Source organism: Uloborus diversus, chromosome 4 (assembly GCF_026930045.1).
Source record: "Uloborus diversus isolate 005 chromosome 4, Udiv.v.3.1, whole genome shotgun sequence".
NCBI classification, from domain to species: domain Eukaryota; kingdom Metazoa; phylum Arthropoda; class Arachnida; order Araneae; family Uloboridae; genus Uloborus; species Uloborus diversus.
This window is the reverse complement of record NC_072734.1, coordinates 8,448,795-8,592,973: the sequence shown is the minus strand read 5'-3', so window position 1 is coordinate 8,592,973 and position 144,179 is coordinate 8,448,795. Positions and strand designations below refer to the sequence as shown.

At 33.5% G+C, this 144,179-nt stretch overlaps 1 protein-coding gene and 1 long non-coding RNA gene across 5 annotated transcripts; one reads left to right on the top strand and one right to left on the bottom strand.

The window, feature by feature from the left end:
- Window positions 1-44,331: 44,331 nt before the first annotated feature.
- Window positions 44,332-122,059, bottom strand: LOC129220246 (phosphatidylinositol 3-kinase regulatory subunit gamma-like). 4 transcript variants are annotated; one of them, XM_054854614.1, is made up of 18 exons: window positions 121,753-122,059; window positions 103,015-103,213; window positions 71,133-71,201; window positions 69,666-69,699; window positions 69,469-69,579; window positions 67,701-67,784; window positions 65,349-65,459; window positions 65,160-65,237; window positions 64,076-64,204; window positions 62,259-62,466; window positions 59,667-59,767; window positions 58,048-58,198; window positions 56,741-56,839; window positions 56,444-56,627; window positions 54,230-54,453; window positions 51,550-51,720; window positions 48,412-48,570; window positions 44,332-45,997 (listed from the first exon to the last, which is right to left on the bottom strand). In XM_054854614.1, exons 2-18 carry the CDS (start codon window positions 103,177-103,179, stop codon window positions 45,793-45,795), a joined length of 2,283 nt encoding a protein of 760 aa, XP_054710589.1. In that variant the 5' UTR covers window positions 103,180-103,213; window positions 121,753-122,059; the 3' UTR covers window positions 44,332-45,792. The 4 variants fall into 4 exon arrangements, with proteins under 4 accessions (XP_054710589.1, XP_054710590.1, XP_054710593.1 ...); XM_054854615.1 differs by having other exon boundaries at window positions 48,412-48,567; XM_054854618.1 differs by lacking the exon at window positions 103,015-103,213 and having other exon boundaries at window positions 121,753-122,043.
- A 1,908-nt stretch (window positions 122,060-123,967) lies between these two features.
- LOC129220222 (uncharacterized) lies at window positions 123,968-131,360 on the top strand. Its single transcript, XR_008580455.1, has 3 exons — window positions 123,968-124,287; window positions 126,201-126,297; window positions 131,147-131,360. It is a non-coding gene; the product is annotated as an uncharacterized LOC129220222 (long non-coding RNA).
- The last annotated feature ends 12,819 nt before the right edge of the window (window positions 131,361-144,179 follow it).

Sequence of the window (144,179 nt, the reverse complement as noted above, 5' to 3'; positions counted from 1 at the left end):
AGCAGAGCTGGCTTTCTTATTGTAATTTGGCAACGGGTTAAATATTTATTTCAGCTCTCGCTCAACAATAGGTTAAAATAAATATTAATCATTTAGGAGACATAACCGTCCAATGTTTAAATTAATTAATTAATTAACAAAAACGTTTCCAATTCGATCCATCGCGTTCGAAACCATGCTTGCCACAACTTAATTACACACAAAAAATTTGATCAAAATCGGTCCAGCCGTTTAAAAGACTTATGCTGACAGACGACCGGTCCGCATAGAAGATTTTTATATATTAAGACTAGAGGACTCGTCAGACGTTGTTCTGTTCAAACTTTGTAAATTGAAAAGTTAAAAAAAAAAAAAAAATCAATAAACTATCAAGTGTTTGAACCGTTTTGTTGGAAAAGTAAGTAAAAAGAAAATGTTTTAAGCTGCTTGGTGTCGGAATGCGTATAGTATTTATTACAACTTTATTTATCTAATGCCCACTGAGCAGTTGTTTTATTAACTATTTTTTCGGTATAACTTTGATATACCCCCCCAAAAATTACGCGCCAAATCTGGCACTCCCTACGGACTTTTTAGGGTTGCTGTCTCTTATTTTGGTGTTGCCAATTTAGGATTTTTCAGCTTTTAGGTTTTTGTTGGTTCCAAATTTAGTATTTTCTTGTATTTTGTACCAGTTTTTGAGTTTCTTTCTTTTTTTTTTTTTAAAGTTTTGTGGCAACAATTTTTGGATTTCATATATGTTTTAGCTCTATTTCATTCATTCGCCATTTCTTTGTGAAGTGATCAAGCAGATTTCTGCCTTGCTGTATTTTGCTGCAAATCTGGTTGTATTTTCCAATTATATATTTTTTTCTCTTAATTATTTTTATCTTTTAGCTTTCAATATGCCTACTGTATGTAGTGTTGTTGAATAGTTTCAGGGAATTTTGAGCCATAAAACAGGTATTTTGCTTGGCGAGGAAAAAAAGTCGCCAAATTTCCGATTTGGGGGGGTATATCAAAGTAGTTCCATTTTTTCTCCCGTACTTGATGGTTTGTTCCTTCAGCCATACTCAAAGCATAAAAAGCGTCCTCAGATATTAAGTGTAAAAAACTAACTACCCATCTAGAACAAACGGGAAATCCCTCTGCAACGTCCGCCATATGAAAAAGAACAAAACAATCGAAAGGATATGTTTGAAAAAATGATAAAGGTAAAAACAATTTTTTGAATAAGCGAATCCTCCCTCCCGATGTAAAATAAACATATTCTTCAACTAAAATGACTAAAAACTCATTAAAAACAAAAAATAATTCTTTGCAATTTGAAATATTTCGCCAAATAAACAATTAATACAATAAATTAAAATAACAATTGCTTTAAAATGTAAACAAATGATCACGCAGCTGTATTGTTTATAGCCAAAGTCGCCAAGCCACCACGTTACTGTAATCCAGCCGATCAGTGAGCGAAGCCAACTCCGACTGATTAGCGGTCCGATCTTTTTAACGAAAACTTTTAAAACTTCATATGTATTGCCTAATTTGTTCTGTTCTTTCCATCGAAAATAAAGATCTTCCACTTCACTGATCTTTTGTGTACAGAACTACCCTGTTGTAATTTATCTGGACGGAAATAAAATTTGTTTCGTATTTAAATTCCATCATCTTTTCCTTTAATAATGTACTGATTAGTTTGATAACCCTTAATGTGTTCTTATTACCGTTGATGCCGAAACTCAGATGGATTTGAGCCGAGAAATAAATGTTGCTTGGTACGGTACTTTCTGATCATTTTGTTAGGAACTCCTGTTTGATTATATTACTATTTTAATAACTTCTATTTTAATATAGAGGGCGCAATTTTTGTCTTGTTCCATGGAACGATAATAAAAAAATGGCAGTTTTGGCTGAAAACTCAATGATGTTGTGTGGCTTGTTTTTACACACATAAATTACGGGTTTTTTTGTGTACATGGACATTTTTCCTCTGGCGCAACGTACATAAAATCCGGCACCAAAAAAAAGCACCAAATCCGGCCACATGATTCAACTACGACGAAATAAAACACGTTTACCCGATTTGTTCCAGTACTTTAGTTTAAAATATATTACGGGATCTAAAATCGTTGCTTTTAAGAGAAATGAAGGCTACGCTACACTCTCTCTCTACGTTTTATCTATTCTCAACTGACATATATCACAGTAGAAATTTCATTACAAAAGCAGAGCTGGCTTTCTTATTGTAATTTGGCAACGGGTTAAATATTTATTTCAGCTCTCGCTCAACAATAGGTTAAAATAAATATTAATCATTTAGGAGACATAACCGTCCAATGTTTAAATTAATTAATTAATTAACAAAAACGTTTCCGATTCGATCCATCGCGTTCGAAACCATGCTTGCCACAATTTAATTACACACAAAAAATTTTATCATAATCGGTCCAGCCGTTTAAAAGCCTTATTGTGACAAACGTCCGCACAGAAGATTTTTATATATTAAGATATTCATTACAACTCACACACACACAAAAACCAGTTCTGTATAACACACTATAACACAACAACTGTAACACTAAGTGCAGAGCTTTTTTTAGCAACATACTGACCGTGAATATAAGAAGAAATTTCACACAGTCGGCTATTTTTCGAGCGCTTTTGCCCGATGGAGACAAGGCCAATAATTTGTCCGTTCAGCAAATTATCACAGTGACGAGCCATTCTACACTTCCTATTGCAACACGACTGGCAAGACGATTAGGTTTTATTTTATGTAATTGTGAAAAAGTTTTGTACTTTAATTTCTTTTTTTTTTCCAGAGTATTAGGAGTGGGCGGTATCAGATTTTTAATACCGCGATATATCGCTCTCCAAATATCGAGATTTTCGATATATCGATACATTCTTGGGGGAAAGGGGTGCGAAGGTTATAGTTCAGAGCATATTATATCGAAAAACAACAAAAAACATTTCCATATTTAATAAATACAATTACTTCTCTAATTCAAAACTTTCCTAGAGAGGGGGGGGGGGGACTGCGGACGTGCAAATGGTATAGCTCAATGCATGACAAAAATGCTTCGCTACGAAAAAGTTTTAAATGTTCAATTCAATATTTTGTTTAAATCTTTCCATTTGAGCAGTCTCAATAATTTGAATGTACTTTGAACTATATTTCGTATTGACGTCTTAAATAGTTTATTTTTAGTCATTTAATAGCTCTTGCTTTAAAACTTTTTATTTCTTAGTTGAGTAACATTAAGTAAAATACTAATAATAAATCTTTAAAGAATGCAGCTATAAATTTTGGAAACTATCACACCATACACCCATTAAGCCCACAGAACTATGAAATATACCTTTAATTTATATGTCACTAGCTGCATTACCCGACGTTGCCCGGTCTACCTCGAAAGTAAAAGTTTCGTCTAGTGACACATGTTTAACAATCAGGTTTAAAAAAGAAGGAAAAAAAATAGCACAAACATTTCCCGTCAATTTGTAGAAAGCACAATTTTATGACTGAAAATTTAAATTTAGACATCATTGGATTTTTTCGTAATCGTTCTGGATTTTCTAGCGAAACCCCCCAAGGTGATCCCCGTGCACCCCATTTTGATGGGAAAAAAAACTTATATGAATTCCTGAGCATCAAAGGACCGCTGCGCCACTTTTGGAAAAAAATCCGACGAAAACTGGATTTGCATAAGGAAAACCCCTCGTGGGGTGTATTCGCACCCTTCCCCCTCTCCTCATAAGTAGGCGAAAACCCCTATGACAATTCCTGACCATCAAAGAACCACTGTGCAAAATTTGAAAAAACTACCCTAAGTAAATTCTTGAGCATCAAAGGACCTGTCGGCAAAATTTTTGCAAAAATCCGACGTAAACTGGATTTGCATAAAGAAAACCTCCGTGGGGTGTTTACGCTGCCCCCCCCCCCTCCCCGCAGCTTGAAGAAGTGAAAGCAACGAAGCAAAAAATTTCGTCATTACTCTTTAAAATTATTGCTTTTTAATGAAATATATGAACCGGTGACGCGGAGAAAGGGTCGACTTTTTCGTGGTATATGGCCCGATACCAAGTTTCGTGTCTATAAGTGGGATAGCTTTGCTGTACAGAGCACAAACACACAGAGAAGAGTGAAAAAAATTCCAGGATTTTCAGTCAAATCGTTGCTAGCCAGGGCCAGATTAAGGCATGGGCACATGGGGGCACAGGCCCAGGGCACCAACATTTGGAGGGCATCAAATCTGTAAGTAAATTTTTAATTTTGGACTCATTTCATATCGCCCTATAGCAAGATGAAAAAAATCTAGAAAAAAAAAATCCCCTGTAAAAATTTAATTTTTTTCGCAAATCCCAGAACCACTACGAGTTCGTTTTATATTTACCACACTTTTTGAAGTTATACCATACATAATTTTGATATTAATAGCTTTTTAAAACGGGCAAAGTTTAACGACATCTTATTTTTTCATGTTTAGTTATCGCAATACTATGTCACTTCTATTTTTTGTAATATAATACTACCAAATTTCGTACAGATATGTTAATACTCAACTATCAGGATATTTTAAAGCTTTTGCAAAATAAGCTCAGGGTGGGGCGGGGGGAGGGGGGTAGGCACCAAATAAATTTTGTGCCTAGTGTCTTCAAAAACTTTAATCGGGCCAAGTTGCTACGCTACGGTCAAATAAATACAGTCGGACCTCCATATATCGAAGTAGCAAATTTCCGGAAAAAATTCGATATATAGAAATTTTGATGTATAGAAACGATCTTATTTTATCGTTCAAATCTCCTAAATCACTAAAATCAAAGCTAATTTTCGTGTATAAAACCCAATTTCTAATTTATACGAGCAACGGATTAAATGAAAGTTGAAAAATAAAAAAATAACAGAAATTACATTTTTGCGCCATCATACATCTTCATTCTTCTGCAATTAACTTTTGATTCGCAACATTATAGAGGGGTTTCGTTTTGACAGTGTAATCGAGAGAAAAGTAAAAAATCAATCTACTTCACTTGAATGATTTTTACTGAAGCTAAAAAACTAGGAATGATAATCAACTGGGATCAAATCAAAAGGGATAACTTGAAACTGATGGTCACAATTTAGATTTGAAATAAACTTGAGGGAATTTAAGAACTCCAGAACGGAGCAACGACCTATCTACACAGCCCTCAACCCCAGATTCCTTATGAGTTTCGTAGCAACCTTTAGTAAACATAATTTTCTCCCCTAATTTTCATTTTTCATGAGACAAACAGTCTGAAGTGGAAAAAAAAAATCTACGAATGTCTCCATAAAAATTTCGATATATAGAGATTTTTTCGATAGATAGAAACAATTTTTCTATGTAATGAACATAGAAATTTGCTGAAATTTCGATATATAGAAAATTTCGATATGTGGAAGTTCGATATATGGAGGATCGACTGTACTTCATTGTATTTATTTGACCGTCCCGCCGATTGGTTGAGAATCCCTGCACTAGAGGACGCCACGAAACCGTTTCGGACGCTACACGCTACAGGTTTTAGTTTTAGTTTGAGTTTCGATTCGCTTATGCTGCGTCAATAGTTTTCTGCCGGGAAAATCCCGCCTTTCGCAGTTTGCTATCAAAAAGCAGGATATGAAGATGTGTGTTGTGCTTTTCCATTTTTGACTCCAAATCCTTGCTTCTTAAATATGTATTTTCGTGAAAAACTTCAAGTAATTTATCGGCACGATTTAAATTAAACGTGTTTATGCTAAAAGAAAACGAACTTAACGACTAGTTATCTTCATTTTTAGCAGTAACGGTGGACTTCTTTTTTCATCTGTGCTAAACAAGTTAGAAGGAAAATATAATATGGCCTATTCTGTTGAAAGAACTAAATCACCTAAGGAGCATATAGCTTCTATTTTTAAGGAATATACTACGCCTTCCCGTGTACTTCGTTCATTCACCAATCTTTCGGATACCGTTATTCAAACTGCCTTGAGTGGTCAAAATAAGTTTGTATTGGAGATTCTACAAAACGCGGATGATGCTTTTGATGACCAACCCAAATCAATTGAGGTAAAGTTTATTTTGCGAGATAATTACCTTATAGTTCATCATAATGGTAAGGGATTTGACTATAATGATGTTGAAAGAATTTGTGACTATGCTTCACAGATTGAAGAAGTGAAAGCAACGGATTTGAGAAAAACTGGTTACAAGGGACTTGGCTTTAAGACTTTATTTAATGTATCTGATTGCATCTATATTTATTCCAACGGGTACTCATTTCGTTTTGATAAAACATACTGGCCCAACTGTGACAGCGTACCATGGCAAATTGTTCCCATATGGTGTAGCTACGATGAATTGCCTCTGAAAGAAAAACACTCCTACGATCAACCTGTTAACTTTATCTTGAAAGTTAATAATGCAAGTCAACTCGAGAAACAACTTCGCGAGATTGTTGACCAACCTCAGCTTCTTTTATATCTGTATCGTATCAGCGAGTTAACTCTACATTTGAATCTTGAAAATTATTTTATAGAGAAAAGAGTGGAGGGATTTGGAGCATTTAACAAAATTACTTTCTATAAAAATCATTATGTAGAAAGTACTTGGCTTTTGAAAAGTTATAAACGATCTGTCCTTCCTGAGGTGCAAAGCAAAATACAGGGAGCGAGTCGATTTATTTATCCTGATAAAATTAAAAGAGCCACAGAAGTTCAATTTACTTTTGCTTTGAAAAGTAATGCAACCCTTCAAGAAATTTCAGTGATTCCAGGCCTTTGCTACAGCACATTACCCACGCAATTGCACTTAAGGCTACCATATCATATTAATAGTCTTTTTATACTTAATTTGGATAGAACTCAATTACATGAAAATGAATGGAATGAGTTTTTGATCTATCAAATAGGCTCTCTGCAGTTCAGTTTGCTTAAAGATTTAGCGGAGGTGAACTATTTAAAGAACTATGTGGCTATGATTTTTGTTCGTGAAATCAACCATCTTTACAAGAACTTTTGTAGAGCCTTTTCGGAAGGGTTCAAGGAAGCAAAATTAAAAATTTGTTGGTTACCACCAAATGAAGGATCACGTTTACTTAAATTAGGCGAGGCCTGGACTGATGTGACAGAATTTTTCAAACAGAAATTTGAGGGTATTTATGATTATCAAATATGTCCCTATCTCATTAGCTATGATGTGAAACAACAAAACTTATTTACTTCTTCTGAAGTAAATCATTTTACCTATGATGAATTATTTAGAAAATTTCCGCATGAATATTATCCTTTATTAAGTGTGCGTTCTTATAGAAGATTTATCCATTATCTTTATGAAAAATCAAGTTGTAATACTGCGCTCCAATATAAGTTGAAGAAAGTACCTTTTCTGCCAACAAAAGATCGGTACCTGGTGTCTCCTAAGGATGCTTTACTAGCATCTATTCAAAATCTTATACCAGATTTCCTGATGCAAAATCCCATTGATAATGAATATTTGCCCGAACGAAATGTTAATTTGATAAGGGATTGGCTATTTCGTTTAGGAGCTAAGCTATTAACAAGACCTATTGATGTAATTCGAGAAAGTATATTAAAGTGGATAGATTCTGGAGACTTTGGTCGTAAAAAAACTATGAAGAATCATTACGAAATTATAAACTATCTCGTTAAAGGGTTTAAGCAGTTAACAAATCAAGAAATGTGTAAATTAAGGAGAAGTTTATTAGTCCTCACAGAGGGTAATACATTTAATCTAGCTAGTTCATGTTATCTTCCTGATGCAACTTCCATTAAAGAATTGTGGACTGCTATCTCGAACAATGAAAAGGTTTCTTCTTGCTATGATATGAATAACTTTAGACAGTTTTTTATTGCTGTAGGGGTTCAGAAAGAAATGCAACCAATCGATGTATTGCGTAGGAGTATCCTGGAATGGATTAGCAATGGTGAAATAAATTGTTATTTAACCATAAGGAATTACAAACCCATCATAGAGTTTATTGCGTTGCACTATCCTGCATATGAATACAATCTAACTAATTATGAAAAACTACAACTTGCCAATATGCCTGTTTTAACTTATGATCAAGTATTTCAAAAAGCTAAAGTTTGCTATTTTGACTCTGCTATTCCAAAAGTTAATGGTTTGGAAACAGCAATTGCAAAAAATGAACTTGTGTCTAAGGAAGACATTTCTGAGAAAGTATATTCATTCCTGAAAAAAATTGGAGTTTCTGAGAGAATAGATCCAGCAAATGTAATGAGAAGAACTATTCTCAAGTGGATTCAAGATGGTGAGATAAAAAATAAGATAACTTTAAATAATCACAATGAGATTCTTGAATATATTGTTAAGGAGTGGTTTAATATTGAATTCGGGCTTAAAGAAGAAGAACAAAGGGCTTTGGGAAAATTGCCTATTTTAACGGAAAGTAGTGCATTTAGAGCAGCCAATACCTGTTTTTGGTCAATTGCCTCGGGAGATTCTAAAGAAATACCTGGATTAAAATCCATCATTTCTTCCGATGAATTAGTTTCATCGAGTTATAAATCGAATGATGTTAAACTTCCTCTGAAACGTCTTGGCGTTCAAAACCTTACATTTACTAACATTTATAAAAAGTACAGTGACCATTTAACACACCCTGAAAATGTAAAATGGTTTTTCTCCCAATTAAATAAATATTGGAATAAAAACAAACCTCTTAAAGTAACATCATCTACCAGGGCTCTGCCTGAAGACCAGTTATTACACTATCTGCAGCAAAAATTTAGCAATTCACGGTGTTTACTAGCAAGAAATGGTGAAATGTATCCATCAACGGAACTGTATTCCTTGCGGTTTGATAACATATATGATATAAGCAAAAATTCTATACTTCTTTTGAAACATGGAAAACCACAAGAAGACTTGGAAAGTTTCCTTGGGTTTAAAACTGATCTTGATTTTGAATGCATCAAGCGTTTACTTAAAGCTCTGGGGGAAAGGAGTAAACTTGGTAAAGATAAAACCCTCTTATTTTTCACTGAGTTGTTAGAACAGTTAAGAAAAAAAGATAAAAATGAAATTAGAGCGAACCAACTTAGCTTATTAGCTAACAATAATATATTAACACCTGCAAAAGATCTGTATTACTTTTCTGAAGAGGATAAAAGCTGCTTTTCAGATTCACATTACTTGAAAAGAATTTGTGGTATGACGCATCAAGACACTTTAGAGCTGGCAGAGTTGTGTGGAGTAAATGTTTTACAATTTAATGAAGAGATTGTTAAAGAAAACGAAAAGTGAGACAATACTTTACTGCAGTTTTACCTAGAAAGATTGGTCTTCATTGTGTTTAAGGAATCAAAAGTGCTGAACGAAGAAGAAATCACTACTTTAAAACGTTTGTATGATGTAATATGCACTATAAAACTATACCAATGTCAGAACATGTATGTGAAATATCCCTTTGGTGATCTAATTAACATACCGCTTCACATGGAGGATCTAACAATTTATGTTGTTGATGAGTGGATTGAGAAAAGGTCCAAAATTCACGATTACCTTAAGAAAAAACTGAATCTTAAACAGATATACGGGATATCATTGATATGGGTTCTCCTAACAGGCCAGGTGCTAAGCAAAAGTGGCTTTCTAATGAAAAAATAGAACCAGAAAAATTTTATTTTGTAGAAGAACAATTGAAAAAGCTTTTGTCCGGTGAAGCAACAGGAAATTTAGGTACGCTATTTCACGCTGAAAGCACTAATATTACCGAACCTCATTGTTTTGAATCTGAAGAAACACCTAGTGAGGATAGTGACATGGATTCTGCAGATGAAAGTTTGTTAGATCACAACTTAGATCAGCCCGACTTAAAGAGACCACATGAAATCAAATTGGATACAAAACATTTGCACAGAGGGGCAAAAGCAAAGTCAAATGTGTTAACCTTTACTGGAAATGACAATATAGCTCAGTTTCATTGTTCCAAAAGAAATGAGAAAAGTTTCAAAGTTGGCAAGATGTTAGTAAAGAAAAAACAAAAGAATGTTGTGGAATACTCTTTTTCAAATGTAAATTCAATCGATTGTATTTTAGATGAATTATTTTCACAGAAGATTTATTCACTTAAAGAGGAGCTGAAGAAACATCTAATTTGCAATGAAGGGGAATTAAATGTATTATCTTCAGCAGAAAGTAGCAATGTCCAATCTTCTTCTGATGAATCTAGTTTGCTGTCTGGGGGTGATAAAGCAAAATTAGATGTATTACCTTCAATTGAAAAGGTCAGTGTCGGTCATTTTAATCCTCCCAAGTGTGAGGGAAATAATTTCGTAACTGGCAAGACAATGGTGAAGAAAGAAGAAATATATATTGCCCAATCTTCTGTTTCAGATGGAAGTTTTATCAATCATATTTTAGGTAACTTTTTTGTTGCACTAAAAGAGGAGCTGAAAAGACTACTGTTTAATGAAGAAATGAGATCCGATGGTTCATCTTCTGTAGAAAATATTAGTACTGCTCCGCTTCATTTTTACGAGGGAGAAGAAAACAATTTCAAAGATGACAAGTTAACAGAAAATATTATTGTGGAACCCTCTTCACTTAAAAATGATGCGGTAGATAATTTTTCCAATGAGTTGCATTCGCCGAAACCACATGCTGTTAAAAGGGAAAGAAATAGTCATTCTTTTGGGGATGAATCAAAAGGTATGAAACACCACAAAGCTAAAATCAGTTCTATGGTACGCGAGAATATTATTGAACCTGATGCCATATGTCCAGGTCCCAGTGAGCTACAAATTGATGGTACAAACCAAGTACAACCGGAAATACCTGATGATTATTATTCTTCTACGGAGAGCATTAATATTGGATCTGTCGCGAGGTCGTTTGGCCGCGAACATATGAAAAATACTTGAGCATAAAATAAAATTCTTTTATTTACAATTTAAAAACATAGACGTCGTACATCCTGCAACCAGCAGGAATGCAAGTAGGAGACAGAATCTAGCAAATAAGCGACTCGCTTATAAATAAAATGTTTTTGCTGTTGCCACTCACTCGGTGGCTAAACTTTTCAGGATAAAGTAAAATTACATGCAAATTCGACTGAATATGCAAAAATAATAAGTCCTCTACAATACTCCCCTCTGAGTCTCGAACAGTTAGGGAGAGACGAATCTATCCGGAAAGCGAACTTGTCGTCCAGAACGCGTCGTCACTGGAACAGGAGTCGGAGTTGAAATATCCGGGCACAAATCCTGGTTAAGTAAATATGCCGGCTTTAACCTGTCGATAGAAACAGTCTTATCCGAACCTTTCACGGATATTACAAAGTCCTTGACCATCCGTCTCACCACAGGGAAGGGTCCGTCATACTGCGGCTGAAGAGGTCGTCGCACCGCGTCATGTCGCAAAAAGACGTGGGTACACGAGTCCAAATCCTTGGGGATGAAAACGCTAGGAATACCATGTCGTGACGCTGGGGTCGGACGAAGCGATCCAATTATCCCTTGCAGATGCTGCAGAAAAGTCGGACTCAGAAGCGGCAGTTTCGATTCCATGACGAAATCTCCAGGCAAACGAAGTGTCTCACCGTAGACGACCGCTCGGCGACTGAAGACGCTAAATCTTCCCTGTAGACTGTTCTCAATCTGAGAAGCACTGAGGGTAGGGCATCTACCCATGCCGCACTTGAAACACAACTAATAGCTTGTTTTAATGGACGGTGCAGTCTTTCAATCATGCCATTGCATTTCGGATTATAAGCTGACGTTCTACTTAGTTTAATTCCAAACAAATTTGCAAACGATTTAAATAGCGAGGATTCAAATTGTCTGCCCTGGTCACTAGAAATGACTGAAGGAACACCGAAACGAGCAATCCAAGAAAAATATATAGCTTTAGCTACAGATTCTGCGGATATATCTGCTATCGGAGTAACCTCCGGCCAACGCGTAAAGCGATCAACAATTGTCACGCAATAAGTATATCCCCGACAAATTGATAACGGCCCTATCAAATCGACATGAATATGTTTGAATCTTCCGTCAGGAAGCGGGAAGTTACCATATGGGGATTTAGTATGCCGGTGAACTTTAGTTCGCTGACATTCTAAACAAGCCTGACAATATAATTTGATGTCCGCTTTCATACCTAGCCAAACATATTTTGCAGCTATTAATTTTGTCGTAGCGCGTACACCAGGGTGGGACAAATTATGATACGAATCAAATACTTTTTTACGAAAAGAGTCGGGAACAATAGGTCGAATGTTTGAAGTTGAAATATCACAAAGTAAAAATTTATCCGAATTCGGAACCGGAAATTTTTTAATTTGCAGCGATCGGCTTTCACTTGCGTCATTCAATTTTTTTAAAAGCTCCGAATCTTCCAACTGTGCGTTCGCTAGCGATTCCATATCAACAGTAGAGGGGATGGAAATTTCTTCGATGCGTGAAAGCGTATCTGCTACGATATTTTCTTTTCCTTCGATGAAACGAATGTCTGTTGAAAATTGTGAAATGAAATCAAGTTGGCGTAAACGCCGGGGGGAAGCTTTTGAATCGTTTTTCTGACTAAACGCAAAAGTGAGAGGCTTGTGATCTGTATAGATCACAAATGGGCGCGCTTCTAACATATATCTAAAATGTATTATTGCACTATACACCGCTAATAGTTCTCGATCATAGGTTGAATACTTTTGTTGCGTTGAAGTTATTTTACGCGAAAAGAAACCTAATGGTTTGAGACCTTGGGGAGTTACCTCATGCAGAGCCGCACCCATTGCAAAATCACTACAATCTGTTACTAATGCTAATTTTGCATCTATTGACGGGTAATGTAAAAGCGTAGCACTAGCCAACAACTCCTTACATTTGTTAAAAGCTGCAATCGCTTCTTCTGATAAACTAATTTCAGTTTTAGCTTTCTTATTTTTCCCTTTTAAATATTCATTTAAAGGAATTTGTATGCCTGCAATTTTTGGCAAGAAACTATGATAAAAATTCAACATTCCAAGAAAAGCTCGCAAACTCTTTACTGTTTTTGGCAATTTAAATTCTGAAATTGCTTTGACGCGATCCGGTAAAGGTTTGAAACCAGATTCATTTATTGAATGCCCAAGAAAATCTACCTGTGATACCCCAAATACGCATTTTGCAACATTAATTTTAATCCCGTAATCTTTGAAACGTTGAAAAAGAATTCTGAGGTGTTTTTCATGTTTTTTTTGATCTGCACTAGCCACCAAAACATCATCCAAATATACAAAGCAGAAATTAAGGCCACGCACCACTTTGTGCATAAATCGCATGAATGTCTGGCTGGCCCCCGATAATCCGAAGTTCATGTACGGAAATTCGAATAATCCGAACGGAGTTATAATAGCAGTTTTGCATACGTCATCCGGATTTACCGGGATATGGTGGTACGCTTTTAACAAATAAAGTTTAGAAAATATTTTTGCACCATGAAGTTGCTGTGCAAAATCTTTTAAATATGGAACAGGGTATCTATCCTGACGCGTTATTTTATTTAACAACCTGTAATCCCCAGTCGGACGCCAGTCCCCGGACTTTTGGAACCATATGTAGAGGGCTGGACCAATTGCTACGAGAAGGTCTGCAAATGCCACGCTCTAACATATACTCAAATTCCTTTTTCGCAATTTTAAGTTGAGCTGGATGTAAACGGCGTGCTCGCGCTTGCACCGGTGGACCAGTTGTTTGAATATAATGCAATGTATTATGTTTTATTTCACTTTGCAACCCTGCAGCGGGCTGAGTAATAATTTTAAATTCATACAACAATTTATGAAATTTAGAACTGCCATAAATACTTTTTATTGCCGGTATCGAAGATTTTAAAGTACGACCATTTGAGGTTAGCGATGTAAGTGGGTCAATAAGAGATTTTCGTTTAATGTCAACAATTAGACCATAGTTTTCCAAGGAATCAGCACCAATTATTGGTTTACTGACATCTGCAACTATAAAATGCCATGTGAATTTCCTTCGTAACCCAAAATCTACAGCTAGCAATTTTGTGCCGTAAGTCTTAATATTTGAATTATTCGCAGCGGAAAGAACAAGATTGCTTTCTTTATGACTTTTAAAATGAAATCGAGGCACGCAGCTGACATCACTACCCGTATCAATTAGAAAACTTGAACCTGTATTTACATCATTTATGAAAAGTCGGCGATTTAAATATTTCTGTACGGTTGACGCCGCATCAACTGACAGCTTTACTCGTTTTTTTTCTGGTTATAACTACATGGGGGTCTACACTTTGTCGCATTATCCGAAAAAGTCTTATGGTACCAGCAACAATTTTGAGAATTATCCGAGTTACGATAAAAACTTTTACTTCTTGACCGAGATTTAGAAAACCTCCGAATTTAACTCCGGGATCTGCGAACAGATAATTTCTGAACCTGCTCAATTAAACCCTCAATTAGGTTTTCCAAACGAGAAATTCTAGAATTTTCAGCTTGCGAGGAGGGAGAATTCACCACAGATACTGACGGAAGAGTCACTACCTCAGAAATTTTATCAGCCATAAGAGCTAACTGCGATAAACTTTCAGCACTAATTGCGAGAATAGCTTGCATATTTGAAGGAAGGTGACTTAACCATAAATTTTTCAAAAAACTATCATCTAATTTATGGTTACTTAATTCCCGCATATCATGCAACAGCTGTGAAGGTTTTTTATCCCCTAGAGTTAAGTCCTGTAACAAGGTTTTAATTTTCTTATTTTCAGAATGCTCAAACTGTTCAATTAATTTTTCTTTTAACTTAGTATACGGATTTTCCGCTGGCGGCGAATAAACTATTTCCGAAACATAAGTTAAATATTCAGAATCAATAGAAGCAATTAAATGGCTATATTTCGTTTGCTCAGTCGTTATATTTGCTATCGAAAAATTTGCTTCTAATTGAGCAAAATACAGTTTGACATTTAAAGGCGAAAAAATCGGCATTTTCATACCAATCCTATCAACGCTGGTCTCTACTTTGGATTCAGTCATTTTACTACTAGTAACCAAGACAAACAAAATGTAAAATCACTCACGTTGGTTGTCCGCATTCAGTCCTATAATAGGTCACCACTGTCGCGAGGTCGTTTGGCCGCGAACATATGAAAAATACTTGAGCATAAAATTCTTTTATTTACAATTTAAAAACATAGACGTCGTACATCCTGCAACCAGCAGGAATGCAAGTAGGAGACAGAATCTAGCAAATAAGCGACTCGCTTATAAATAAATGTTTTTGCTGTTGCCACTCACTCGGTGGCTAAACTTTTCAGGATAAAGTAAAATTACATGCAAATTCGACTGAATATGCAAAAATAATAAGTCCTCTACAGATCCGAGTTTTTTGAAAAGACAAATAGTAAGGAAGGCTCTATACAGTGGCTAAGTGAAAAGTTTGTGTTCACTTATTTACAAGACCACTATAAAAATAAGCATCCAAATTCACAATCGAATGTGTCAAACGGAACATTCATGTTGCAGTCTCACCAGGTAGAGATTGTTTGGGTAAACGCAAATGGAGAGAAATTGCAAGCGTATGATTTCGTGCTGAAAAAAGAGGGCAAGGTTAAATGGCTTATTGAAGTAAAACCCCCTGTGGCCCTAGATGGTTCATTTGTTGTAAGCCATTCTCAGTTTATTGCGAATAATAATCAAGTAGCTGCGGAATCGGCGGAATATAAGGATAAGTACTGTATTTATTGTATTTTTTGCAAAAAAATTTCTTCTAAGCTAAGTATTGAGGAAATGAATGATTCTGCTGCACTGTATAAAGTAGTGCCATTAAAGAATGCATAATTTGTCTTTAAAAGGATGTTTAAAAAAAAATAATCTTAGTGGCATGAAAATGGGACTTTAAGTGTATCTGTTTAATTCTACAATGGTGAAAAAAAAAAAAAAAGACTTCTCTTTTTATTCATTTGCAAACATAATTCTAAATTTCGTTTATTATTTTGTATTAGAAATGTATGAAAATATATATATATATTTGTGTACGATAGGCCACGTGTGAACATTTTTTTAAAAATTTGATCCAAAAAAACTTTAAATGTGAAGCTTTTTAAACATTGATTTTGATATTACATATTTGTTGTAAAAAATGTTATTTCTACTTTTCACTTTATCAGATAATATGTTGATAGCATTTATCTATACTCATAGTAACTTGTGCATTATTATTATTTTTAATTTTCAATGGATCCTAAAATATTTTCAATGAGAAGATTTATTAACATTGAATTTGATGATATATCAGCAACAAAAGATATTTTAATTTTTCATTTTATCATATAATTCCACTGTTGATAGTATATGTCAACACTCATGGTAATGTGTGAACATTTATACTCATTGCAAGATATATTATTATTATTATTATTTTTTTTTCAATTTGATTCAAAAATATTTTAATATGAAGCTTAATTAACCTTGAATTTGATTATAATATGCAGAAAAAAATATTTTTACTTTTTCATTTTGTCCAGATAATTCCATTGATATGATAGTATAATGTCTATACTCGTGGCAAGGTGTGCATTATGATTTTTATTTTACTTTTTATTTTTCAATTTTCACAAAATAAGTTATTTTAAATTTGAAGCTTTGTGTGATTCAAATATATGTTAACATTAAATTTGAATATATATCTGCAGTGTAAGGCTTTTTTTTCCATTTCTTTTATTAGATAATTTCATTGTTGATTCCACTTTTTGTAAGTTTGGAATAAAAATATAAAATTAAAAAAGCCTGACTTCAAACACTTTTTTTTTTTTTTAAAGAAACACAAGTTCATGTCAATTAAGAGTAAACTTAAAAAAAAAAAAATAAAAATGACATTGACATGCTATGTTTAGAGTGAACCTAAACACAGAGGAGCACTAATGAACATTGTATATGTTTGATTTGAAATATCGTGAAAAATCTCAAAGTAGATGATAGTATTACCAATCTTACCTCTACTATTCTTTTGGAGCAGTGTTTCTTAATTTCTTTAATAAATGCAAGCCTTTTGAATGTCCACTTTTTTCACAGAACCACCTTGTATTCTTCAATAGTAAGTTTGCCTGCTAACATTCTGAATCTTGCAATAAAAGCAAAACTTTGGTCTAACGTTATCTACAAAAAGTAACTTCAAAAATTAACTCACTATTTGTTAAAATATCTTAAAAGAGTTGTCGCAAATCAAATTTTTAAAAATTAAAATTTTAACTAGATGAGTGGTACCTATGTTAAGGTGTATGGATGTAAGTTTTGTGTGTGAGTTCTCTCGTCACATTTAGCAAGTCCAGGGTTCGTACTCAATTTCAGAAATAAAATGAGATTTTGAAGGAGTACTAATGGGCTGTCCTTAAATAATGTCACACTTTTTTTCAACAAGTTTGACCCCATTCCCCTTTGTCACAAAGTGTCACACTTTATCTTACTCCTTCTCTTATCACATGTCATATTTTTAAAAAACATATTGTTATAACTGCATGATGTCACTTTTTGCCACTCTCTCTCTTCTAATTGTCACATTTTCATGAACCCCCCTCAAGGCATAACATCACTTGTGGATGACTCATATCATAACGGTGATTTGCTAAACAATTGTTTTTTTTTAACACAATCACTTAGCATAGTACATCTGCTTATGTATTTTTAAATACTTAAACAACAATTAGACAAACTGACTTGCAGCTGAGAGTGGGGTGGAGGGAAAAGCAATAATCATAAAACAAAAAAAAAAAAAAAAAAATAGCCAAGCACCATTTAAGCATGGTTTACTTCATTTATGAAATGTCTTAGTCATCTAAAATATTTTAACCTTAAACTTTTATAGCTTCTATGATCAATTTGTAAATCACATCTTTATGAAAAAATAAATATACGAAATTACTACATTAAAATCACCCTTATACCTTCACCCTTGTGACAAAGTTAAGTTGTCAACCGAAGTATTTCAAGCTACTGTCATAGACGAAGATTATGTCTTGAACTAAGAAAGAAGGAGTTTTGAAGGAGTTCAAACCAAAATGAAGGAGTTTGAAGGGCCCTTCAAAAAATTTTCCTAAATGAAGGAGTATTGGAGGAGTTTTGAAGGAGCGTACGAACCCTGAAGTCTGTAAAACTAAATTTATTTTTTGTTGCCATACAAGTGGAGAACACATATAAATAGGTAGTTGCCAAAATGATAAAAGTACCAACGCTGCAGTTTGTGGCAACATGCTCTTTTAAATTGCTCTAGAATTCCATTCATGGCATTAATTTCAAGTTTTTGTTGCTCGAATGAATCGGATGTTGTTACTATAAAAGTTTTGTATTCTTGTACTGACAAAGAGCACAAATTCACTGTAAATCAGCTTTGATATTTTCTCTGTTGCTCATTCGGAAAATACTGATCAAAAGCTTCACTGAGACCTAGAGCTTGGAAAATCCCGGAATTTTGGGGGGAAAGTCTTTCCTATTTTACAGGTTTATTTCTATCCTAGAAAAGCTGAAAATTTTGAAAATGCTTACATGTAATAATGTATTCCAAAATTTATAATATTTACATTCCAATGTTTTTTTTTTGTTGAAATATATTTTTTATGTTCAGCTTCCCACTTGAAAACACTAACTTTTATAATTCAAGCTATAAGTTAATTTAATTTTCCTGTGCACCAAAGTATTGTGTGCTACTTTTCTTACCCTGTAACTAACACAGGTCATAATTATATCAATAACATGAATAAGTGGAAATGTTTTCGTTTAAAATATTCCTTTAATAATATGTGCAGCAAATAAGTATATAAACACGTGTGCAAGACTTTTTGACTTTTTATCTAGGGAAAAACAGCTTCTTTCTTTACAATCTCACAAATTAAAAAAAAAAAAAAAGTCAAAATATTTATTTGACAAGTTATAAAAGTGGTACACCACTCTATATTAACTGCTGAATGATAATTGGACTAAATTTGATAATTTTTAATGTTTTGAACTAGAATCCACTAGCAGTTAGAAAATAGAAAGGCTTTTTTAGTAGTAAAAGTTTTATGCATAATTCTGAGAAGGAAAAATACTATAATGTGGGTATATTTTTAATTAGTTAGCAATTTTAAAGTTTTGTTGGAAAACATGACTATATAAAAAATTTTATTGGTAAAAAACAATTTTTCCAGGAAAACCCCCCAGAAAAGCTGTTTTTTTTTTTCCACGGCTTAAATATCTCCAGAAATTTTACATCTCCACTCCACTCAACCTCTCAAATTTTTAAATCACAAATTTGAAATAAATGAAAGAATGGACGTTTTCACACCCCTTTAGTGATCTTGATCCAGGGAACGCAATTTAGAAAATGCTGTTTTCTGACCTATATATCGTTTTATTTTTCTATAATGACAATATCTTGGTTTCAGCAAGTGTTGTTTTATTTCATGCGAAAACAGTAACTAATGAGATATTAATTATCACTGAACATTACATGAACATTCATAAAAGCTTATATTAGTTTCAAAATTTTTTTACTAGATTAAAAGTTCTTTATTTTTGCAAGTTACACCTGAGAGCACAGTTATGAAGAAAATATTTGCCCCAGATGTAAACAGTTCACATCAGTGGCATAGGACAAGACGATTAAGAAAAAAATATCATTTTTCTTACTCCTCTCGTCTTTGTCGCTGTAATTTCCTGCTCTTGTAATATAAGAAAACTTGAATGAGCGCATACAAACATATATTATGCACTCTTTACTACTACAGTAAAACCTCACTACAATGCTATCCAATACAATGATAATCCCTCTACTAAGATAATATTTCATGGTCCCGGTGAACTCAACATAAGAATTCATGTTTTTCCTCCTTCCAATATTGCAATATTCTCTACAGCAATAAACCCCTGTAAAACGAAGTAGTTTTTTTAATTTTTAAACCCCCCCCCCTTATTACGATAATTTGGTTTTCAAATAATCAAAAATATCCTATTTCATAAACTTTTGCCCCTTTTTTCCATTTTTTTCTGACAAGAGAGGACCTGCTGTTAATTGTGTACTTATTCATTTTCATCACTGTAAGAATTATCAAAAATGTTACATACCCATTTTTGAACTTCAAAGTTTTAGTTAGACCAGCTGACAAATCTTATTAACAAAATGCTCAAGGAATTGAACAAAATGGTGATAATAAACAGGGTTGTAGTACAACAAATTAAAAATTCCTTTTTTAAACCTATACTAATTGAACTCATTCCTAGGACAGGAGAATCACATGAAACCTGGGGAGGAACTTTAAAATGACATACCTTGATTATTTAAATAATTAAATTTAGTTCAAGGATGCTATTTTACACCTTTAAGTATGATTAATTTAGTACTACAAACTAAATTTGTGGAATGTTGAAATAACATTTTTAAGTATATTTGAGAAAAGAATGGGGATATGCCTGGGAGCAGGGGTCGAAGTGGTCCTATATATCCTATATTTTCGAAAAAAGTATGAACATCGTCCTATATTTTTGGAAAATGTCCTATATTTCCTATATTCCTGTTTTTTATCCAATTTATTTCTTTAAAACAACAGTAAACAAACTATCTGACTTCGGATTTTTCGTCGAAAGTACGTGTGCAAACGAATTTCAAATTAAAGATCCGACGAAAACTGTGGATTCGTAAAAGGAAACCCCCGGTGGGAGGGGAGTTCCGATTGCGAACGAAAACTGCCCAATGTGAATTCTTGAGCATCAAAGGACCTCTCTGCCATATTTGGCAAAAATCAGACGTAAACTGTGAATTTTCATTAATAAAATCATTATTTCGTTAGTTAAAATACGTAATACATTTAAAACTATTGTTTTTTAACGATACACACATATTTTAATATTGATTTTAAAAATGCAATTAATTTTTCTGCAGCAGATCCAATCCAAAATCCATATTATTAGGTAAATCAATTATCTCATCAATGTCATTATTTCACAAACATTTAACCGAAAAACGAATATCAAAATTTCTTCACTTTTTCATTTGCGGTATTTGATGACGACTCTTAAACTGAAGTCAAAAAATACAAACAAAAGAGCTCCAATGAACTGCAGACGTAACCCGTAAAGTCGTAATTATGCTCGGATTCGCTTTGCTATAATAATTACGGCTTCAAATCCGTGAATGCGTAGAACTTACATAAAAACCGTATTTTCGCGCATTCATCCCAGAAGTTCCATCAACTCGTATGTTCCACTTGTTTAGCGGAATTAAGAAGTTTCAGTTTTGTTATTCGGGGTTGCCAGCGAAGCGGGATTTCGTCAGATCGTTTCATTGGTGTCGTGTGTTATGAAGGGCGTTAATATTTTAAATAATAAAATTTTCATTCAACTCTGCAGAAACTTTTACAGCACTCAAATGTGTATTTTTCATATTTTTTTAACTTTAAATCTTCGATCACGCTTTGTCAACTTTGCCTGTTAACCTTTTCTTAACTTGTTTTTGGTCCGATTCTTTTCTTTAAAGCATTTAATAAAGCACTTTACCATGGAATGGAATAAATTAACTAATTTAGAGACATTTCAAACCGATTTACCGCTACTGTGAGAAAAAAAATTCGAATATCGAATGTTGTTTGTGGTTTTTTACGAATACCAGCCATTTTATAGTAATAAGCACAATATGAAGGAATAAATAAACAAAAAATTAAAGTTAAATGACTTTTAGGGGTCAAAACAAAGCAAAAATAATAAAAAAATGACATGTGATAATTTTAATCATGAATTTATCCGAAAATTTTTGAGTGAACGATGACTTTTGTGGAGTATTATTTCTGTCTCTTCGTTTTTTGACCCATTACAAAAAGATTTTATCGTTTTGCTGTTTTAATAAAGGTAAATAAACGGCCATTCCACGGAAAACGGTCTTTTTGTCCCGCACATGACACCTCATATATGTACATGACGCCTTCATCAAAACTAATACTTTTAAAATATTAATGAACAAATTTTTTCTGCTTAATAAATTTCAAACTAATGAGCGATTTCCGAAGCAAAAAATTTCGTCATTACTCTTTAAAATTATTGCTTTTTAATGAAATATATGAACCGGGTGACGCGGACAAAGGGTTGGCTTTTTCGTGGTATGGCCCGATACCAAGTTTCGTGTCTATAAGTGGGATAGCTTTGCTGTACAGCGCACAAACACACAGAGAAGACTGAAAAAATTTCCAGGATTTTCAGCCAAATCGTTGCTAGCCAGGGCCAGATTAAGGCATGGGCACATGGGGGCACGGGCCCAGGGCACCAACATTTGGAGGGCATCAAATCTGTAAGTAAATTTTTGATTTTTGACTCATTTCATATCGCACTAGAGCATATGAAAAAAAAAAAATCTAGGAAAAAAAAATCCCTGTAAATAATTTTTTTTTTTTTTTTTCGCAAATCCCAGAACCATTACGAGTTCGTTCTATATTTACCACACTTTTTTAAGTTGTACCAGTTATCGCATTTTTTGTAATATAAGGTACCTCCAAATTTCGTACAGATATGGTAATACGTAGGCTTGCCAGACTTCCCGGTTTTCAGACAAAATCCCGGTGTCCCAGCCGGCTTACTTCACGTCCCGGAAAATGATAAATCGGACATTTTAAAAAATTAATTAAAAAATAACTGTTGGCAAAATAAAAGTATTTTCTAGGTCCATGTTTTTTTTTTTTTCTTTTTGCTTATTCTATCAATTGAGGCCCCTAGTTTCAAAACCGGATACTTGCAAAAAATTCGATTTTCTTTTTTTTTTTGTTAATCTTGTAGAGAATCATAAGGCCTATTTGCCTGCTCAATATTAGGTTCAAAAACCGCTTCTTTCCCCTTTGAAATGGGGCTGGAAGGTCTGCCTCAGTTTCAAAACCGGACTTTTACCGTCTCCTGTAAAATTTGGTTTTCTACAAGTGTCCGGTTTTGAAACTAGGGGCCTCAATTTTAGTGACTAAAAGTAGTACTTTTGACTGAAGGAAACCGTTCCATTGACATCGGATTAGCTTGTGAAAATTTTTGCAACGAGCTTAAAGCCAAAAAAAAAAAAGAAAAAAAGAAGAAAAGAAAAGAGAATTAATTTGAATTCTGAAATTTTGAATTCAAATTATGTTTTTCGCAATCACGAACTGGGACTGGACCCTACTCATTGGAGTTATTGTTTCTAGAAACGGCTCCTGTCCCCCCTCCCAAGCCTGCCTCTCCTCCTGGGCGGTTACGTGTGCATAGTTGTGTGTGTGTGTAGACCTGTGTGTATGCACGTAGGCGTGTGTGAGTGTGTGTGAACGTATGTGTAAGTAGGACATGGACGCCTCCGACCAGGAGAAGCGGATAGCACAACCGGAGCAGCCGCGCAGCGCCACCAGCAGAGGACGGTGGGCGGTGGTGCTGCAGAGGCTTCTGATTCAAGTTGAAAAAGGCACGGACACCAAAAACGGTCAAATGAGAACAATAAGCAATCGTGATTGCTCAAAAAACCTTTCTGAAAAAGTCCTAGCCAACAAAATTACATGTGAATATCATAACCAAACTTTAATTGATTTCAACTGTTTCTTCTTTCTTAGGGGACTTACAAATATAACATGTTGCAAATAAAATGTTTTATTGGCCCTGGTTTAGGTTCTTACTTAGTAACCATTTATTTATCAGCTTTTAAAACCTATCCACTAAACCAAACTAAAAACCTACGCTATTGAATTGCTGCGAAGCTGAGCTGGACTGAGGGGGGGGGGGGGGCATTCCGTTGTCCCGGTTGAACATTTCAAAAATCTGGCAAGCCTATTAATACGCAACTATCAGGATATTTTACTGTTTCTGCATATAAAATAAGCTCAGGGTGGGGGGGGGGGAGGCACCAAATAAATTTCGTGCCCAGTGTCTTCAAAAACTTTAATCGGGCTAAGTTGCTACGCTACGGTCAAATAAATACAGTCGCGCCGCCGCACAGTGGTTCAAGGGCGGAAAAAATAGTTATTTTTAACTTTTAAGATAAAAAATATTTCATGCTGTAATTACTTAGCCCTTGAGTTGTAGTAACTTACCTAATAAGAGTTTTTTGAAAAAAAAAAAAAAAAAAAAAAAAATCGTTTTTACAAAAATAAGCCGAGATTGTTGAACAATTATGTTTTTACTTTTTTCGGACGTACGCCTTATACTTCAGTTTTAATTCATTCGTTCAATAAGGAGGACTAAAATTTAATAAAAGTCATTTCTGATTGGTTTTTCACACTTATAGGATGCATATTACATCATAATTAAAAATTAAAAATTCATCAAAATTGAAAACTACCTGAAAGAAAAAAACATTATTTTCTTAAAAATATAATGAAAAGTATTGTGGAATATACTTTTATCGGCGGCTTCCGGTGGGCTAAAATTTACATATATCAATAGTTTAATCCTTCCTGTAAATAAGCAACAGCATTTTAGATGCGACCACTTGCGACTGCAGTCGTGGCAGATGTTTTTGTTTGATCTTCCCTATTTACGAATACCAATATAGTAAGTTAGAAAATAACTCGTAACGGCATGACGGGGGTGAATTGCTTTTTTATCAAAGAAATTGGTCATCAAATTTGACATGCTCCAGACTAACGTATGTCACAGTTTCACTACTTTGCAGGAGAGCCTAAAAACGTTTGTTTACTGTTTCCGAAACTTGGGGCTTTTGAAACATTCATCAATAAATATAGAGGATTTTTTGAAAACAGATTTACGTGTTGTTATGGCTTAATGCGGAGCATTATTCTACATGCAATGCAGTAGTAACCTGAAAATAACAATTTTCGGACCCGTTTGGCTTTAAAGAAGATACATATAAGAAAGAAATTTTTAAAACTCTTACAGAATTCTATATAAAAAGTTAAATAACCATTTTGTTCATAAAACAATGAAATTAGAAAATCATTAAACGTTTGAAATTTCTGATTTCCTTTTCGAAATCATTCTTGTATAAAGCTGTTCTCAATTTGCCAACATTGCCAGTAAATATTGTTCGAGGGTATCAATTGCAATAAATAAACCTTGCGTGTGGAATACGACTGATTTAATTTATATTTTTTACTAAAAACAGAAATGAATTTAAACTACAGAGAAACCCCGATTTCACGCTTCTCGGAGGACTGAATCAAACATAAAATACATAAAATATGGGAAAACGTCAATTCGAATCCAAAAACATAAAATATGGGAAAACGTAAAATACGAGAAATGTATAAAAAGCAAAAATCAGATAAAGAAACAAAAATAGTAATAAAGGTTGCTATGATGACGCTTATAAAATGTAAAAATGCGATATTTTACGAAAAGAACATTATTGTACACACCAGTTTAGATCATTCTAACACATTAAGTAACGAATTTGGGCGTTTACGTTGAAAATAGTCAGAAATAATGAGTTATTGAATCCAAAGTAAATACAGCATCTTCCAGGATTGGAACACTTTGCAAAGTTTTTTCCTGGTCTTTATGATAAAGAAAACTGCTTTTCACTATTATTAAGCTCTTAAATGCAGCATTGAAAGAAGAGACGAGTTGTGTTCCTTCTTCTTCTTGTTCATCTTCATTGGCGGCCGAAAAGTCCATAAGGTCAGCTACGGATGGAGCAGAAGCGTTTCTGTTTTCATGGATTAACTTTCAACAGAGTGGATTATGTTTAAAAATGCACAGAGGGAAACACTTTTCTTAATTTTAAAACATTTTCTCTGTTTTTTTTTTAACTGCCAAGGGAAAACGTAAAATGCGGGAAATTCATAAATAACAAACTTTTCATCCGGGTTTAAATAATATTATAGTGTACGAAAAAACTTTGACCTAATGATAAAAAACGTAAAATGTGGGGAAAACGTAGATTCGAGGGACGTAAAATCGGGGTTTCGCAGTGAATACGATCAGCAAGCATGAAGATAAATATTACCATGAAATAATTTTAAGAATTTTCCAAAGCATTTTTTGAGAATATTCAAAGTTATTGAATTTTTTCCGCTTTTTGGTCGTTTCGAACCATTGTGCGCCGGCGCCGCCGATCGGTTGAGAATCCCTGCACTAGAGGACGCCACGAAACCATTTCGGACGCTACAGGTTTCTGTATTAGCTACCAGTTTGTTTGGCACTCTTGGCTTCCTTAAGAGGTTTTCCATCTCCAGTTCAGTCAGTTTCCTATGCCGGGCTGATGAGTGCTAATAAGCACGAAACTGCAGTCCTCGGCTGGAAATGACTGAGCTGGCGGTGTATTTCACGTATTCGTGCTACAGGTTAGTTTACTCGACGTTAAATCCCGGTTATCACAAATTTGCCATTGCAACTGCGCTTGCGCGCGGACTTAGCTGATTTCAAAAGTCTTGCTAAAATTAATTACAAATATTTTAAATTTGTTAATAAGTATATGCGATGGCAACAGATAAAAATTAGAATTCACAAAGCTTTCTCTGATTTAGTTTTTAGGCCTCGGTAAAGAGTGAGTTTTGCGTCTTAATTATTAATAAATTCGGAGTCTGATTTTTCTATCAAACAAAGTCCCTTTTCAGGGCCAAATTTGCCTGTATAATACTAAGCTGTTTACGCCTAACGTAAAATGTCCCCAAAGGACGGATATCTGTACTCATATTCCAATCATTTTTGAAGTACACAACGTGTTTGACGTTTATGTTAAACAGCAAAAATGCCCGGCGTTGCCTGGGTCAGTAATAATCGTGAGAAACAATCGCTACTTTCTTTCGTTTTCTGTTTTAACTGAAAGAACTCAAAACACACTGCTTTGACGTGATTAAAAATCAAGCTTCTTCCTTACCCATAGAAGTAAAATAGCAATAAGTATAAAGAACGAACGAGTATTCATTTAGAAACGAAAGCACGAATTGAATCATATAAAAATATGAAGAATTTCCAAAATACTAACTAACAAAAACAAAGATCACTAACAAAAACCGTGCGCTTTATTTAATTAAATAGTACACACACACACACACACACACACAAAAAAAAAGCTCTCTACTATGTTTCCCTAAGTGTGCAAAAAGTAGAGTTTCCAAATATTTAAGTGACTTTAAACTCATGTTTACTCCGGAAAAGCCTTGATTCAAAATTTTCATTAAGATTGTTTTCAATATTGCTGTTATAAGGCAACGAATTTTCGTAAAATGGGTTTTATATTTAATCATTTAAAGGGAAAATTACATGACATTTACTGTTTTCCATCAAACCGTTTTTAAACTAAGTTTTTTAGGAATAAATTATAGCCTAAGTTGCTCCCTGATAATGTAGCTATCTATGGTGAAAAAATGGTTAAAATCGGTCCAGTAGTTTTGAAGATTACCCCGGACATACATACACACAAAAGTAGCCATTTATGTATAAAGATTAAATTAATATTTCCAAACCAATAAATATTGAAGTGTCATTTTTCTCTTTACATTATAAAGATTATCAGTTATTCATATCCGTAGTTTCAAATAATGTATCACGAAATCGCTGTGAAAATATTCTAATCGCATTCATTAATTTGTTGGGACTCTAGCACTTATAGTATCAAATAAACGGAATCCAAGGAGTAGAAGCAGTAGCGCAACCAGAAAATAATTTGGAGGGGGGGGGGGGGTGCGGACTTAATTTGTTTTTCTCATATGAAATTACCTTCGATGCATCCATCTCTCTCTCTCTCTCTTTCCCAGCATTTTTTTCAATCATATTTAATATCATTGCACATTGGGGTGATAAAACTTCTGGTTTTGAAAAGGGGACTCTCAGTACTCGAAGATGAACACGTAAAAATTGAGGGGTCCAGGGGTTCTCCCCCGGAATTTTTTGAAATTCTAGTTCTGAAATCATATTTTAGGCAATGTATGGTGATGCTGAGGGGAGAAAATGTTTGTCCCTGAAAAATTTTCGAAGTTGATGTCTTAAAAATACGATTATATATCTACCATGATTAAAGTGAAAAACAACGTAAATAAAGCACAAATATTGGAGAAGATACAGCATATAGCTATTCCAAGGCTGCAATGGAGCCTCTTCATCAGTGCAGAAAGCTCACCAACACAACCAAAAGTTGCGAGAGAACTCTCGCAACTATATGTTCTCTCGCAACTTTTGGTTGTGTTGGTGAGCTTTCTGCACTGATGAAGAGGCTCCATTGTAGCCTTGGAATAGCTATATGCTGTATCTTCTCCAATATTTGTGCTTTATTTACGTTGTTTTTCACTTTAATCATATTGTAGCACAAAGCTTATATGATAATTTTTCATATATGTACCATACTAGCAGTACCCCGCACGGCGATGCTCGTGCTAAGAATTTAGAGGAAGTCCGTTGAATAAAAAAATCAATGCCGCCCCCCCCCCCTTCTGATGTGAAATTATCATTTTTCTTCAACTAAAACGAGTACACACCTTTTCAAAAAACCTATTAAAGTCTCTTTGGAATTTAAAAATATTCGCCAAAACACATAAAATGATTAACAGTAGCTTTAAAACTCAAAATAATCCTTCAACTGTATAGTTCATCAATTAACGCGCCAATCAACCACGCTACCGTAACCCTGCCCTTTAGCGAGTGAAGCGGAGTTTTTTCTGCTATCTAAAATGTTTCTCCAAATAAACAATACTTTACTAAAAACGTTATAAAGAACAATCTCAATAGAATAACACGGCAAATCAAATTGTTTACTTAGATAAGTAACTATCTTCAACTGTAAGGACAAAAACAAACGTTGAAGAAATAAGGAAAACAAAACCCAATAGAAAAATCGTACAAAATCAAATTATGTACCTGAATATAGAAAAAAAAATCTCATTCAAAAATCAGTTCACTGCCCACAACAGTCCAGCAATAGCGCAGCTTCTGAGCCGCGCGGCATGGTTCCTCGCAGCTACTGACACTGTCGGCCAGCGTCCTCTCAATGAGTTAACTTACCACGCCATCCATTAGGAATTCATAGAACTAAACAATTAATTAAAATTTAATTTGCAATTACAAATATTTTGGTCAATCTGATTCAAAAAAAAAGCATATCGTCTTCCTCAATAAATGAACTATTCAACACAAAAATAATTTTTCAATTCGAACCAGCAGTTCCCGAGATTAGCGCGTTCAAACAAATAAACTCTTCAGCTTTATATTATTAGTATAGATAGATTTGTTGACGTTAGTGAAAATGATATAACTCGGGGATTGTCCTCGATCGATTTTTCGAATCGATTTACATCTGCCTCCCAATATTTCAAATTTGAAATTCCAAAAAAACGCAATTGTGGACAATCTCCAATTACGGGAAAAAAGGGTTTAGGGTTCTCCTGTGGAAAACTTTTAAAACTGAAATTTTAGAGAGCGTTCTTCAATCATGTTATCAGAAGAGGTTCCTTCCCCTTAAATTTTTCGAAATTGTAATTGTAAAAACTCCATTTCGTCGTTCTTTTTTCTTTTTTTTTTTTCAATATCAGAGAGAAGGGTTTCGACAGCCACGCTCCGGTAATTTTTCGAAATTGTAGTTTTAAAAAAACGAATGTAGATTTTATTTGTTAGTATAATTAGGGGCCCAGCAAGTTTTTGAAATTGAAGCCCCAAAAACGGAACATTATATGATATCATATGTTGTTGGAGGGCCAGGTATTCAGGGACTCTCTTCCGGAAATTTTCAGGAAATCGGGAGCCCTGAAAACAAAATTTGAGATACTCTGTAAATAGTTTTGGCGGGAAGGGGAGGGCTTTAGCAGTGTAGTATTTATAAGACATACTTATTTTCAGAGAACTAAAAAAGGGGAATGAATGAAAGAGGAGGGTGGAAAAACAGTACGTTTGAATGTGTTAAAATGAAATATTCGTTATGTATTAAATTGTTCAGATGCATTTTAGTAAAAGTACTTGATAGAAACTATAAAATATTATTGGAGCTTTTTTTCGGAAATAATAAATGAAAAGTAACAATTTTAACATGAAAATATATCTGTAAGCGACAAAAAATCTTAATTTTGAGCAAGGGCGTATATAAGGGAGGGGCTGAGGGGGCCCGGGCCCCCTCCAAAATCTGGGAAAAAATTAAATAAAGATAGTGATTTTTAGTTTTAGTTTCTCACAAATAATTTCCAAACTTTTAGCTTCAAAAGAATAAATAAATATGATAGTGACAATAATTATTATGATACGTTAGATCAGAGATTTCCGAACTGGGTGCCGCAGGAAGAAGTGAGGGGTGCCGCGAAGTGTCCATGGTAACCATAATACGTATGTATATCAAATTAGACAAGGATGCTGTGAGAAAATTCTAATTCTTAAAAGGGTGCCGCGAGTCGTTAAAGTTAAGGAACCCTGCGTTAGATATCACCAGGCAATGCTGTTTCAGAAGGGGGCAAGGGATCCGTACCCCTCACTCAAGAAAAGAACGTGTCTTGAGAAGGCGAAGTTTTTTTTAAAAAAGAAAAGCAAATAAAGTTGGGGGAAAAAATCTTAATTCTTTTAAAAAGAAATCTTTAAATTTTTTTTTTATAAACAGATGCAGCTTTTTGCTTAGCAAATTAAGTTCTCTCTTTCTTTCATCCCCCCCCCTTTTCTTTTCTTCCTAGTCAGTTTAAAAAGAAGGGTCTTCAAAATGTTTCTCGCTTTAACTCTCGTCCCCTGCAAGAAATTTAAAATAAGTTTTGATTGTTCGGTTAGAGTAATAATGGAAATTGATGTCCTAAAAACGCATTTATTTAGGCGTTTTTCGGACATCAATTTCAAAACCTTTCTGGAGGAGGGTCCTCGAACCAACACCCTTTCACTAAGGTTACCAAAAATATTGTAAAATTGTGCCTTTAAGATTTCAATTTTGAAAAGTTTCGGAGGAAGAGATCCATAAAACTGCTCCTTCCCTCTAAACGTCTCCAAAGATGATCTGAAATTGCGTTTTACCTTTCAGGGGAGGATTCTCGAACTTTTCCTTTCCAACGATTGCCTAATGTCGGGAAAAAATCTGAATTGCTTTTGAAAAGAACCTTAAAATAAAAAATTTAAAAAGTTACTGACTATTGATGAGATAATTACTTCCTTTTTCCTAGTCAGTCTAAAAATTAGAAAGTCTTTAAAATGCTATACTTAGCAAGCCCCATCCAACGACTAAGACCATTAAAGAGCTTCTCAAACCTCGTTTTCAAGGCTTCAATGTCGAAAAATTTCCAGAGGACAATTACCAAACGTCTTGCCTTCTGAAAGCTTCGAAAATCGTTTAAAATTGCTTTTATGGAGCTTTGATTTTGAAAAATGGCCGATTCCCTAACGTTACAAATGTGGTCCACAGTCACACTTTTAAGACTTCAATTACGAAAAAATTTCGGACGAGGACCCATCTGCTCCCGTATGAAATCTGAAAATGAAAAAAACTACAAGTTCGAAACATGAAAGGTGGAGAGCGTTTAAATCCCTTCGCCTGGTATCACTGAATATCTCTTTAAAACTTCGTTTTTTCGAACTTTAATTTCAGAATAGTTTTTGAGGAGAGCCACAAAACCGACCTGCCCGTAACATCATGGAAGCTAGTCTGAAACTGCGTTTTTTCAACTTCAATTTCGAAAAAATGGGCGGAGGGGTGATGAATTTCGCTCCATTAAAAAAAAATCAATCGGGGGCAGCTTCAAAAAGCGCCATTCCTTTCATTATACTAACGTCAAATAATATAGCCTATAATGGCGTTTTTATGATTTCAATTTTTAAATATTTTCGCAGAAGGCCTCCCCCACCCCGAAATTTTCCTCTCCGTAGCATCACCAGAGACCGTCTAAAACTGCGTTCTTAGGACTACAATTCCAAAAAATTTCCGGGGGAGAACCCCCGGACCCCCCTTTCCCCTTCCCAGAAGCGAGATTTTTTTTGACAGTTCACCAGTTCACTCCTAAAATAATTTTTGGGTTGTGCCACTGGTTGACAGTATGAAGTCCTTGCCCCACCTCGAAAAAAAAGTATCATCCACGAAAGAGTATCAGGACTCTGTTGCTCCCCTCCCCCTCAAAAAAAAAAAAAAAAAAAAAAAAGTTACAAGTAAAAACACGGGTTGGAGGGGGGGGGGAGCTAATCATGGTATATGGGCCCCCTCCAAAATAAAAACATATATACGCCACTGATTTTGAGAAAGCAAAAAACAAGAATAAATTTAACTTCTTAAATTATAATCTGTTCAAAATTTTTCATTTCAATAAACTCGCACCGTTTAAACTGTGTTTTACATTGTAACTGTTTTTACAATTATGGAGATTTTTATGAATAGTCTAATGAAGATTTCGTCCATTTTTATTAGTGTGAATTTTTGTTCTTGTAGTACCTGTAGTATTCTTTGAATGATATTTATCTTTGCAGTTTTATAACTTTAAAAAAAAAAAAAAAAAAAAAAAAAAAAAAAAAAAAAATATTTATCTCAGACAGTTTACAATAATTCAAAATAACTGGTACAAAGTTTTTTCTTTTTAATTTTCACCTTGGGATGTTTCTAGAAATTGCGTTTCTTTATCACAGCAATGATATGCGCCGCGAAAAGTAATTTCTAGGTATGCCACTGATTTAGGTTGTTTCTCTTGACAATATTTCCCACCAAACACAATAAATTTAAGTTTAAAAGAAATTAAAAAATTGTTCGAATGATATATATGGGGAGGAAAAGGGTGAAAGCGAACTCAAATGCACTGACGACTCCATCTGTCCCCTGCTTTTGTTGCTTGTTGCGTGGAAATTCCTAGAAAAGGCAGATCACATTTTGGAAATATTTCAGGGAGAGCCCAAGCTCCCCCGGTTCCAACGCCTATGCACAACCAAAATATAAACAAGCAACACGAAATCTTAAAACAGAAATGCCAAAAAGCCAAGTCCTCGCGCAAGCGCAGTTGAAATGGCAAATTTGCGATAACTGGGATTTAACGTCTAGTGGTTAGTTTTAGTTTTAGTTTGAGTTTCGATTCGCTGGCGCCAGTGTCAAGATTTCTCTGTCGGGGAAAATCCCGCCTTTTGTAGTTTGCTATCAGAGCGCGGGGTACGAAGGTGTTGGTTGTGCTTTTGCATTTATGACTCCGAATCCTTGCTTCTTCCATATGTATTTTCGTGAAAAACTTTACGTAATTCATCGGCACGATTTAAATCAAACGTGTTTATGCTAAAAGAAAACGAACTTAACGACTAGTTATCTTCATTTTTAGCAGTAACGGTGGACTTCTTTTTTCATCTGTGCTAAACAAGTTAGAAGGAAAATATAATATGGCCTATTCTGTTGAAAGAACTAAATCACCTAAGGAGCATATAGCTTCTATTTTTAAGGAATATACTACGCCTTCCCGTGTACTTCGTTCATTCACCAATCTTTCGGATACCGTTATTCAAACTGCCTTGAGTGGTCAAAATAAGTTTGTATTGGAGATTCTACAAAACGCGGATGATGCTTTTGATGACCAACCCAAATCAATTGAGGTAAAGTTTATTTTGCGAGATAATTACCTTATAGTTCATCATAATGGTAAGGGATTTGACTATAATGATGTTGAAAGAATTTGTGACTATGCTTCACAGATTGAAGAAGTGAAAGCAACGGATTTGAGAAAAACTGGTTACAAGGGACTTGGCTTTAAGACTTTATTTAATGTATCTGATTGCATCTATATTTATTCCAACGGGTACTCATTTCGTTTTGATAAAACATACTGGCCCAACTGTGACGGCGTACCATGGCAAATTGTTCCCATATGGTGTAGCTACGATGAATTGCCTCTGAAAGAAAAACACTCCTACGATCAACCTGTTAACTTTATCTTGAAAGTTAATAATGCAAGTCAACTCGAGAAACAACTTCGCGAGATTGTTGACCAACCTCAGCTTCTTTTATATCTGTATCGTATCAGCGAGTTAACTCTACATTTGAATCTTGAAAATTATTTTATAGAGAAGAGAGTGGAGGGATTTGGAGCATTTAACAAAATTACTTTCTATAAAAATCATTATGTAGAAAGTACTTGGCTTTTGAAAAGTTATAAACGATCTGTCCTTCCTGAGGTGCAAAGCAAAATACAGGGAGCGAGTCGATTTATTTATCCTGATAAAATTAAAAGAGCCACAGAAGTTCAATTTACTTTTGCTTTGAAAAGTAATGCAACCCTTCAAGAAATTTCAGTGATTCCAGGCCTTTGCTACAGCACATTACCCACGCAATTGCACTTAAGGCTACCATATCATATTAATAGTCTTTTTATACTTAATTTGGATAGAACTCAATTACATGAAAATGAATGGAATGAGTTTTTGATCTATCAAATAGGCTCTCTGCAGTTCAGTTTGCTTAAAGATTTAGCGGAGGTGAACTATTTAAAGAACTATGTGGCTATGATTTTTGTTCGTGAAATCAACCATCTTTACAAGAACTTTTGTAGGGCCTTTTCGGAAGGGTTCAAGGAAGCAAAATTAAAAATTTGTTGGTTACCACCAAATGAAGGATCACGTTTACTTAAATTAGGCGAGGCCTGGACTGATGTGACAGAATTTTTCAAACAGAAATTTGAGGGTATTTATGATTATCAAATATGTCCCTATCTCATTAGCTATGATGTGAAACAACAAAACTTATTTACTTCTTCTGAAGTAAATCATTTTACCTATGATGAATTATTTAGAAAATTTCCGCATGAATATTATCCTAAATTAAATGTGCGTTCTTATAGAAGATTTATCCATTACCTTTATGAAAAATCAAGTTGTAATACTGCACTCCAATATAAGTTGAACAAAGTACCTTTTCTGCCAACAAAAGATGGGTACCTGGTGTCTCCTAAGGATGCTTTACTAGCATCTACTCAAAATCCTATACCAGATTTCCTGATGCTAAATCCTATTGATAATGAATATTTGCCTGTACGAAATGTTGATTTAATAATGGATTGGCTATTTCGTTTAGGAGCTAAGCTATTAAAAAAACCTATTGATGTAATTCGAGAAAGTATATTAAAGTGGATAGATTCTGGAGACTTTGGTCGTAAAATAACTATGAAGAATCATGTCGGAATTATAAACTATCTCGTTAAAGGCTTTAAGCAGTTAACAAATCAAGAAATGTGTAAATTAAGGAGAAGTTTATTAATCCTCACAGAGGGTAATACATTTAATCTAGCTAGTTCATGTTATCTTCCTGATGCAACTTCCATTAAAGAATTGTGGACTGCTATCTCGAACAATGAAAAAATTTCTTCTTGCTATGATATGAATAACTTAAGAGAGTTTTTTATTGCTGTAGGGGTTCGGAAAGAAATGCAACCAATTGATGTATTGCGTAGGAGTATCCTGGTATGGATTAGCAATGGTGAAATAAATTATAATTTAACCATAAGGAACTACAAACCCATCATAGAGTTTATTGCGTTGCACTATCCTGCATATGAATACAATCTAACTAATAATGAGAAACTACAACTTGCCAATATGCCTGTTTTAACTTATGATCAAGTATTTCAAAAAGCTAAAGTTTGCTATTTTGACTCTGCTATTCCAAAAGTTAATGGTTTGGAAACAGCAATTGCAAAAAATGAACTTGTGTCTAAGGAAAACATTTCTGAGAAAGTATATTCATTCCTGAAAAAAATTGGAGTTTCTGAGAGAATAGATCCAGCAAATGTAATGAGAAGAACTATTCTCAAGTGGATTCAAGATGGTGAGATAAAAAATAAGATAACTTTAAATAATCACAATGAGATTCTTGAATATATTAGTAAGGAGTGGTTTAGTATTGAACATTATCTTAAAGAAGAAGAACGAAGGGCTTTGGGAAAATTGCCTATTTTAACAGAAAGTAGTGCATTTAGAGCAGCCAATACCTGTTTTGGGTCAATTGCCTTGGGAGATTCTAAAGAAATACCTGGATTAAAATCCATCATTACTTCCGATGAATTAGTTTCATCGAGTTATAAATCGGATGATGTTAAACTTCTTCTGAAACGTCTTGGCGTTCAAAACCTTACATTTACTAACATTTATGAAAAGTACAGTGACCATTTAACACACTCTGAAAATGTTAAATGGTTTTTCTCCCAATTAAATAAATATTGGAATAAAAACAAGCCTAAAGTAACATCATATACCAGGGCTCTGCCTGAAGACCAGTTATTACACTATCTGCAGCAAAAATTTAGCAATTCACGGTGTTTACTAGCAAGAAATGGTGAAATGTATCCATCAACGGAACTGTATTCCTTGCGGTTTGATAATATATATGATATAAGCCCAAATTCTATACTTCTTTTGAAACATGGAAAACCACAAGAAGACTTGGAAAGTTTCCTTGGGTTTAAAACTGATTTTGATTTTGAATGCATCAAGCGTTTACTTAAAGCTCTGGGGGAAAGGAGTAAACTTGGTAAAGATAAAACCCTCTTATTTTTCACTGTGTTGTTAGAACAGTTAAGAAAAAAAGATAAAAATGAAATTAGAGCGAACCAACTTAGCTTATTAGCTAACAATAATAAATTAACACCTGCAAAAGATCTGTATTACTTTTCTGAAGAGGATAAAAGCTGCTTTTCAGATTCACATTACTTGAAAAGAATTTGTGGTATGACGCATCAAGACACTTTAGAGCTGGCAGAGTTGTGTGGAGTAAATGTTTTACAATTTAATGAAGAGATTGTTAAAGAAAACGAAAAGTGCGACAATACTTTACTGCAGTTTTACCTAGAAAGATTGGTTTTCATTGTGTTTAAGGAATCAAAAGTGCTGAATGAAGAAGAAATCACTACTTTAAAACGTTTGTATGATGTAATATGCACTATAAAACTATACCAATGTCAGAACATGTATGTGAAATATCCCTTTGGTGATCTAATTAACATACCACTTCACATGGAGGATCTAACAATTTATGTCGTTGATGAGTGGATTGAGAAAAGGTCCAAAATTCACGATTACCTTAAGAAAAAACTAAATCTTAAGGCAGATATACGGGATATCATTGATATGGTTTCTCCTTACAGGCCAGGTTCTAAGCAAAAGTGGCTTTCTAATGAAAAAATAGAACCAGAAAAATTTTATTTTGTAGAAGAACAATTGAAAAAGCTTTTGTCCGGTGAAGCAACAGGAAATTTAGGTACGCTATTTCACGCTGAAAGCACTAATATTACAGAACCTCATTGTTTTGAATCTGAAGAAACACCTAGTGAGGATACTGACATGGATTCTGCAGATGAAAGTTTGTTAGATAACAACTTAGATCAGCCCGACTTAAAGAGACCACATGAAATCAAATTGGATACAAAACATTTGCACAGAGGGGCAAAAGCAAAGTCAAATGTGTTAACCTTTACTGGAAATGACAATATAGCTCAGTTTCATTGTTCCAAAAGAAATGAGAAAAGTTTCAAAGTTGGCAAGATGTTAGTAAAGAAAAAACAAAAGAATGTTGTGGAATACTCTTTTTCAAATGTAAATTCAATCGATTGTATTTTAGATGAATTATTTTCACAGAAGATTTATTCACTTAAAGAGGAGCTGAAGAAACATCTAATTTGCAATGAAGGAGAATTAAATGTATTATCTTCAGCAGAAAGTAGCAATGTCCAATCTTCTTCTGATGAATCTAGTTTGCTGTCTGGGGGTGATAAAGCAAAATTAGATGTATTACCTTCAATTGAAAAGGTCAGTGTCGGTCATTTTAATCCTCCCAAGTGTGAGGGAAATAATTTCGTAACTGGCAAGACAATGGTGAAGAAAGAAGAAATATATATTGCCCAATCTTCTGTTTCAGATGGAAGTTTTATCAATCATATTTTAGGTAACTTTTTTGATGCACTAAAAGAGGAGCTGAAAAGACTACTGTTTAATGAAGAAATGAAGTCCGATGATTCATCTTCTGTAGAAAATATTAGTACTGCTCCGCTTCATTTTTACGAGGGAGAAGAAAACAATTTCAATGATGACAAGTTAAAAGAAAATATTATTGTGGAACCCTCTTCGCTTGAAAATGATTCGGTAGATTATTTTTCCAATGAGTTGCATTCGCCGAAACCACATGCTGTTAAAAGGGAAAGAAATAGTCATTCTTTTGGCGATGAATCAAAAGTTATGAAACACCACAAAGCTAAAATCAGTTCTATGGTACGCGAGGATATTATTGAACCTGATCCCAGATGTCCAGGTCCCAGTGAGCTACAAATTGATGGTACAAACCAAGTACAACGGGAAATACCTGATGGTTATTATTCTGCTACGGAGAGCATTAATATTGGATCCGAGTTTTTTGAAAAGATAAATAGTAAGGAAGGTTCTATACAGTGGCTAAGTGAAAAGTTTGTGTTCACTTATTTACAAGACCACTATAAAAATAAGCATCCAAATTCACAATCGAATGTGTCAAATGGAACATTCATGTTGCAGTCTCACCAGGTAGAGATTGTTTGGGTAAACGCAAATGGAGAGAAATTGCAAGCGTATGATTTCGTGCTGAAAAAAGAGGGCAAGGTTAAATGGCTTATTGAAGTAAAACCCCCTGTGGCCCTAGATGGTTCATTTGTTGTAAGCCATTCTCAGTTTATTGCGAATAATAATCAAGTAGCTGCGGAATCGGCGGAATATAAGGATAAGTACTGTATTTATTGTATTTTTTGCAAAAAAATTTCTTCTAAGCCAAGTATTGAGGAAATGAATGATTCTGCTGCACTGTATAAAGTAGTGCCATTAAAGAATGCATAATTTGTCTTTAAAAGGATGTTTAAAAAAAATAATCTTAGTGTCATGAAAATGGGACTTTAAGTGTAATTGTTTAATTTTACAATGGTGAAAAAAAAAAAAAAAGACTTTTTATTCATTTGCAAACATAATTCTAAATTTCGTTTATTATTTTGTATTAATTTTTATTAAACAATTCTTTGTTAGAAATGTATGAATATATATATATATATTTGTGTACAATAGGCCAGGTGTGAACATTTTTTTAAAAATTTGATCCAAAAAAATTTTTAATGTGAAGCTTTTCAAACATTGATTTTGATATTACATATCTGTTGTAAAAAATGTTATTTCTACTTTTCACTTTATCAGATAATGTGTTGATAGCATATATCTATACTCATGGTAACTTGTGCATTATTATTATTTTTAATTTTCAATGTGATCCTAAAATATTTTCAATGAGAAGATTTATTAACATTGAATTTGATCTGCAACAAAAGATATTTTTATTTTCCATTTTATCATATAATTCCACTGTTGATAGTATATGTGAACACTCATGGTAATGTGTAAACATTTATACTCATTGCAAGATATATTGTTATTATTAATTTTTTTTTTCAATTTGATTCAAAAATATTTTAATATGAAGCTTAATTAACCTTGAATATGATTATAATATGCAGAAAAAAATATTTTTACTTTTTTATCTTGTCCAGATAATTCCATTGATATGATAGTATAATGTCTATACTCGTGGCAAGGTGTGCATTATTATTATGATTTTTATTTTACTTTTTATTTTTCAATTTTCACAAAAATAGTTATTTTAAATTTGAAGCTTTGTGATTCAAATATATGTTAACATTAAATTTGAATATATATCTGCAGTGTAATGCTTTTTTTTCCCATTTCTTTTATTAGATAATTTCATTGTTAAATCTACTTTTTGTAAGTTTGAAATAAAAATATAAAATTAAAAAAGCCCGACTTCAAACACTTCTTTTTAAAAAAAGGAACACAAGTTCATGTCAATTAAGAGTAAACTTTAAAAAAAAATAAAAATGACATTGACATGCTATGTTTAGGGTGAACCTAAACACAGAGGAGCACTAATGAACATTGTATATGTTTGATTTGAAACATCGTGAAAATTCTCAAAGTAGATGATAGTATTACCAATCTTACCTCTACTATTCTTTTGGAGCAGTGTTTCTTAATTTCTTTAATAAATGCAAGCCTTTTGAATGTCCACTTTTTTCACAGAACCACCTTGTATTCTTCAATAGTAAGTTTGCCTGCTAACATTCTGAATCTTGCAATAAAAGCAAAACTTTGGTCTAACGTTATCTACAAAAAGTAATTTCAAAAATTAACTCACTATTTGTTAAAATATCTTAAAAGAATTGTCACAAATCAAATTTTTTAAAATTAAAATTTTAACTAGATGAGTGGTACGTATGTTAAGGTGTATGGATGTAAGTTTTGTGTGTGAGTTCTCTCGTCAAATTTAGCAAGTCTGTAAAACTAAATTTATTTTTTGTTGCCATACAAGTGGAAAACACATATAAATAGGTAGTTGCCAAAATGATGAAAGTACCAACGTCGCAGTTTGTGGCAATATGCTCTTTTAAATTGCTCTAGAATTCCATTCATGGCATTAATTTCAAGTTTTTGTTGCTCGAATGAATCGGATGTTGTTACTATAAAAGTTTTATATTCTTGTACTGACAAAGAGCACGAATTCACTGTAAATCAGCTTTGATATTTTCTCTGTTGCTCATTCGGAAAATACTGATCAAAAGCTTCACCGAGACCTAGAGCTTGGAAAATCCCGGAATTTTGGGGGGAAAGTCTTTCCTATTTTACAGGTTTATTTCTATCCTAGAAAAGCTGAAAATTTTGAAATTGCTTGCATGTAATAATGTATTCCAAAATTTATAATATTTACATACCATTTTTTTTTTGTTGAAATATATTTTTTATTTTCAGCTCCTCACTTGAAAACACTAACTTTTATAATTCAAGCTATAAGTTAATTTTATAAGTATTATGTGCTACTTTTCTTACCCTGTAACTAACGCAGGTCATAAAAATTTAAATAACATGAATAAGTGGAAATGTTTTCGTTTAAAATATTCCTTTAATAATATGTGGGTGTGCAGCACATAAGTATATAAACACGTGTGCAAGACTTTTTATGTAGGGAAAAACAGCTTCTTTCTTTACAATCTCACAAATTTAAAAAAAAAAGAAAAAAAAAAGTCAAAATATTCATTTGACAATTTATAAAAATGGTACGCCACTCTATATTAACTGCTGAATGATAATTGAACTAAATTTGATAATTTTTAATGTTTTGAACTAGAGTCCACTAGCAGTTAGAAAATAGAAAGGCTTTTTTAGTAGTAAAAGTTTTATGCATAATTCTGAGAAGGAAAAATACTAGAATGTGGATATATTTTATATTTTTAATTAGTAAGCAATTTTAAAGTTTTTACATCTCCACTCCACTCAACCTCACAAATTTGAAATAAATGAAAGAATGGACGTTTTCACACCGCTTTAGTGATCTTGTTCCAGGGTTCCAGGGAACGCAATTTAGAAAATGCTGTTTTTTGACCAATATATCCTTTTATTTTTCTATAATGACAGTATCTTTTTTTCAGTAAGTGTTGTTTTATTTCATGTGAAAACAGTAACTAACGAGATATTAATTATCACTGAACATTACATGAACATTCATAAAAGCTTATATTAGTTTCAAAAAATTTTTACTAGATTAAAAGTTCTTTATTTTTGCAAGTTACACCTGAGAGTTATGAAGAAAATATTTGCCTTAGATGTAAACAGTTCACATCAGTGGCATAGGACAAGACAATTAAGAAAAAAGTGTCATTTTTCTTACTCCTCTCGTCTTAGTCGCTGTAATTTCCTGCTCTTGTAATATAAGAAAACTTGAATGAGCGCATACAACCATATATTATGCACTCTTTACTACTACAGTAAAACCTCACTACAATGCTATCCGATACAATGATAATCCCTCTACTAAGATAATATTTCATGGTCCCGGTGAACTCAACATAAGAATTAATGTTTTTCCTCCTTCCAATATTGCAATATTCTCTACAGCAATAAACCTCTGTAAAACGAAATATTTTTTTTAATTTTCAACCCCCCCCCCTTATTACGATAATTTGGTTTTCAAATAATCAAAAATATCCTATTTTATAAACTTTTGCCCCTTTTTTCTGACAAGAGAAGACCTACTGTTAATTGTGTACTTATTCATTTTAATCACTGTAAGAATTATCAAAAATGTTACATACCCATTTTTGAACTTCAAAGTTTTAGTTAGACCAGCTGACAAATCTTATTAACAAAATGCTCAAGGAATTGAACAAAATGGTGATAATAAACAGGGTTGTAGTACAACAAATTAAAAATTCCTTTTTAAATCTATACTAATTGAACTCATTCCTAGGACAGGAGAATCACATGAAACCTGGGGAGGAACTTTAAAATGACATACCTTGATTATTTAAATAATGAAATTTAGTTCAAGGATGCTCTTTTACACCTTTAAGTATGATTAATTTAGTACTACAAAATAAATTTGTGGAATGTTGAAATAACATTTTTAAGTATACAGGGTGTCTCAAAAGGTCGTTTACAAACTTAACATGCTGGTCTGTCATATCATGATGAACAAGATTTACATAGGAACATGTGTTCGCAAACGCAATGCTGGCGCACTCCATGCACACAAAGTCGGACACTAACGGATGCACAACATGTCACATATCTATTATACAAAGACGGTTTTATACAACATTTTAGTCTTTTAGGAAAGCTTAAAGCAGTTGCTAAAATTTGAGTCCTGCCAGCTCTCATAATCACGTTGCAACGACAACGCAGCGATCAGAGAAATCTTGTCAGAATGGATCGTTATTACGACGGTCGGTACTTCGTTCGTTGCGACGGTGTCTGACAGTTAAAGGCAGCAAATTTCAACAACAGCTATAAGCCTTCCTTGAAAACTAAAATGTTGTGTAAAATCGTCTTTGTGTAATAAATATGCGACATGTTCTGCATCCGTTAGTGCCTGACTTGGTGTGAGTAGTGCGCCAGCATTGGGCTTGCGAACGTATGTTACTATGTAAATCTTGTTCATCATGCTATGGCAGACCAGCATGTTAAGTTTGTAAACGACCTTTTGGGACACCCTGTATTTGAGAAAAGAATGGGGACATGCCTGGGAGTGACTTTTTGGTTTTTCAAAAAATTTTGTAGGAAAAAATAAACAAGTTATTGTTTTAGTAGGAATGGAATAACATTGGAAAAGTTATTTCTAACTATTACAAAAAAAAAAAAGAAAAAATCTAGGCCAAACAAACCTTGTGTTAGGCTCCTGGGACATAATATTGTTAGGATTTTGGAGAATATCCCAAATACATTTATACCTAGATATTGCATATACAATAACATTAAAATCAAATAAACCCATTGTATTCCCAAAATATGTAGGCCCTTGATACAATATATTTCTTTGGTCCCCAAAATATCATTGTATTATGTTTTTACTGTATATAGTATTTAAAAATAAATCACATAAATTCTACTTCATTAATTAATGCAAAAGTCTTACCAGGTAGTGGAAACCTTGTGATTTGTGTCACAAACTCTTTTTTGGGGAGAAAAAGCCTAAAAATTTTAAAGGAAAACCATCTTAAATTTCAGCTAATGGTTATTTGTACTGTATTTTCTGGGATATAGTCCATGTAACATGCAGTCGTATTAGCATTCCATTTTTAAGCATTTCTCGTACCAGCTTCAGATTTTATACCAGATTGTTTTTGGAGTTCTTAACCTATGTTAACTGCTGAAAAAAATTATGCTATTCTGGTTTGTTAAATAATTCATATGATGAAAAACAAAAGAACTGCTAATCAAATTTATACTTTACGTTGATTTTAAAAGAAATATTTTAAATGTCCTCAATAGCTTCTAAGTTGAAAAATATTAAATACATATATGTTATTGAAGTTTTCTCAAACATTCCTGTATGCTTTTAATTTCGATTTTTCACAGTATTTAATATCCGAGTCAGAGTCAAAAATTTTTCTTTTCTTTTTTCAAATTAAGTCTTATGACCTTAATTTTATACCTCAGTTTTTTTTAATAGGTTTAGTTAAGTGTACTACCAATACTTCATTTTTCATTCTTTATTTTGGCCATATTTTCTCTAAAATTTCAGAATAAGAAAACATATCACTTAGACTTGAATCATAAAATAAAGTGCTCGAAAAGACACCTCAGCATAGCCATGATAGTTCTTGCGGAGAATGTGGGGTTAGTATCCTGGTAGTTTTCTGTTGGAACGAACATTAGATAGGGTAAATGTTATAAGCAAGCTGGGGATTGCTAAATCCATGTAATTCTCATCAATGAAGAGAAAACTTCAAAAAAGGTTTTTCCCCCATTAGGCTGGGGTTCACAGTTGGGCTTTCTCTATTGAGGAGCACTTGTCAAAACGGACATTTCTAACCACTGGCCATCCATGAGACTCCACCATTGGCCAACATTTCCCCAGTCGTTTGTGCAACAAAGGCACTGTCAGTTCTTTTGCACAAATGACTGATCAGATTCATTCCGCATGATACATTCCACATGATATAAAACAAATAACACAAAAAGTATGAAAAACAACTTTTATTAAAGTATTTATGAAATTTCTGGGTGTAAACCCAGATCTTTGTACTCTTCACAGAAAAGATGGACATTTTTTAGTTTTTCAGAATTTTGATGGACAAAAATGTGAAAAAGAATCCACATAAAGCACTCCTAATCAACACCAATATCGTAACACACACATACATAGCTGAATATCACAAGATAGATTTTGTTGGAATATTTTTTTAAAAAGTGAATTTTAAAACTTTGCAAGATAAAATAACCACCAAAATTCAACACTATGTTCTAACATAGAATGATACTACTCAGTGACTAGTTAACGTTTCAAAATTTTGATAGAAGCAAGATGTTCCATACATAAGTACAATTTCATCTACAAAAATATCTGCAATTAACAAAATCTAAATATCTGTAATTTAATCAACAAATAAATGCATAAAACAAAATAGATCATTTTTAATTATAATAAGTAATATTGCAGAGAACTGAAGAAAAACGGAAAAAAATAATAAATCTTCTATAAAACAGAGCGTGATCAAATTTGGGTATTTAAGGAATAATCAAATACAGAATTCAACATTTTTCTCATTTATATGAAACATAAGAGCTATTACTGTTGGAAAATGTGGAAACGATTTGTTGGTTTCAATTTCAAGATGGCTTAATTTTCTGACTTTCCAATCAATAATGCAATGAAATTTTCATCAAATGGAATAAGAGATGAACTGGATGAAAACCTTGAAAAAGCAGGAAATTCTTTATTCATCCCACTTTAAAAATGAAAGGAAACTAAATGATTATTTGAGTGAAAATTTTTCACATATTTACAACTAGATGTTTAACTGTAAACATTTAGTTTCATATAAAACACTGTAATTTTAAGCAGTATAGTCTATGACGAACTACATAAACATATTTACATTTTAGTTTTCATTTGGGAATGGCAGCCAAATGTTTCAAATTCCAATTAGAACAGAAATTGGTTTGTTTTTAAACCAATAAGTACATTTATCAGAATTTCTAAGTATTTTCTTAGTTATCACAGCAAAGATCTTATTGTTTGAAGCATTCTTTGGACAATATACGCTCACCATCTGGTAATCTGACAACAGTTCATTTTCAACCGAGAGTTTCTGGAAGTTGGTAAAATGGATTCCAAAATTAATTTAATACAGGATCAAGTTAATATAGCATCTCCTTTGTCAGCAATGGATGTCGGGGATAAAATAATCAAAAGTTCATCCTTAAAAAAATATATCTCTTGCACATCTCCAAACTTGCAGAACTTGAAAATTACAATATTTTCAGTAGCACCGTCTAAAACAGTTTTTTGCCCCTTCTGGTCCAATCAAAAATATTTAGATTGAGTTTCTTCGAGAGCCACCAACAAGATTTAGGTTTGTGAACTTCCAATGAGGATTTCCACTTTGTAATTCATATGCAAGGGAATGAGATTTTAACCGGTCACAAGCTCAGGTACTGATCACCTTCAAGCGTGAGTGCAGGGTAAGTTAATGTCGTCTTCAGGGATTCATTGTGTTCTTCGAGAGATGTCTGCGCATAGTGAAGCACCAAGCTTTTCAGTGTGGGGAAGGCATGATAGGGTTCTGCAAATCCAACCCCATTCTCAGTTTTATGAATCAAACAATGACCAACTACACCATTTACTCTAAACAAAAAAAAGAAGCAAAAATAATCAGTTATTTTACAAATTATAAACAAGTTTCCTCATAAATTTTATACATTGAATTTTATACATTGTATTATTTATATTGATTTTTAAAATAAAATATCTGCTAGGATCATCATATTAAAGCAAAATTATTTATTAAAAACTTGAAACAAATCTTACATTTTAAATTAATCATCAAAGCTTAATGTACTGAACAGATATAAGAACAAGTAACATTTTCTAACTAATATTTTATTAGAATTTTTATAAAATAGAATGAATAAATGAAGTCAAACTTAAAAACAAATATGGCTAACATATGAAGGAAATGAATAAGACCTTAGGGAAAAATGAGTTAGTTTCATAAACTTTCCTTTTAACAAACTTATTACGCTTTAAAATGAAAACCTATTAGCTGCGTTTCACAGTTTTTTTTTTTTTTAAACATAATTTGTATTCTTAAACTTTGCACACATAAAAACGTACAATTCTATCGGTAGAAATGTTGCAATAAACGACTTTGATTAAATTACAATGGTATCAATAAATGATTTCTAGCCAAAATTTTAATTATTTGAATGCAATATTTAAAACTTCTGTAAATAAATTTAAAAATATATATAGATTAATAAAATAGTAGTAACATAATTGAATAAATAAAAATCAGACATTCTGGGATCAGAGTCTAAGATAGCAACTAAGTTTAATTAATGCAGCAGAACCTTGATTATCTGAAAGTCTTTTAACCAAAAAGGATTAGCAAACTGGAAAATTGTATTTATTTATTTTCCTAGTTTTAGGTAAGTCATTTCAAGGTCACTGGAAGCAGCCGTTTATACTGCAGATACAGATTAAATGCATTTCGATCACTTCCGACTCCTCAAACCAACATGTAAATTTTTGGAGAGATTAATTTTTCTATTTTTTAAAATGCCATTTATAATTGGTATTTTATTAAGGTTTATAAGGTTTTTCATCAATTTAAAAGTGGTATTTTATTAAGTAATTATTTTTTGAGCTCCCAATTAGATCTAAACTTTAAGAACAAAAAATATATTGACTATATTATTGATACACAGTAAAGATTAAAATTTGTTATATTACATTTCATTAAATTTACTTTGCATTTTCTGATTTGAGTGACATTTATTGAACAAATATAGTTATAGCAATTGAGTTAATACATCACATTGTGGGCTGGCTCAGTTCTGCAACTAGGTAACAACAAATTTGAAAAAAATGGAATATTTTGCTTTTGTTGAAACTTTTGTTCAAAAGAAGACAAATACTTCTAATGAAATAAAATTTATGCGTAGCAATTTAATAACATTTTGATCAAGTCTTCAGATTCTCAAAAAATATAAATTTGTTGAGCTTTCTTTGAAGCAGTATGAAAAAACTGAATTGTAGTTACCTATTGTTAGAGCAAACCTAAACTGGCAATGTCGTGATTAGGATATGTGTAGCCTTCACAATGCTGCCAGATTAAGTTTGCCACAACTATAGCTATAGTATTCACCACATAAATGCAGTCATTCTGTAAATGTTAACGTGTTAAATGCTAGAGTTAACTTTCTGCTGTCTTCTGACACAGTGGCATAGCGAGAAAATTTTCATCAAGGTCGAGGGGGTCAAGTAAAATTTTTTGAAAATAAAGGCCAAAAAGCACAACTTTTGGTTCTTGCATCAGTGTTCATGCTCATGATTTTGTTGCTACATGAACGGGGGGGGGGAGGGTTATGACACCCTTACCCCCTGGCTACGTCATTGTCCAGACAGCCATTTTCGAGAACCTTTTCTGGGATCGGGAACCTAAGGAGATCGGGTCTGGATTAGAGATGAGATGGGCTCGGGCTCTAAAACCGAAAATAGGTTTCGGGCTCAAGCAGATATTCAATCGCCAATCTCCATACAAATTCAAAGCAAATAAACATTTTCCTACTGTGAGAAAATGAAAGGAACATTTAAATCAGTTCAATCAATGTCAAATTTACCCCTCCCTCCCCCCCCCCCAAAACATAAATAAATTAACGCTTATTTATAGTGTTTTTTTTGCGATTACTATTGCAATATGTCATACAGTAATGCATTTGAAGTGGAGCATTTTAAAGAAATTTAGAAACTTCTGTTAATGAAGAACATTTGACGTTACATTTTTCATTAACAGAGAGATCATGTCAGACCGTAGAAGGCTCAGTTTTTGAGACAAGAAAGTTTCCTTCGGGCTCGGATTTCGGTCCGAGACAACATCAGGCGGGCTCGGTTACAAATTTTCGGGCTCGGGCTGTCCCGGGCTCTCGAAAATGAGCCCGAACTCATCTCTAGTCTGGATCACTTCCAGAAATTGAGGTTCTGCTGTACATTAAATGTGATTAGTATTTGTAAAACATAAGGAAAAGAAAATTATTTACATTATTGACAGAGCATAATCTCCAGTGCGACTGTTTCTGATCAGAAAGGTTCCATTTGCTCTACCAGCCAGCAGTTTCTCCGCATCACTCCTGGAATAGTTTTCAATCAACCAAGTGGATTCGTCATTATGGGGTAGATCTTTGACAGAAGTGCTGCTGCTGGAAAAACGGGAAATGAAAATGTTGTGAGCATCTTCGATATAAAGAAAATAAAGTAGCAATAATATCAAAGAGAATTAATATGAATATTTGACACCACTAAGTAACTATTTAAATGATCACTAGAGCTGTTTGTCTTACCAGGCTTGGGCCCAGGGTTTGGACTCAACTTCAGAAAGAAAATGAAGGAGTTTTGAAGGAGCAAAATGAGATTTTGAAAGAGTACTTTTGGGCAGTGTTTAATGATGTCACGCTTTTTTCAACACATTTGACCCCCTTCCCCTTTGTCACAAAGTATCACACTTCACCTTACTACTCCCCATGTCACATATCATATTTTGCATAAATATATTGTTATAATAATTGCATGATCTCACTTTTTGTAACCCTCTCTCAGCCTCTTGTCATAATTTCATGAACTTGTCTCCCCCTCAAGACATGACATCACTTGTAGATGACTCTTTTTTAAAAAGTCAAAACTGTGATTTACAAAGCAGTTTTTTTTTCTTTTAAACAATCACTTGATATAGTACGTCTATTAATGTATTTTTAAATATTTATTAAAAAAAATAGAGAAACTGACTTTTGTTGCTGAGGTGGAAGGAAAAGCAAAAATCATAAAACTTAAAAAAAAAAAAAAAAGGTAAGCACAATTAAAGCATGTTTTACTTCACTTATAAAATTTTTAGTCACCTAATACTATTTTCACCTTCAACTTTTATAACTTCTATAATCTATTTGTAAATAAAAAATATACGAAATTACTACATTAAAATTGTCTTTTTACCTTGAAATGTGACGAAAGTAAGTTATCAATCAAAGTATTTTAAATTACTGTCATTGAGGAAGCTCAAAAAAAAAAAAAAAAAGGGAGTTTTGAAGGAGTTAAAACCAAAATGAAGGAGTTTGAAGGGCCCTTCAAAAAAATTTCCGAAATGAAGGAGTATTGGAGGAGCTTTGAAGAAGCGTACGAACCCTGGGGCGGTCCTCCTCCCACAAAAATACAGTTGAACCTCATTAATCTGACTTAATTTGAACATCATAAAATAACCTATACATTGAGTCGAGGCCCATCACATAATGCACATAGAAAAAATTATATTTTGAGTTCAAGAAAATGAAATATAAAACTGCACAAGAGAAAATTAAGTATAGTATCTACGTACATTATTTTACAGGCCAACCAAATACATTTGGACAAACCTAAGTCTGGTTTTATAGGGATCAGATCAATGAGGGTTTACTGCACAAACAAAAGCATCACCCATCAGGGTTTCCCAAGTTTCTGCCGAAGTGGTTAAAACCGGCATGGCAAAAACCCCTTTCTGCCACATTTGTGGCAGAAACTGGCAAAAACTCAAAAAAAAAAAAAAAAAAAAAAAAAAAGACATAAAAGAAATCTTTGACACCCAATAGGCATTTAGCACGGGAAAATAATGAAATGTTAGCCAAAGCACAATTTAATTACAATATCATTAAAAATCAACATTATGTTTTTGCACTCTGCAGCTGTCTCTAAGAAAAGGTGGATTGAAAATGTAAATGATTTCTTAATTTAATATGAATAGAGGAGAAATACTCTTGCAATAAATACTCTTATACAGAATACTTTTGCAACAGAAGAACTAGCTAGCAATGCCATCAAGGATCCAGCAAAGATTCATGAAACTTTCATCAATTGTATATATTTTTTAGACTGGTCCTTTATGTAGTAACTGGGGTGGTTTTAAACTTGACTGGAAAAAAAAGTTTTGGGAAATAGGGTCAATTTGTTTTGTAAAGCTGTGATATTCGGTATAAAATCGAGGTTGCTATCGGCAAGTAAAATTCTGGCATTTTCTTCTTGAGCGCATGATAATTAAAATCCCAAGCATTTTAGATGATGCATATAAGCTAGCAAATGACAACCAGTAACTGCCTGGTTAAATCTGTATGTCACTTCTTTTTCTTAAGTGCCCTTAAGATTCTCGTCCTTTAGATTAATCCAAATGTTACAAGAATCTGCAGTTAAACAGTTCTCTTTCTAATCAAACTAAATCAAAGACAATGAGTTTTATTTTTTACAATGATGAAATGGAAAATTAATTAGTTTTTGCCAGTTTCTGCCGTTTTTTACCGGTTATAACCAGTTTTTGCCACCGGCAGGGCAGAAACCAGTTTCTGCCGGCAGAAAGCCAACCCTGTCGCCCATCAAAGAAACAGCTAGAATACTAAGATTTTTGCTAAGATGTGTACATTTCATCCCTCTTTAATTTTCATAATTAATTGCTATTTCCGTTTTAAAAAGAAATAATCGTAAAGATAATTGTCCCTAGTTATTATTGGATCTGTCTGCTTATTCAAAGGCTTTGATTATTTTTTCTTACCATCTCCAAAGAAAAATATTGAGATACTGGTCCAGATGGCCTATTTTACATGGGACAAGTTGGTCACATTTTCAAATTTTACAATACAAACTTTTCCAGAATCTATGCCGATATTTTAACTTTAAAAAGTATTTCTAACTAATTGAAAGAGTTAACACTCTTCAAATGTTAAATGCTCGAAAAAAAAATGGCTCGCCAGGCACAGGAATTCAGAAACAAAAGCTATTGAAACAGTTAAAGTTACAAATCAATAACGATGGAATGAACTTATGTTTTTAGAGCAATGATTAAGTGTTTGAGCATTAAATTTAATTTCAGAAAGAGAAGAGGAAAAAAGTATTTAAACACTCAAAAATGGAAAACATCAATTGAAGTTTGTTTAGTAAAATAGATGTTAGAAAACATGGGATAATGCAAAAGAAATTTTGAAATAATGCCAAAGCAATAGCTTCATGCATTATTTCAGACAGCATTAAAAACTTTCTGAACAAAGCGTGAGGATTTGTTTCAGTATGTCGATGGTGAAAATGATTTGAAGAAGTTAGAAAGCAGTGATAAAAAGCAAAATTAAACACAGATAGTTAAACAGATGATATAACAGACAAGTACTTACAGTTGCTCTTTTTGTTTAGTTAGTTGAATCAATTTAGGTTTTAGAGGAGACATTTCTCGTTCTAAAGAGCGGCAATACGATAGCTGGTGTTTTAAACTGAAATCCAAATCTCTTTGATGTCCTTGCAGTATTACGATTTGTCTCTGAATGGCATCAATATTTCCAACACACCTACAAGAACAAAAAAAGGGGGAATTTTATTAGAGCTTTTAACCTCCTCAGATTCAAGATCAACTTTGAATAATAAAATAAAATTAAAAAAATTTCTAAACATATAGAAAGGTACAGAAAAAATGTTTAAAAATTATCTTTATTATTAATTTTGAGACACTGGAGGAATGTCACTAAAATAATAGTGTTCTAAATCAGAAGAAGGGAGATTTGAGTGGAAACTGATAATCTTGTATGAAAAAAGAGTAATTAAGGAATTCAATAGCATGTTTAATAATTTTTCGCTATAAAAATAATTAAAAATAGAGACACTTCCCAATGTGCATGTAGGTGGTTTTCTTTTTTTCAGAAATTGCTATTTTCATTTGACTGTAAACAAACTAAAATACAAAATCTGTCAACAAAATATCCCTTTTTTTCCCCAGTTCTGTCATCTACTAACAAGAAAATTTATTAATACTGTACAGCATTGACACATTTTGTTTGGAACTTTTTTTTCTTTTTGTAAGTTACTTAGTGTCTCCTATAGGAGATGCCAGGTCTGAAGTGGTTGTGTAGGAATTTTGATTTAAAAAATCAAACCTCTGTCAAAGACCCTTAAAATAAAACTTTATAGTAACTTGATGCAACATTCAACTGGGTACCTGAAAACTTAATTGGGCCTTGAAGCAAACTGCTGACTTGCAGGATTCCCACCCAAACCTTACCCAAAAATCCTTTCCAATGGATGTCCTTCCATGTGGTGCCATCCCTGCATGAGCCAGGCTCCTGGTATTTTGTCAATGCTTCCCCATTACTACTTGGTAGCTTTGAGGCTCAATCCAAAATTTCAGTAAAATTCTGATGTTTTCCAAACATTTGCATTATGATCTCACAAATGATAAAGAAACAATTACTCATAGAAAAATTCCTCCACACATTTATAAGAAATCCTTAAATCCACCAAACTGCCTCTAAACTAACTCATAGCTCTCTACTTATACTACTCGTAACTTAATAACCTCGAGTACTAAAATAATTACTTCTTGATAGTGATGTGTTCAAATAATGTATTTAACAGGTCCTGCCCAGTTTACTTTGGCATTTTATAACATTCAACTTTATAATAAAATTGCTAAAAAACTTCTCAAAATCTCCAGATTTTTATGTTACTATGGTCTAGAAAATTCATATATGAGATGTCAATTCTGCTAATAGAATATGTTTCTCTAAATACTCCCAACATTTTAGCATGCAGCCTTGAGAATGCATGTGTTTTAAATGTTTTTCATTTTCTCCATGCTCGGGTCGTCTGCGTGAAAGACAGCGGACCTAACCACTAAATCATATAAAACTTCACTTAATAGAACATTGGGCAAAATCGATCTTGGATGGTGTTCTGCAAATAGTTTGGGCTAGTAGTTGAGACCATGGAGATGGACTTCTACCTTTTAACAAGAAAAAACAATACTGAAATGTATTTTGTTATGAATCAGAGTTTATTTTCCAGTATGGTTCTAGTCACATTTAATGAATGAAGATAAATGAGCAGATTAGAAAGATACAAACTACACACTTGTTTTTTTCTTAAAATATCAATGTGACAAGGGAAGCATTCTCTTAATTTCTCACGTATTTTAAATAATTTTTTCAGAGCAAGCACTCTTTTTAAAATTTTTTTAATATTGGTGATCAACCAATTACTTTTTCAAATAAGGACAAAAATGTATTTTTCATTACTGGTTATTTCATTTCATCGTCTGTAAAAACACCATCTTAGTCGGGGCATATTTTAATGGTTTTTTTTTTTTTTTTTGGGCAATTGCCCACACAGTCAAATAAAATTGCCCACCTACATTTTCCTAAATTAAAAAAAAAAAAAAGCTGAACTTTACAAAGAAAGTTTTTATATGAAGTCTTTTTTTGAAAAAGGCAATGTTATTTGAATTTAGTTGTATTAAAATGAAAATTAATGGTTGTATTATAATGAATGAAATTGAATCAGTCTGGAACAGTCAATAACAGGGTTAGAAGCAAATGTCCTTTCATTCAAGAACCGGGATGTTGGTATTTTGCACGTCGTTCTCTCTGCCTTAGCTCTCGCTCAAGGGTGGTAACTTACTGCTAATTACTACTTTGGTAGACAAATAAAAGTGAGTGCGTAACAAAATGGCATACATTTGCATTCCTTAACTGTTGATGTTTTTACAGACAATGAAAAATACACATACACATAATGAAAATATAACACTTTCCTTTTGTATTTAGTTATAAACAATATTTAGAAAATTAGCAAAGAATAAGTGTTCATCAAAATATTTACAAGCAGTTTAAATAATCTTCATTATTGATTTAAAAAAAAAAAAAAATCAAAATGCATCTGGAATTTGAGAGACTAAATAAAAAGCTTTATCTAAAGTAATTTAAACCATGCAGTAAATATAAATAAGGTAATCCAAAATAAAAAATATGCAGCTGTTAATGAGAACAAAAAGGATTCAGAAGTTTCTACAACAAATTTCATACTCACGAGGTCATTTCTTTGGGTTGTATTTGGCAACGATCTAGCTGGCTTTTCAACATCACAACATAATCATTAACAGCATCTAACAAGCTTTCTTTAACAGAGATCTCATTCTGCATTTTTTCATGGTCTTTGTAAAATTTGTCATACAGTTGGGATGCATTCGTAAACTCTGTATTTAATGATTTTAAAGCTTTTCGACTTGAATCCGAGTTTTCACTAGTACAAGCCTGTAATGGAAATTTAAAAATTAAAAAAAAAAGGAAGAAATTTAACAGACTACATTAAGTAAAAATATTGCTATATCGTATGAAATCATTTGTCACTTGTGTTAGCAAAAGTAACTTTATATCAGATTAGATCAGATGAGATTATTTGTACTAAGACAAACAATTTTGTAAGTATCAAAACTCCATGCATTACATTTTTCTTCATGTTTGAAAAAATGAGAATCATTACAGTAAACTTCTGATTATCCATGGAATAGGGTGGCACAGTGACAGCAGATAAGCGAAAACAGTGGATAATCTGAATAACATATGAAAAACGATACTAGTGTATACAACAGCTAAAAACTATGAATTACACTCACATATGCATTTAAATTATAGCTAAAAATATTGCTACACTGCATCTACTAACATTGAATGTAAAAAATATAGATGAAAGCTAAAAGTGAATTATAAAACAATCATAAGTTTAAAAAAACATTTAATGATTGTTAAAAAAAAAATGTGAAAAGTCCCGAGGATAATCCGACTGCCGATAACAGAGAATTTATCGTAGTATTATTTTAGAAATTCTTTGACAATGTTTCAAAAGAGAGCAGAATGTTATATTAAGATGGTTTTAGGAATGAAATCTTTTCCTTTAACTAACGTTTTGCAATCAACTCCCGATTACTGGTGGTCAGATTATTCGCGAGTCTTTAATTTTTTTAAAAAAAACTGTCATTAAATATTTTTTAGACCTATGATTGTGTTATTGTTTGTTTTGAAGTATTACAGATATTTTCCACATCCACTGTTACTAGATGCAATGTAGTAATGTTTTCAGCTATAATTTAAATGTACGTGTGAGTGTTCATATTTTTTAGCCATTTATACATTTTTTTTTGAACCTATTACTTAGATTATCCATGGTTCTTGCGGTTACCATGCAACCCTATTCCTCAGATAATCGGAAGTTCACTGTATAAATATTGTACACACTGCAGAATTGCTTATAGACTAACACAAAATTGAAAGACTTGTGAGAAAGAACACAAGTCTTTCAATTTTGAACTTATTTATGAATCAAGTTTCAATTTGATATCACTGAAGCAGTGTTTCTAATTACATTTTATTATTCAAAAAGTCAAATATGAATCTAAATGTCACTTCTTTATATATAATTCAGGATATTGCCAACACAACAGATATTTAGAAAATTGTTGCAACAAAACTCTTCACAGACACGGACATATTAAAAATGCACAGACATTCCCATTAGGTGCTTGCTAAGTATTCCTTCAATTACTGGTCTGTTTTAGGGACTTGATTTAAGGATTAGTTAGATTTGGTCGCAGTGCTGGATTCTTCTCAGCTCCTCTTCTTCCCATTGCATTTCATGCATCAATTCATTGCCAGAAATGAAATGCATGCAAAAACATGCAATAATGGCACTTTGATTGATCATATTTTAGCAATTAAAAAAATCCCTTAAGTAAGATGATCTATAGATGATCTTACAAACAAACAAACAATAATCACACACAGCATGGATTGATAACTTATGGTTTTTCAAATCAGATCAACATGTCACTAGAGCAGACTGAATTGATTTTATGTTGATTTTTATGTTGACATAATTTTAAGAAAAATCAACACACTAAGAAATTTCATCATACTCAAGCTCAAAAAGGTTCTGCCTCACAATTCTTTCACATCATTAAGTTAAAAAAAAATAAATAAAATAAATGAATCAAATTGGGGGGGAAAAAACCCTTGGACATTAGTATGGTTTAAGTTTTATTGTGCATTACAAATTGCATTGCATGCTACCTTACAAAATGTTCGAAAAGCTACTTTCAAAGCTGTCCATTTCAATAATTAGGAAACTAAACAATAAATAAATAAATGCATTGAGCAAAGTTCACCAAAACTAAAGTGAATGTAAAAATAAAGTAATAATAACCAAGTCAATTTTGTCTGAAAATACAACAGTAAAAGTATTCATTACCTGAGAAGATGATCTGGAGTAAGGATGCATCAGCTTAATGTCTAAAGTTTGGTTATAGTGGGCCAGAGATACGTGTTGGTAGTGGGTTATCAATTCCACAACCGATGAAAATGAAAGTGGGTCAGAAAAACCATATTTCCCATTCTTGTGGAAAATTTTTATAAGTTTGCAGCTTCCATCTTTCCTGCAGAAAAGAAAAAGGAAAGGGCTTGTGAGAGGGATTCTTTTGTGACACAATATTGAAATAGTTTATGAAAAATTGTTGAGCTGAAAATAAAAATTTGCATGGGAAAGTACCTTAATGTTAAAGTATATTCCCCTGACCCTTTATTAGAAGAATTGCGAACAAGGAATGTGCCATCACAAGCTGTTGCCAATTTTTCATTCACTTCTTCCCTAAGAGAAAATGAAATAAAAAATATTTATTCCAACAGTTAAACAGAAAAGGTTCAAATGGCAAAAAATTTTAAAATGCAATATTAAATTACAAATGCTCCAATTAAAAAAATAAAAAGAACAACACTTTTTGTAAAAATGACATTTCTATGAGAAACCTTCAAAATTTGAATATAACACTTAATAATATGTACCTCAGAGTCACTATCTAAAGAATTTCAAAAATAAACTATCGTAGTGATAAACTACAGTCAATAAAAAAAAAGTGCACAAATAAACAATATATATGTAAATACAGTCAGAACTCCATATATCGAAGTAGCAAATTGCCGAAAAAAAATTCGATATGTGGAAATTTCGATATATAGAAACGATCTAATTTTATCCTAAGAATCGTCTTAAACATTAAATTTAACGCTAATTTTTGTGAATGAAACCCAATTTCTAATTTATACGAGCATCGGATTAAATGAAAATTAATAATTAAAAAAATAACAGAAATTACATTTTTGCGCCTTCATACATCTCCTTTTAGCAATTCAAGTTGATCCGTAACATTAGGGGATTTTCGTTTAGACAATGTAATCGAGAGAAAAGTAAAAAAATCAATCTACTTAACTTTGATTTTTACTGTAACTAAAAAGACTAGGAATGACAATCAACAGACAAAAGGGATAACTTGAAACTGATTTTACAATGTTACTGGTTACAACTAAGATCTTAAGGGAATTTAAGAACTCCAGAACGAAACAGCGACCTTTCTACACACCACTCAACCACAGATTCCTTATTATGAGTTACGTAGCTACCTTTAATGAACATAATTTTCTCCCCTAACCTTCATTTTTCATGAGACAAACAGTCTAAAGTGGACAAAAAAAAATCTACGAATGTCTCGAAAAAAAATTCGATATGTAGAGATTTTTTCGATATATAGAAATAATTTTTCTATGTAATGAACATAGAAATTTGCTGGGATTTTGATATATAGAAAATTTCGATATGTGGAAGTTCGATATATGGAGGTTCGACTGTATATGTTTTTATATTGATACATATACATTTTAAAACAAACAATATGTGATATAAAACCTTTTGAAAAATATTTTGATTTGTTAATTTATTTTGCAAATAGACTCCCAAATAATGCTCAATGGAAACTTTAAAAAATTCTCAGAAATCAAGAAAACTACAAGCATGCTACATACCTCGTAATATCACCCCAAAACCACTCTGCTTCCAATAGGTCCTTATCCTCATGGCTATAACAATCTTCAGTACTGACAATATTTTCAAAGTCTGTAAGGGAAAAGGGAGTATGTTTTGCTTCCATAACTACATATTTGTGAGGTGGTTGAGCTAAATAAGGGGGAAAAAATGAAAGCGGTTAAAAACTACAAAACATACTGAAAATAATCACACTACAGTTAGTTTAGGTAACTTCGAACCAGGGTTGGCAAAAACCCGAGTTTTTTTAAAAAAAGCCCATGGACCCAGGGTTTTTTGGGTTTTTTAAATAAAACACAAAAAAACCCCAGTAAAGCTAGGTTTTTTAAAAAAGAAATGTGGGGTTTTTTTTGTCTTTTTTTAGGGAAAATGTGGATACTTGTAGCATATTGTAGCGTAAGTATATGGACAAAGAACAAAAATTGTCTTGGGGTAAAAAACGCTGGAAAATTCAGCGTTTTCTGAAGAAAAGTATAAAAGACAACAAAACCCAAGAATGGTGAAGTTTCAGATCTTTTAGTTTCCATGATTATCAACAGTTAAGGCAAAGTTACTTCTCGAGTGATAAAATCTATTGTTCATTTGTTCGTTTTTAATTACTACATTTTTTTTTTGAATTTTACTTTATTGTATTTCATTTTGTTATGCAAAAACTACTGTAGAACCTCAAGTAGTTTAAATCCCTTTTTACTGAATTCCAGCTTAATCAAGACATTTCCTTGAATTTTATGTTGCCAGTTTTTCTACTTCTGTGTACAGAGTAAGAAACATTTAACTTTTTCGTAAGACAATGGAAAAAAAATACTGTACATTCTATTCTGTTTTCTGTCCGACCGTTTGTAACACCTGTTAATTTCTAAAAAATATACCTTGTTTATTCGAGATTTGTGACGTGTTAGTTTGCAGAAAATAATTCACAGGAAAACCTTTTAGCTAGAGTAGTTTCCTCTGTACAATCTACAAATATTGAGAAAATCAGACGTGACAGGACTTAGTGAAGATAATTTGAGTTATTTATTTAATGCAATTAAGAGTTAAGAAATACTATTAAAGTTCAAAATTCATTTTTTATGTCCATTGTCTGTGGTGAAGAACAAATAAAAAAAAAGTTTAAAATGTGAAAGTATTTCAATTAATTATTTTTTTTTAAAAACTCCTCAGAAAATTAAAAAAACCCAAAAGTGGGCTAAATAATGGGTTTTTTTTAATGGGTTTTTTCAAAAAAACCCATTGGGTCCAATCCGGCCAACCCTGCTTCGAACCATTTCATATTTTTCAGAACATTTCACTTCAGAAGAAACAGTAGAAGATCCAATGATTATATAATATCTCTTCAGTTTTCTTTCGTTTTATAAAATAGATTGGCAATACTTACCTATGCTTATAATTCTGAAGTTAATGTTTGGAAGTTATTATTCTTAAGTACAGATTTTAAGTTGTTCAAATCTCTATTCCTACACTGTAATGTGTACATAATTTTTGTGAGAATAAATTTAAATCCTTTCTTTGAATTCCTTAAATATTTTACATTTAATATTTAAAGCATTCAAAGTTCTATTATAAATTAAAAGTTTCAAAAGAGAAAGAAAATAAAAGTTACCTGTTTGGGATGAAAAGTCTGGTAGTTTTTCACCCCATTCTCCTTTAAGAAGTAATAGTTTCACTATTCTAGTATGCGCTTCAGAATTTTGAACAATTGACCTAAAAAATGGGCAGTAACTGATCAGTACTTTGTCACAACACACATGGAAAGCAAAGCTTTAAAAAGTGTAAGACAAATCAACAGTTACACATAAGATGAAAAAACTCAATACATATCTTTATTTGCTGTTAATAAAACAAACATATAATTAAATTTTTTGTGCAATTTTGAGAAAATATGAGCAACTGCCAAGGCTTTTTCAACATCGGTCAGGAAAACGAGGGTATCCTTATAAGTTTGTCATTTTGAGATAAAGCGGGTTCCAAGAAGTCAAAAAGCACCTAAGTTTTGAATGTTATAAATCTTTAAAAAATAAATGACAAAACTTTTTCAATAATTTAAAAAACGAAATTTTTAAATTTCCAATGGCCAAGTTTACAAGACCACTGCAGCCGAAGAACAAATAACAGGAAAAAAGAACAACAAACACAGAGAACAAATACTAAAATAAACAGCTGCAGTAAAAAGTTTATGAAACCAAACGGTTCCTCGTCTCCCAGTAGCGGTCTACTAGAGTTCGCTGTCTTAACATCAGGCAATAGGAGAGGTGGTTCCCATCCGAAACATATTCCAGATTACAGAGCGTGCGGAGAGGGCTAGAAATGATATTGAAACAATGTAGGTGTTTTGTAGGCAGAATCATGTCCCGTGGCCAGCCTGAACACGGCCACCATTCCATATCTGTCTTTATTTGACAGGAGAGGGAGTTTCGTCTCTCCATGGTTTTGATGAAGTTCTAGTGGCAAGACTGCTCCAAAACTCCTCCGACATCTTGCTTGTAATCATTCGTTTAATAGTGCCAAAAGGAACCAGGGTTCGTACTTAATTTCAGAAATAAAATGAAGGAGTTTTGAAGGAGTAAAAAGATTTTGAAGGAGTACTAATGGGCTGTCATTAAATGATGTCGCTCTTTTTTTCAACATATTTGACACACTTGCTCCTTTGTCAAAGTCACTTCTCCTTACTCCTCCTCTTGTCACATGTCATATTTTTTATAAACATACTGTTACAATAACTATGTGATGTCACCATCTCTCCTCCCCGAGTCAAATTTCAGGAACCCATCTCCCCCTCAAGGCGTGACATCACTTGTAGATGACCCTTTTTACAATACCATAAATGCGATAAACTAAACAATTGTATTTTTAACACAATCACTTAATATAGTTCATCTACTTATGCATTTTTAAACATTTAAATAATAATTAGACAACCTGACTTTTGCTGCTGAGAGTGATAGAGGGAAGAAAAAACATAAAACTTGAAAAAATAGTCAAGCCCCGTTTAGGCAAGTTTTATACTTCACTTATGGAATGTCTGAGTCATCTAATAATATTTTCACCTTCAATTTTTTAAATCACATCTTTATGTAAAAAATAAATATTACTACATTAAAAACGCCTTTGAGACAAATTTCAGTTTTCGATAGACATACTTTAAGTTACTGTCACAGAGAAAGATTCTGTACTCTTGAACTAAAAAAGAAGGAGTTTTGAAAGAGTTAAAACCAAAATGAAGGGGTTTGAAGGGCCCTTCCAAAAAATTCCCAAAATGAAGGAGTATTGGAGGAGTTTTGAAGGAGCGTACCAACCCTGGGAACTTCTAGCCTAGCAGTTTGCTGGATCATGGTACCCTTTTTGCCCAGAGAGTCGGCGACCTCATTTCCTTCAACGGCACAGTGCGATGGGATCCATTGCAAGACAATGTCCTTGTTACAGTCATATAGTCTCTGTAAAAGTTCCGACACTCCAGGACTACAGACGACGTGGAGCAAAATGATGCCCTCAATGTTTGTAAGGCCGCCTTCGAGTCACTGAGTAACACAGCTCTCAGGTCAATTGGGTGAGAGCAATTTTAGTAACCAGTTACTCACCATCGAAGGATGTTGTATAAACACCTGCTGGGCTTGCCAATGAAAAGAGGGGACAAAAAATCCCAGCACCTGTGCTTGGTCTCCCCCATAAACGGGAGCCATTGGTATAAACTAAACAAAAATTCTTCTCAAAGCATAAATTTATTATTTATTTTAATGTTTTCATTTATTACTATGTAATTATTGAGACTTCTTTAGGAAATTAGTGCACCCAATTGCAAAAGCATTTTTCAGATAGGCAGCAAATCTCACAAAATATTTCTCCATTTTCATATCTAAACCACGTGCTCCGTTTTTTCAGAAAACAACGATTATTTTGGCACCAAACACAGAAAAGGAGATGAGCTTCGACTAGCTTTAGAAACTACAGTAAACTCCCGATTATACGCGGAATATGGTCGCACGGTAACCGTGGACAAGCGAAAACTGCGGATAATCCGAATAATAGGTAAAAAAGATACTAGATCACTAAATAAATCACTTATCGTTTATGAGTTCTCTACACAAAGCAAAATCAGACAGTACTTTTCTGCCATTTGAATAATATCATTCAATCAAGATTCCAGCTAAAGTGTTTAATTTCTACAGAACCATTTTTAGCAATAAAGCAAACTTACGCAATATTTTCCCAAGATGGTCTCAATAAGGTATGACTAAGAACTCGAATTATGGCATTTGGAGTACTTCTGATTCCCCTTGAATATTGTAGGCAGCATATTCTGCAAAAATGGGCCATTAGTGTTTGCAAAGTGACCTTGTGATGAACTGGAAGCTGTTGAACAAGTTCTCCTATGTACATGGCACACTGCTTGTCCATTGGAATTTCTAGGAAAAAAGGAATATTTTAGAGTTTATGTATTTAAAAAAAAAAATTTCAATCTGATATTTAATAACAAAATATTAGCAAATTTAGTTTTGCAAAATTTAACCAAATGAAAAAAGACCAAGTGCAGATAGAATATGGATTTGTAATATAGAGTTTAAGAGAATTCCCTTCCAGGAATAGAAAGATTTTGTACACATATGAAATAAACAAATTTAATGAATATATTATTAATTATATTTGCTGTTTTATAATTATACAGGGTGTCCACCCTAATAATGGCCCAAAAGCTAATTTCTAAACCGTTAGAGATAAGCGTATGGTTCCAATTGGAAAAAAAATTTAAATTGTGTAAAGAATCAAAATTTGTGAAAAGTTTGTCAAAAAATCAAATTTTGAAAAAGTTACAAAATCTTTTTATAGTCTCCCAGTCCTAGCAATTATATTTACTAAAATATTCTTCACACATTTAACATTTTGAACTTTAAAAAAAAAATCACTCTTCTACGACCAAAATCAAAATTGAGAGTTATGAAGTTTTTGAGTTATGAAGTTTTGAAAATCATGATTTTAAAAGATTTTATGACATCAGCGAGACAGCTCTTAAGAGGATGTATGCGAATTGACAAATTGCGTTCATAGGTTTAAATTAATTTTGGTTCCTGTTATTTGGAGGCATTATTAACATTGCAGATGCTATTTGCTTTGTAACATTTTCAAAATTTGATTTTTCGAAAATGTTGTCAAAACTTTTCGATTCCTTACGCAACTAAAAATTTTTTTTCCCAATTGGAACTATACGCTTATCTCGAATGGTTAAAAAATTAGCTATTGGACCATTATTAGGGTGGACAACCTGTATACAATGAACAAGTTATAATTAAAGTAAAACTTATGAGTGGCTGGTTGGGCATTTTATTCAAATGCCCAACCAGCCACTTAATTGCCAGGCGAGTGGTTATGAATGATTATTTTCAAGTCTACTAAAATGTTCCATTTCAATTAGGGGCCATTCATTAATTTTGTAAGGATCCAAAGGGTTACGTTGGGGGGGGGGGGAGAGTTGAACTCATTCTCACGTAATATTTTTCAAATTGATATTTTATATTAGAAATTGTGTGGTCAAGTGGTTTGGCAGGGGTCATATTTTATTTGCGTCTGGAAGGTTAAAAAGTATTAAGATGAGCTGTTTTTTACTTGTTTTACAAAAGAATGAATATATATGTAATAAAAGAACTGCACTATGTAGGCATGTTTTATTTTTAATTAGTATCACATCATGTACAAAAAATATGTTGAAAAAACATTCAATCTAGATGATCTAAATCAATCTTGTTTTTAATTTCTTTGAAATTAATTGAAAACTAGTTGATCATTATTTTAAAAGTGTTTTTGGTTAGTAAATTTACATGGGAGTGGGGGGGGGGGGAGAATCAAAAATTGCCAGAATCATCCTTATGTAGTTAATGAATGCCCCCCTTAGCATAATTTGCATGTATGTAGTTTAGTGCAGAGTCCCTTCAGAAGTAAGAATTTCTATTCAATATTCTGCTGAGCAAGCTAACTTTTAACATTCACAGTATGAGACAAAAGGAGAGTTTCAACACTTACTTGAAGCTTCAATGAATTTTTCATAATTTTGCACCGGTATAACAGGATTTGGCAGCTCTCGCAAGTAACTGATTAAGGCACTTATGACAGTTGGGAGAGAGTAACCTTTAAGATCCACATTTTTTGGATCTGCAAGGAAAAAAGGTTGACAAAAATGAAACTTGCTTAAAAGATTATATAGTTTGAGAAAATAAAACGGGTTGCTTTTTACCACAGCATATCAATATAATTTTTAAAACTAAAAAACTAACACACAAGAATTACACTAAATTAGTAATGATTTAAGTAAAAATATTGCTTTTAGGTTGAAAATGAGATTAGAAGAAATCAATATTTTAAAGCACAAACCAGCAAAAGCAATTTTACTAGTAATGTACCGGCAAGGACGAATACGAAAAAGGTGCGACACCCTTCCCTTGAGGGACTCTTCATTGGTAAATTTTCAACATTGAAGTTAAAAAAATGCAATTTTAGATGTCCTTTGATGAAGTTAAGTTGGGGGAAGAGAGTTTTGGAGCTCTCCCTGATAATGTTTTCGAACTGAAGTTCAAAACATCTGTGATAAGCATTTACAAAACAAGGATAAAGAGTAAAGATCAAGTAAAAAAAATCGTCTCTCCCATGAAAAATTTCAGGATCCGCCCTTGTGCACAGGTGTGTAAAAACGTTTCAAGCAACCCCTGTATCAATGCCAAATGCTGTGAGCTTGTGAGAGATTACTACAGGAATGTTTTGTCTCTTCAAGTAGTATTTACTATGATATTCAATTCAGAAAAACTTTTTGCCAAAATACGAAGTGAAAACAATAAAAGCCGCGTGCAAATATGTTTAGCATTTAAATATTTACAATCGTTTTGGATTTGTTCTTAAAATGATTAAAATCCTAAGAGACATGGAAACTTGGACATGATTTAGACTTTGACTCATTGGCTACTATTCTCTCCAAAGTACCAGGAGATTCTATTTTAGAGGATTAAAAATAAAAAGACATAACGTAAGAGATATATAACATATTTGATGTAACCATTAACTCTTTCAATTTTTTGCCAGGGCTAAAAACAAAAAAGGTAAATATATAACTTACCTTCACTTAGCTTGTTTTTCAAACTTGGAAAATTATGACATGGAACTGATGTTTTGTACAAAGAGTACAAATCAATATCTAAAAAAGAAAATGAAACTTACAAAAAAGAAATTAAAAAAACCCATAGGAATGGCAAGGTATTTTATTTATTTTGTTTCAATAATTATAAAAATTTATGTAGATCATTACCTGTACATTGCCTGGCACGTAGTTCTATTTCTTGAATGCATTTTAGGACTAGTGTTGGGGCATGCTGTTCAGTGACATTGAATTCAGAACAAATGTCACGTTCGAACACAACTAGATAAAAATAAATTTTAAAATTGTAGGAATTTCACCACAATATTCAAAACTAATAAAAATATCGAGAGAAAAAAAAGGAAAAAAAAAAGATAAAAAAACAGCGGACAGACAAGATAAATAAATACCTTTGTGCTGAACAGTAAAGTAAGAAAAACAACGTTAAAAAAAGCACAAATTTGCCAGTTACAGCAGACACGTGTTGTGTTTCGGCGTTACAGCCTTGGCTCGTATCCTTTGCTTGCATTCCTATAGGTTCCTGATCGGTTTATAATTTTCTCATTGTTGTTTGGCTAATCCGCTGTTTTTATCTTTTAAGCTGCATGCTTATCTGCTCTTGGCTTTTGTCGGATGTCTTTTCATCCATAAGCTCATTACTTTTTGCATTGAAAAAGGCGTTCCCTGTAAGGCGGAAACACGTGTCTGCTGTAATTGGCAAATTTGGGCTTTTTTTAACGTTGTTTTTCTTACTTTAGGTGACAAACATTCTGATTAGAAACATTCTGATCCATTATGCATTTGACACATTCTAAATTATCCAATATCAGCAGGATAAAACCCCAACCATTTAAAAATAATTAAGTCTTTTGTTAGTATGTATTTAACTGCCAACATAAACACATTCCCTTCACAGTCACTTGCTCTCATAAGTCATTAAATGTGTAGCTAACTGTTAGTATTACAAAATAAAATTTATGATCTAACAATGAAATTCTTGAATGAAAATTCATACTCTAAAACTGTCTGTTTGAAAAAAAAAAGAACATTAAACAAACTTAGAAGACGAAAGGAGGGGGGGGGGGATGAGTGCTGAAAATACATTGTACAATTTAAACATAGTGATTTTTTTTTTTTTTAAATTCTCATGAAACAATGATTAAATAGTACATAGAAGCAGAATTGTGCCTAAATTGTGCTATACAGCTAACCTTTTCAGGATCATACAGATATGAAAGACTAAAGTGTTTCCAAAAAAAAAAAAAAAAGAAACTACATTTTTGAAACAATAACTTTTTTTTTTCTAAAATGGGTTAAGGATGACAACAAAAAAACTCTGAAAATTACTGTATATCAAAATTTCAGATCTCCAAAAAAAAAAAAAAAAAAAGAACATTTTAAAAATCAAAAAAATAACCTTGCAAAAATTTCATTTAAATTCATTTCATGAACTTAAATGGCCCCAAGGTCACACAGAGAGATAGGAAAGGGAAAAAAAAAACCAGTTTTAATATATCCTTTAAAGAATGAATGCAAATTTTTGAGATTAGCCGACCACAAAATCAAAGAAATTTAAAAAGCCATAATTTGCATGTACCTTATCGCAATTCTCTGCTCTCGAACAAAATATCTGTTTTAAACATCAAATACTATTTTCAACTTTTATCTTTATGCTACATATCAAGTACAATTCTAAAAGCTGCATAACTATTTCTAATTTGCACAGTAATAATCTCTCACTTAACGTGTTTTTATAAGGTAGCAATTAAAAAAAAATCATGAATAAGAGACATATAAACAAAATTGATTTTTGTTTTAGATCAAAAAACTTCAAACATGAATAACTAGAAGAGAGGGAAATGCAGATTGAATAGCAGCTTTTAAAACAGCCTCTTTATTCTTCAAAAAAACTGATTTCATATCTTGTTTTTAAGATTTTGATATGTTTTGTCAGCAATTTCATTGTTATGCTCTTTTTCAGACATTTTTATCACTTTCATTTTCTATAAAATCAATAATTTTCCTAGAGTGTGATCTCAAAAATAAAACAAATACACAAGATTGTGTTGCAGTCTTATTCCTATGCTGTAAGATCCCCAAATGCCTTCTGGATGGCTTTGCAGCTATCAATTAAATATTCCAAAGAATAAAGTGTTAACGCCCTCATTACTCCACAGCGTAATATTAATTTATTACATTCCCCATCTTGTGTTGGGGAATTATATGAATAAACTGGAAAATTAGAGAAATATTGAATAATTCATCATATTTACCAAGTGTATTGGCAATTATGAATAATTACAGATAATTATATGCAATCACCAGTTTATTACATTTACTTTAACATATACACAACACATAAATGAAACAATACAGTAATATCCCTGTAGAGACGTTAAAGAATATACAACAATACACTGCAAACAGTATGGATTAAAATAAAAAATATAATTTGCAGTTCTGATAAGTAACACATTTTAACTATACAATTTTTACTTTTAAAGCATTCAAAAGTATTCTTACCCGCAGAACTTTTGTCATTTTTAGTTAAGGACTGTGGGGATATTTGACCATAATTAGAAGGACTGTGGGAAGAATGTCCACAAACTGTAAACGAAAAAGATATATTATTAAAGTTTAAAACACTTGTCAAAACTATTAATTATGATGCAGTTCAATAAAATGAATGTTAATACATTTTTCCTAAAAACTCACTAAATTAAAAAAGATGTAGAAAATCAAGTTCAACATTTTACAGAAAATGTCGGGAAAAATTTATGAAACATTATATTAATAATGTTACAAACATGCTGCTTATATGATAACTTATCTAATACAAATCTGCCATGAAAGTATCTGAAGAAATGAGGTTTTGAGATATTTAAAGAAACGTGTTTTGGATTCCATACTAACAATAGAGAAATGTTGGGAGTTGACTTTTTTTTTGTGCTTAATTTGCTGTAGAAACCACAATAGCAAGCTTTTACAATAAAGCTGTAGTACAATAGATGACAAAAATGAAATATTTGCAGACACTGTCCTATACGTTCCCAGGACAGAAATAGTTTACCTCCCCCCCCCCATCCTATTCAGACTGCAGAATCTTAATACTGGCAAAAATACAATAAATTATTCCTCCGGAAAAATATACTGTAACTTCTTTTAAAAACATTGCAAATGAAATACATCTTCATTCATGCAACCAAGCTTCTTTTTTTGTTCCAAATTACTTTTTAATTGAAGATTAAATGTAGTAATGTGATTGACTGTCCAAATATTTCTGAGTTGAACTATATTTTATTCAAGTTTTAGAAAAAAGTTGTAGCTTTTCTCATGAATACCTGTCCAACCTATTTCCACAAAATCTACTGAACCATTTGTCATAAAACTTGACATACATGTTATTTATTTCACCCCGTTTATTGGTTTTATGCATAAAAAAATTTCTACTCTATTGCAAAGTTTATGATTCATTAGGGGGCTAAGAACAATGCCCTTAATCAACTGATCCTAATGACCAATTGATTAGACAGAAAGAAAAAATAGAATTAATTTTTTTTAAAAATATGAAAATTTTCAAACAAGAGATCCACTTAAATTGTGAAAGTTAATGTTTTAGAACCTAAAATTTAGGTTTAAATGAAAGCTAATTCATCAGTAAAATCCTCGAAATAAAAAAAAGAACAAATTTCCGTAGAGATAGAATAAATGAAACATGTTTAACAAACACAATCATGTGTGAGAAATTTGTACATTAAAACAAACAAATAAATCCTTTTATACAAAATTTAAAATTACAGCATGCTGAAAAAGCACATTTAACAAAAAAATGTAACATCTCCTTTGGTGTTACAAGGAAAACATTTTGATGCAAAAAATTTTGTAAGCTTAAGGATGTAAAAGCATCCAATAAAAGTTTTTCCATTCATAAGTTCACATCTATTTTGCATTAAAAAAGGGCTATCTTGTAACCATGAAACACATGCCTGCAATTTTTCTTTTTCGAAAATTTGAGTTTTTTCAATGGTGTAGTAAATAGTTTCAACTTATACATTGCTTATAAGGGCTTTTGTGTTTTAAGACAAAAGCAAAAACAAGTAAAACTGTTTGAATTGATGAAGTGACAATTTCAAAGCTTACTAATTATGACACTTTTCCTTCCAGTAGATATAAACTAATTAGCATCACAAATTTCATAGTTTTATTATTATTATTTATTTTTTCAGAGCATTTAAAGATGAACTATTTCAAGAATTTCTTTTGAGCCAAATAACATATAAATTATTTTTACCTTGGCACGTGTGAGTTTTCTGCATTAAATTGTGAAGGTACAAATGACACTTTTCACAGTGTAGGAAAGATGTGATACTATTTTCGAAATGTTTGCTAGAAGTTGATAAATCTGAAATTTAAAGAAAATCAATTACAACTCAATCTTGAATTGGATATTCATGCACAAAAGGTTGATGTAATAAAAGAAAAACTTACTTTCTTCTTTTAATAAAGTAGTTTGCAGTGGATTCTAAAAGAAATAAAAATAATGAAGCTTGAGCCACATTTTAAAACAAATATAAAGAAAATTAAGGTGCAAAATGCAAAAATGATTTATTTGTCATTTATTAAAGTTGTTTTATTTAAAGATTATCAAGTAAGAATATTTGAGCGAAAATAAGAAGCAAAGCTGAGTCTTGAGGTGAATAGGTAAGGTAATGAATATTACTTGATAACTCAAATAGTTTCAAAAAGTACAACTTTCTAGAAGATTCTCAAACCAGTGTTGTTCCTGCCGTAGGTTTCACCCCGGGCCATGGTAGGTAGTGCCCCCCCCCCATCCAAAAACTTTTAATGTTCTATGCAAACACAAAGTTTATGCAATTTTTAGAAACGACTTCTTTAAGATTTCCTGTGAACTTTAAAAAGGAGACCCTTTGCTATTTTGGCTGTCAATGTCAACATTATCAATTTCAGAAGTATTTTTATGCTGATTCATCTTATTACACAGTAAATGAGTTGAAGTAAAATTTAATAATAGTTATGTATCCTAATCTTTCTTACTGCTAATTAAAATAGAAAGAAAACTAGTTTTTCAAGTTTGAACTAACAATAAAATTTAACAAATATATCCATGAAAGTTTAATGACTTAAAATAACAAAAGTTCTTACATATCAAAAGACTTTTCAGCATCAATAAATAAATCAATAAATAAAATGAAAAATATCATTTTTTAAAAAAAATTTCTGAAAATCATTAGTTTACCTAAACTATTTGTTAAAAATTTTGTAACATTTAAAATAAGACAGTCGACTATCAATTATTTAATTCAAATCATGAATTGGGACTGTTAGTGTTTAGAGAACTGATTTTTAGATATCCAATTGTTTAGAAAGAAAAAAGAGTTGGGATCATTTATCAAAGCAATTAAGAACAAGTGATATCAAACAAAATATTAATTATTTCATATTACATGCAGTTGGCACACCAAAATTAAATTTTTAAGAGGGCGGAAATTTTCAATTTGCTGAATGGAACTTAAAATTTTGCCGCCTGATAAAACATGGGTACGAACACAAAAGTACACCTCATGAAAAGGGACATTCAGATTTTCAAAAATTATAAAATTGTAATTATGTCCCAAAATTCGCTGAATAAGAATTTTTTGGGAGGTCACAGTGACCTCCCATTGGGGCGACTAATCACATGTAATTTACAAATAAATATTACAAAATGGCAATAAAATAGGACTACAGTTCAGAAAAAAGGGCCGAAAACTTTTTTCCTTTTTGCTTTAAAGCAGAGATTAGACAAATTTCTACATGGCAAACAAATTTGAATTTGATCATTGGATTTTTGTAAACCAATGTTCTAGTTAATTGTCGTTCAGAAAATCAAGAGTTGACAGTAGATACTTTCAAACTTTAGCAGCCATAAATGAAGAGATTTTGATAATTACTTACAGCACAGCCAATATGATCAACTCCAGCAGAAATTGCTTTTTGAAAGTATTCTTCTTTAATGCCCATTTTCTAGAAAACAAGAAAAAAACACAATATAATAACAAATTTTTAAAAAAGCCTCAACAGGGATTAGCTTTTTTAAGAAACAATCTTGGATTTAAGTTCACCAAATTTCCCTGATTTACGTTACCAATGATAATGGTTTCCTTTCTTTGCTCTACTTGAAATCCATTGTATGTTTGTACAAAATGCGTTTTAAGTTGTGTAAAGTTGTTGAACTAAAGATATATTTTTAAAAAATGCTACTTTTTTTAACAAAATGGTAAAAAAAAAAAAAAAAAAAAAAAAAACATATCAAGTCGATTTTTTAAGTCAATGAAAAAAAAGCCCCCTAAAAAACAGTATATTAAATTTCCCTACATGGAAAGATTATAGAAAATTAAAAAAAAAAACTTTACTTCTAGAAACAACTTAGCATATGAATTTTAAGAAACTATTAAAATCACTCTTAAAAACAGGTGTATTTATGGTAGAACTAAAAAGTAATTGAAATTATGTTGAACTAAATTTTCAAACAGTATAATAATTGTTGCAAGAATAACAAGTAATAGTAAAACAATAGAAGTAATGTAGTTATTCTTACAAAACAGACATATTTATACAAAACGGATGAAACTTTTGACATCAATTCATAGGGAACTTTTCTCTAATCAAGAACATAGGTTTTAATGAATGAATACAGCGTTTTCACAATAAAAAAATAAAGATATTTACTTAAGTACACAAGTTAACTCTATTTCAAATGATTTCAGTATGTAAGGGGAAAAAATCTTAGATTGCTTTTGTAACAAACAACTTTGAAAGCAAGGGGAAAAAAAGCAATTCGTTAATTTCAAAATATATAAAAGAAGAATACAATAATATAAAATAAAAGAATCATTTAAGTCTGAAGAGAAGAAAACCTTTATAATCTGCAGTGACAGCAAATAGTATAATAGCGAAAAACAAAGTTTTTTTTTTTTTTGATTAAAAGTTAAATTTTAGCCATTAAATTAAAAATGCGCAGAAGTAATAACTTTTAAGCTTTTATCAGTATTAATTCAAAAACCAAAGATTTCTTCTTGAAATCATGATTACAGTACACTAATCACTTCGAGACAATGGAGTAAAAGCAAAGGAGCTAAGGCATTAATGAAGACTTCCTCTTTGCCTGTATGGTTGCTTATTTTACGTCGCATTGAAAGCTTAAAGGGAAATGTCAAGATAGGTAAAATAAACAACCTAACAGACACAGAAGCAATCTTAGGAAATTCATCCTGTGGTTAATAAGTAAGATTCATTACTTTGACGTTGAGGAAAAAAGATGCACAAATATGCGGCAGTGTATAATCGCACCTCATTAATTTTACTTTTTTTTAAACAGCTAATTGGCAGAAAATGCATAGGGAATTAAGATACTTAATTTTGTAAAGCAAATAAAGAAAAAAAAATTTCATAAAATCAATTTTCCCTGATTTTTTGTTATCTTTTTCAAAATTTGCCTGATATTTCCCTGATTAATAAAGTTCCCTGACTTTTCCCTGATTTGTCGCCACCCAGATACTGTTATGTCTGATGCCACACTTCTTGATACCCCCTCCATCCCCTTTGTCATAAACTGAGACAGCTTCACAAACGCACCTCCCCTCCCCTCAAAGCGTGACATCATTTGTGGACGACCCCATACCTTGAAAATTTAATCAAGCTTTAATTTTACTCTTATGTACTTATACATTTTCACATCACGCTCAAAAATGCTTTAAAAGATTTGACATATGTGAACTGTGCACAACTTCTTTTTCACCTCTTCTTTGACTAGTGTTTTTAAAGGTGTTGGCAAAAGCATAAAATCTTTTTGTCAATAAAAGACATTAAAGTTAACTCAGCCTTACTCAAAATAATGAAATCTGTTAGAGATTTCAATGAATAAATTCAAGTAGGGAGGGGGGGGGGGAGTTTTTGTAACACTACAAATTTAATCAATAGCTATGATTTTTCATAGTTCTGCTTCGGCAAAAGGATAGTTTACTTTTAACAAAACAAATTTATTATTGGATCCATCCAAACTCTCCTGGAGGAAAAATAAACAAAAAGAAATTCCGGTGCAAATTCGAAAAAAAAAAAAAAAAAACACATACTTGGCCCAGAAAAAGCCAAGTTGGTATCCATGAGAAATTTCAGAGAGACATTAGCAACACCCAAAGAAGAATTTTCCAAAGAGAGCTGCCACTCAAAACTTACAAGAGATTTTCAATTAATAAATTTAATTAAAAAGGAAGGAGGGGGGGGGGAGTAAAGAATTAAAGCATTTCAAACATAATTTGTCAATGATTTTTTTTACAGTTATGTTTAAGTAACAGTTTAACTCATTAATTTGCATCAAATCTGAACTCTCCTCCCAGATATTCCAAGCTGGTATCTGTGCGAAATTTCAGAGAGATATTAGTTACACACAAAGAATTTTCCAAAGAGAGCTGCCACACAGCAAAATCACGAGATTTCAATGAATAAATTAAAAAAAGGAGTAAGGTTTTCATTTCAAACATAATTTGTCACAATGATTTTTCCTCCGTACATTTAAGCAAAATGACAGTTTCATTAATTTGCATCAATCCAAACTCTATTCCAGAAAATAAAAATCCAATGCAATACCTACGAAATTTCAAAAAAACAGATCTACTCCTAGATAATCCCAGATATTCCAAGCTGGTATCCGTGCGAAATTTCAGAGAGAGACATTAGCAAAACACGAAGGCGCTCTTTCCAAAGAGAGCTGCCACAAAACACATCCTCCAAAAGCGCTTATCGCCAGGGAGCCCACTCGAGATCAAAATCAACACACAGCGTCCACTTGAGTCGCACAAATATTCAATCGACACAAACCTTTTAGAAGAAGGAGGCCCGTGCGGCCCACCGAAGGAAACCGGAGACCGTCCGTCCGCGCGGCACTTCAGCGAGTGGCCGCCGAGAGGAGAAAGGATCAGGTAGCTGCTGGATGCGACCCATTTGCAAATGGGCCCGAGATAACTCGGCACAGGCGAAGGTCAAAGTTCAGAGATAACGCAGCCGCACAGAAAAAGCTTTCACAAATCAACTAAACACGGAGATAGGGACTGTCCTTGGACGTTGGCTCGTCACTGCTGGATTACATTTTTTGTTCTTCACTCGAGCATCGGGCAATAAAGGATCACTCGCATAAAATTAACGGAGAAGATAAAAACCTTCTCAAAATTAACCCTGTACACTGGAAGGGTTAAAAGAGCCCTCACTTGACATGGGACACCTTATCTTTGTTTTTATTTATCATTTACTTCTTCGATGCACTTGTATAGAAGACTAGTGGTACCCGCACGGCTTTGCCCGTAATAGAAAAATTAAAAGGTCTTTTGGTTCGCCTGTATATTTACAAATAATGTATGGTGAATTTTCTCGCCAATTGGCTTGTACCCATGTTACAGTTCCACGTTATGATAATTTCGTATCTCGCCAATGGGCTTGTGCCCATGTTACGGTTCCCCGTTATGATAATTTCGTAATTTCCTCTTCCTTCCTATGATATTTTTGTTCTTAAAATTGGAATTGAAAAAGAACCGCATCGAATTTTCGAAAAATCGCTTCGAGGTGCACACCCCCATGCTAGCTACAAACTAACTTTGTGCCAAATTTCATGAAAATCGGCCGAACGGTCTAGGCGCTATGCGCGTCACAGACATCCAGACATCCTCCGGACAGAGAGACTTTCAGCTTTATTATTAGTAATAAAGAAGTGTACAGTCGAGTTATGACTTACGCGAGGGATGCGTTCCGAGACCCTTCGCGTAAGTTGAAATTTCGCGTTGTGGAAAAGGGTATGTGTAAAAACTTTTATAAACATACCCATACGATTAAAGACACTTGTTAACACCACCTCAAACTGTTACAAACCATTTCTTAACTATATATTACTGTTTCTTAAACAAAAAATAGAATTTTTATTTATTGTATTTAAAAAAAAAGTCTTATTTAACATAAAAAACTGCTCGATGCACAAAATCAATGATCAATGGGAAAGGAAGACGTAAAATAAACCACTACGGTACGTACATTTTGTAGTAAGAAAAACGAATGCACTATAGTTGTTGAAACTTTCTCTTTTTCCTTCTATCTTCACAAACTTTAAATGAAACAGCGCTCTTAGGTGTCGTTATATTTCATCAACTTTCCCATATATTAGAATGAAAAAAAAGGGGGGGGGGGGATGAGGAGTAGTTATTTGTATAAGCGATGTTTAGACTAGTACGGTGTGGGAACTTCCGCCCTCAGCGATGCCAAAGGGATGAAGGTCCATTCACGAAAAAACCGCGATTCCTTCGAAAAATTTTCATGTTGCGGGTGAAGAATTCGAGTTAGGAATAAAATTCTTCACCAGGAAAAAATCGCATTATAGCCATTTCGCGTAAGTCGGATCGCGTTGTAGCGGGAGTCGACTGTACATTTCTATAACAAGGCGAGGGGACGGAGGGGGAATCATGTTCCACCTACATCCTTCTCAAACTTTCAAGACATTGAAGAAAAGAAAGCATTACTTGAAAAGATAACAAAAATTTAAACAATTCGAGAATTAAATGTTTTCACTCAGAAGATCAAAAGAAAACAGTTGAACTTTTCCGGCGGCAAATTCAACTGTTAGTTAATGAAGCGCAATCAGAATTTCATTATTACCAGATAAGGGTTGGCAATATTTGTCAATGCCAAATCTCTGCGCTCCTGGAAAAATGCATCAGTTTTAATTTTTTGATTGCGCTGGACACGATTTCGTATGTATGTATGAAGTGACAGGAATCGGTATGACTGATTGATGAATTTTGATGATTTTTCAAGTAGAGATATTTCTTTCAAAGAAGTCAAAAAGGAAAAGCTTCAATTGTTGCAGTAGTTATGCTTCCCTCCTTTGAGATAAAATACACTTCTCATTCTATTCTTGTGGGAAACATATAGAAATATACATGAAATACGTCGCCAACTCATCACTCCAGCCGAGGTTTGCAGCTTCGTGCTTATTAGCACTCATCAGCCTGGCTTAGGAAGTGACTGAGAAGCACGAAACGGCAGTCCTCGGCTGGAATGACTGAGTTGGCGGTGTATTTCATGTATTTCTGCCTTAGCCCTGACTATAGGGCGGTATAACTTACTGAAAATATAGAAATATATTCAGAGATCGTAGATCCAGCACGAAGTGTAAATAACGACTTCAATGGTTCTTGCGTGTGTTTCAACCAAGCCTTATCTGCACACAGCAAACCAACAGTCTAACAAGAAATGTAAATTGGTGCTGGGAACCACATGGGTCCAAAGGGACCTACGGCAGGAATTTCCAGAAATTTGAAAATTGAAACAATGATCAGCTTACTAACTAGAATCAGTTTAGGGCGGCATGGCGGAATTCCTGCTGAAAAAAAATGTTCAGATCTGCTTCCAGAAAAGTCAAGAGACACCCACACCAAAGGAAGATTCACAGCCCGTGAATATAAAAACGAGTGCATAACTTCAATAGTATACTACTTTTAAAAAAAAGTGTTTAGTGAATTTTAGAGGAGTAAAAGTGAACAATTGTCAAAAACTTGGATAAAGGTGTGGAAAACAGAAAAAGACAGCGAAAAACCGTGGGAAAACATGAAAGGTTAAGATAATGAAATAATATTGCTGTTTTTTTTGCCTATCAAAAAGTTATGATCCCTTCTGCATATAAAGGTCAGACGGAAGTCTCCCTTGCTCCTTTCAAAAATGTGAATTTTAGCCTAAGAAATACTTTTTATTTTTAAAACCATCAATTAAAATATGATCCCAATCCAAACTGTTTCTAAACTTGGTCATGACATTAAAAAAAAAAAAAGTTTCATACTGGAGAAGCATCGGACCAGATGGCGAAAACTAATTGGGATGGCCTTGGCCTGCAACATGCTGTAGTGCATCAGAAGATTATAATCTTACAGATAGCAAATGAAACGAGTGAAGTGAAAATATCATAAATAATTGTAAGAAAACAACAAGATGAATAAGAAATGTGAAGAGCAGAAAATAAAAGAAAGAAGAGGAGCGATGCTATGAACAATATGAAAGTTCACCCACCTAAGATTTGGCCATGATTGCCGAAGGTTTAAGCGCTGGAGCAGGCGGGAACAAAAAAAAAAAAAAAAAGGTTTGACGAGTTAAACATATTACATTCTTGACGCAGGAAAAGTGCAAGCAATCTGGAGATTGCTAAAGAAAGCTTATAAGCTTTGGAATGGCTTGATTTTTGGGAAGTAAGGAAGGTTGCTTTGAAAACGGGGCACCTGAACTGAGATTAGCTAGTCGTTGACAACGAAAGAAAAGATGAAAAGTAACCTTATTTAGGAGGAAACATGCAATAACGTTTTGATCCATCACTCAAAACTAAAAATTGTCAATAAAACTGAAAAACGAGGGAAAATTTGTGGGTAAATTTTGCACTTCGAAGGTTCAAAACCTTAATAGGATGTAGACAAGAAATTTATTTCTTGATTGATTTCTGTGCAGACTATGGGGGGAAAGTCACCTTCCTGGAGAGGTCTCCTTTTCGAAGTGATCAAAAAAAAAAAAAAAAAAAACCCCTTATCAAGTAAGAAGATGAGGGAGGGCTAAGGAGTCGCAATTACCACTTCTCGTTTAAGCAGCGACTATAAAGTCAAGATTGAAACCCGGAAATGTTCGGTTCCGAGCCAATTACAATTCCGTTTGGTCAGAGAGTGGGATAGATCGGAAAGAAAATTCACACGTAAAACATAAAAATTGTACGGAGTTTCAAATTAAATCAATGGTTTCAGTTATTCATCAATAATAGGGACGCAAATAAATAATAATAATTATCCAGTAAAGCATGCGTTTGAGCTCAAATCCTCTGCATCTTTTTTTTTTTTTTTTTGTTGTTTTCACGTATCAATTCACCAATATATGTTTTAATGTAACAAAAATACTATGCATAACTGAGAATTGAAGATTTATTCGCACATCAATTCACCAGTAAATGCTTTAATGCAAAAAAATATTATGCACAGCTGAGAAATGAAGATTCATTCGCACATCAATTCACCAGTATATGTTTTAATGTAACAAAATATTACGCGCGCTACATAATTGAAGATTCATTTGTGTGGAATCAACTGAAATCATCTACTCAAGTAACAAACGGAGAAAAGCTTAGAAAAAACATGCAAACACAAAAGACCATAGCTTTTCATCTTCAAGTTAAAAAAAATGTAGATCTACGCATCGGAAGATTTAAATTTATTTGCTATGCCAAAATAATCTGATTAGAATATAAATAGTAAATCTAGGACGCACGAAGCTCTCTTTTTTCAAAAAAAAAAAAAAAGACGCGCAGTCAAAATACTCACGTATGTCAAAATCTAGAGATAATTCCAGAGCTAGCAGAAACGAGAATATGAGAATCCAAAACAACGGTTTACAGTGCTTTAAATTTAAACTTTTAACCACATGTTATCATTGGTTTTATGCATGCAGATCATAAACATGTTTATATGTGTGTGTGTATATATATATATATATATATATATATATATATATATATATATAATTTTTTTTTCAAATTGTAAACAAAGCTGAACAAGAGTCGAATTATTAGAGACATATTTGAGGCTTGTTTAACATTGATGGACACCTAATCTCATTCTAATTATTATCTTTTTTTTTTTTTTTTTTTACACTTTTGTGACTTTTCCTGCATAACTGTAATCAGGAGTATGCATGGAAAGCTATTGAAACATAATAAAGAAAAAAGTGGATTGGTGTTTCCCGTTCCGATGCAGCCCTCTCGAAAACTTTGAAAATTGAGCTAATCCTTCTTTTTTATTTATTTATTTATTTATTTATTTTTGCAGCAGACCCTTCAATTACTGAATGATACAACTAATTGTATGCAATACTGGTAACTTTTTCTTTCTAAAATAACGAGTAGAAAACTTATTTTATAACCTGGCCGGAAGAGTGCAGCACTGGGCCTTCTACTTTATTACATTTTTTAAAATTTAAATTACTTATTTTAAGTCAAAGATACTAATAAATTTAAAGTGGCCCAAAGTTAATCAACATAGCGCAAAGTTACCGTTAAGGACTAAATGCTGAAATTGAAATTACGCACCAAATTTAAGATACAGACGTGAGCATTTAAATTTTATAAAATTGTATACATAAAATTATGCTCTTTTTTGCTTAATGTTTCTCAACAATCAAATTGTGTACCACACCAATGCAGTTACGGCATTTAGGGGTAAAGAGCCAATTAGAAGTAAAATTGTTATTGATGATAGAATTATTGAACAGGTGAAGCACTTTAACTACCTAGGATGTGACATCACCTTTGACCACGACAATGATGTCCAAAACAAATTACATAGGTTTCAACAAGAACCCTAAAGGAAAAAACGAGAAAGGAAACACAACTGAAATTCTTTAAGGTTATGGCGGTGCCAACCTTACTATACGGCTCTGAAACATGGACTTTGAACAGTCAAGAAACTAGCAGAATTCAAGCAGCAGAGATGAAGTATTTGCGATCACTGAAGAACTGCACTATCCTAGACAAAATAAGGAATGAATCCATTCGTAGGGAGTTACAGATATTCAGTCTCAATGCAAAAATTACGGAATATCGTAACGATTAGAAAAACCATGTTCGACGTATGGCACGAGGGATACTTCCAAGAGCTGCCTTTTATTACAGACCAAGGGGCAAACGAGACCGTGGTAGGCCCCGGAAGCGGTGGGGTGACCAAGAAGCCGGAACAGGCTATATGCCTAATCCTTGAAGAAGAAGACCAATGCAGTTCTATATCGTTTTTACATTGATCATTCCTTGAATCCATCGTTTTAAACATCTTTAATGACTTCATATCTCCTCTTTCGCCTTACATAAGTGCAGTTCGTTCATTACCCGAAAATAAATTTAAAAAAAAAAAAAGGTTACGTTCGCGATCTGGTATAATTACATTTGAATTGTCGAAAGCACAATGACTTCGCAGATTGATGGCGTAGTCTTGGAAAAATGCCTACTTGGGCGCAGATTGGAATCTTACGTCGTTTGCCGTGTCCCCTGCGCGTTAATTTAGATGTTGAAACGCGACTGAAAATTGGGTTGAACGATGAATTTATCATTCGCAAGCAGGTTTAGAATTCGATTATGGTGTATCGTAATTGATTGTGACTTTTAATTAAAAATTAGTTTAGTTTTATTTTGCAGCTCAGCGTCGCGAAAGAGAAAAAGGGGCATTGGGGTAGTTTCCAAAAATTTAAAAGTATTTTTTCTGAAAGAGCATGTTTAAAAACGTTGGATCTGACCATTTTTTTAAATAATTTGCTTAAATTAAAAAAAAAAAAAACTTAAATCGGTGCGCTTTTATTGTTTATACTTCTGCCGATGACATCACAAATGATGAAATACCATTCAGTGTTGCCATTCACAGAGCAAAATATTTAATTCGCACCATTAGACACGTGTATTGGCAACGATGTGGTTGATAGCAAGCGTAGAGCGCAATTTTAATTCGCTTCTTGATTATCATAACGTGGAAACGTCGTAGAAAGATGCGCCAAAATGCATCATTTGTGACGTCATCAAGACCACAAGACTTTGTTTGAAAAATCGGACATTTAAAAAAATTAATTAAAAAATAACTGTTGGGAAAATAAAAGTATTTTCTGGGCCCATGTTATTATTTTTGACTAGTGATACCCGCACGACTCTGCCCGTAATAGAAATGTAAAAGGTCTTTTGGTAAGCCTGTATATTTACAAATAATGTATGGTGAATTTTTTCGCCAATTGACTTGTGACCATGTTAAGGTTCCACGTTATGATAATTTCGTAATTTACTCGCTCATCTTATGATAATTTTGTTCTTAATATTGGAATAGAAAAAGAACCACATCGAATTTTCGAAAAATCGCTTCGAGGTGCACATCCCCATGCACAAACTAACTTTGTGCTAAATTTCATGAAAATCGGCCCAACGTTCTAGGTGCTATGCGCGTCACAGAGATCCAGACAGAGAGACTTTCAGCTTTATTATTAGTAAAGATAAAGAAGATTATTCTATCAATTTCAGTGACTAAAAGTAGTACTTTTGACTGAAGGAAACAACCCCATTCTGTTTTTTTTCCTACAGCTCAGGATGAAAACTGGAAAAAAAAAATTAAATAAATAAATAAAAAAAATCGACACTTACGTATTATACTATCGACTATTTTCGTCATAACCATAAATATTGCCAAATGAAAATTAGGAAAATTAATTTCGCCAAAAATCTTTTTTCCCCTCCAATATAATTTTTCTAAGAAAAATTTCATTGCATTCGATATTTTTTTTTTCAATGAACTTGAACTTTAATAACATGACCTATAATGGTTCTAAAAGGATTAATGAAGAAAATCTTTTGATTTTTTGTTGCAATTCGTTCGTATTTGTAAACAGGGATAAAGGATAAACTATTGACGTTCAATAATTAATGTGTTAAGTCTAACGCATGAGTAATGTACATGTGCGTATAACCCTTGAACAAATCTCCTTTTAAGAGAAACACACATCGTCGTAAAAATGATAGATTTCCAAAGTTAAAACACCCGGGATCATTCCTAACACAAATATTCGAATTTAAATATTCGAGGCAGAAAGTTTAACAAAGCGGCGTCAAGTTACAAGATACAACTACGCAACTTATAAATCTGTCACACCGTAGAGAAAAACAGGTCGACACGAGAAACTTCTTGGCGCCTCAAATTTAAAATGATTCTTTTTTTCGTTTCGAAATATCCGAGAATAGAAAAATGACCTGACAAATTTAACGCTTATAAAAAAGAAATGGCTAATAAAAAAAGAGGAAGGAATAGAGACCGTGGCCAAATGAGACCAGTTCGAACTAGAATATTGATATGCAAGGTGGTAACCCTCAGCAAGGTCACGTGCTGGGGAGTACGTGAGAGGAATAAGGTTCGAAGATCTAAAAACTCGGTCCTCAACTACGAATTCAACAGGTTTGGCTTAACTCTGATAGATACTGGTAGCTGAATTATAATTTGCGGAAAGCCCTATATTAATCGTGTCAGGATCAGAAGATAGTATTTGCTATGCTATCATACACTTTTAATTTTTCCTTCTACTCACCAATTCTTTACATTCAAGATCAAAAGGAAATAATCTCTCATTACTACGTGTCATTTGTGAAGATTGTGTTCAAAGTATTCTTTTAAGGAAAATTTTTAGGTAAAAAATGGCAACAGGCAAAAAATCCACATAAGTGAACGTCCGTTTTTTTTTTTTTTTTTTTTTAAGGAAAAAAAAGACAACCTTCCAGCATAGAAGTTAAATTTTTATGCGTACTTAAAGAGCAAATCGCACAATTATTTTCGTAGCATTTTAAAAATTAATTTTCGTAGAAACTTGAAAATAGGCAAAATAAATAACTCAAATGAGGAATAATTTCTCTTTCTCCAGTCGTAACGAAATATGAATGATTTTTTTTTTTTTTTTATTTTAACTTTTTTTTTCACTAACACTCCAACTCTGGGACTAATTTTTTTTTACCACGAATATGTCCATTACATTTGTAAACTCTTTCAATTATTATCGATATACTTCAAAGAGCAAATCGCACAATTATTTTCGTAGCATTTTAAAAATTAATTTTCGTAGAAACTTGAAAATAGGCAAAATAAATAACTCAAATGAGGAACAATTTCTCTTTCTCCAGTCGTAACGAAATATGAATGATTTTTTTTTTTAACTTTTTTTTTCACTAACACTCCAACTCTGGGACTAATTTTTTTTACCACGAATATGTCCATTACATTTGTAAACTCTTTCAGTTATTATCGATATCGTTTGGAAAAAGTTGATAAAGCCATTCATATCATGAACGATTTATGATTTATGAAATAGCTATATCTACACTTCATTTCAGCTTATTGACAACGGAATAATGTTGAATTAGAAAATTCATGGCTTTATTCGAAGTTTGGCAGCTGGTCGTCCATCGAAGACGTTTTAACTACAACTACACTAAACTAATAGTACGAACTAAATCACGAATTACTTTCCGTAATTTAGTTTTCAGTGTTGGGTATGTAGTGAAGTGAAGAGTCGTGACGTCACTGATTCCAGCGAGCGAGCAACTCAACTCGAACAGAGAGAAGAAGAGGAAAAAAAAAAACAATTCGGCGATCGAATAGACGCGTTTCATTTTGGTGTGTATTATTGTAAGATTAATAAATAATTGGAGTCGGATGGTAGTGTTTACTGAAAGAACAACTACACTAAAGCTACCGGTACATTTTTCACTTCATCAACGTTTGCTTTGCGCGGGACCGGTGCGCAATCCCAAAGCTGGTTTACAACAACCTTCCAAAGTTTTATGACTCGGTTTTTAAGAAAACGCTCAGCTCCATCTCGTGCATACCCCCTCCATACGATATCAAAACCAAGCGCACTGGAGAACGTATGACGTCAAAGTTGCCTGAGACGGTGCGAAGAAACAAGATTTGCACTTAAAAACCGAGTATTGAGGAAGGTTTTACCTAATTAGAATTGGTAGAATGCTTTACAATAGTCACCAGTTGATGAATTTGGGTAAAGGATAATTCTCACAACCTTAAAAAAGTTCTAACACAGAAAACCGTGTAAAAGAAAAATCCTGCAATTTTAACGCCGCGTAAACCGAGAGCTATGATGGGCACTCATTATTGAAAAGTATAAAATGTCATTAATTACTTTTGAATACAAAAAAAGCCATTGAAAGGACAGGGGAGCACTTTTCCAAATAATTCATCCGCACCTTGCGATTACTTAATATTTCAAGACATAGCTTAAAAGAATCATACCACTTCTTACTGAATTTGGCATTGAAAACAACACAAAACAGATGGCTTTCTGGGATCCATTTTAATGAATATTTTTGCCTTCATCAATCCATATTCAGAGTTTCTACTCAGTTTCAGAAATAAAATGAAGGAGTTTTGAATGAGTAAAATGAGATATTGAAGGAGTACTAATGGAGTGTCATTAAATGATGTCGCACTTTTTTTCAATATATTTGACCATCAGCACCCTTTATCACAAAGTGTCACACTTCACCCCAAGCTTCTCTTGTCACGTCATATTTTTTACAAACATATTGTTACAATAACTGTGTGATGTCACTTTTTGTCACCCTCTCTCTTCCCCCTGTCACAAATTTTGAGCCCGTCTCCTCCTCAAAGCATGACATCACTTGTGGATGACACTTTTTACAATATCATAACTGCAATTAACTAAACAATTGTTTTTTTAACGCAATCACTTAATGTAGTACATTTACTTATGTAGTTTTAAATATTTAAATAATAATTAGACAACTTGACTTTTGCTGCTGAGAGTGTGGTGGAGGAAAAAATAATAATATAAAACTTGAAAAAATAGCCAAGCACCATTTAAGTATGTTTTACTTCACTTATGAAATGTCTTAGTCTTCTAATAAAAATTTCACCTTCAACTTTTATGAATTAACTATGATCAACTTGTAAATCGAAAAAAATAAATGCACCAAATTACTACATTAAAATCGCCTTAGTGACGAAGTTAGTTGTCAATCGAAGTATTTCAAGTTTCTGTTATAGAGGAAGATTATGAAGTCTTGAACTCTAAAAAAGGTGTTTTGAAAGAGTTTAAACCAAAATGAAGGAGTTTGAAGGGCCCTACAAAAAGAAATTTATAAATGAAGGAATATTGGAGGAGTTTTGAAGGAGCGTACGAACCCTGAATTGATGTACATCTTGTGTGTATTCCCGAGCGTTCACTAGCAATTTCATTCATGCCGAATATTCCGTCAGGAAATTTTTCGGTTCATTTATGTCTCACCATGCACCGAAGGGTTAAAAAGTCCCCAATGAAACAATTCCCACGCCAACCTTTAGACGCATATTAACATGTGCAATTCACCAGAGAAATCGGGTAACCTCTTTTACTGGAAACTTGACCATTCGGAGAGGGAGAGGAATCATTCCATTCCACTCATTACCCATTCCCTTCCTTCTTTCTTTTTCCCGCTCTCCCGTCGCGAGAGACGGAAGTAACAACACATGGAGCTCGTTCCCACACTTACCTTGGCACTGGAAAGCAAAGGGTTAAGAAATGCAACAGGGCGAAGCAAGGACGATGGCGCCTTTTTTCAATCGAGTTTCGGGACGATTAAAGATCAAGCTTAGTAGCTATTTCACTTCTGGATCAGTGAAGCTTAGCGCCGCAAATCAGAGGCTTGAGAAAGCTGTAACGAATCATCTATTTGTTTTGCATACGCCAAACACGAGTCTTAGGGAAATTACTATTATTCACGAGTTTTAGGGAAATCTTCGAGGCTTGAATATTAATTGCTCAGAATTCATTGGGGTTTAGCATTTAAAATAGTAACTACTCCTGACTTGCTTGAGGTTTGCAGGGCCGGATTTAGGGAAGGGCAGGCGGGGCTACTGCCCCGGGGCCTCCACAACAAATGGGCCCTAAAAACAAAAAATTTTACAAAATATCCTAACTTTCACGGGTCGAAAATATCGGATATATACATATATATCAAAATATTCGGATGTATATATCAAAGTATCAGATATTTTCGAAAATATGATCTTTTCGAACCCTGATTAGGGGCCCCCACTCCTTCGTTGCCCCGGGGCCTCCACACTTCCAAATCCGGCCCTGGAGGTTTGTATTTTACAATAGAATAGTAACTGCATCCAGCGCCTGCGCGATCCGGCAGGTTCGTGGACATGGGCACCAAATTTTAGGGGCACGAAAATGGGATAATTTCTTTCCCTTCTTCCTTTTTGTTTTGAAAACTATAACTCAAAAAATGTGCAGATTTTCTTGTGTTAGGGGCACCGAATTTTACCAGGACCTGTGCATCACCTTGGCTTGATCGGGCGCTGACTGCACCTGACTTGACAGAAGTTAAGCATTTAGAATTGTAACTAACTTCCGTGTTCTGAAAGAAACGATTGGAAACAAAAAATAAAATTCTTCTCAAGTCTTACGGAAACCTCCCAGCACTTAGAATATTACCTGCTCATGAGTTCATCGAACTTAAGCACTTAGAACAGTAGCTGCTGCCGAAATTACTAAAGTTTAGTATTTAGAATAGTAAACTGCTTCCCGAATCCAGTTAAATGACAAAGAAACGATCGGAAATCAAATATCCAGTTATTCTCGAATCTTAAGGAAACCTACAAGGCCTTTTGGAACATTAACTACTCAAGAATTCATTGAGGTTTAGCATTTAAAATAGTAACTGCTCCTGACTTTCTTGAGGTTAATACTTATTTCCTCCATCTCAAAGGAATTGCTACATTTGAATACTATCGTATTAGTAATTGATACTGATGATTTTATGATTCAGCTTGAACGTTCTTTAGAAATTACAAGTGGCTATGCTATCTATTAACAACATTTACTCACCAAGCATACCCCCCCTGGCCCTGCTTAAAAAGCACCAATTTAGTTTCAAAAATGCAGAGTTCCTATACTCTGAAGTCTCTCCCCTTCTTGTAAGGATTCTACCACCAGTAAACCAGGAAGATCAGTTTGCTTTCAAATGAATTCACGATTCATTAGCTAGCATGTACTTTTGTACGATTACTGAACCAGCAGTTAAAATCCCTGGACTACAGTACATTCCACATTTATAGTACGCATTCTGAACACATTTTCTTGATTTTTCCAATATTTCAAATAAAATTCCAGCATGTCTCACTATGTAAATTAATAAAATAATTCCAATACATTTCCAACAGCACACTGGACACACTGTTTATCCTTTTTTTTTTTTTTTTTTTTTTGATGATTGATTTGGTGATTTATGCCTATCCTGCAGGAGGAGGCTTGTATCACGGTAGGAAGAAGCATTGCAAAAAAAAAAAAAAAAAAAAACAGGACCCAGGGATGCTTGGGAAAAATTATTTACAGTAAAACTTGATTCATTTATTGTATAACTGGATATTTTCAAGTTGTAAACAATGACCAACATTTTTATGACCGTATCCAAAGCAGAAGGCAAAATAAAACTGAAAACACTTTTCAAGTACCGTAGGAGTCCTCGACTCAAGGGCGAATTCAGAAATTTTACAAGGTAGGGGCAATTGATTTTTTTTTACATGCCCTTTATTACGTACCTAGGTTTGCAAATTTTCAACACAAATGTTTCAGACTTCAATCCTAAAACATTTCAGGGGGAGAACCCCAAACCTCTCTTCCCCTAATTTTAATTTAATCAGAAATCGGCTGAAATTGCGTTTTTTCGAACTATAGTATCGAAATTTTACCAATGGGGAGTCCCTTAAGGGAGGAGCGATTGCCCCAATCTCTTGCATCCGCCCTTGCCCTGACTTGAAAAAGAGGAAGAATTGTCTCAATTTTCGCCATATACTAATCGTCCCCTACTTTTTAAGACGCATTTATCTTCAATGCCTTATCAAAGCAAAAGGGGAGTAATTTATCTTAGCAGAGTAGAATAATTTATCATTAGAGACAAGTATCCTCAAACTTCACTTGCCATGGAAGTTTTGCAAAGTAAATCCAGGACTAAATCAAAAAAACTTTCAAAATTTCTCAAAGAACGAGAACTAATAAATTAAATAGCACTTAGAAATAAGCGACATTAAAATGAAGATAGAGAATGGCGTATCAAACTTTTACCCTATATGACTTGCTAAAAGAAGCGATAAGTTTCGAAAGAAATTTCAAAAATTTCCATATAACTCCTCAACCGATATATTTTTCTTGCACCAAGCAACTTTTATTCCATCAGAGCTTAGATAGAAGCATTACAGAACCGGAGTAAACCGGTTGAAAGCATCCGCTGATAACATTCAAAGCAACACTATGGAATTATTAATTAAATAAAATATAATGAATTCAACCTACTCTGAAACTTTTCCACAATCCCACCTGCAAGTTGGTTTTCCGTTTTTTAGTTGAAATCTCTTGAATAGGTACATTTTAATGCGTCGTACTATATTAAGACGCTTAATCGGCTTCTTTTAGAAGTTTCTTTTTAAGGAACGGAAACTGGCTTATAAGGATTTCTTTCTAAGGATCCCATTTGTCACGTCATTACACGTGATGAGCCCGTGATTTCGGCATAAAAACTAAGCTGCCTTTTTGCTACAATGAAGTAGCCGTTCCCAGATCATTTCGAGAATAGTACTGCCGTGTGCAGGTAAACGGCAGTAACTGCAGAAACGAGTTTTCGCGATATTTGAAGAAACGCATTTTGGATTCAATACTAACAATAGGGAAATGTTGAAATTAGACGTCTTTTTCGCGCCTTTTTTTCAGCGGAAACCAAATAAACGAGCTTGTACAATACAGATAACGTACAACAGATGTCAAAAATGTAAAAAAAACGAAAAATGAAAAATTTGCAGTTACTGCCCTTTACCTGCACATGGCAGAGTAGCACGATAAGTCAACAAGTTAAAAAGCTACATTTGTTGCGTTCACAATTCAGGCAGCATTCCGTATAAAATGTTAGGACGTTTACCACTGCGTTTACACCGTAATTTAGGTGGCATTCGTGTTGAAATGTTTCCCACGAGACGTTACACGTTTATAAATTTAAAATAATAATAATGAATAAATGCTTCCATAATCTTACATTCAACTAAAATCCGATTGAAATAAGATACATGCTGTTTGACCACGGATTGTATGTAATTTGGCAATTGGCCAAGTTAAGACGATTCCATCTGAATGAATGTAGCAGGGGAGAAGTAAAAATAACGATGGGATTTTGATTTACGCGTTTTATAATGTCACTAGTGCCTAATTAATTTATTTCATTCTCTAAGTTGAAAAAGAGTGAAAACAAACAGTTTCTATGGAAACAACAAAAAGAAAATACAATGTTTTCATTTCGTCAGGAAAAGTAGAATCAAAATGGTAAGTGCAAAATTATGTTGCTAAAAATTTCTCAATTAATTTTTGTAGTAAGAATATAGATCGATATATAGTTTAGATTTAAGAATTGATTCGGTGAACGAATTGTCATTTGTACAACACTGGGTCTAAATAGGCAAAAGCGCACATCTGTGACGAACAAACTACCACCCCTTCAAACTAATAGATGCGTCCATTTCCGCCTATAAACCGGATATTAAACTTTCCATGTAATCGATGGTCAGACAGTATATTTTTCTAATAAACACAACCAGGGGCGTGAACGGGGGGAGGGGGAGAAAGGACACCTGTTGGCCCGAGCCCGAATTTGTAGGAGGCCCAAGATTTTCAAAATGAGGGGTGAAATATATGTAGGGACGTAGGGGGTAAACAATATGGAGGGGGGCCCGTAGAAGTCATTTTTAACGGGCCCCAAAATTTCTGTGCACGCCTCTGAACACAACCGGTGCCGATTTTCTTATCAGGCGTGCTAGATTTTTGCTTTTTATATATTTCGTACCATATTTACAACAAAACATCAGTACGTTTTTATTTTCAACGAAAACCTATTATTCTTACAATTCAAAGTAGCATTTTCACCAAGATAATGTTGCAATCACATAGAGGTGACCACATTCCAGTTATTTCAAAGAAACCTTATTCCAATTGGAAAACATCTCTGAAGGGATCTATCTTTAATTAAATTATAAATAAAATAACTTTTAAAACTGCAAACTGTTTTGTTCGACATGGGCTGAAAAACTCCAGCTTTAATATATCTTCCTGCAAATCGGCGGAATATTGAAAGAACTATTCTTTCATAAGCAATTTTTTCAAAAGAATTCCTCTTTCAGTACAACTAGATCCAAAAAAGAAAAGAAATGTTCGAAAAGAATTACGTTTTCCTTTTCGGAAAATAATTCAGCTTTAAACCAATAATTTCTCACGTATGTTTTGGAATCACGGGGAAATGAAGCTATGCAACCAAAAGATTGCTTGCAACTAGCTCTTCCTCCATTTTTTTTTTTCTTTTTTTGCACTGAAACACGAGCGGATCTTAAAGGTTGAATACATTGAAATGCATAGAAGAAAAAAAAAAAATTCTCATCCAGTGACAGAAATGAAGCACTTTTTTAGTTAGGAAACAAAATTAAAAATTTCATTTGAAACAATACAAATTTCAGCAACATATTATCAACAAATGAACGAAATAATTGCGAAGTTCAATTTCGAACGATCCATTTTAAAAATCCGTTTCGCGGGGAAAAAAACTGGAACATCAAGAAGGAAGATTGCTCCTCCATTTAACTGGGTTTAAAGAGAAACAATTCAATCGCTCATTTAATACGTCACTTTAAACTCCGCCCATGAGGCGGAAACATGCGCACGCAGGGATTCAACATGGCGATCACAGTCATAAATGAGTATTTCCTGGATTCTTTATTTGCTTTATTTTTGCTCAAGGTCGCGAGAAGATAACTTTCCCTCCCTGCCTCAATGATGAACAGATATCCAGTCACAGCTTTTTTTTTTCTCTACTTTTGCACCCAAGGACAAAGGGAAGAGAGAGAAAAAAAAAAAAAAAACTCAGCTTTTTTTAAATATCCCTTTTCTATTATTCCGGAAGAGATTACCACGGATTTGCTAGCTAAACACAATAAAAATTTCAAGCAAAAGTAATTCTGGGTGTTTTTCGAAGCTATTATAATTTAAATACTGGGGTAGACTGACTAGTTAATGAACACAAACCCACTGAGTGATCACTGAACAGCTTGTATTTATTTATTTATTTTATTTATTTATTTATTTTTTCGACATGGGATTTTAAAAGTTTTTCTTTGATGAATTCGCAGTACAGGGAATTCCCGTTGCAACGAATACCAACGCAACGAAATATCCCTTTTAACGAAATTTAAAGTCTCATAATAATTTCCATCACATTGTTTGAAATCCATTACAATGAAATTCCCGCTACAACGAAGAAAATGTGTGGACCCTTGAAGTTCGACGCAACGGGATTTCCCTGAAAATTTCTGCACAATTCCAAAAAGAAAACGAACATTTTCCAGGTTGCTGTACCTCCCCCCCCCCCCCCAGGAAGAAAAAAAAAGACGCGAAACTGCAGAAGTACTCTGAATGCAAGAAAAACAATAATTTCAAGTGTCAAGTCAAGTCTTTTTTCCCTTATGTCTAATTAATACATTAATATTATTAATTAAACATTAATAATACTAATGTAATTAAAAAATTGTTATTTATGTATATTATTAATAATTATATACACAAATAACAATTTTATGTATATAATTTAAATGTCTTTTAATTTAATTAAAAAAATGTCTTTTCCCGTCAGGTGGCAAATACAACAGTTTTTAACAATGCCATGACTTTTTGAAAATAAAATAGTGCTAAAATGTTCTTTCATTGGTTAGTCTACCCTAGAGTCCTTATATAGAAGCTTCTATATGGAGACACTAGTTTACCATAATTGCATTAAAGTAATAATTTTTTGAAATAATATTACAATATAGTATTATGGAATTCCATGAGAAAATTACTATTTAAAACACGACACAACTTCTAGTTAAGCTATTAGTTACTTGCTTTAAATGGACTAATTAGGGTCATTCAAAGCTCATTCGCTAAATTAGTCACTTTCAACGACTGTTATCAATGTATACTTTAAAAAGTATGAAATTATGTTAAATCAAAAATGAAAGCAATACGATAATGGGGTTGTTTTTATCAGTCAAACGTACTACTTTTAGCCACTGAAATTGATAGAATGAGCAAAAAGAAATAACATGAACTCAGAAAATACTTTCATTTTCCCAACAGTTATTTTTCAATTAATTTTTTTAAATTACCGATTTTTCAAACAAGGCGTAGTTTTTATGACGTCACAAGTGATCTGCTTTACCGCGTAATCCACTGGCACGCTGAATGCTTACGCTTGCTGTCTACCGCGTTTGAACGTTACGATAATTCAGAAGCGAATTAAATATTGCGCTCTTACGCTTGTTATCAGCCATATCGTTGCCACCTAATATGAGTAAAGATGCGAATTAAATATTGCGCAAGCGTTGATGGCATCAGTGAGTGGCATTTCCTCACTTGTGATGTCATGTGCAGAAGCAAAAAAAATAATAAATTGAATCTGCGCAACATTTTTTTTTAAATTTTAAACTTTGTCAAAATACTTGTCAGATCCTATGTTTTCGAGCATGCTCTCTCAGAAAAAAAAAAAAAAAAAAAAAACTTTAAAATTTCGGAAACGACCCCATTAGAACCTTTCACAATCATATTTTAAAGGAAATGCTTAATGCATAAAAATGCAACAATAATTTTAGGCAGCACAAAAGGTTTTGGTTTGAAGATTCAATTATAAAACTAAAAAAGGATAATGATATGCTGTAAGAGTAAGTAAATGCCCTAAAACGGTTTTTCCCCCTTCTCTCTCTTTTACTTTTCTCTTCCTTACTATTATTTTTTCTTTTTCTTCCTTTTTTAGCACACGTTGATTTTCAACATTAGTGTTATGTAAAAATGCAGAGCTGAGAAGATCGCCAATACAGTCGACTCCCGCTACAACGCGATCCGATTTACGCGAAATGGCTATAACGCGATTGTTTTCCCAAGTAAAGAATTTTATTCCTAACGCGAATTCTTCACCCGCAACATGAAAATTTTCCGAAGGGAATCGCGGTTTTTTCGTGAATGGAGCTTCACCCCTTTGGCATCGCTGAGAGCGGAAGTTCCCACACCGTACTAGTCTAAACATCGCTTATACAAATAACTACTCCTCATTTTCCATTTATTTTTTTTCATTCTAATATATGGGAAAGTTGATGAAATTTAACGACACCTAAGAGCGCTGTTTCATTTAAAGTTTGTGAAGATAGAAGGAAAAAGTGAAAGTTTCAACAACTATAGTGCATTTGTTTTTCTTACTACATAATATACGTACCGTAGTGATTCATTTTATGTCTTTCTTTCCTATTGATCATTGATTTTGTGCATCGTAGCAGTTTTTTATGTTAAATAAAACGTTTTTTTTTTAAAATACAATAAAGAAAAATTCAATTTTTTGTTTAAGAAACAGTAATGTATAGTTAAGAAATAGTTTTTAACAGTTTGAGGTGGTTTTTACAAGTGTTTGTAATCGTATGGGTATGTTTATAAAAGTTTTTACACATACCCTTTTCCACAACTCGAAATTTCAACTTACGCGAAGGGTCTTGGAACGCATCCCTCGCGTAAGTCGGGACTCCGCTGTATATCACATTGAAGGAAAAATATTAAGCGCTCGAAATTTTCGAAGCGTGAATTCTCTTCATAACAAAATGCCATAAATGGTGTGAAAAAACGGGGTTTTCGGATTTGGGAGCTCTCCATAAATCACGTGACGCAGGGGCGGCCGTTTTTTAAGCTGACGTCGTGTTCACTCAGTTCCTTGTTTCCAACTGTTATGTTTGCAATTAAGGATCACATAGCATTCATTAACAATTTGATCGTCTGCTTTTCAATTTAGAGTTGGAAATGAATGGTGGGACAAAATAGAAATATCTTTCAATTTTGTCATACCGTTTGAATGCTTTTACAAAAGCATTTGGAGGTTCTTTTAGTAACGTCATAACAGCGCCACAATTTACAAATGCGTCACGTGTCTATGACTAATTAAGGAAGGTCATATTTGCTTGATTTTAAAACAGGACAAAGAGATCTAGAATGATTGGTATCTTAATAAGTTTAAAAAACTACCAAGGTTTTGAAAATAAAATCGAAATTTTAATCATTCTTTAACACATTGGCTGAGACTTTTCTCGTAGTCATTAGAATTTTCCTCCTCAGAATATTCTCCGAAATCATGCGGATTTCCACTTCATTCCACAAAGGATTTCTTTGTCAATCATCACTTTTTCTAGCATTCACACACCTGAGGCACATTGAATTTCTACCCTTGCCATTAGAATTTCCTCCAAAACCACTAGGATTTCATCCTTGATTTCCGTACGATTTCTTTGTCAATCCCCATTCGTCATCTTTTTCACTTCTTTATCAATTCCACTCTTGGGAAATTTTTCTTATGGTCATTTGTATTTCTACACTTGTCATTAAAAATTTCTCCCGAATGATTAGGATTTCCCCCTTAATTTCTAAATGATTTCTTGATTACTCACGCGAATCCGCCGCTTTAACTTTACCAAAAAAAAAAAAAAAACCTCATTTACCTTGAATTTCCCTCTAAACCATTAATAAAAATTCCATCCCATTAAACAGTTTCTCTCAAATCGTTAAAATTGTTTCCGTGGTAAAAACAGATTGCTCTTTGCTCAGAACGATTTTTTCCTCACTCATAATTTCTCGGATTATCATTATATTTCACACCCTTTAGTCCATTTAAATTTGCCTCTTTGGCATTATAATTTTCTACTCAATCATTCAGGGGTGCCCACAGGGGGGGGGGATTATGGCGCAAGTTGCGCCATCAAAATTTTTGGGGGGGATTTTTTTCCCAGAAGGTTTTTTTAAATTTAGAACATGAAATTTTTGAATTTTGGAAAGAAAAAATATTTAAACTCATTCAACAAGATATAGAAGCATTAATTATACTTTTTCCGCGTACTTTCAGGGCCGTCGCTGTAGCAAGCCCCCCTCCCCTCTCTGTTTTTCAGAAGTGTAGCCGCCAATTTCATTTTAGCGATGCAACTAACGAAGAAAAAGGAAAACTCTTCGTTGTTTTAAAAAATTAAAATAGTAATTATAAATGAACAAGTGAAATAATAGTGACAAAAAGTATTTTTTCTGTCAAATTTGAACAGAAACTAATCTTAAAATGCAATTTAGGAACAATCCATGATTCTCTTTTATCACGAGTAAGAAAGGGCCTCAGAAATGTGCACTTCAAACATTTTTATTGACACAAAAAAAAAAAAAAAGTATTCAGTACAGTACACTCTTCACTCGGCCGCAGAGTGCGTATGTCTGACAAGTCGGAAACTATGGGCTCGGCTCGAATTAAAATCATTGTGCATAGAGTAAAATTTGAATAATGGGATGGAGGACGACAGGCGACCAAACTAACATGTTGCACGCCTTGTCTCTTGGCGGCCCTGGTTATACAAAACCATGCTTCATGGTTCTGCAGTTAAATAAAAATTAAAATACATATATAAATAGGACAGACCATAAGCTGGGGGTCGCCGAAACATTCCCATATGTATATACTTTTTTTTTGATGAAAAATGTTCTGAAAATCATTGCTAAGTGGAGAAAAATCTATTGGTTGCCGAAATAAATTTGAAATAGAGATAGAGAAAAAGAGAGACTCAAAGTATTATGATGAATACTCACAGCAAAAGTTCTAAATGTTTGAATGTAAAAATCGTTTAAGTAAATCAAAGTTTGATCAAGAGATGCAGGTGCCAAACTGAAAGGAAGAGTGGAGAACTCCAAACCCTTCCTTTTGCATCCCCAAAGCTGGCGTGGAAGTGAGTTTTTAGAATTTAGGTTTTGAAAAAATCCCGGGAAAACGTTCTCAAACCCCACCCCTTTTCCCTTACTCTAAAGTCATTAAAGATGGCCTACACCTGAGTATTTAGGACAGTAATTTCGAAAAACCATGAGAGTGCTCCCAACGTAACCTCCGAGAAACGTCCTCTCGATTAATCATTCATCATCATTCAAGGTTGAATAAATTTCGTCTTTTGGACTTTAATTTAAAAAAAACTCCCCGAGGTATCCCGAAACTGTCGTTCTCCAAATATTACCGAAGATCTTTAAAAGTTTCATTGTTAAGGCTTCAATTCAGAAAATTTTTCGAGGGAAATCTCCAAAACCTTCTACTCCTCGAACAGTATTTAAAATCGTCTACAATTGCGTTAATTGAATTTAATTTTGAAAATTTGCCAGGGGAGGACTCCAAATCTCTCTACCCATTAACAGTACCGAAAAACTTCTAAAACTGCGGTTTCAACACATTAAAATTTTTTCGAGAGAATGCCCCCCCCCCCCCCCCATTTCTCTCTCGCCAACATCATCGAAAAATGTCTTAAATCTCGCTTTTAGTGCTTCAATTACGAAACATTTCTGGTCTCGAGCCCCTTCAAAACTCCCCTTCCCATCGAAGGTTGGCTTAAATTACGTTTTCGGAGCTTTAATTTCAAGAAACTGGCGGTGCACTAAATTTAAACAAACAAAAAAAAAGTCTACAATCGCGTTTTTTAAGGCTTCAAAATTTCAAAAAATTTCGGGGGGAGGGGGCGTATCTCTCTTCCCCATAGATCATCTAAAACTACATATTTTAAACTACAATTTTCAGAATTTTCCCGGGGGAGAGCCCCCAGACCTCCCTTTACGTGTCACAATCACAAATAACTCACAATTGGGAATGCGTGCTTGAAGTTTGCATTTTGAAAAATTATAGAAGGATGACCCTGAGTCTCTTCCTCCCTTAACATCACCATAGGTCGTCTAAAACTGTGTTTTTCAAATAACGATCTTGAAAATTCCCGGGGGTGAGCCCCAGACCCCCTCTTCCGAACATAATTAAATACATAACGTAGGATTGTGTTGAGAACTTAAATTTGGAAAAATTATCGGGAAAGGCTATCCTGGACCTCCTCTCCCGCTTCCTTCCAAACTTAAAATATAGTCTAAAACTGCGTTTTTATGTCTTCAATTTCGAAATAATGCAAGAAGGTAGCCCTCCAACACCTCTTAATTCTGATTGAATATTATCCTTACGATTAAATTTATATTACTAGTACTAAGGTCTAGTAATATGGCTATCCCTGCTAAACCAGAAGCCAAATCTTCTCTCACTCTCTGCATATTGGATCATGCGTTTGAAACAATTAACGGGCCTCCAAAAGCGTACCACCTCCCTCCCCTCCCCCGTTTTTTTGACCTAGCGACGACCCTGGTACTCTTTCCGAAATTTAATAACCGTGTCTCTTTTTCAATGAAGGAAACATCACAGACGGCATGGAGTTAGTGTCCATTTCAAAGCTGGATCAGACGATTTTATTTATTTCCAATTTTTTATAAATTTTCTGGAAGTAGCACAATTTTGCATGATGAATGCGTGTGTAAAAATGATGAGAGGGAGAGAGATCAAAAATGTTTTATTGTTTGCAATAATTCTGACCAGTATGCTCTAGTCTTCCATTGATTCATTTGCACCTCGATAATCGTTAAAAAGTAGTTTTGAAGTTTGCGAATAACTTATTTTTTATTCCTCCAATTGAAAATTAATATATTTTCTTCATTAACTAGCTTAAGTTTGTGAAGAATTTTTTATTTCATTTTACTCCCATCTTCTCTACAATTTTTAAACTGATTGTTTCAATTTATCATTAGATGATTTTTATTAAAACTTTCAGTGACGTTGGTTTTCGCTGATGGAAGTAGAACAGTCTGTTCTTAAGGTGTTTAAATTATGTTTCGTAAATCATATTTACTTTCTTCTATATCTGATATGTATGGAAGGATATTTGATTCATTAAAATTTTCGAGTTCTGATTTTCGATGTGTGCTGAATAGCTGAATCCATTTTTGAGCATTTCCGACATGACATTCATGACATATCTGTCATGGTGTGTCTGATCCATCTTTTTTGGATATGTAACTTCAATTTTGGAAAACTTCCAGGAGAGCGCCCCCACTGTAGCGGCAGAAGAACACCCTCTTTATCATCAAAAGCAGGGCCGCGCCGTCCCTATGTGCGAGGTTGTGCAGCGCACGACGGCGCTAGACTCAAAAAGGCGCCGGCCTCTAACAATCAAAAATGCTCCAAATTGGGGGAATCTCTTTAATAATAAAAAAAAGAATGAATTTATCATTATATCCATGGTCCGATAAAGCCAAAGTGATACCCGGGCCCTTGCAAAATTCGGTGCCCCACTTAGAAAAAAATCTAACAAATAAAGAAATAAAGAAATTTACCCCATTATTCGTGGAATATCGACTATGTCATGTTATCATGCATAAAAATATTGTAAGCCCTTTTGCATATTTTTTACTTGTGCGTAATATTTCTATATTGTAGACAACAATTTTGGCTAACTTTTTAGTTCCAAAAAGTAACGACTTGACCATAATTACTCGATTCCCCTCCCTTTCCCCCTCATTTTCTGTAACACTATTTGTGTGTCAAAAAAAAAAAAAAGCTTTGGGCAATGTATTTGTTTTAGATATCATATTCAATGAATTCCGTATTAAAAAAATTAGTGGTTTTACCGGAATTAATTTCAGTTTCAGATTTTTAAGCCGAGATATCCTTTATACTTCAATTTAGAAACAGTACCCTGTTGTCATATTTTAACTGGCATAAAAGTTTGATTAACTGTTCATCAGTTACATATTAGAGAGATTTTTTGGAGCGACACATTATAACTTTGATATTTAAAATATTTTCTTTTCCAAAGCGCATTAGCACATCAGAGGACCTACTGAACTCCAAATAACTTCAAGATATGAAGTGAAATCGTACACTGTAATCCAAAATTAAATACACATTTTTACACATTGTTTTTTTTTTTTTAAATTAAATGCCAAACGTAATTTTTCTACGTCATATTTGTACGTCATTTAACCTGATTCCAAGTGTTGACTATATTTTCGCCAAACGCCACTGCTTAAAGGCGCTCAAAATACATTTGCACGACGGCGCCGATCAGGCTTGGCGCGGGTCAAGAGTCATCTAAAACTGCGTTTGTCGAACTGCAATTTTGAAAAATTCATAGAAAAGAGCCCCTGATTCCCCCCTCTTTCCTTAACATGATCAGACAAGCCTAGAGTTGCGTTTTTGGAGTATCAATTTCAAACAATTGCCGGGGGAATGGCACTAAAATTCACCTTTCACTAACATTATCCAGATCTATCAAAACTGCGTTTTTAAAGCTACAAGTTCGAAAATTTAGGTGGAGCGCCCCTCTCCCCCCCCCCCTACTCTCGTTAACATCATTAAAAAATCGTGTTAAATTTGGTTTTCAGGGCTTCAATTTCGAGAAAATTCCGGGAGAGATTCCAAAAACTCGTTTTCTTAACGTTCGCTACAATTGCGATTTTAGAGCTTCAATTTCAGAAAGCTGCTTTTCCTGCAACCATAGATAGCGTTTTTAAGACTTTAATTTTGGAAATTTTCCTGGGACAAGCCCTAGGATCTCTTCTTTCCCTAACATTACCACAGATAGTCTAAAACTGCGTTTTTAGAACTACAATTTTGAAAACAAAGGAAAAGCCCTCTTTCACACAACGTTAAAATATCTACAACTGCGCTTTTAAAGTTTCAATATTGAAAAATTACCGAGAACAGCACACCAAACCTTTTATCCCCAAAACATTACCAAAGATCGTCTAAAACTGGTTTTAAAACTATATAATTTCGAAAATTTTACGGAGGAGAAACCCCCGAACCCCCTATCTAAGTGACAATAAAATAAGATTCATATTGTATACATTTAGTAATGACTCCATTCCAAGCTAGAAAGTTGAATCCACTCTTCCTGTAATTGTTCATACGTTTGAAAAAAAAAAAAAAAAAAGGTGTAGCAAAATTCAGGGGTACCCGAAACTTGTTTACTCAAGGTGCACGTTGTAAAATTTGGGAAGGCAAGACAGGTCAACAATCCAACAATATTTCAGTTCAAATGCTATTATTTAGCGCTACCCCCCCCCCTCATGAATTTGACTTGAAATTAAACACTCTAAAAACTGTTATATTTAACCCGATTCGAAAGCGAGAAAATTTTTGGGGGGGGAATTTGCGCCATTGAGCTTGGGGGGGATGGGCACCCCTGCAATCATTGGGAAGTAAGTCCTTATTGTAGTAAGTTACCGCCCTAAAGCCAGGGCTAAGGTAGAAATGCTTAAAATACACCGCCAGCTCAGTTATTCCATCCGAGGACTGCAGTTTCGTGCTTTTTAGCACTCATCAGCCCGGAATAGGAATCACATGAGATGGTGGCGAGAATCCTCTTAAGGGAGCCCAAGAGAGCCAAACAAACTGGTAGCTAATGCAGAATCAGCAAACCAGATGAGCGATCGCAGCAATGGTGCGTTCACTGCTGATTCTGCATTAGCTACCAGTTTGTTTGGCTCTCTTGGGCTCCCTTAAGAGGTTTTTCGCCTGCAGCTCATGTGATTCCTATTCCGGGCTGATGAGTGCTAAAAAGCACGAAACTGCAGTCCTCGGATGGAATAACTGAGCTGGCGGTGTATTTTAAGTAAGTCCTTATTGATTAACGATTTTCCTCTCAATCATTAGGATTAGATTTTAGGATTGCTAGAACAATCATTAGGATTTTTCAACTCGTTCAATAGAGCTTTCGATACTTAATTTCTGTTTTTTTCTTCCTTCCAATTAGCCATCAGAATAAAATAAATTGAAAAAATAATTTGAATTTTGACATCTTGAATTCAATTTATGCTTTTCGCAATCACGAGTGTGTGTATGTAGGCGTGTGTGTTTGTGTGTCGGGGGGGGGGGTTATGTGTGTTTGTGTGTAGCGGGTATGTGTATGGGTGTGTAGGAATGTGTTTTTGTGTCTGTGTGCTGGCATAAGTGTGTGTATGAATGTGTGTGTGGGGGGGGGGGGGGTACGTGTATGTGTGTGTAGGCACATCTGTTTGTGTCTGCATGCAGGCATGAATGTGTGGATAGTTGTGTGTATGTGTGTGTATGTTTTTGTGTGTGTATGTGTAGGTGTCTGTATGTATGCGTGTGTGTATGTGTTTGTGTGTAGGTGTTTGCGTGCGTGTGTGTGTAGTTGTGTATGTGTGCGTGTAGTTGTGTACGTAGGTGCGTGTGTGTAGGACATGGATGCAACATGGAGACGCTTTCGCTAGAGGAGCAGCATCGTGAGGAGCCGGTCGGCGGGGATGCTGCGGAGGGTGGCGGTGGGAAAGTAAAATGATAGCACACCAAAAACAGTCAAATGAATGCAATAAGCAAATCGTGATTGCTCAATAGGCAAGTTTCAAAATTTTACATTCAAGATGTGCTCGTACTGTTCGACTACCGCTGAGATGGAAAGGCGAACATCCGGTTTATAGGCGGAAACGGACGCGCCTATTACTTTGTAGGGACACCGGTTTGCCGAATTGAAAGCAAAGACACATCGAAATGAACGAAACGTAAGCTTCAATCCGCTTGCTATTGTCTCTTTTCCCTTCCTGGACTCATTCAAATAGAATATTCTTAGCTGGCAGCTTGCGAGGCTAACATGCTAAACGTGGTCCGAATGCACCACCTTGCGCGAACCCATTTCGAATTTTTTTTTTTTTTGGAAGTGAACTTGTCTACAGATCATTCAGGGAGAAGTGATAGGGAAGTAAATCAAGAGGTTTGCTGTTTGGCGCCAACATTTGCCGAATTAAGCGTTGAATACTGTCTGACCATAGATTACATGGAAAGGCTAATATCCGGTTTATAGGCGGAAATGGACGTATCTATTAGTTTGTAGGGATGATGGTTTGTTTCAGGTGTGCACTTTTGACTCGATTATTTAGCCTTATTTTGTAAAAATGAAAATTTGCACAGAGTAATATTTTTTTAATTTAAAGTATATTCGATCTAAATTCTCACGGCAAAAATTAAGTGATTTGTTTATTCACAACAAAGTTTTGAGCTTACCATTTTACTTTTACGTTCCTGAACGAAATGAAGAAGTTTTCATTTCTTTTTGTTGTTTCCATGGTAACTATTTCTGATTCCTGTTATTTTTTTTTTTTGAGAATGCAATAAATGAATAAGGCACAAGTGAGATTATAAAACGCGTGCATCAAAACCCCCATCATTAATTTCCCTTCTCCCCTGCTAGGTTCATTCAGATGGAATCGTCTTTACTTGGCAGATTACCAAATTACATACAATCCGTGGTCAAACAGTAGGTGATTTCTCTACATAGTATAAAATGAAGTCCCCCAAAAGCGTCTGTGTGTTTGAACTCGCAAAACTCGAGAACTACCCGGCCGGCGCTGAAATTTTCAGTTTGTTCCTTTAGGTCCTGAGAAGGTTTGCAGAACAGTTGGAAAACAACTCCATGAATAGTTCTTTTGTATTCCAATTTACTTCCAATATTCACATAAATTCCCGAATATGGGGGTGAAAAATTACTCGCAAATAGTAATATTACATATCGTTAGAAAGGGTAGAATTTTCCGCGTTCTACTCAATTTGTTTCAATGCTCTAACTTTATTATGGCGGGAGTTATTTGCGTTTTTAGCTCGAATTTTTCAAGACTTAGCAGAAATTTAGGCACTTCTTTCTTCATTAAATAAATCAATAAAAAGTGAAGGAGTTGTCCCACAGCTTCCTTTTTGACGCCATTGGAAAAAGCGACCTTTTTTACTCCAGATCTAACTCGACCTATGGTCGAAAAAATAAGCTTTTATCTCAAAAGGAAAAAAAGTTACAAGCCTTTTTAAATCAAGTTTAAGAAATCTCGATTCCATTCAAATTGTGAACCATTTTCTTTTGCATTTTAATTCCTCAAACTTATTTTATTTTGTGTTTCCATGGTTACGCCTTTTAAATCCATCTTTCTGGATTTAATTTCTTAAAAGTATTTTAATATTTTCGTCATTGTTTGGAAAGGAAATCATGATTTTTTTTTTACTTATTTTTTACGCCTGATTATTGAATATACGTCACTTGACACAATTTTTATTTTCAAGGTGGACCGGGCAAAGCCGGGCAACGCAGCGAGTTGCTCATAAACATTTTCACTTATCTGATTGGCGCCGTTTTCAACTTCCCCGCGCCAAGCAGACAACAATACCGCCAAGCTCTGTCTGCTTCCACTATCTCTTCTCGTTAGATGCACTACAGTACGCATTGAAATAAGAGTTGACGCAAAACAGCCGACTCACCACTTCGTGGGCATTTTGGAGAGAGGCGTGCTTGTGAGCGAGTTCAGACGAACGGACCGGACCATACATCCACTGTCCGGGAGCACTGAGCCGATCGGCACCGGATCGACACTGGCAGCAGCATCGGTCTTCTTCACAAGAAAGCATGTAGGCACGCAGACGCATCACGCGGGGAGGAGAGGGGTCCTCATCGGGGCACCTGAGGCAAACAAAAATCGGTTTTTAGCTCTTGCTCAACTCATCAATACGCTGTTTAAAATATCGTCTGAGAATAAAAATAAATTTTACCCGCAGTACAGTCAGTACCCGCCACTAATAAAATCACTGGATTATAAAATCAGCCGCTTTTTAAAATCAAATCTGGAAGAACAGAATCATTGCAATACCAAAGCATGTTAAAACCATCTTTTAATAAAATCACTATCGCCGTTTCATAAAATTAAATTTTTGGACATCATCCGTAAACTTTTTTTAAAGAAGCACCAAGAAGTGAAGGAATCGGTCTCAGAAGATAAGGAAATAGAGTCAAATTTGCCTCTTCATTTTCAATAGATGCCAGTAAAGCGCTTGATAATGTACGATGCACTTTAGAACAAAGAGGAAAATATGTTGAACGTTACAAAACACTTTGTAAACTCTCAAACGATATTGAATCTTGGCTCTCCCAATTCTGGTAAGCAAACAACATTACACCTACATTTTAAGATCTTTGTGCAAATAATTAATGAAAAAAATGTACCTCATGTTTAGTTAAAATGATAACTGTATTTTGAAATACTTAAAACAGAAATAAATTAAGTAATTCAATTCATTTTTAGAGTATTTAAACTTCAAAACCTTTCATTTTTTCGAATGCCGGATAATAAAATCAGCCGCTTTATAAAATCAAATGTCCCCAGAACGAATGTGATTTTAATAAGCGGCGGGCACTGTACTAAAGCTTGAATACGTCAACTTACGGTGACTTAAGAAATCAGACAGAAAAGTAAAGCATTGCAATTTCGTGCGGAGAAAACAGATGCCTTATTGGACATTCCAAAGTAAATCAATTAGTCTCGGTTTTACCTGAAAACGAGAAAGTTGCGAAAAATTGGACTCCCATAATCGGATTCAGTCACAGAGCCAAGGATTCGGCCATTGAGAAGAGATAAAATGGAGGGAGTGAAGGACTTTCATTCATGAAACCAAGACCCCAAGTCACGTGATAGATTTTAAAGCAAAGCATTGGAAGAAATCAGGTTTCTTTCGCTTGTTTCACGCAAAGCGTGTCAACCATTCGTTGTTGTTGAGTCACGTGACTCGGGATCTTTGGTTCAGCTTTTGCTAAGCCAATGATTGGACTTGCTTCCTCCATTTTAATTCCTGCTCTAAGGATTCAGCGCCTTCGATATATGTTACAGCATTTTTAAATTGTGTGCGGAACTCTACCTAGGGTTCAACGGCGATCACTCGAGGGTTCCGCGAAGCTTGCATTCTCCCTTTTAGTGCAAATCAGCGTTTAAGCCAAGTTTAAAAATTCTTTAGCAAAAAAACTAAAATTGGGGGAAAAGTCTTTAGCAAAATGCTAAAATTCAGGCTTGACATCTTTGAAGAAATAAATGCACATTATGTGTTATGTTTTAAAAATTTGAAATGAAAAATTCAGAATTGTTCTTGATATTGAGGGAGCAAACTTTTTTTTTCTGAAAATAAAATGCCCATTAAGACGAAATATTGTTCAACTTAATAACAGTTTATGCATGTTAGATATGATTTATAAATACGATTAAGTTCAATATCGCTTCCTCTCTCTGATTGTACTCTTTTCCCCCCTTCTTTTTCTTGTTATATTGGAGCAAAAAAGCGAAAATGTTTTGTTCCATTTTCGTAATTTGAATAGTATTTTCGCATTTTGCGAGAAATGCGACCGTAGCGGAAACCCTGGTGCAAATTTACCATTTTAAAATCGGTAAAAATAAGGTTTAAGAGCAAATTGAAACAGTATTTTTTCGGTTGAATAGCAGAGAAAGCATCAAAATGAATTGTGGATAAAAAAATTAATCTATTGCCAGGTGAACGACATTCGACTATGTCAGTAGTAGGGCTCGACCGATGGCATTTTTTGGACGATGGGCCGATGCCGATTGTTGGCCGATTGTTCAAAGATGGCCGATTGTTTTCCTCCAAATGGCCGATTGCCGATGGCCGATGCCGTTGGCAAAAAAGAAAAAAAAAAATTAAAAAAAAATTTGATAACAATGTCAGGGATTTAAAGGATCATTGATTCTTTTCACTCTACTTCCTTTCTACGAATAAGGAATTGTAATCACAAAAAAAAAATCAGATTTCGATCTAAATTTCTATTTTACGATCACCCAATTGAAACTTCACAAGTTTTTTCGGCACATTTGTACATGCATATGTACCTAAGAACATATAGATGACCGAAATATCCATTTTGAACGCCTCCTTAGTTAATTATCGTAAGTTCTCTTGTGATGTTTTCATGCGCGTAAACTTGCGTCACTCAAAAACGTTATGAAATAGTAAGTTGAAAACACATACGCAAGTGGTATGATCTAAAAGTTCGAGGGCAAGTTGTATAAAACCGTACCCTGAATAGTTCACATTACCAAAGTACATCTATCTACAAAATAGTCACCTTGAACGACTAAGCACTTGTGCCAACGTTCGTATAGCTTTTAGAAGGACTCCTGGAAGACATTTATCGCAACCTCTTGCGCTACTGCTTTAACTTCATCGTGGGGAAGAAGGTGACTTTCATGTTGAGGATGCACGGTTCGATTGGTCAATACTCTGATATTACAAACAAATAACATAACGTTTTATCGGACTTAGCTCCGTGTGACTTTTACCTGTTCCCAGCAAAAAAAAAAAAAAAAATCATTTGCATGGACGTCGCTTTCTTTCGTCAGGAGAAGGTAAAGCAGCATCACAGAACGTAGCGAAAAATGGCTTCCAGGAGTGTTTCCAAAAGTTATATGAACAATGGCAGAAGTACATAGTAGTTCAAGGTTAACCTTTTGAAGGTGGATGTGCTTCGGTAATGTGAACTATTCTGGGTAAGGTTTTATACAGCTTGTCCCCGAATTTTTGGATCGTACTACGTACAATCTGTATAGGGTGTAGTTATACTTCTCCAATTTTGACTGCTGTATGATGGAAGACGAAGAACAACAGCTATAAAAAAAAAAGAAAAGAAAAGGAAAAGAAGAAAAACAAAGAGACTGTTTAATAACCAACTGATTTTTTTTTTAATTGAACATATAACTAAGATTTCAGTAATATTATAATAATGTATGGATTTAGGTACACTGAACACAGTTAAAAACATTAAATTATATTGTTTAATTATTCGAAAAGTAAATAAATAAATAAATAAGAATAAAACTATGAAACCGTCAACAAATTACGCAATTAAAGTGGAAAGATTGCACGTAGACATTTTTTAGTCATCAAATTAAACAAAAAAGGTAACAGATAAATTACAATATTAAATCATAATAGGTATATTTTTATACTTATTTAAAATTTATGAACTGAAAAGTTTGCATTTTTCATAAAAGCTATAAACAGTGGCATAAATTTTGCGAAAAAAAAGAAATAGCCATGAAAAGAGCGAGGTTCTTAAAACGCAGCCACAATAAACAAACTCAATATTTAGACCAAGTTAATAACTGAATACATATACTACTCGATCTGATGTTTGAACACGTAATATTGAACAATTTGATTGTTTAATCTCTTATGAAGCACTACAAACAAATTCAAATTAAATTTTTCAACTAAACAATAATTTTCTGAAATTCAAAAATTTGCATAATAGAAAATCCTTGAAAGTGTTCTATAACATACTATTAAAAATATGATGAAAACGAAAATAACTTTTTCATTGATTTTATATAAATACATAAAAATAGTTACTTACAACAGAAAAAAAATCGATCGCTATTAATGATGCCAAAAAGATAGCGTATTACGAAATATAGGTGAAACAAGTAGAAACAAGTATAAGAAATACGCAAAATGATATTTCTTGATCAAAATAAATAATTGCTAAATATTTAAGAAATGCTTGAAACGACGAGTGTGGGTTAGGGGTCCACCCTCTGATTTTGGAGTAACTCACAACATTAAACTTCGACCCCAACTTCGGCCACGTTTTTTTAGTACAGAACCGCTACCACCAACGCCTCAAAGAGTTTCTGAAGCTACTTCAGCACTTCCGAAGAAAAAAAATTCAAAAGTCCCTTTGATTTCCGAGTTATGCCACCATTGAAAACGTCTTTAATCAATTTCTTACATTAATGCTCTAAATTCTTCCTAAACAATAGATAAAGCTTGAAAAGAAACTCTAATTTATGGATGGTGTTAGTTTTAAGCAACTCGGAAGTATAACTGTATAGTTTAATTTCAGAATTTGAGGGGGGGGGGAGGGGAAAGTGTTCTCGGAAATAAAAAAAAATAGTCGTAAAAAATCGAGTTCAAAATAATCATAAACATTGAGCAGAAAAACCCTTTTAAAACTTGCACCCGAGTTTGTTTTGACGTGCAGTGGCGGATTTAAAATATAGCAAATGTTGCAATTGCGCGTGAGGCCCCATAACCATAGGGGAACCGTAGGAGTTACAACAAAGCTTATGATAAATGTTTTACAACTTCTGTGATAGAGAAATAGGGCCCCAAAATGTATTTCGACAGGCCCCAAACTTGTAGCTCCGCGAAAGCGATACAGAAAAGACTGCATTACTGTGATTCATATTACAAATATAGAAAAATTAAAAATTACCTTCGGTTCAACGGGAATCTAACAAAATGAAACAAAACCGGTTTCGCCATCTCATATTTGTTTCCATAGTCTCCAATTCGGCAATATATCACCAAATGATCGTCAATCTGAGACGGTATATGAGTTTTGCATTGAAATAAGTAATTTTTTAGCCACAAAAAATGAGTAAATAGGATTTTTAGAACATCCGATCGAAAGCAAAAAGGGAAGTGCACAACTGGAACGTACGCACATCCCATATGCGAAAATTTAGCCTTCTACAGCTTACCATTTTTGAGTTATGACTTATAAGAGATAAATACGTACATCCATCCGCAAGAAACAACGCAACAATTAACGTTGTTGCGTTGTTTGGTACTTGTTGTGGTACCTGAATGCAGTAAATGCAGTAATAAAAACTCTTCCAGTTGTGACTAAAATAGAAATTCATACTGAAATTTAAGTAAACTATTTATATATATATATATATATAGAGAGATAGAGATAGAGATAGAGATAGAGAGAGAGAGAGAGAGAGAGAGAGAGAGAGAGAGAGAGAGAAATGCCACACTGATGTAGGGAGGAGGGGGGATCACCCTAACAATGCTATGTATTAATCAAGTAGATTTCGTTGCGACATGTCGTTCTTAACACCAACTTTGCTCGAAAGACATCGTTAATGGTGATGGGGATTTTTCATGAGGCCATGTGAATGCTGTAGCTAGACCAATTAATGATGCTTCATAATTTTCGAATTGGGAAAATTGAACAGCTTCTTTTTTGCTCAACGGAATCGGATAATGAAACTTAATTAGGCATTATGAGGCCTCAAAAAAAAAAAAAAAAAAAGATGAAAAATAAGACAAATCTTTTTTTTTTTTTTTTTTTGGAAGAAGGATATATTCTAACAAGTGATACTAAATTCAGAAGTTAAATAATAATAATGATGAAAAATTTGGAATTTTAAAATGTGTAGCAAAAAACGGCCTTTATTTTCTAGCTTTTTGTTACACTGTAAAAGCACTCATTTTCGTGAGCCATATATAAATGTGAAAATTTAAGCTTCGCGAAATATTACAACTTGATAAATTTATCAACTTTCCGATCTGTTCATATAAAATTCGCGAAATTTTCAGCTCGTAACATCACCGTCATCTTCCTTTCCGCGAAAATTAGTTCGTAAAAATGAGTGCTTTACAGATCTCTGACCTATCAGTTTGGGAGAGTTGGAGCCTTACCGTTCAAAGAGACGGCAATGGTTGGAGAAAAAGCTTTCCAACATTGCCAACAAAAATGAAAAACAACAAAATTATAAAGTTAATTGTTATTTGATTGAGCCATAAAAAAAGTCATATTTCCAAAACATCTACTTTTCCATTACATCTTCTCCCTTCTACTTCTACAAAAGAAAAAACAAAAAAGAGGGGAAAAAAAAAACAACTATGCATGTTTTAATGCAGTAGTGCCCAACCTACGACTCAGGGCTACATGGAAGCTGATCTATGTGCAGGGGCGGACGCAGAAAATTTTTTTGGAGGGGGCCCAAGAAATTGAAGAGCTTAACCCCCCCCCCCTCCCCCCCCGTAATTTCAATTTTTCATAGCGAAGTTTCTATGACTTCTTTTTCAAATGTGTTTTTCCCCCCTTTTTTTTTTGTTTTCCAGGATCCCTTAAGGGGAGTCAGTACCCCCTATACAGTCAATGTTAATTTGCAAAGGTTCATGTACCTTTTTTTGAAAATCTATGAAAGATACAATTATGAAATTTTTTCTGTACCTTAAATAGATTATTTTCTCTATACTGAAGCAAAATTTTACAGAAAGAAAGCTTAGTTTAAAAAACAATTCTAATGTGTAAGTCAGTGTATTTTTTTTTCAAAAAATGCTATTTTGCAACACGAAATCAGCTCTATAAAAAAATGTTTTTTTGAGTATGAAAAAAAATGTACTTCAGTATGTGCAATTAGATGTATGGAATAGGTGGTAAAAATTTCAAAGCCTAACACGATTTAGTTTCTGAGAAAAAGGAACATTTAGTTTCAAAAATATCATTTCAAGATATTGCAATTTAAAGGGGAAAATCATACCTCATCAAAATAGGTTTACATTTTTTTAAGTCTATTTTAAATTACTTCTAATATGAGCACGATCAAGAAGTTTGTATAATTAAAAAGGTATTGAAATGGAATTTTAAAATATATAAATCAAAAAATCAAATTTTTGAAAGTATTTAGGGTACTGACTCCCCTTAAGGCCATTTAATATACTTTTAAATACATAAATGCTATGCACTTCTCTACTTTGAATGCGGAAGTAAAATATCTTTAGTATATCAAGCCAATCAAACCCTAAACGCTTAATAATTTCACCAAGATGCTGTAAAATGAGCGGTTTTCATAATGATTAAGGTTATTAAATAAACCCATACCTAATTTGAGTTACTAAATTAATTTATAGCTTAACTACAAAAATTATGTAAATTAGAAATTTATAGCTTCATAATATATAGATTTTGTTGAAGAATTCAGAAGCTACTTCTTTGTGAAGCTATTTCAAAGCAGTTGCTGATTTGTTCTTAAAAATTTAAACACTTTATGCCGTTTCAATCAACATTATGGTTTTGCCAAGAAACTATCATGTGATTTACTTCATTTTGCATTTTTTATAAGCTGAAAAAAAAATCCGTTATTTTGCAAATAACTCTTTGGATTGAAATGACTTTTCTAGGCACATCTCAAAACAATGAAATACACCGCCAGCTCAGTCATTCCAGAGAGGACTCTAGCGGTTATTTCATTGTATTTCTGCCTCAGCCCATGCTATAGGGCGGTAACTTACTGAAAATACATCTTAAAACATTTTTAAAAAAAATATCAATTACTGATTCCATCAAAGAAGAATTAATAGACGAATGGCGGCATTACGTTCCTTTGAGTTCGAAACCAATAAGTTAAATTGCCGGTCTGGTCTCAGAAATTCAAATAAGATTTGTGTCTTTTGTGTTCATTTTAAATAACTAAAAATAGTTGAAATAATTTTTTCGTTTTTTTGAGGGGGGCACCCCCCCCCCCCCCCCCCCCCCCCCCCCCCCCCCGAATGCGCTACTGTCTATGCGGCCCATTTTGTTGAATTTTATAAATCGAATCCCATGATTAGTCATGTCACGAATTCAGACCTACATATTCAGAAATTGGTTACTGGAAAACAGATGCAAAATTTATATCAGTAAACTAAACATCACGCAGTAAAACAGTAGCGTACATAGACTTCGGTGCGCCTCCCCCCAACTGCAAGATTGAAAAGTGCACCAAACCCCATTAGAATTAATTTTATTATTATTTCAGCATAGTATTATTTTTTCGGAGCATGCGACTTCATATCTCTTGCGCTCCCCCGCGCCACGGCGGTGCTATGTAAGCCATTGGCATCAAGCAATAACAACAAGTTTATAATCAGAAATTATCATGCATTTTCCATGTTTTCCCATATTATTTTTAAATTTAAAAAATATTTTTAAAATTTACATGTGCTCCTGGCCCGCGAGAATCTTTTTAATAGGAGGTGCGGCACTCGGGTAAAAAAAGGTTGGGCACTACTCTTTTAATAGGTACACATTCTAAGCACAAGTTTTCAAAACAGGACAGACATTTCAAGCAATCAGTCGAAAATTTTTAACAGTTGATTTGTTAAAAGAAAATTTTCAAGCATTCAAAAAGACCGTTTTAATTCGTATCCATTGGAATATCATCAAATAGGATTTCGACAATAAGTAATTATTTTCAATAATATGAACACAGATTAGATGAAAACACTGCAATGAATCAATTATTCTCGATTTCAATAAAACTGGTACTTTTTACAAGCAGAAACAGCGAAAAGGATATCTTTATTTACAGGTGTTTACAAAATCGAAATGTGATATGCACAAATTTTTTTTTCTTTAGAATATAATGAATACGTAAATACGGGATTAGAAACCTAACAAGAGATATTCATTACGCAAGCGAAGTACAGATTCTAATTGATTAACAATAAAAACCTTAAGAACGATTGACGGCTTCGATGAGCTAGACTGTTAAGGGGACTTTCTGAGATTGATGAATGTACATGGGATCAAACAAGTATGAAAATTGCAATTGTTAGTTTCCCTGTGAGACTCGACAGCTTGCAAAAATATGACGTCTTTTTTTTTTGAAACGGCTATGTTTGAAACAGTGCAGTAAAAAATAAAAAATCAATGTCTAAAATTTATCCACTAACCTTTATACACATGTACACAGATTTTTTTTGTATTGAACACCTCCTCCAAAAAAAAAGGGAGAGGGGGCTTATAACTTTTCTATTAAAATATGTCCTTGTGTTGTTTTAATTAATCAATTATATATTAAAAAAGATACATTAATAAAATCTATGTATTAAAAAACAAACAAGAGTACTTTCTCTTTAATATATCTCTTTTATTGTCATTATTTCACAATTAACACTTCAAAAAAACCTTATGGTAGCAGCATCGAAGTATAACGAACTGAAAAAAACTGAAATGGCTTTAAAGCACCGGTGTCATCACTAACATCGGTTATCACTTTAATAGGGGTGGATGCTTTCAGCAGTTTGAATTCTTTTTCATGAAAAAGCCAAAGAAAATGCTGAAAGCCAAGTTTTATAATTGGTTACTGCACACGTAATAAACCAATAGCAGGTTTCATAAGTGAAACCTGTTTGATTTTGTCTGTTGATACACACTGAAAAAGATCTCCTCCAATAACTTCTAACGCAAGTATACAATTTTTATAGCAAATTGTGTTTGATTCAACAATTTCCCTTCTTGTCTCTGTTAACAAATAGGGGAAAAAGTAATATTTCTTTTTCTTCAACAATATTAATGGGTTCAGACGAGAGGACATTTACTTTAAAAAACATCCTTTTAAGAAAAAAAATTACACTGACACATGAAGATTTTTCAGCTAAATGCATTTTCTCCTATTTCTTTCGCTCTCAAGTGTTGTTGTATTCCACCAGTGCAGCCAGAATTTACCTCCTGGGGAGAGGGAGGTAACAACAGTGATTACATGAAAAAATATCAAATTTAGATCGGCAGTATGACTTAAAATCAAAGGTTCGGGGGGGGGGGGGGGTATGAATCTTACACTGCTGTATTCTAATAGTGCAGCCAGAATTTACCTAATAGGAAGGGGAAAGAAATAACAGTGGCCACATGCATGGGCGCCTATATGCAAAAGGGGGGGGGCTCAGATATTTTCCCCATGGAAACCAATTTTAGTACAGATTAGAATTATTAAAATTTGACATTTTTAATAACTTATTCATTAATGGTTGGAGAAGAAATGCTTTTACATTTTGAAAAAGGAAAAAGTACTAAAGCAAGGAAGTTCTAATTTCTAACGGAAAGGGGGGGGGGGTTTGAGCTCTCACGTGCCCCCCCCCCCATATGGACGCCTACGGCCATATGAAAAAAATATTAGCAACGCAGGGGGGAGGACCTGCACCCCCCCCCCTCGCTGCAATCCTGTTGATTCCAAATTTCTTAACTGTCCAGAAAACTAGGGTTTCATGCCTTTGTCAGTTCAAAATTTGAGGAGGGGAGGAGGAGCAAGGAGACATACTACCTGAAAAAATAATACATATGCACTTGCACCTGCATAAATACATGCTTAAAGTAGAAGGCGGGGGGGGGGGGGGGAATTTCTCCAACTGACCCCCCAAAATGATGGGTTTGTTAGTGGGAACATTGTGCAGAGCTGCAAGGAATCATGGGATCGTGATTGTGCTAGTTCGACATTCAATTCAATTTATTTAAATTAAGAGATTTTTTAAAAAAATTATTTCAAAAATAAAAATAAAATAAAATACTAACATTAGTAGATGAATGCAATAGAAGCTATTAACCTAATTATGACTAACAATAGGATATCTTTAATTTTTAATATCAAATGCATTTTATACATTTCAGCCAGCATGAACTTGGAAGCAATTTTTTCTTAGTGTTACTTACAATCTTGCAAAAAAGAGCAAGTTTTTCCCACATAACACTGTACTTTTAATTTACATTATTATCACTTTTGACTGAAAAATATATTTTGAAAATATATTAGAACTCAGAATTGGGGGCTCTTTGGAACTTGAACATGCTCAAAGGCATCTATCTGTATGAGTAATATAGTTGGTAAGGGACAAAACACTGCTCTAAGGTAGAAATTTTCCTTAAGATATACTTTCAGTGTAGAAAAGTATTAAAAGCACCTTTTTACTATTTACACATATAGTCAGACCTCGATATAAGGTCACACCTCGGGACTTCACGAAACTGACCTTATAAGCGGGGTGACCTTAAAACCGATTCATATATATTTATTGATAAATAAACAAGTATATACATTAATTCTTTTCAAAATTTAATACGTTGAAACATATCCGTTCATTAGGTTATTATAGTTTAATCGATTTGAACCAATTAAAATTTTTTGAATCAATAAGAAATTCTGAAATGATTTTTTAAAACTTTCATTTAGAGTAAAGCTGCATACAAATATGCCCAAGAACATTAAAATTATTATTAATACAGGACTGATGCGATTTTTCTTTAATTTAAACAAAATGGTTTCTAAGCATTTTTTGAAAATTTTCTTCGACTTCTCATGACTGGTAAAAAAATGCGATATGTACATGCTGAGTGCCTGCGTTACTGCTTCATATCACTGTCGTAATAACCACTTGCTACACTGCATTCTGTGCACTACATGCTACGTTAATAATAGGAAAAACGACTTAATCACTTTTTAAGGATCGTATATCATGGTAAATTCTTGGAAGTGAATCTGTTTGGCATGGAAAACATTGTAAGAAATCTGACAAAAGTGACCTTATAAGCGATTTATGTATTATTAGTGGCACCCGCACGGCTTCACCCGTAATAGAAAAATTAAAGGTCTTTTGGTTCGCTTGTATATATTTACAAATGATGTATGGTGAATTTTCTCGACAATTGGCTTGTACCGACGTTACAGTTCCACGTTATGATAATTTCGTATCTCACCCATTGGCTTGCGCCCATGGTACGATTCCACGTTATGATAATTTCGTAATTTATGATAGTTTTTTTTTTCTTAAAATTTGAATAAAAAAAACCACATCGAATTTTCGAAAAATCGCTTCGAGGTGCACATCCCCATGCTACATACTAATTTTGTGCCAAATTTCATGAAAATCGGCCGAACGGTTTAGCCGCTATGCGCGTCACAGACATCCTACAGACATCCTCCGGACAGAGAGACTTTCTGCTTTATTATTAGTAAAGATGACCTGACCATATATCCAATAATACATGACATAGAATTCTTATTCAGTGAGCTGGGACTTTAGAAAATTGACCTTATATGCAGGGTGACCTTATATCAAGGTCTGACTGTATTCAAACATTTAGTAATAATATTAGTTTTTCACCTTAACAATGTTTGCACACATAACTAATGTTAAAATGCTGTAATGTAAAAGCTGACGTTGTTTAATTGTATAAAAAATCATGATGGATGGGTATTTTTTTTTTTAAATTTAAACAATTATTACCAAGTTTGGAAAACAAAATTTAAGCTTCAAATTTTTAAAATCATTATTTCAATTTCTGTATTAAATGCAATCAATTACAATGCAGTGCTGTAGTTTGGAAAAAATGGGGGGAAGTGAACCTATTTAAAGGGTAGATGTCATGTTTCGATTCTTTTTTTTTGGGGGGGGGGGGAGGTGAGGGTTAAGAAAGGTCGGTTCAGATTACGTATTATGCAGGAGTGTCCTCCAATTGGCACCCTTGCATGGCAGATTGAACCTTAGAAACTTTTAAAATGGTTGCTTTGAGGGGCATTTTATGTGTGTGTGGGGGGGGGGGCTCTGATTTTTAGGTCTTCATAATAAAGGGTGTCCCAAAATTAACGCAAGATTTGAATTTGCCACCATTTTTGCCGTTAATTGTTGGCAGCCATGAAAAAAGAGCAATTTGACAGCTGAGAGTTAAGGGTTAGTAAAAATGGTGTGTTATGCTACCATACAGCCAGTGAAACAATTCAATTACTGCATGAGGCATTTCCTGATCGTGTATTCTCTCCTTTCGGTGATCAGAATTAGTACACTAGATCCTGTGATTTAACGTCATTTGATTTCCTCTTATGGGGTTATTTGTAGTCAAAGGTCTATGTCAACAAGCCCACAACCACATGTGTTGCGATACCGAGCGACAATAACAGTTCTGCTTCACCAGCCTCAACTTTCATTGAAATAATTGTTCAATAATGAAAATGCGTTATTGTGTGTGTGTGTATCATATAACATTCCATTTTTAATAACCCTAAACTCTCAGTTGTCAAGTTGTTCTTTTTTCAGGGTAGCCAACAATTTACTGCAAAAAAGGCGGAAAATTCAAATCTTGCGTTAATTTTGGGACACCCTTTATTTGGGTGCGGGGTGTACCATTGCTCGAAGGAAGGGGGATGGGTCACTTTGCCATAATAAGTAAAATGCACAACTTAGCAACAAAAATAGTATGTTTTTTTTTTTTTCAAAATAAGAAATTAGAGCTCTTGTACTGTATAAAGCCATAAACAGGGTTGCAATTTTGTCCGGCTTTTTCATAAAAAGTCCACATATACACAATACATTTTAGGACATTTTATATATTTAAATAAATGTATATGTACATTGTACATGTAAACATTACCACCTACTATAAGCTTCTCTATAAACTAATCAATATGTCACATAATACTGTGTACAATACAACTTCATGAAAATTTGATATAACTATGTTCCTTCAATGAGAAGAATCATCAGGGGCGTAGCTAAGGGGGGGGTTTTGGGGACAAAACCCCCCCCGAAACGTTAGTCTCCAAAAAAAAAAAAGAGAAAAAGAAGAGAGAAGAGAAAGAAAAAAAAAGAAAAGGAAAAAATTCCAAGCGATTATATATATATATATATATATATATATATATATATATATATATATATATATATATATATATATATATATATATATATATATATATATATATATATGTGTGTGTATATATATATATATATATATATATATATATATATATATAAAAGAAGTAACCCCCCCCCGAAAGTCGGGTCTAGCTACGCCACTGAGAATCATTTCATTTATTTTGTTGTTGCTAAGTTGTTCATTTTTAGCCTGGAATTTTCTACTTCCAAAAAAAGTGGACAAATGATATTTTGTTTGCGACCATGTTTTCTGGGGTGGAAACACCAGACAGCCCGGTACAAAACACCAACATGAAATTTTCATTGTTAACTTGTGCTGAGCTTATTGGATGCATTTAAAGTAAATCTAAGTTACTTCATCATTTTTAGTAAAAATGGTGATAGTAGTGCTAACTGAAAAATATTACAAGTGAAAATGTTCATTTAATATTTTATTTACAACTACTCATCACAACAAAAATCTCTAGTCCAGAGTTACAAGCGGAGTTTGTCACAGGGTTGTTTGGTTTAAACCAAACTTTTTTCTTTTAAAACCATGTGAATTTCTTCAAAAAAAATTTTTTTTAAATCCTCATCATTTCGCCCCAAATGTTTTCAAGAATTTTACATATTACTGCAATGAGTAAAATCTAATTGATGCAAAGTAACTAGCAGAGCTTTATAGATAAATTACAGATTTAATAAATTTAGAAACTTATATTTTTTAAGGTAATGCAAGCTTGCTAAATAGTAGAGACGTACCGAGTAGCACTTTGGCCGAGTAGCCGAGTACCGAGTACTCGGCCTTTCATTACTCGGCCGAGTACCGAGTTACCGAGTACTCGGCCTTTCACTACTCGGCTGAGTTACCAAGTACTAATCACGTTTTAAGAAGGACCACCGACACACGTGATGAATTTTGAACTTATTGGAATAGTTGTATAGACCTCCTTGTATATATAATAGTTTTTAAAACTAAATTCCTGCTGAAATTTAACTACGCATTATTTAAAAAAATTTGTTTATGTCAAAAATTTTACAAAAAAGTTATATTTAAAATTAAAAATACATAAATAAAAGGTATGAATCAAGTTGGAATTAAAACAAATTATACCAATTATAGTTATAGTCTGCCAAACATAAATAATTTTTAAAAGCAAATAAAACAAATGTGTTGGAACACTGCAGACACGTGTTTCTGCGATATAAGGAACGTCTTTTTCAGTGCATAAAATGTGAGCTAAAGAATGTAAAGACATTTGACAAAAGAATCCGACTTTTGTCGGATGCCTTTAAAGCCACGAGCTCACACTTTGTGCATTGAAAAAGGAATTCCTTGTAATGCTATAACACATGTCTGTAATGTGCTTTTAACGTTGTTTTATTTCCTTTTATTTTTTAAGCAAAGGTATTTTTATAATTCTTATAACTAATTTTTGTTTGTAGCAAAAATCCATTTTTAATATAAAAATTTCATATTTTCTATACTTACTTTTTTTGCCCAATTTTTAAGAAATAAGTTTTATTTACTTTGGGGACATTAAAATAGAGATTTATTCCATTGAAGCATTACAAACTTCATTATTCTCAAAATTTAAATTTGACTTCTATAAATGATTGCAGAATATTATATATGCTTGCACTTTTTTATAAATTTTAATATCTGTCTTGGACAATATTCAATTTTTTGCAACTACTCGGTATTGGCCGAGTATCGGATCAAAATTTGGCCGAGTACCGAGTACTCGGCAAATTGGCCGAGTAGGCCGAGTACCGAGTAGTTACCGAGTACTCGGTACGTCTCTACTAAATAGTTTTTCGTTTTTTTTTTTTTTTTTTTTTTTTTTTTTAATAAATGCAGCTTTACTATTAGGTAGATCTTTACACAAGGCAGACCAACTAAGTTTTTCTAAAACTACAGGGAGAAAAATTCCAAGTAGTTCTCTTTTTATTAATTCAATTTCATTATTTTTTTCAGTCTTTTGCTTTTCAAAAAGCCGTACTTTGAAAATACTCTTTTGAGATATTTTACTAATGAAGACTGACAAAAATTAATGTTTATTGATTCTCTCACCATTCATACATGAGACTTCTTTTATTATTAGGATAAAAAAAACATTCTTTGAAAAGGAAAAAATTAGCATCAATTTTTTTTATAAGAGCAATGAGTTACATATATATTTTCTGTTCTCATAATTTTATATATTTTCTTTTATTGCTCGTACTCCATCGTCTATCGAGGATGCAAGAAGTCTGCAGGTATAAGCGCAATTTTATGCCTACGCTAAGTGTTCTTGGACTTTTTTTCCCTTGTCATTTAAATATTCTAGTTTTAAGTTATTTTTACACTATGCATCGCTTCAATGATATACATAATCTATCTCAATAAATCTTAAGTAATCAAACAAATTACGTAGTAAATGAAATTTTAGTTGAAATATGCTTTTTGAACTATTTTTAATTACTTTTTTTTTTCTTGGATAAAAAAAACTGAATTCCTAAATGCATTAAACCAGGAGAAATGTCTAAAATCGAAAACATAATGATTTTTTAAAACCTACTTGTCCTGTTTCTATAATTGTTGTCAATAATACATTATGTAAATAAATTACATGATTTGTAACTTTTTTTTTAAAATCTTTTAACAAAATATGTGTTGATCTTTTGATTTTGTAATGTACATCAAACTTGTGATTAATTTGTAGATACTACAAAATACTTTCCATGTTTAAGAATGTGTGATTTTAATTTTACTTTTTTATTTATCGTAGATGAGAAAGTTAAAAATTTACAAGAATTTATTCTTAGTTATTTGTAATCTTTCTTTGATTATCTATACCAAGGCCCACTTTAGTACTGTATTTTTTATAATAGCAGCTAAAGACTTTCAAACAATATTCTCCTAGAAATCTTTACGTATGAGGAAATGAAATTACAAGATTTTACTCTTAATGAATTAATTACGAAGAAATTAGGCAGAACTATGAACATTAAACATTCTTTAACAATTAATTGATAAAATCTTTATTATCTTCCTAAAATAAAATTGTTTTTCTTACAAAAAGTAATAAAAACCAAATAAACCCGGTTTAAATTTTAAAAAAAAAAACGGATTTTTAGCGACCTTGGTTTGTCACCCTTAGCAGAATTTAAATCTCAGAATAAAGCATTTTAAAGATTCATTTGGTGGTAAAAAGATGTAAAAATACAAATAGAAACTTTGATTAAATGGTTTATATAAGATTCAAAAGTATTTCCCACGAGTTTATTATTATTTTTGTAACAATTCTAATTCAGCTTATAATATTTGTAAATCCATTTATTCTTCGAAATCTTTTTACTGGTGAACAAGGCTAAGGAAAATCTTGCATTGATATAAGACTTGAAGTAAATAGTTTGGTGGAACTACAGATCCTTGAAAATTATCTTGCCCCAAATTAGTTAGCACTGTCTGAACAAATTCCACCCCTGATAATTAATTATAAATGTTTAAATGGCAAGTCAACGCTTAATTTAGTTTGGAATTTAAATCTCAGGAACCAAAGAAAATTGATAAACTAAGTATTGCAAGTCAATATAATCAAGAATTAGCAACTCAACATCAGTTCATTAAACTTCTACTTGGTACAATTCTAAAATGGTGTTATATAAATCTTAATTATGAAACAAATAAAAACAGACTAATAGCATCAAGAAGACTATGTAAGCTATGTTTAAACATTGTCTTTTTATTAAACGATTTGAACAAATTACTAAAATTACTATGATCGAAATTAATATTTTCAAGGAGAATGTAGGTACTAAACAGAAATTTTAAATGAGATTTTTCGAAATGTTTAGAACTTGGGTAAAGATAGCAGACTGCAAAAATGCAGCACTGCATTTTTTTAAAGAGTAAAAATAAAACATTTTACCCATAAATAATTATAACCAAGATCTACGAATTTGGAACATGTTTAGCAGGTATATAGTAAATTTTGAACAGTACAAGCCTAAAATATTTTCAGAGCAACACAGTCAACAACGTATAGTAGTTATTAAATGGCTTGTCTGTAGTGTAGAGATATATATTTTATCATCAGACTTAATTTTTCAATATAATTATAAAAATGCTTCTATTTGATTAATAGTTGTGGTAGTTCAAAAATGACTGAATGCGTTTTAGATAAATTTTGGATGAGATCATTTAAATGCATTAAGCATTAGATAAGTTGTGTAATAAATCATCTTAGTACTAAACCAAAATTTACAGTCCATATTATGCCAGAGTCTAACTCAAAACATTAACAAGTTACAAACGATGAGTGATTTTTCTTGAGTCATGGTGTTTTTTGAAAAATCTTTGCTTTGTTAGGGTTTATTGTCATTCAGTCATTTTTCTTAATGTGCATTAAAAAAAAAAGATTTTCTGCACTATTATTAGGAGAAGAAAAGATTATTGTACAAAATTTTCTAATCAGCGAAAAAATAATTGCACGCATTCAACTAAAATATTTTTAAAGCACCAAATAGGCTTTAAAAGGCAACTATAGAATATCACTCATCTTTATTGCTTGGTTTAGCAAGCAAATAATTGAATATCAATTTATTACTGTGAAGTAAATGTGCCGGACACAATCTATTAAGTTTCATATTTCAAAAGTAAAAGGACATTACTTATCGGATTACGAACTCAAACATCTGATGGGACTCTTTATAGCTGGCTTCGAGCTTAAACTAAAGCTTTAAAATAAATTTTACAAACGATCGTCATATTTTCAGCTCACAATAAAAATAATAAACTACCTGCAACCGATTTTTGAAAGTTAATTTTGCCTCAAGAACATGTCAAAATAATCAATACATTAAGTCCAGTCAAATTTAGATTCGTAGTACACAGGGATTAATACCTCCAATCTTATGCGAAGTTTTGTATCGACTTGCAATAGCAATAATTGACAAACATGCATAATCATGTATGAAAAATAATAAAATAGTACTTACTGCAGTGGGTAACTAATTCCCAATTAAAAATCACACAAATTGAAATCCGATCAAGACCGGTTTCGAAGCTCTTTCAAGATGCAAAATTACGTAGCACAAAACAAAACAGCACTTAGGATCCTAGATTTTTTTCTGCACTTAGTATATTCCACTTTCTTACGGAGGTATACATATAAACCACTGACAATGTTGATGGGAAGTGCTCTACTATTGAACTAAAAGTTGCTCTAGCAAACGACGACTGGCCACTGCGCTGAAAGAGTTATGGATGGAACATCTCTTCTCGCCGGAGCACAATTTCACCAGTGAGTAGGGTTGCTGTACGGGAAGGACGTTTTCTACTCGAGAGAGGACGTCATTTTCGTCGCCAAACGAAGGGATTGGCGTAAAAAGCAATCTCTATCAAGGGGTTGGTTGACAGAAGTTCTGAAGTTGAAGATGCTTTATTGTGGACTAGTGGTACCCGCACGGCTTTGCCCGTAATAGAAAAAATTAAAAGGTCTTTTGGTTCGCCTGTATATTTACAAATAATGCATGGTGAATTTTCTCGCCAATTGGCTTGTACCCATGTTACGGTTCTAGGTTATGATAATTTCGTATCTCGCTAATTGGCTTGTGCCCATGTTACGGTTCCAGGTTATGATAATTTCGTAATTTACTCGTCCAACTTATGATAGTTTTGTTCTTAAAATTGGAATAGAAAAAGAACCACATCGAATTTTTGAAAAATCGCTTCGAGGTGCACACCCCCATGCTACAAACTAACTTTGTGCCAAATTTCATGAAAATCGGCCGAACGGTCTAGGCGCTATGCGCGTCACAGACATCCTCCGGACAGAGAGACTTTCAGCTTTATTATTAGTAAAGAATAGTAAACTTTCAATTTCATTAATCCGGACCCTATTGAACCGGTTTTCGCTTAATCCGGACAGACATTGAGGTGTATATACTGAAAAATAAAAGGAGAGAGAGCGCAATTATTTATTTTTTATGCCTGTACAATGACGTATGCATTTGCACAGGGGCGGATTTATAGTCTTTTCAAGGGGGTGGCGGTTGGAAACCTTAAAAGCCACCCCCAGACCCGTCACGTAGGGGGGGGGGTCATGGAGTCATTTTCTCCCCTCCTAGAGCTTTGAAAAGCAAATACTTTTACGTAAGTGAGCGAGGTTTTTGCTATGCAAAATAGGATGCTTTTAATATTTTTTTTTTACAACGTAAACATTTTTTCGGACATGGGGTTCATAGGAGTGAATCCTATATTCCGGCCTTATGCCGAAAATAAGTGTAAACATTGTAAAACAAGCCCCATCGAAAAAAAAGATAGGTTTTGATGATTTTTTAAATATTTAAGGGGGAATAACCCTCATGTGTCTCCCAACTTGCTCCAAATGTTCATGCTTTTGAACTTTACACCTCTCTAGTCCCTCAGAAGAGTGTTAATGGCCAAAATAACGCTCCCCTTCACTCAAAATAAAAATAATGGCTATAATAGTGTCGAAAACTGAGAAAAATTGGGGGCAATTTCCAAAAAGTGGGACGTTTAGGCAAGGGCGGATCCAGAAAACGTTCAAGGAGGGGGCGGTTGTTTTTCACTCTTTACTCTTTAGAACTTCAATTTCTAAAAATTTTCGAAGGAGTGCATTGAACCCCTCTTTTACCTATCCCTACCCTAGTAGCACAAAAATATAGAACGACGTAGGACCGACATAGATCGACGTTTTGAATCCCGATTGATAACGGATACAGTTTTTAAAATATAGAACTATGTCGAAGTATATTTTTTTCACTGGCTTTATATAAAAAGTGGTTTTTACTTCTTGTTTCGATTTTTTAAAAATAGTTAGCCATAATTAAAAGCGTTTATTTCGTAATTTTCTTATAAATACGCAATTTAGGAGAAAAATAGAAAAATTTTGCGAACGTCGAAAAAAGTCGTTTAATGTCGAAAGAAAATATTGTGACACCGACATACTTCGACATCAATCTATAAAATAATCCCCATATGGTTTTCTAAACATAGTTCTGTGCCGAAATATGTTTTTATTTCGACATTTTTTTAAAAATTTCATATTTAAGCTGTTTTAAATCAAATGAGGAAAATAAATATACTTTTGCTTTGGTATATTTTCATTGGCAGTTTATTAAAAGAAAAAAAAAAAAACTTTGAAGCTGTAGATATCGAAACAATCACTAAAAGAAATGCCTCGAAGTTTTTACTGCTTATTTTTACGTTTGAAATCAATATGTCATTTTATTATACGAAAATATAGCGATATTCTTATTTGTATAGAAATCAGTAGTAAAATAGAAAAAATTGCAAACATCGAAAAACGTTTTTTGACCAATTTCGACGTGAATCTGTATAACTTTAACCAAGACCACTTACGGAACCGGATGTCACGTGATCATGATGACGCTACTTTCATTCTGTATTTGTATGGCGGCAAACGGCATGGCAACTTTGTGAAAGAAACATCGCCATTGATAAGTTGGATTCAGCATATTGAAACATCATTTTGCACTACAATTTAAGTAAGTAACATTACAAGCAAAGTTACAAAATATAAAATGCTATGATTCTGTAGTTTTTGGCTGATTTTTGTATTATTTACAACGCTATTTCTTCTTATTGTGAGTTGAGTATTTGGAATGTGTGTTGAACTTAAGTTGATCTTATTCCATGTTATTTTTATTTTCCAGCTTTTAAAAATTGAGGTAGCATCCCCCCCCCCAATAATTTGTTCTTTTCTTACCCCTTAAGATTTTAATTTATACACTTGCTTTGATATTTGTTTTATTGTTTATGGCAGAGATAAATTTATTAAGTAATGTTTGCATAAGATTTGTTAGCAAATAATGTACAAATAATATTATTTCCTATGCATCTAAGATGGTTTTATGTTCCAAACTATTTTGGTCCTGTAAGTTCTTTTGAAGTACTTTGTTCAAATGCATTTTCTTGATTAGCATTTTAAGATGCAAATAATTTTTGCAGACTTCCCCTTTCTACTTAGGATTAGGAATTAGTTTCTCAGTTTCATTTTAATCCAATCCATTTTATATTGATCTGGGGTGGATGAAATAACTTTATTGGTACACTTCGACAAGGGTCCCTTTTTACTAAATGAGGAAAAGGATTTCACTATTATTGGGAAAAAAAGGAGTTGTTTTTCTGGTCTAAAATGCATATGTCAGTGTTTCAATTCAAATATTAGATATCGATTGAAAGTGTGTTTACCTTTGCTGCTCAAAATTTTGTTTTTGTATTTCAGTGCAAGGGCTTTTAGGTTTTGAACACTAAAAAATGTTTCTAGTTTCACTTATTTTGTGTATGAAATTAGTTCATTTTGTTGTTAATAGTGCAAAATGTTCAGCGTTCAAAATTATGGCTGGTCCACTGGTCCCAGACAAGTGAAACCTGCATCAGACCACAAAAAAAAAAAAAAAAAAAAAAAATCGGTGGTCCTCGGTACCACCAGCGCCTGGCAATTTATGATCACACTTTGCTAGAAAAAATTCAAAAGCATATAAGCCTAGTTGATGCCTGAACTAATTATTAGCCAAACCATTCATTGACTTTTTTTTTTCAAATCGATGTACAAGTACATAATTTATATGAATCATCCACATTTTATTCAGCATTTGAAACTAAGTAAAAATGGCAAAATTAAATTATCAAATTTTTGGTAGCCCATTTTAAGGGTTGATTAATGAAATTAGTTTTCATACATAACACTTGGCTGTTTAAAATTTAAATGTTTATTGCCAAACAAAAATTTTTGAATGTAGTGCTTTATTTAATGTTAAATCAATTAGTTAAAAATAAGAAAGTTATATTTAAAACTAGTGGTACCCGGACGGCTTTGCACGTCGTAGAAAATTAAAAGGTCATTTGGTTCGCCTGTATATTTACAAATGATGGATGATGAATTCCTCGTCAATTTGCTATGTTAATTTGCTCACCCCTTGGCACATATTGTTGGCAATTGTTTGTCCATGTTATGATAATTTGCTTGGTAAAATGTTCTTAAAATTGGAATAGAAAAAGAACAAAATCGAATTTTGAAAAAATCGCTTTGAAGTGTTTGCCGAATTACATGGAAATCGGCCAAATAGTCTAGGTGCTATACGCGTAATAGACAGAGATCCAAATACAGACTTTCAGTTTCATTATTAGTAAAGATTACTTAATAAATGCAATCCTAAAGCGTAAATAATTTTACGTACAGACATATTTATTGGTTAAATTTAAAGCGGACCAATGATGTTGTCTGCAGACTAGTACATTTTCATGTTGACTAGTCCGAAGGACCAGTAGGATTTTTATTGATTTCTAACTTTGATGTTTGTCTAATTTATGTAAAGTACCTACCCCCTTTTGTGTGTGTGTGTTTAGTTTATGGATAGTTCTGCTGTTTGCATTCATTTTTCTTTTTCTATTACAGATTTGTTACCTAGTTAGTGTTTGAAAAATCTGCAGGAAAGTTAGTTTTGGGATATACTCAACAAGCAATAATGTTGCTGCAGACCCGGACAAAAATGGTAAGAAATCATATTATAGAAAATGTACAGTAGTCTCTGCCTTATATGATTGGGGTCAATGTTATCAATCCTTTATTGCTGTTATCAAAATCCCTCAGTCCCAATTTTCTCTATTCATTTGCATGTTCAAATAATCACTTTTTGTTATCATGAAATTTTTTAATGTTATCAGTTTTCACTCGATTCTTAACTATCAATGAACTATTCAAAAGAATCATCTTGTATTTAAGTGTGCCAGTGTTTGTATGTTTGAGAATTCTCCCTATTAGAGACGAGCACTTTGGCCGAGTGCCGCATACTCGACCTGTCACTACCTGGCCGAATACTGAATATCAAATATACTTTAAGAACCACAGACAAACACATGATGAATTTTGAACTCATTGGAACTGTAGTATAGACCTCCATGTCCACATAATAGTTTTTAAAACAAAACTTCGTCTGAAATTTAATTATGCATCATTTAAAAACTTTTGCTTGTGTCAAAAATTTTACAAAAATGTTATTTTTTAAAATTAGAAGAAAGCAAATAAATAAAAGGTATGATTAACCAAGTTAGAATTAAAACAAATTATATCAACCTATTATAGTTCTAGTTGCCAAACGTAAATAATTTTTTAAAGCAAATAAAGTGTTAAAACACAAATGTGCAGAAATCCTGCAGACCTGTGCTTCTGCGTTGCAAGGAAGGTCTCTTTCAGTAGTGCATAAAGTGAGCTAATGAATGTAAAGACATCCTACAAAAATATCCGACTTTTGTCGGATATTTTTAACACATAAGCTCACATTTTGTGGATTGAAAAAGATATTCCTTGTAATGCCAAAACATGTGTCTGCAGTGTTCCTGCATATTTCTGCTTTTAACGTTTTATTTGCTTAAAAAAATGATTTATTTGCTTTTATTTTTAAATCGAAGGTATTTTTATATAAATTTTGTTTATACCAAAAATCTATTTAATAATATAAAAATTTCATATTTTCTATAATTGCCTTTTTTGTATTACTACAGTGTGGTACAAAACACATTATCTAACAGGGAGTGGTCATAAAATCGGTTTACTATGAATAAAAATTTGTGTTTGGAAACAATTAAAATTTTGATTCATTTTCTAATACGTTATCGCACAAAACATCTCAATACTCAAGTTTTTATACCTCTTGGGAAAGTTTTAGTGCATGATTTTTCGAATTCGGAAGAGCAGGAAATCGTGTTACTAATCTGTCAGTGCCCAGTGTCGTGCTGTTTTACCAATACAACTAAATAGAAATTTTTTTTGCCCATTGTGTTTCGAAAATAATTCTCTAACCTCCTGAGACAAAGAAATCTTTCTCTACTAGCTGAGCTGATAGGAAAAATCAAAAAATAATTGAAGTAACAAAGTTATGTATGAAAACACTTTTTATATCTTGCTCTTAAAATCACCCAGGCAACTTCAAAAATTGTGAAGGGCTTAATTTTACATCACTGAATAATCTAGTCTCATAGGCGCTCTCAGCTTCAATGAGATGTCTTCTGCATCCAGCTCTGTTATTCACTATTCCAGACTGATGAGTCCATAACAAGGACAAAACTGCAGTCTCTGGATGTGATAACCGGTCTGTCGGTATATTGCTTGTAATTTTTCTTGCCTTGTGCTAAAAATTTTACTCAAAATTGAAACATTTTATTTTTTGTTTTCAACATCCAATCCAGATAATATAGAGCCAACCATACAGAAAAAAAATATCATCAAATCTTGTGTTAATTTCATTCGAAACTGAATTGATTACTTCATACAAAATATTAAGAAAACAATGTTTGACTTTACATCGTGTGTGTGGGTTTTCGTCACTTTTTTTTTCGCACCTTTTTAAAATTGGCTCGGAGGAAGAATTTTTTGAAAGGTTTCACGATTGATTGAAATATGCATCTATATAAAATCTAGTTTCAGTTTCAATTGTAGATTGAACTATGGTAGTATGCTGCACAGATCAATTGTAGATGGAACTGTGGTTTGAATAGTCTGAAAATTAAGGGTAGTGGATTGAAGATGTTTTGATAGAGTAAAGCATTTTTCAAAAACTTTCCTCAATACAAACAAATTGAATAAAAATTCAAACAAAGTCATACATGGTAAAGGGCATGAGCTTTTTCACCATTGAAAGAATTGTTTTGCAATAAATCTTCCAATCGTCAAATCACTGCTTTGAAGTTATAGAGAAATAATTTTATGGTTTTAACTCGTGAAGACCATATTCTGTCACTCCGAGATTGTATACTTATAGAGTGCCATAAAAGATATTTGTTGATATGTTTTTTTTTTTTTTTTAATTCAATAATCATATGCATTTTTAAGAAGTTTCTATGAAAGCATATAATGCATTGAGCAGCTGAAACGTGTTTCTAGCAGAAGAAAAAGATAAACACTCATCAAATAAATATACACTTAAAAAATGAGCATAAAATTTATTGAATAATATCAAGGACTTTTCTTGTGAAAACCATGCAGCCACACCACTTTGCACGAGCCACTCATATTGAACATGCCATCGTTACAGTGGGCACACAAGTATGAAATATTTAGCCAAAATGAGGAAATGTCTTCTTTAGTTAAAATTAACCATGGTTCTCTATCACTTTTCTATGTTCTGAAAAGGCCGGAAAATACTTCATGAATTTAAGTCATCATCCAAATAACGAAAAACACTTTTTCTAGTCTGGGAATGCGTCGAGTTTCATCAAATATTTACTGAGAACCAGCGAGATTTTTTAAAATGAACATTGATTTCCGATTTACATAAATTGAATTCACCCATTTTCTATCATTCTGCTTAAAAAATTTGGGGGTGCGACCGCCCCCTCTTGACCCCCCTATTTGCCGCCCCTGCTTGTGAATATCATTTTTTTGGTTCATACCTTTGATGTATAATACATCCTATAACTGTAAAAAATTTTGCATTTAAGTCGATTATTTCACTAATATTTTGAACATTTTCTTTTGTACACATGCACAAATGTCAAAAAATTTGGTTTATGGCTGGGAAAAAAACATGCATACAAATTGAAATTTTTAATGAAGAATTTAATTTCTACATAATTAGATTAAAATCAGTTGTATAAATACATATATATTTATACTTGAATGCTCACGTTGAATAAATATATTAAATAGTAAAAAGAAAAAAAACCATAATTTTGACATTTTATTCTGTCATATTTTCTCAGAAAGTAATTTTGGACACAAGGGTTTTGAACAGGGCATTATAAACCTTGCCAACCCCACTTTCATTTGCACATGTATGAACATAGGGAAATTTGATTACTTTATCAAAAAAAAATAAATAATTAATGCATAAAAATTAAAATTTTAATCAAGAATTTAACTTCTATGTAATTAGATTAAAATCAGCTGCATAAATAAGTTGAATGTTCACATTGAATAAATGTTCAGTATAAAACATTTCTTTGACACATTTTATTTTGTTTTTGATGTTTTGTCACAAACTAAAATTTTTCTATAAATATAGTTTTGGACAGGACGGTAAAAACCAGGGTTTTTACCGTAGTGTCCGATACTTTGCCAAGCCTGCAGAGAAGCCTAAAAAACGTACGTACCTAAAACTTTTCACACCATTTGGTTGGACCTTTTGACTCTATTTTCACCTCCATAAAAGGGGAGATGAACGGGGACCCCCTTTAGAGACACAAGGAATGGTGCAATCTTTTGAGCACCTTTTTTTGTGTTGGGGCGCTTGAATCTCATTTGAAACCATTCTGCAATTTGGTATTCGAAATCTTTGCTAAGTTTAGTCGTGATAATTATTATGTTTTGCTACTTCACTAGAGCATTCTTTTTTCTCTAATTTTGACTCATTTAAAAAATTTCAATTGTTATTCTCAACTAAGACTTTTTTTCGTTACATATTTACACTTATTTTTAGTGATCATGACTAATTTTTAGAATAGTATTTTATTATGATTATGACCTTGTTATGTCGAAAACTCTGCCTATATATATATATTTTACTGTTCCTTCGATTTCGTGACACCAAGAGCGTACTGTATTTATCAATTTATTACTGTCTGAAACGTGTATATTTCTCAACGACAAAAGAAATTAGGTGGATTAGAAGAGTTATTTTGATGGAAAATGAATGTTTCCTCTCCTATTGATAGCGAAAATTATTGTTTTACATTTTTACGTCAATAGCTGTTCTTAGCTTATATCTAGATAGTTCAAAAGATCTAGATCTAGTCAGTTCAAAATTTTTCTCAACAAAAATATTAACAAAAGCTAATCAATATTATTTAATTATTGGGGGAAATTATTCGATTAAGGGGGGATCTTTAACATTGCGTCTGTGGAGAAATATTTGGTTCCAAGAGGTTTAGAGGTTTTATTCATATAAGCTGGGTATTCATTCAACTGTTACCTGATTACGCAGGGCTGACAGTATTTTCTAGGTTTTCACCACAGTTTCTACCTGCAAAAAACCTAGTTTTTTTCCATGTCCTGGTAAAAAACTAAACCCTGCTATATGTGTTGAAATTGAGAGTTCTATTCGGGAGGTTCGACTCCAATACTCCTTGGCTGAGCCATTCATACTATTTCAAAGTAAAGTGCATTTTTTGCAATTTTAACATTACATTACTGGTACAATCAACATGACTAATTCAATTCTCCCCTGTGACTGTCTAAAAACAGATTGTTCTTACTTGGTATACAGTCGACTGTAAGTTATCGATAAGTAGGAAAAATAATTCTCCATGTCTTTTCCATAATCTATCACAAAATAGCCAAAAATTGATGGTTTATTATTTTGTACAGTAAAAAATGTTTAATGTTTTTAATTCTTATATGTTTTTTAGCTGGTGCTCCCTATGCTATTTCAATACGTGAAAACAAGATTTGGTTAAGTATTCTGAAGACTTCAGTGTGGAAAGGATTGAGTGCTGCGAACAATCCCAATTCTCCATGGTGAATGGATGATTAGATTTTGTTGCTCCGGTCTTTACCTTAGTGTGTTTAATTGACTTCATATATTTACAGCTGATGCAGTGTTTCCTGTATATACTATGTAAACCAGTTCTGTTTAATTCGTTTTTAATAAATATTTTAAGAAATAGTTTTGCTTCTACTCTTTATTTTGCTACGAGTAGTCTTTGACTCTTGAATAACAACTTTATTCCCAAAAACTGAGAAACTACTAAGTAATTTCATGCCTTGCATGAAAGAAAATCTAAAAGCCTCAATTCCTCATTCCTCTGTTAATGCTTTTAAAAATTACTACTAAAAAGTATTCCTGAAAAAGTACAATTTCAGTTTATAGTCTCGTGCTTAGAAAAAACATAAGTATACTCTTACTGATGTGGTTATTGTTTTATTGAAGATGTCATTTATAGGTATATTATGGTGATTTATGCATAATAAGTAAAATATATTTAATGATTATTTTATATTTATTGGAATTTGAAGGTTGACTTTTTTTACTGTAAGAAAGCTTTATTTTTACTACTTTTTATTTACTGACAAAAAATGTTAAGCAGAAATTATTTTTGAAATTTTTGCTGTATTATACTGCAAAATGCAGAAGCCATCATAGTTACAAAACGTGAAAGATTTTAACCGTCTTATTTAATCCTAGTTTATTTATTATCATTTATTAAGTTTCAATTTACTTGTTTTTTCGTTTAAGAATTTTAGAAAAAGGCTAATTTTCTTTCAATATTGAGTTAAAAAGTTTATTTTCTCCTTTTTTTTAAAGGGTTTTTTCTTAATATTTCATTGTACTTTAAGTACGTAAATAGAAAGCACGGTTTCACATGAATAAAATCGGGAAAATGCTTAAGCTTCATGTATCTTGAACACAAATGCATCTGATGTATGAAATTGCATGCTTGTGCCGAGCAATAGTACAAAACCTTCTCACTTAGTAAAATGAACCTCTATTTTGATGAATATGTTTTGAAAGAAGTGTAAAAACTCTTTATTTATAAATTATTGTATCTAAAAAAAATGGAAAAAATGACGTCGCCTTATAGCAATTGGGGTGACGATATAGAACCGTTACTCCTGAATGTTCAAGGCCGATATTCGTGGATGTAACGGAAGTGGCAAGTTTTTACGTAGTTCGACGTCGGTGAAAATCTAGTTCTATGTAGTTTTTGAAACTTTTTCTACGTCGATCGGTTTTTAGAACCGTTATTTCTGAATATTCGGCACCGTTATTCCTGAATGTTCAGGGCCGATATTCGTGAACATAACGGAAGTGGCAAGTTTTTACGTAGTTCGACGTCGGGTAAAAATATAGTTCTATGTAGTTTCTGAAAATTTTTCTACGTCGATCGGTTTTAGAACCGTTATTTCTGAATATTCAGGACCGTTGTTCCTGAATGTTCAGGGCCGATATTCGTGAACGTAACGGAAGTGGCAAGTTTTTAAGTAGTTCGACGTCGGTGAAAATATAGTTCTATATTGGTTTTGAAAGTTTTTCTACGTCGTTCGGTTTTTTGTGCTACTAGGGTAGTATCATCTATCGTTTAAAATTGAGATTTCGGAACATCAATTTCGAAAATATTCCTGTAGAAAGTTCCTGTCCCTATCCTCAGAGTAATAAAGACTTCAATTCCGGAAGAATTCCTGGAAAGAGCTCCCTTTCTTCTAACACCATCGAATATTATGTAAAATTACAGTTCTGAAACTTCAGTACTGAAAATATACAGGGAGAAATTTCCTGTCTCTCGGCTCAAGGGGGGGGGGGGGGTGATCGCCCCAATCGTCCCTCCCTTGTTTCCGTCCTTGTGTTTAGGGGGTAAACGGCGGTCGTATTTGGATTCAAGTGCTCATTTTACATAGCAATCAGCAAGAATTATGTCAGAAGCATTTTGATTTTTTTTTTGCTGGGCAATGTTATTAAAGTTTAAAAAAAGGGGAGGGGACGAGCTTGGGTTAAAATTAAAAAGTGGGTAACGCCGTTCATCCTTGACTACATTCCTATCTAAAACTAAGTTGAAGCAAATTTATAGAATTTACGAGAAACGTCGTTGTAATTGATTCGGGGAATGTCAAAATGGATATTTCGAGTGTTTATACGTTCTTAGGCACTTATCCGCGTGTGGTCGGGTTAAAAAAAAAACTCAACATTCATTCGGGGGTGAGCAAAATAGAAATTAAGGCCGAACTTTGAGTGAAAATTTTTTCGCGAATACAATACTTCCTTTTTTGTAAAAGGAAGTAAAAAACGTTTCCGATTCAATCCATCGCGCTTCGAAACCATGCTTGCCACAACTTAGTTACAAAAATTTTGATCAAAATCGGTCCAGCCGTTTTAAAAACCTTATGGTGACAAACGTACGCAAGGAAGGTTTTTATATATTAAGATTGATTGAAATAGTAGCAATTGCAAGAGTAATTTCTTCAATTTCATATTATTGTTTTCCGAAAATGAAAGTTACGGAGGGGGCGGTCGCTCCCACCGCCCCCCTAGTATAATCCGCCACTGTATGTGCATACTATTCTTAATTTTCTCTCATGCACTTTTATCTTTCATTCTCTTGAATTCAAAATGTAATTTTTACTGTGTAAAATGCTTTGTTTATGTATCTTGGATCAGTTAATAGGCTATTCTGTTTAATCCGCACACCGCACTCTCATTAATTCGGACGGATCCCCTATTAGTTAGAATTAATAAAATTCCAAACTGCGCCATTGAAATGGTTAGAGGAAAATTTTGTAGCGTTTTTGATCCTTTTTTGTAAGTTTTTCGTATTTTCTTTTCTTTTTTTTATGGAGGGGGGGTCTTTAATAGCGTTGGGGGAGGAGGATGCGCACCCATGTGTATGCATAATTCACTATCAAGCTATTTTTATATATTTGCACTCAAATACAGCATAAAATGGCAACTTTATTTTCAAGCTTAACCATAATATCGCTGAGGGGTAAATTATTTCGTATCAGTGTGATATTATTGAAAAATAGTTTTGAAATTTTTTCTTGAAAAGTTCATGATCTGATTTCAAACCATCAAAGCCACATATTGTCCAAGTCAATGTCCCTTCAGAAACACCCATGTAACTTTTCAATTGATTTTTTTTTTCTTGGCGAATTAACGAACTGTGTAGCCAAATAGGCATGTCTGAACATGTCCTGTCTGATGCAATACGAGAGTGTAATTTCTCCTATCCTATGCTGATTTTCTAGCGACGGTAAACCGAATTTTATTTTTTAATACCATAACATAAAACACTTTTACAAATTATTTTTTTTCTAATTGCAATAAACCCTCGTTTTACGCGTTTTTTTTTTTTTTTTTTTTTTTTTTTGAGCAATCACGATTGCTTATTGTTCTCATTTGACTGTTTTTGGCGTGCTATCATTTTATTTTCCCGCCAGCACCACCGTCGACCGGCCGACCTTACGATGCTGCTCCTATAGCGAAAACCGTCTCCAGATTGCGTCCATATCCTACACGCATACATACACACACGCATGCCTACACGCACACACACACACACTCATACACACATATGCACATACCCATACACACATACCCACACACACACATACACAAATACACACACACTCATGCCTGCACACAGACACAAACACACGCCTACACACACATACACACACACGCCTGCACACAGACACGAGCACACACACATACACACATACCCACACACACACATAACCATATATACACACATACCCACATACACACTCACTTGCCTGCACACACGCAAAAAAACACGTGATTGCGAAAAGCATAATTTGAATTCAAGATGTTAAAATTCAATTTTTTTTTTTTTTTTTTTTTTTGAGCAATCACGATTGCTTATTGTTCTCATTTGACTGTTTTGATATCCTTTGATTTTATTTTCCCACCGCCACCCTCTGCAGCATCACCGTCGACCGGGTCCTCACGATGCTGCTCCTATAGCGAAAGCCGTCTCCAGGTTGCATCCATGTCCTACACACACGCGCATACATACACAACTACACACACACGCACGCACGCACACACACAAACACATACACACACATACACAAACACATACACACACAAACACATACACACAACTACCCACACATTCATGCCTGCACACTGACACAAACACATATGCCTACACACACATACACATACCCCCTCCTCCCCACACACACATTCATATACACAACTATCCACATACTTATGCCTGCACACAGAGACAAACACACATGCCTACACACACATACACATACCCCCTACACACAAAGACACATACCCCCCACACACAAACACACACGCCTACATACACACCCTCGTGATTGCGAAAAACATAATTTGCATTCAAGACGTCAAAATTCAAATTAATCCCCCCCCCCCCTTTTTTTAACGCGGTTTCGATTATACGCGGTTTCATATTTGACACCTTTATTTAATTTTACGCGGATCAGTTTCGGTTTTACGCGGATGCGGCAATGCAAACAGATAACATTTTCCTCTATTTCAAAATCCAAACTCCTATAGATTGCAGATTACACGTAAATGCAGATTTACGTAATAAACTGCATTTTAGCGTGCTTATAACCGAACTTGGGCCCCTGGAGACATTTAATGCGATTGGTTCCAGAGCTCTTTCCAGAAGTAAAGTTATTTAACTCACACAGTTCAGAACTCACTGGAAGAACAGCTTTTAGGAGTGACAAAGGAGGACAAAACCAACGAGGATACCGACTTTGGTGTCACACTACCAAAATTGTTCACATTGAAATTTTTGAGCCATTCCTAGACAATACAAATGATCTTTCTGATTTGTTAGTGAAGAAAGATTCTATCATGGAAATGACGCAGGATGCGTTAATGCTCTGCAAAGAATTACAGAGAAAAATTCTTAATGACTGCCAAAAGACTATCATAGCCAGCTCTTATTTATAAACAGAACACGAAATTAGTTTATGTTTTCTTTATAAATGCTGTGCATAAAAATCGATATAAGTACACATTAAACTTATTACGCAATTAGTTATCACTAGAATGAAGTATTTTTTTAATCTACGGAACCTAACCCCTATTTTAACACTACTATTAGGTCTCAATTTACGCGGCATTTCCGTGGAACGTAACCCTCGCGTAAAACGAGGGTCTACTGTACCAAATACTTTTTAAAATCAATATTTGTTACATTTGTATGTTTTGTACTCTACCAATTGAAGAATATTTTATACGAAGGCCGTTAGCCGACTAATCCCTCAGGGAACCCCTAAAGATAGGCAGGGGTGCATACCTGGGGGGGGGGGGGCTTCTGGCGTTCATTTTTGGCGGAGGGGCTCTTGCTTTTGGGGGGCCCTTTGCGATATTTATGGGGGGGTGAGTGTGCCCTGGATCTTCGGGAGGGGGCACCCCTGAGATAGGGGACTTATTTTTTCGCTGTACAAACTTGAAAAAAAAAAAAAAAATTTGAATATTGACATCTTGAATTCAAATTATGTTTTTCGCAATCACGAGTGTGTGTATGTAGGCGTGTGTGTTTGTGTGTGGGGGTATGTGTTTGTGTGTAGGGGTAATGTGTATGTGTGTGTAGGCATGTGTGTTTGTGGGCTGGCATAAGTGTGTGGGTAGTTGTGTGTATGAATGTGTGTGTGGGGGGGTATGTGTATGTGTGTGTAGGCATATGTGTTTGTGTCTGTGTGCAAGCATGAATGTGTGGGTAGTTGTGTGTATGTGTTTGTGTATGTGTGTATAGGTGTATGTGTGTATGTGTTTGTGTGTGTGTGTAGGTGTGTGTGTATGTGTGCGTGTGTGTGTGTAGTTGTGTATGTATGCGCGTGTGTGTAAGACATGGATGCAACCTGGAGGCTGCTTTCGCTATAGGAGCAGCATCGTAAGGAGCCCGTCGACGGGGATGCTGTGGAGGGTAGCGGTGGGAAAAATCAAAAGACGCCAAAAACAGTCAAGTGAGAACAATAAGCAATCGTGATTGCTCAAAAACTGATTATTTTGTATGATTATTACTATTGTTATTATTATTGTTTTGAAAAAGACTGAATCCAAGACTTAATCATTGACCATAGCAGTACTTGTGTAAAAAAAAAAGTTTGAATTTTGAGATTTCGAATTCAAATTTTGTTTTTCTCAATCACGAGTTGTGATAGGACCCTACTCATTGGGTTTCTTGTTTCTACTAATGGCTTTTATCGCAGCCATAATTTGAAATCAAGATGTCAAAATTCAAATGAATGCCATTAGGGACTGGATGCTGGTTGTTGTGTCCAGGATAATATACTGTTTTCGCGTAAAAGGGATTGTGTGAAGTCGAGTACGTTTGTAAATTATTCGATTCCGAAGATCCGAAGCACATGGACGCCTGGATAATAAGCAAGGAAAAATAAAAATCAAAGTACACGAACGACATTCAACGGTCGAGTGAAAACAATAAGCAATTCGTGATTGTTCAAAAAACAAAGCTCCGTTTTCTAAATTTTTCCACATTTTTGTAATTTGAAAAATTAGGAAGACTAAAAATCAAACACTCAAAAAGTTCTCCCCATACGAAGAAACAAATACATTTTGTGTCTAAAATGTTTGTGTAAGGAAACTAAGGTTTTAGAAGATAAAAATCAATACAATAAAATTAAGATTCGATTAAACACTGTTTCTAATGCGAGAATTTTCATAAAAATGTTTGAAGGTAAGTAATACAATACATTATTTAAATTCACAGTGTTTACCGAAAGTATTTATCGTAACTTTTCGAATTTCCCGAAAGAAATATACCAGTTTTTGAGCAATCACGATTGCTTATTGCTTTCATTTGACCGTCCTTGATGTTGTGGTTTTTTTTTCAGCTTGGACCAAAGACACCAGCACCACCGCCCACCGGCCTCTGCAGGCTGGAATCCGTTTCTCCTGCTCGATGGCGTCCATGTCCTACACACGGGAACCGGACATAACGTCCAGCCTACACACACGCGCGCTCATACACACACACACACACACACACACGCGCGCGCGCGCTCATACACACAAGCCTTCACTGTCAAAAATGAAACGCTCAATTTTGACGATTCGGCAATACTCGAGCACTATTTCGTAATTTTCGACGATCCTTTCGTCACCGAATCACGTGATATTTGACGAAGCCAGAAATCTCAAATTTTTCACGAAATTATTTCGTCCCGATTTCGTCACATTGCAGTGCATTCTGGGAGTTTTCGTTTCAATCTTGTACTTGCTCTTTAAATTATCTTACCTCAATTATTCTAAAGGATTCATAAAAAAGGTTAGTATTTATTGAAATTTGTATGTGCAATGTGCCTTCTTTTATGTATTGTTACATTTTTGTTAAGTGTTGTGTTTGCAGTTGTATTTAAAACACATTAAAATTGAAAACGAACGGTTCGATTAGGTTTAGAATTCTGTGTGTGTTAACTTTGAGTCGCCTCCACGTTAGGCTTAGCTAGCGTTGTTTTTTTCATTTGTAAAAGAAAATGTTAGTTCGTTGACATTTGTTTCCAAAAGCGTACTTCCTTTATTTCGTTAAAAAAAACTACAAACATGACTAAAGAGTTCGTACGAATTTAAACTTACAAAAAAAAAAAAAAAAAAAAAAACCCTCCCGTAGCTTAACTAACACAGATGATAAATACAGCGCTTTTATAAAAGGCATAGAACTTTGAAGCTTTTACTTTCAACATGGAATATATTACATGGTTATGTGTTTTCATTCTTCTCCATGAATTTTACAAAAATAATTCTGTTAAACGAAGTGTATTTTTTAGTTTAATAGTTCAAATTTGTTTCGTTCTGCATTTTTATTTTCTTAAACAAATACTATATACCAATCCCCCAATATGCTTACCAGCTTACCCCAAGTTGTTTATAATAATCTCCTTTCCCTGCGGCAGATGTTTCTAGCAATAAGTGCTTATGATCATTATTTGTGCAGCCTTTTTTTTTTTTTACTTGCATAAACATGAAGTAAAGTAAATATCAATTTGATAAAATCATTTTAAGATAGAGAAAATATTAATTTCCATAAAGAACTCTATCTTTGTTCTTGATATTTCAGCAGAATATTTTCAATATTTTTTCAATTTTTCCGCAAATTAAAATAAATTATTGAAGTGAAGTTTTAATGGTTAACCTCGATTTAAAAAGAAAAAAAAAGAAAAATTAATTTGAATTTTGACATCTTGAATTCAAATTATGTTTTTCGCAATCACGAGTGTGTGTGTTTATGTGTGTAGGGGGGTATGTGTACGTGTGTAGGCATGTGTGTTTGTGTCTGCGTGCAGGTATGAGTGTGTGGGTAGTTGTGTGTATGAGTGTTTGTGTGGGGGGAGGAGAATGTGTACGTGTGTGGGCATATGTGTTTGTGTCTGTGTGCAGGCATGAGTGTGTGGGTAGTTGTGTGTAGGTATGTGTGTATGTGTTCGAGTATGTGCTTGTGTGTGTGTGTGTGTGTGTGTGTGTGTGTACGTGCGTGTATGTATGCGTGTAAGTGTAGGATATTGTCGCAACCTGGAGACGGTTTTCGCTAGAGGAGCAGCATCGTGAGGCCGGCCGGTCGACGTGACGGTGGTGGCGCTTCAGAGGATGCTGGCGGGAAAATAAAATGATAGGACCTCAAAACAGTCAAATGAAAGCAATAAGCAATCGTGATTGCTCAAAAAAGAAAAGATAGTATAGCATGTTTGAAAATTGTAATAACAATAATAAGCATTTTTTGTTGTTTATTTTCCCACTTCATGCACTAAATTTATAAGTTTTTCTATGTCAATTTGTGTTACATGATTTGTCATAATTATGAATTTTGCCATTATACATAGTTTCTACAGCTAAAATAAATGCAGCATTAATTTTATTGCCATATTTGCCGCCTCAAGATATTGTCAACAAAAAGTGAGAAATCCCGGTCTACATTAAATCAGACTAAGAAGCATTTTATAGATGAACTTCCAATAAATCCAAATCTTTTAGTTGGAGTTGTGATTTTGCTGAATATAAAGTAAAATGTCTGAAAATTTAACCGAACTTTCAGTTGAAAAATTGAAAGGATAATGAAAATATATGATAAGCTTTTTATATGTAGCAAGCTTTGCTCACCACACTAGTCCCTATTTTCATTATATACCTTTGAAAAAAAAATCATTGATATCAGTCAATTAGTTCTCAAGACACAAACAAACAAGAAAATGCACTTTGTTATTGGGTTTCCCCTATCTTTGGCAACTCTTCTCCCTTGGCGTTTTTTTATTTACTGCGTGAAAATTGCATATTTTAAAAATCAAATATGCTTAGTTAAAAGGTGATACTCCCTTCGTCTTCGTCCCAAACAAGTAAGTAGAGCTATGATTGAATATTTTTGTACTAGTGATTGATTCTGATGATTTTATGATTTTGTTCGAATATTTTTTAAAGATTTCAAGGTACTATACTATCAATTAACAAATTTACTTGGCAACATTCCCTCTTAAAATCATTACCAGCTGAGTTAAAAAAATCCGAAGTACACACGCCCTTAAGCTACGCTCCATTTTGTAAGTACTCTACCCCCAGTATAGCAGAAAAATCAGTTTTTTTTTTCTACTAAATCCCTATCCATCAGCTAGAAGATAGCTTTATGCAATTACTAGTTAACTTATGAAATGGAGCGTGGCTTCGAGTGTTGGAGCCCCGGGTTTTTGACTCTATTTTGATAGTGGTTTAAGGAGGTAAAGCTCGGTAAGTAAATGTTGTTTATTGATAACATAGCACAATAAAATCTCTGAAAAAAGTGCAAATAAAATCATAATCACCAGTTTCAGTACTACTTAATTCATAAGTACTTTATTGGAACTAATTTGGGTAGGGAGGGGTACTTCAGAAAACATTCGTGACGAAAACGGAACACGAAAACCGAAAAAAAACGGTGTATTTTGGTTATCGATTAAAATAAAAAATAAATTTAAAAGAAAAATAATCACAGATCAACGATTTTCGCACCCTTGATTTTTTTATAGCTCAAAAAAATGAAAATTTACGACTTGATGTGCAAAAGAATTAACTCGTTTAATGGCTAAATAATGCTGATTCTCGATTAGTTGAAGAAACTCTAATTCTAGAATATTATTCAGAAATTAATATCAGAAACTAACTGAGAGTCTAGCTGCCTAAATAAAAATTTTGTTCATCCGCTGTAAAAATAACTCATTCTTGCAATCTGCTTGAAAAAAAACTGTCAGCATCGAAATAATAATATATTTTGAAAAATATGAAAATTAAATCAGATGCTTTTCAAAGTCACAAGCGAATCGTAGCTTTTTAACTTAAGAAAAAGAACTGAGATTTTAAAAGTAATCGTGAAAACATGTTTTATTTCAGAAATAAACTGCTGAATTTAATCGTAAAACTTTCCTCGAAATAGAAAAAAGATCCATGTGCATGAGGGCATACACCCATGGACTTAAACCTTTACTTATTATGTATATATTCTCTTTTTAAAACTTTTTTAGGATGGATCCAACATCACGAAGATAATTGGAACAAGGACAGACGAAGACTTTATCATAATTATTACAATATTCTAAATGTTCGTATATTATACATAGATTTCATGTTACACATGTTTGGAAATAAAAATAAAAACTTAGGGGTAAAAAGCAAAGGTATATTTTTATAATTATTTAACAAACATTACACTAAATTAATTTTACCAAAAGATTTATTTCACATCTGCATTTTTTTAAGATTTATATTTTCAAATACCTTTTGCAATTTTGGCAGAGAATTGTTTTCAAAGTATGAAGTATGAAATGCATGCAATAATAAAGTTCCTGTATTAAACATAAATTTGGCCAAATAAACATTCTACATACAAGCAAAATTAATAAAACAAATAATTAATTGGAAAACAAAAAAGGTAAGGTTTTTCTTAAGATTATCTAATTTTATTTTCTGTATCTAATTTTAGAACAAATATGTACTAACTTAAAGTTGTCCATTTTATTGTACTTTTTCTTTGAAATTTGTGGTATAAGTTGGATAAAAATCTTTGTTTTTTTCTGGAATTTTTTCATGCGATGCAATGAAGAAGAAACTTCTCAGCAATTTTCTCCCGAGCATATATCGACCTAACTGTGCATAAAAGTGGCACATGATTTATTTTTCCAGAACCCAATGTCTGCTGAGGAAGTAACACTTTTATATTCCCAGTAGGGGCAAGGGCGATGTAGGAATTTCTACATCGTGATGCATCGCCATCCTTACATAGCGATGTAGTTCAAACAGTTTGAAATATTCTTTCCGTTTTAGGGGCACACCCCCGTCCCCAATTAGGGGTGTTTTCCTTACAAAAATCCAGGCTTTTATCAGATCTTTTTCTAATTTGGCGCATAGGTTCTTTAATCACATGGGGTGGCGTAGTACCCCATATGAATACTACACCATGGGAAAATATCCTATGTGGATTTCCAGCATTAAAGGACATCTGGGCCGAATCTGGAAAAGATCCGATGAAAACTGGATTTTTATAAGGAAAACTCCTGTGGGGTTTGCCACACATAGCGGGACCAAAACTACACTATGAGAATTCCCAAACATCAAAAGACAAATGTACCAAATTTGGAACAGATCAGACAAAAATTGAGTTCTTATAAGACCCCTCCCCCCCCCACACACGTGGTTTCCCACTCCATAGCGTGACGCAAACGGGAATTCCCGAGCGTCAAAGGACATCTGTGACAGTTTTGGAAAAGACATGATAAAACTGGTTTTTTATAAGAAAACTCCTCATTTGGTGGTCGTCCCCCATAGCGGGGCAAAAACTACCCTATGAGAATTCCTGAGCATCAATGAACGAACCTCTATGCCAAATTTTGGAAAGATTCAACAAAAAATGAATTTTTTTCAAGGAAAACACCCATCGGGGTTGCCCCCCACCCCCCACCCATACATTGACGAAAGCTAACCTCCGTGAATTCCTGAGCATCAAAGAACCTCTATGGCAAATTTAGAAAAAATCGGACAAAAACTTTTTTTTATACAAGGAGAACCCCCCATGCGGGGTTGCTTCCCCCCCCCTCATCATGAAGGGTTGAAAACTACCATGTGTGAATTCCCGAGCATCAGAGGACCTATGTTCCAAATTTGGAAAAGATATGAAAAAACTGGTTCTTTAAAAGACCCCCCCCCCCGTATTGGGGTTGCCCTCCATAGCGGAAAGAAAACCACCCTATGAGAATTCCTGAGCATCAAATAACGAAACTCTGCCAAATTCGGAAAGATCCAACAAAAACTGGATTTTTTGTAGGGAAACTACCATAGGGGTTGCCCCCCCCCCCCCATAGAAGGCCGAAAACTACCCTGCGTAAATCCCCGTGCATCAAAGAGCCTATGTGTCAAATTTTGGAAAGATCCGACAAAAATTGGATTTTTTCAAGGAACCCTCCCCCATCCCCCTTCCCCTTATAAAGTGATGAAAACTACCCTGCGTGATTCTTGAGCATCTAAGAACCTCTGTGGCAAATTTAAAAAAGATCGGACAAAAACTTTTTTTTAATACGGAGAATCCCCAATGCGGGGTTGTCTGCCCCCCCCCTCCCCCACATAGAGGGACATAAACGACCTTGTGTGAATTCCCGAGCCTAAAATAACGAACCTCGGTGCCAAATTTGGAAAATATCCGACAAAAATTAGATTTTTTGAAGGAAACCCCCCCATTATGGGGGGTTTAATTAGATATGATGAGGAGTTTAATCTGCAATGATTTGTTTTACCTTTTTTAAGAAGTTGTTTGTTTGCATTTTTACATAAATAAAAATTTGCTTGACATATTTTATGTGCCTTTTTTTTTAACAATTACTTGTCTTCTTTTTCTTGGATGGGAAGGGGGGGGGGGAGTGCAGGCCCGTTGTTTCAATTTTTTCCCAAATATGACAAAG

Excerpts from the sequence above, each read along its gene's own strand:
- LOC129220246 (XM_054854614.1), bottom strand. The coding sequence starts at position 103,179 with ATGCGTCTGCGTGCCTACATGCTTTCTTGTGAAGAAGACCGATGCTGC. Across the intron at positions 69,700-71,132 it reads TTGATCATATTGGCTGTGCT|AATCCACTGCAAACTACTTT; the intron begins GTAAGTAATTAT and ends TATTTCTTTTAG. Across the intron at positions 65,238-65,348 it reads ACGTGCCAGGCAATGTACAG|ATATTGATTTGTACTCTTTG; the intron begins GTAATGATCTAC and ends TTTCTTTTTTAG.